This window comes from Raphanus sativus, chromosome 9, assembly GCF_000801105.2.
Source record: "Raphanus sativus cultivar WK10039 chromosome 9, ASM80110v3, whole genome shotgun sequence".
In the NCBI taxonomy this organism is placed as follows: Eukaryota; Viridiplantae; Streptophyta; class Magnoliopsida; order Brassicales; family Brassicaceae; genus Raphanus; species Raphanus sativus.
Window position 1 is genome coordinate 23,910,405 of NC_079519.1, and position 133,599 is coordinate 24,044,003.

Here is a 133,599-nt window from a genome sequence, read left to right on the forward strand (position 1 = left end):
TAAAATTGTGAATAATAATTACATATCATTTCAAACACGATATTAAATAAGTAGACCAACAAAATTTAAAATCTAAAACATCATTTTTATCATTTTCAGTTAAATTTATTCACCAAACTTAATAATCAATATTTTAACATAAATAAAAATTATACAACTATTAACTATACTAAGGTTTGGAGCCATTATATAACATGGTTATGGTGACACCTATGATAATATGATGAAGAAAATTTGATAAAACTCTTTTGGACATATTTTTTTCAACAATACTATATAATCACTTTTCAAATTTACTATTTCTATAAGTTGATTTATCAAAATATAAGCTGTTGATAAGACCTGTAAATAACTGCATCCGCAGTGGCATATCAAAAAATTCTAACTTTATACATTTTCAAATTAACTTATAATTTTATGAATTATATGTTTTTATACATTTTGAATTATATAAGTTCATAACATATCATTCAAGTTTTATAAAATAAGTTTAAATACTTATGAACAAAATTTAAAAATTTATTTTATAATATCAATAAGGAATTTTATTAAATCTTATAAAGTGATACTTTAAAAATATCAGAAAATAACATTTCTGAAAATCTCCTTAGAGATTTCATTGACCACTCAACTACGGTCGTTTTAGCTAAGGAGAACAGACATATCACATGTATAAAAGAACGTGAAGCCAGTGCCCGTCTTTTATGGTTCAAATTTTGTACTCATATATTGCCGTTTCTGATGGTTCTGCTTTTCCAATATGTTTTTTTTTTCTAATATTTATTATTAGTTCCAATCATAAGAACCTTCAGTAATTTGATCAAAAAAAAAAGAACCTTCAGTAATTAATTCTAAAATTAGTTTCATATAGTACAATACATATTGAATCAATGACAAATATACCACCAGTCTTGGTAGTTTAGTCTAGTTAGTGAACGAATGGTTTATATGCTTAACTGTTGCATTTTTGTGTCTTAAATCTCTATTGTACCAGTAAAATGCCCAGCACTCGTGGGAATGCCTTTTCGGTTATCAAGGTTGACACTCGTTATCAAGGTTGACATCTGGGGGTGCGGGGGCCGCAGGCCCCCGCGGTACGGTATGCCTTTTCGGTTTAGGAAAGTTACTATTTCTATTGGGAAAAGGAAATCGGGTTTTTTGAGGCTGTATAAATATGGGTCTAAGGGTTTGTAAGTTATTATCACATCATTAATAAGAAACCCTAAACGGGTATTTGCCTCAATACGTTTTCTTCTCTATTCTTCTTCTAACCTAAACGACGGCTGTTCACAACAAGTGGTATCAGAGCCTGGTTGCGAACCCTAAAGGATGACCGGAGGAAGTTCTCTTAAGTTCGATGTTCCAAGATTCGATGGGAAGGGAAATTTCGGTCTGTGGCAACGGCGTGTTAAAGACTTACTTACGCAGCAAGGGATGAAGAAGTCTCTGTTGGAGACGAAACCGGAAGCGATGGATCAGGATGATTGGGAAGAGATGCAGGATAAGGCCGTCTCAACGATTCGACTCTGTTTGTCGGATGACATAACACATCAGGTGATGGACCTCACAACTTGTAAGGAGATGTGGGATAAGTTGGAAAAGATGTATATGTCAAAATCGTTATCTAGCAAACTATACCTCAAGCAGAGGTTGTTCGGTTTGAAGATGTCTGAGAGCGGGGATCTGGTTGCACACGTCAACAACTTCAATCAAATCATCGGGGATCTGGTTCGTGTGGATGTGAAGATTGAGGACGAAGATCAAGCCATGATCTTGCTGTGTTCTCTGCCTCCTCAATATGAGACGTTGTTAACAGCTCTAACAGTCGATAAAACGACCATAAAGCTGGAGACAGTTTCTGCAGCACTACTCTCTCACCATGAGAGAAGGCAGAATACAGGCGTGGGTGACAACTCTCAAGGTGACGGGCTGTATGTCAGTCAGGATAGAGGAAGGCAGCGGGGGAAGCAGCAGGATGATACTAGCAAGAAAAGGTCAAAGTCAAAGTTCGGGAAGAAAGTAGTCTGCTATAGGTGTGGCAAGCCTGGCCACTATAGGAGAGACTGTCCGGACAAAGGGCAGAATTCGAAGGAGACGTCGAACTCTGCAAACATGGTTCAGAAGGTGGAAGACTCGGAAGAATCATCTGATTCGGATATGCTTGCTGTTACGTCAGGTGATCACTCGGATACCTGGATAATGGATACAGGCGCTTCATTCCACATGACCCCTAACAGGGAGTGGTTTGAAACGTACAAGGCTGGAAACATGGGCTCTGTTCGACTTGCGGATGACAAGGCGTGTGGTGTTGTGGGCATTGGACAAGTCAAGTTTCGGATGTATGATGGGACTATCAGGACATTAACTGATGTCAGACACATACCAGTCATGAAAAAGAATCTGATATCTCTGGGGTTGCTACATAGAAACGGCTTCAAGTACAAATCAGATGATGATGAAGTATTGAAGGTTTTCAAAGGTTCTATGATGGTGATGAAGGGACAGATGACAGCTGGAAGCGTATATCGGTTGATAGGGAACGTGGTTGTAGGTAGTACTGCAGCTGCAGTTTCTGAGTCGGAGTGTACAACCTTGTGGCATATGCGTATGGGCCACATTGGGGAACACGGTTTGAAAGAGCTCTTGAGAAGGGGTCTTTTGGACGGGTTGAAGGATTGCAAGATGGAGTTTTGCAAGTTCTGTGTGATGGAAAAACAGTCCAAGGTATCTTTTAAGACGGGCCAACACACGACAAAAGGTCTTATTGACTATGTCCATTCTGATGTGTGGGGGCCAACTCGGGTGCAATCTATGGGAGGATCAAGATACTTCGTTTTATTCATCGATGACTTCTCTAAGAAGGTTTGGGTGTACTTCATGAAGCAGAAATCTGAGGTGTTCGAAAACTTCAAGGTTTGGAAAGCTGAAGTAGAAAATCAGACGGAGAGAAAGCTGAAGTACTTGAGATCGGATAATGGCACAGAGTATACTGACGGGAAGTTCCAGAAGTTTTGTGCGGAGCATGGCATTCAGAGGCACTTTACAGTGCGTAAAACACCTCAGCAAAACGGTGTCGTTGAAAGAATGAACCGTTCGATTGCAGAGAAAGCAAGGTGTTTGAGGTTGAATGCAGGGTTAGCAAAGCAGTTCTGGGCGGAAGCAGTAAACATGGCAGTCTATCTCATCAATAGATCGCCAAGAAGTTCCTTAGAAGGAAAGGTCGCAGAAGAGGTGTGGACTGGGGTAGATATTGATCTATCAAACTTGAGGATATTTGGATGTCCAGCTTACATGCTAGTTGCAGGAGATGAAAGATCAAAGCTGGATTCGAAATCCAAGAAGTGCATTTTTCTAGGCTTTGAGAAAGGTGTTAAAGGATTCAAGTTATGGGATCCTGAGGCAAGGAAAAGGGTGTTTAGTCGAGATGTGGTCTTTGACGAGCAGTATATGGTGCAGCAGGCGATATCAGACCGAGTGCCTTTGACCATTGAGACTATCACGGATTCTGAAGTTACTCAGGAGGAGTCTGGTGCAGCTAAACCAGATGAAGTTAGTGATGAGCGGTCTGTGGAAGTGACACAGAAAGAGGTTCAACGTGAAACAGAGGAGAGTTTGGTTTCTAGAAGACCAAAACGTACAATAAAGGCTCCAGTCATGTTCGGGTTTGAAGACATGGTCAACTATGCTCTTATGGTCGAGATGGATGATCCTACCACATATCATGAAGCTATTAATAGCAATGAGAGGGATGAATGGATTGGTTCTATGACGGAAGAGGCAGTAAGTCTGGATAAGAACGAGACTTGGGATCTTGGGGAGTTACCTGAAGGGAAGAGAGCAATTGGCTGCAAGTGGATCTACAAGAAGAAGGAAGGGATGTCTGTGAAAGAACCTAAGAAGTTCAAGTCCAGAGTAGTGGCAAAAGGGTACTCGCAGAAGAAAGGAATAGACTACGACGAGATATTCTCGCTGGTAGTACGACACACTTCCATACGAGCTGTGTTGGGTTTGGTAGCTGTTTGGGATCTGCATCTTGAGCAGATGGACGTGAAAACGGCCTTCCTTCATGGAGAGTTGGAGGAGGAAATATATATGGAGCAACCTGAAGGTTTGGTTAAGCCTGGAGAAGAGCATCTGGTGTGTAGATTGAAGAAGTCTTTATACGGTTTGAAGCAGGCTCCAAGGCAGTGGTACAAACGGTTTGATTCATATATGATAAAAATAGGCTATCAAAGGTGCGAGTACGATTGCTGTGTGTATGTCAAGACCCTTGACCATTCTCCCATATTCTTGCTGGTATATGTTGATGATATGCTCATTGCTGCAAACGATATGGATGACATAAATCGTTTGAAAGGGTTACTGGGACGAGAGTTTGAGATGAAGGATCTTGGTGCTGCAAAGAAGATTCTTGGAATGGAGATTCGCAGGGATAGAAGCTCTAAGAGGTTATGGCTTTCTCAGAAGAGGTACATTGAGAAGGTGTTAGAACGTTTTGATATGTCGAATTCAAAACCAGTCTCTACACCATTGGCGAAGCACTTCATACTTACAGCAGAGCAAAGTCCAAAGTCTGCTGAAGAACTCAAAGATATGGCAGAGGTTCCTTATGCTAGCGCAGTTGGTTGTTTGATGTATGCAATGGTGTGTACAAGACCGGATCTAGCACAAGCAGTTAGTCAAGTCAGTAAGTACATGTCGAATCCTGGGAGGAGACATTGGGATGCTGTGAAGTGGATCCTAAGATACTTGCGAGGTACAAGTGACTATGGGCTTATGTTTGGTGGAGAAGTGCAGGATTCAGTTATTGGGTTCGTGGATTCAGATTATGGTGGAGACCTTGATAATAGCAGGTCAACTACGGGGTATGTATTTACTCTTGCAGGAGCACCTATTTGCTGGAGATCGGTACAACAAGGTATTGTAGCGATGTCAACCACTGAAGCTGAATACATGGCACTTGGAGAAGCAGCTAAGGAAGCAGTATGGGTACAAGGACTTGTATCCGAGTTGGGTGTTGATCAAGAAGGTGTTCAGCTACACTGTGATAGTCAAAGCGCGTTATGCTTGGCTAAGAATCAAGTGTATCATGGAAGGACGAAGCACATACGTATAAGGTTTCACAAGATAAGGGAGTTAGCAGCTTCTGGAGAAGTCTTATTGGAGAAGGTGCATACGTCGGAGAATCCAGCTGACATGTTGACCAAGCCTGTTACAACGGAGAAGTTCAAGCATTGCTTGAATCTGCTCCGTGTTTGCCAATGCTAAGAAGCAATGGAGGTTCCCCCAGAAGATAGACGGGATAAGGAGTTTTGTAGAGATTTTTCGTCAAGGTGGTGTTTGTTGCATCTTTGTGTCTTAAATCTCTATTGTACCAGTAAAATGCCCAGCACTCGTGGGAATGCCTTTTCGGTTATCAAGGTTGACACTCGTTATCAAGGTTGACATCTGGGGGTGCGGGGGCCGCAGGCCCCCGCGGTACGGTATGCCTTTTCGGTTTAGGAAAGTTACTATTTCTATTGGGAAAAGGAAATCGGGTTTTTTGAGGCTGTATAAATATGGGTCTAAGGGTTTGTAAGTTATTATCACATCATTAATAAGAAACCCTAAACGGGTATTTGCCTCAATACGTTTTCTTCTCTATTCTTCTTCTAACCTAAACGACGGCTGTTCACAACATTAACAACTTTTAAAATCAACATCTTCTTCCTTGAGGTTTCAAGTTATATCATCCTAGATTACAACCGCAGTTCAGCTATCTAATATCATTATTATAGCGATGTAGCAGGGACCCCTATGTTGACGTAAGTCACGGGCATCAATAAGCTGTTTTTGATTTTATAAGATTTTTTCTTTAGACTTTTCATTTTTTGGTCTATGAACTTAGCGTTTTACTTGGTTCGTATTTGGAGTATATAAACTAGAAAACCACTGAAGAAACTAAAACATTCAAAATCTGAGAACATTCACTATGGTCATGACATGTTCTTCTTGTTCTTCTTCTCGACCACAGCACTTGTTGTTGTTGTTCTTCTTCTTGTTCGTTCCATTTCTCAGCTTAGCACAACCAATCACCACAAACATTAACAGTTATATTTGGAACCTTACTTCAAAAGCAACATGTTTATCCCCCCAACAAAGCAACTTCTCCGGATCTTTATTCTCCAACAACCTTAACCGTCTTGTCTCTTCAATCCCTTCTCGCCAGCCCAACACCTACAACTTCTACAACTTCTTGGTCGGAGATCAAGAACGTATAGAAGCCATGGGACTCTGCAACAGAGTAGTCACGCGAGGAGATTGTCTCAACTGTATTTTCCAAGCTGCAGTAAACCTAACCACAACGTACTGTCCAGCTCATAGAGAAGCTTACGTACGTGCCACGAAATGTATGTTTCGTTATTCAGACAAACCTATTAGAGGGAAACTCGAAAGAGTCCCTGTCTTGGAGGCTCCAAACCCTAAAAACGCAACGGGGGATAGAAAGGAGTTTATCCGGTTGCAGGGCGAGTTACTTAACCGACTCAGACAAGAAGCTGCATCAGGTGGAATTAAGAGGAAGTATGCTCAAGGAAATGGTACTGGTCCGAAATCTAACACGACATTCTTCGCCTCCGTGCAGTGCACGCCAGATTTGTCTGAGAAAGACTGCAACAATTGTCTCAACTATGGTTTTGGAAATGCGACGAAAGGGAGATTAGGGCTTAGGTGGTTTTGCCCTAGCTGTAGCTTTCAGATAGAGAGCAACTTAAGATTCTTCCGTCTGGAGAGGGAGTATGAGTCTGATCTACCAAGAAAGCCAAGACCAGGACAGAGTAAAAGAAGAAGAGTACTTGCATTAGCTACTCTTGTGTTTATCAAACTTTGTTATAAGAAACAGAGTACTCTCTATATAATGAGTTTATCAACCTTTGTATTAACAAAAAACTTTTGTAACCTTAGGAATAAAATCTGAAAGCAAGTTTTACTTTATCTAAACGATTACAACTCTGTGTTACAAAAAATGACGCTTTTAGGTTCTGTTTGGATTGGCAAGAACGAGAAACAACTACTTATCCATGACGAGACAGAAGGTGTTGTCTGTTGAATAATGTTATGTTTTTGGTAATGATTCGAATGATATTATAGATAGATTATATAATCACTACATATATACATAGAGAAACCAATGCCAGAGTCAGAGTTATACAAAAAGAAATCTTAATATTTACATATATTAAGTGATACAATCATTTTTTTGTTCACACAATTAAAAAGGAATAAGCAATCTAAACTATTAATCTAAACTATTAAAAGGGAAGTACATTTTGTATTTAATTCTTAGTTTCCTACAAAAATTACAATGGAATGACATTGGTGTTAAAATACGTTTTGTTTTTAAATTGAACTGACCACAAAATTACTAAAAACTGTTGCCTTAAAATTGATTCAATAAATACATAACCATTACATGTCGTGTTCCCTAAGAAAGCTTGCAAATCTAATTTAAAACAATTCGATAATACAAAAAGAAGTTCAAAAACCAAAATTAATCATTTATTAATTACCTAAAATAAATTACCTTTCAAAATAACTCCCTATATTTTAGAAATTCTTCATAATAATTAATATATCATGATTTCTATTCCCACTTTCTTGCAAATCTTCATATCAATCAACTCAATCAAACCGCATATTAATGATTAGTTACCATATCAATCAACTACTAGAATATTTTTATTTTAAATTATAATAATTAAAATATTATAAGCTTTTATTATAGGAAAATAAATATATAATATTAAAATATTATTTAATAGTAGAATAATTTCATGTGAAGATAAATTATATTTAAATGATTTAATATGTAAAGAATGATCCTCTTAACATTAATGAAAGTTTTAAGAATATTTAAAAATATTTAAAAGAGAAGTACATGACTTTTTGACTCTCTTTTTAAAAGTTAAAAATTACTTTTAATAAAATTTAAATTTTAAAATCTTTAATCATTGATGATATATAATTGTAGATGTAAAATTCTAATTATGTATGATTTTTTTTATAAATGTATTATATAGTTGATAATTTTAATCTGTTCTAGTGGTGGATAATAGTTGGACTTTTTATAAATACATAGAAAATAAAATATTAAGAACAATTGTTTATTTGATTAATTGTTAAAATATTAATAATTTAAACGATTATAAGCTTTTGTTATAGCAAAATATGAAATATCAAATAATAAAACTACTAATTGTAGAAAAAATCTCATGTGTTATTATGAATTATATTTACATAATTTAATGTGTAAATAATTACCAACGTGAATGAAAGTTTTGATAATAGTTAAAATAGTTAAAACAATAGTACATAATTTTTTTGACTCCCTCTCTTAAAAGTTTTAAAAAATTCACTCCAAGATAATATAAAGTTGTAGATTTTAATATATATAAAAACCATTTTAATCTAATCCGTTGTGAATTGTGACGTTTGATGATAGTTGAATTTTTTTTTTGTAATTCCATAGAAATATTATAAACCTTTTGTAGAAAATATCATATTTTGTTTATTTTCATTATTTAACTAAAAATTAATTAGTATTCATTTATGATATTTTAATAATAATTAAATTAAATTAATTTTTAAAATAATAACACTTAAAAAGATTATAAACTTTTGTTATATCAAAATATGAAATATCTAATATTAAAATATTATTTAAATGGTAGAATAGTTTCATATGTGATGATGATATATTTCCATGATTTAATGTGTAAATATAATGACAAATTTAACGTCAATAAGAATCTTATAATAGTAAAATTTCCATGGAATAGAAATATTAGTTTTAACAATATTCCTTTTTAATATAGTTCTAGAGTTGATAGACTGTTGCCAACAAAAATAGAGTATCAAGTTTTAATTTAATAAAAATATTTTAAATAATTAGTATCAAATTTTAATTTTTTAAAAGTTATTGAATTTAAAGAAAATATATATAAAGAATTATGTTTAATTTGATGAGATTAAGGTACTTTACATAACTTTTAAAATAAAATATATGCAAACATATAGATTAAGAAATCATTTATTTCATATTTTTAAGATACTCTCTATTTAGTTATTTCATACTGATTTTTTTGGGTGCTAAATAGTATTAGAATACATTGATACTATTAATATGTATTGATTAGATAAATTATAGAAAAAGTATGGGTAAACCATTATATATGAACTACGTACGTCGAATAAAAACTTTATCTCATAAACCTAAATTCTATACCCTAAAACTTAAGAACAAAAATTCATTAAGTTTAGGTTTATGTTATTTTTTAAATTTAATTTAATATAATATTATCTTTCATGTGTTATTTTGAATAAAATGTCTTTTAATGTTAATAACATGTAAATGTGGGCACGAATCGGATATCCGAGATTGTGGAGATATTTGTGATCTAATTTTTTTGTCTGAATATTCAATAATCCGATTCCATTTGATTCATAGCCATCCGGATAAACGGTGTCCCGGATATCCGGAAAATAGTTTTTTAACCGATTTTGATCCGTAAAATAAATAAATTAATTTTAAAATAAATAAAATCTAAATAATAAGAAATAATAAAAAATTTCTATAAAATATAAAACTTATTTACCTTTTTGAAAAGTAATACTTAGATTTAATAAATTTAGTAAATAAAAATATTGTAAAATTTATATAATATATTATTTATAACTTATATATATATATATATATATAATTCATTAAATATATGTATATATAAGCATATAACAGATTGGATCGAATATCCGTTTTAAAAAATATTAGTATTTGTAATTTCTTCATTTTTTACGATATTACATATTAGTATTTGCTTTTCTTCGTAAAGTTACAGATATCCATATTTTTTGTTTGAATTGAAAAGGATAAAAAACCAAATCAAAATTTACGGATATTTTTCTTAACGCTACATACATGTGCACATTGAGGTGAACACCTATATAGCTAAATATTCACTACAATTGATGATTTTAATTCTCTTGGAAGCTAAAATATTATTTTTAATGTTTCTATTCACCATATACCAAATTGTAATGAAACAATTTGTCTTAATAATTTTCTTTTCTTTTTCTTAAATTATTATCTAAATTTTATTTGATTTTCCTTACATTTAAAATTATAATATGAAATTATGGTTTGACATTAAGACTGCCTAAAATCCATATAACATGAAACCAAACAAATAATAATATTTTTTGGTTATTTTGAAAAAAAATCTAAAGATCTCAAGCATTTTAATAAAATAAATAGAATAAATATTGATTTAGAATGATTGTTGTATTTAATAGATTAAAAGCAAGAAAAACTAACCTAAAATCGAAACGATATTCATATTAAATAGACCTAATATTTTTTATCTTAAGATATAATGAAATTAATCATCTCATTCTGTGCCATACGCGAATTATTACCTACTACAATATAAAACATTAAATTATACACATATTGTATTTGTCCTTTTGTTATATAAACTCTGAATATACATAATTTAAATAATAATAATAATTAGAAAAATGAAAACAATGCTTACCTCATACTCGCTAGACAAGTTCTAGTTCCATTATTAAACCCCAAATTTGTTTTTAAAATATCACATGAATATAGATCTTACATCACAACACTTTTTGGGACAATAAAAAATCCCAAACATGTACTTAAAATACTAAGTAGAACCCTTAAAACCTTTGAAAGGCGTCTACCCTACTTCTTTTTTCCTTCCCATGAAATAAAATAATGTTAATAGTGTATTACTTTTTCCAATTTAAATACAAGCTTCCACGACCAAAGAGTCTGAAGCAAACATCTCAAATAATCAAATTACTCTCACTCTCTTTCCACCATGGATATCCCAGCCACCACTTGTTCCGCCAAGGACCTCGCCGTCCTCCTATCTTCTTCTTCTAACTCTACTTCTTCCCTCGCTGCGGCAACCTTTCTCTGCTCTCAATTCTCCAACATCTCCAACAAACTCTCCGACACAACTTACGCCGTGGACAACACGTATCTTCTCTTCTCCGCCTACCTAGTCTTCGCCATGCAGCTTGGTTTCGCCATGCTCTGCGCCGGCTCGGTCCGAGCCAAGAACACTATGAACATCATGCTCACCAACGTCCTCGACGCGGCAGCTGGAGCCATCTCTTACTATCTCTTTGGATTCGCGTTCGCCTTTGGAACACCATCCAACGGCTTCATCGGTCGCCACCACAGCTACTTCGCCTTGAGCTCTTATCCCGAACGCCCTGGCACCGACTTTAGTTTTTTCCTCTACCAATGGGCTTTCGCTATAGCCGCAGCGGGAATCACCAGCGGCTCCATCGCTGAACGAACTCAGTTCGTTGCTTACCTTATCTACTCTTCTTTCTTGACCGGTTTTGTCTACCCGACAGTTTCACACTGGTTTTGGTCCAGTGACGGCTGGGCCAGCGCGTCGAGATCCGACAACAATCTCTTGTTTGGTTCAGGCGCTATTGATTTCGCGGGATCAGGAGTTGTTCACATGGTAGGCGGGATTGCCGGTCTGTGGGGAGCATTGATCGAAGGACCAAGAATAGGTCGGTTCGACCGGATGGGCCGGTCCGTTGCGTTACGTGGCCACAGTGCGTCCCTTGTCGTACTCGGTACCTTCTTGTTGTGGTTTGGATGGTACGGATTCAACCCTGGTTCCTTTTTGACCATTCTAAAACCCTACGAAAAGTCTCGGCCATACTACGGACAGTGGAGCGCTGTAGGCCGTACAGCGGTCACCACAACACTCGCTGGCTGTACATCCGCTTTGACCACTCTATTCAGCAAAAGGCTCCTTGCGGGTCACTGGAACGTTATTGACGTTTGCAACGGATTGTTAGGCGGATTTGCAGCTATCACCTCAGGATGTGCCGTGGTAGAGCCGTGGGCTGCTATAGTATGCGGATTCGTGGCATCATGGGTATTGATCGGGTTTAACTTGCTCGCCAAGAAACTCAAGTACGACGATCCGCTTGAGGCCGCTCAACTCCACGGGGGATGCGGAGCATGGGGCCTGATCTTTACCGGACTCTTTGCGACCAAAAGATACGTCAACGAGGTTTACTCTGGTGATAGTAGGCCTTATGGATTGCTGATGGGTGGGGGAGGAAAGCTGCTCGCCGCACAGTTAGTTCAGATCGTTGTGATCATTGGGTGGGTATCCGTGACGATGGGGCCATTGTTCTACGGTTTGCATAGGATGAATCTCTTGAGGATATCGACAGAGGACGAGATGGCCGGAATGGACATGACTCGTCACGGTGGCTTTGCTTACGCGTACAACGATGAGGATGACGTGTCAGTTAAACCGTGGGGAAAAGTGGGGCCCACAAGCCAGAGTTCGACTCCTACACCGCCCTTGACTGCTTGATCCAAGATTTGAGTGGTCCTAAGCAAATGTGTAATATGAAGACAAAAGAAAGTTGGACATCAAACATGTTGGTCGCATATGTGTGTTGTTTTTGGTCTTTTGTTTATTATTATACATTGTTGTGGACATGAATTATTGAGCTCTTAACTCATATTATTATCAGTAGTTTCGTTTCCTTTTATTCTAATTGAAAGTTATCGTTTGTATCATAGACTTAAATTTGAATAAAATCCTTATTTGAAAAACCGTTCATGCTACTTGTACCAGCTCATGTTCATATGAGATTGTTAGAATGTTCACAACTATTTCTGAAGCCTAATGATTAAACAACGTTTAACAACTATCTGTTCTTTGCAGATGAAGTGAAATGGCTCTCATTATTTACTTTTTAAAAGAGACGACTATGTTTACAGTGAAAAGTTCATCACTTTTTACAAAAAAAAAAGAAGCTCATCACTTTAATCTGTGGTGCTATTTTATGTAAAATTAATTTCCCACATGTTGATTTAGCATTACCATCCAATAAAATAATATTGAACCGATTATTCATTAAAGAAAAATAATGTGAACTGCAATTTTTTTTTAATTGTTTTGTGCATATATGAACTACAAATTTCAAAACCAAAAATAAAATAAGAGGTGAATATGTTGTAAATGAATGGGTGATGGTCAAAAATGGGGGCTACGGAGCAAAAGATAAATTGAATGGCATTTTGACAAACGGGGAAAACAAGATAAAGTAGTCATCCGAGACTCCCTGCCATCCGTTCTTTGAAAGTTGTAGGAATATTTTATCATTTCTTTTAAACAACAGGAATATTTTATAATATACTTAGATTTTAAATAATTAATTCAAAAAATCGAGGGCCAATCAACACAAAAACGACATCAACCAGTGGATAGCGTGGCACAAGGCTACTAGCTAGGAACCTAGATCCATAGGTTTTGATGAGAAATCCATAGCGACCGTTACGTGTTATCTGCCGGAGATTAACCACGATACCCCTGTAAATAAAAGCATCTCCAATATAAAGTTATGCTTTTATCTTCGAAATAGATAAAAAAGAAAATGAAATAAAATTTTTGTTCCATGACCATAAGAAAAATATAGTAATAAAAAAACAAAAAATAGATTCTTCCATAAACTTTGTTATGGAGTGAAATACGAAACTGGTTAAAGCTCCGTGGAAAAAAATTTGGATGTCATAAAACCTAAACCAAACGAAAATATATTAAATTAAACTGTTCTATGATAAAAATATATAAATAACAAAAATTGAAATAGAATTTTGGTAGAGATTATACTTTTTCTATTATCATGTTTTTATGTTTAATTGATAAATATAAAATTGCAAAAAAGTCTTATAATATACATAACTTTTATTTAGGGTTAAATAGTGTAATATACATAAACATAATAGACAAAGATTAAAATAAATAACCATATGCTTTAGATGTGACTTGAGAGAATAATATTCTCCTTCAATGAAAATAAGAGGTGTAGTAAACAAGATAGTAAAAGGTACCGTCAATGTAGTATATAATACTATTCTATTTTTGTGTGTAAAACTAGAACGATTTATGTAAGTACAAAATATAACAAATATTACGAGAGAAAGTGAGAGAATTACATTTCTATTCTATATTTACTAAATAGAATAAAACACAACAAAATGATATCTAATTTGAAAAAGAAACTAAACTGTAATATAAAAATATTTGATAGTTTAGTTTCAGCTAAAACATTCTCTTTAGTTAAAACATTCTTCTTTATTAGTTAGTCAGCCGTTTAATTTCAAAACAACTAGTTAATTTCCTTTGTTATGTTCTTAGTTACAGTTCGCAATCATTTGAAATGTGTCTTGATGATCATTAGGGTGTTCTTGATTCTGGAGAAGAGATAGCTGTGAAAAGACTGTCCATGAAATCAGGACAAGGAGACACTTTCTTCATAAACGAAGTCTCATTAGTTGCAAAACTCCAACATCGAAATCTTGTTAGGCTTTTAGGTTTCTGCTTGGATGGACAAGAGCGACTACTCGTCTATGAGTTCTTCAAGAACACAAGCCTTGACCATTTCATATTTGGTATCTTTTGATCCACTCTATATATATATATATCATCTCTATTTCTACATGATCCTAATCGTTTTTTTCCCCACAGATTCAGACAGGAGAAGGGTCTTCTTTATCTCCATGAAGATTCTCGTTTCAAAATTGTTCACAGAGATCTTAAAGCCAGCAATGTTCTATTGGACGATGAAATGAACCCGAAAATCACAGATTTTGGAATGGCTAAGTTGTTTGATACAGACCAAGCAAGTCAGACCAGGTTTACAAGCAAAGTTGCTGGAACCTAGTAAGGCTACCAAAAAAAAAAACTAATACTCTTTCAGTTCTGATCAATTCTTTTAAAGAACTGACAACTATTTGGTTGTTGCAGCGGGTACATGGCTCCAGAGTATGCAATGAACGGGCAATTCTCAGTGAAAACCGATGTATTTAGCTTCGGTGTACTAGTCCTTGAGATCATTACAGGCAAGAGAAACAACTGGTCTCCAGAAGAACAAAGATCAATCTTTCTACTTAGCTATGTAAGTGAATATAGTTGTTGCTTTGGAGCGGATTCTAGACTTTTAAGTCTAACTTTTACTCTGGGTTATATTTGTAGGTGCGGAAATGCTGGAGAGAAGGGAAAGTGTTAAAACATTGTGGATCCAAGTCTGATTGAAACAGAAGGTTCAAGTGATGAAATCATGAAGTGCATTCACATTGCCCTGTTGTGTGTGCAGGAGAATGCAGAGAGTAGACCAACAATGGCTTCTGTTGTTGTAATGCTCAATGAAAGTTCTTTCACTTTACCTAGACCTTCAGAACCAGGCTTTTACTCAGGGGATGGAGAATCATCATCATCAAGAGACAATCACACAAGTAGCATTCCGTCACTGAACAGTGTTACAATCACTGAGTTAGATCCTCGTTGATTAGTGTTGTAATATGATATTGCTTTATAGTTTAGTTCAGCTTCATTCTATGACTAAAACTGTTTGGTAGTGTTGTAAAACAAATTGTTAAGGATCTTTACACTAATATTACATTTGAAATGATAAGATATATAATTGTAGAAGTATGACAAATGAATAAGCAAAGATTCACCTTTGTTTAGCTGATGTTTTTTGGAATGGATCTTGATTCTCTATCTTTCCACTGTGTAGGCTACAGTTTTGTAATCCAAACAGATATAAACAGTTCGTTACTCCACGTCATTCTTGGATGCTGCTTGAGTCTCTGAACCCACATGTGTAGTGGGCGAAAAAGTAACCCGGTTTGGTTTTCTGGAAGCTCTCTCATCAACCTTCTTCCCCCAACAGTTCTTTGCAAGATGTCCCCTCCTGCCACAGTTGTCACAAGCTATGGTGACCCTCCCATCTCTCTCAGGTTCTTTCCTCTTCCAACCTATGCTCTGAGAACCCCTTCCTAGACTCGGTGGCATCCTTTCCATCTGACAAGACCCTGTTGCTGGTCTATACGTAACCCTTTGTGGTCCGTTTCTGAGAAGATCCTCCTCAGCTTTGACTCGTTCCATCAACATCCAGACCGGCAAAAACTCCTCTTCCATCAACCTGGTGCTAAACCCTCTCCAGGACAGTGGAAACTTGGAAATGATGGTACTCACATGAAACGTCTCGTCTAGAAACATACCAGCACTCACTATGGAATCAGCAATCTTGTTGAAGTCTTGGACTTGATCAAGAACCGGTCTCTCTTCCACCATTTTGAACTCAATGTACTTTCTGACCTGTGACCTCTTTGAGTTAGATTCCTCACACTGGTAGACCCATTTTAACTCATCCCACAACTCTTTCGCATGCTTGAATCTCTTCGAGTATTGACGGTATAGATGGTCTGACAAGGAGTTTAACAAATGAGTGTAGCATATGTAATCATCTTTCAACCAGTTTTTTCCGGCGGCATCATCAGCTTGAGAGGTGTTGGTAACAGGACAGGGTTTAAGGAGAACATAACTAAGATTCAACTGCTTTAAGAAAAGCTCCATCTGTAACGCCCAGCGAAGATAACTCCTCCCATCAAAACGTGAAGTCTCGATGATGGAAAAACCGCAACTGGTATCGTCTTCCACAGGCTTACAAGTACCTCCGTTTTGTTTTGATTCTGATCTGCATAATGTGGTAATAACGACAGATAAGCGGAATGCACTGACGAGATCATGAACCTGTGTATATATGAAAACCGTTACAGTCTTACTTTAATTTTGATTGGGACTGCTTAATGCCTTCCTCTATGGCTTCAAAGTTCTTCTTGATCACAGACCATTGGTTAGCTGACAAATGTACTCCTGATAGAGAAGAAAAATGAAACGTTTTCAGCACAAACCCATTGGAGAGAGAGAGAACTAGTCTGTAAAGCAAAAGAAGAGTCTGTTAAGCCCACGAAATACTCAGAATCTAAGACAAGAAGACACAAAGTCATGTTCGAAAATATTCATAAGCTCAGCATGAAGAAAGCAGGGGAAAGAAGAGTCCATGAAGCAAAATCAAGCAATAGCATTAACCAATCAAAAGTACTCTCATAAGCTTCAGAATCTAAGACAAGAAGATATCTTTCTGAAACCAATATCAAAAATAATACTTATAAAGCTTCGCAAATCAAGACAAGAAGACACAGAGTTGAGTTCTAAAAATTACCTCTGAAAGGCTTTCCATCTTCCTTAGAAGTCTCCCCGATAGATAGAAAAGGTTGGCCTCTGTATTTTTGAACCGTAGCATTTCGCTTCTCCGAAAGCTATACAAGAAGTTAAAAAACATCAAACACTTTCCACATCAAACAAACAAAGCTAACTAACTAACTAACTCCAAGTCGAGATCACAAACCTTACAAATAAAGCGTTCATCTTCTTCACCACCAGCTGAAGCGGTTGGATTAGGATCCACGGGAGCCACCGTCTCTTGAACGTTTGCTTCAACGTGGGCAGCCTCGTCGAGATTGGATAGAAGAAAGGCTTCGAGAACGTCTCTGACAAGCTTCTTGTGATTGGTCGCCGATAAGTCGAAACCGAGTAGAGAAGAAGCGGAGATGCGGAGCTTGAACTCAGTCATCTGGTCCATGTCAGCTTCTCTGAGTATTCCCTTCACTGTTTCCTCTATTTCCTGTGTAGTTGGAGGAACCATCATCACTTCCATTCTTTCTCCACAATCAATCAACCAAAGAAAAAGGAAAAAGAGAGAGAGAGAGAGATTACTTGAATGGATATTCTGTTGTTTGCCGGCGTTGTTATTTAGGGTTAACGCACAAAAAAAAAGGTTAACGCACATAAATCGCCGGAGAGAAAGGATTGGCCGGAGAGTTAAAAAAGAAGGTTCTACCGAGAATTGAACTCGGGTTACTGGATTCAGAGTCCAATGTCCTAACCGCTAGACCATAGAACCTCTTTGTTGTTGCCTGGACAATAAAGGTTGAAGTAGATTTAACTTAACAATGTGAATGCTATTCGTGGAGGCAATTAAGTCCAGTTTCCATGGCCCATATTGAAGCCCATGAAAGTGTTAGTTAAAACAGTAGTAATTTCTGGTCCACTTTTTTGACTGTGGTAAAAGTCGTATCTGACAAGAAACTCCGGTAGTGGCAGGTGAGGAGGAACCCAAGGAAGTATAGAAAGAGAATGGAGAAAAGGAAGGAGAAGCGAATTAGGTCAGAGGTTCCCTACGAAGATTTCCCCGCGAGATCTGACAAGCGACGTAAGACTAGAAGGAATAAGAAAGAGGAGAATGTCGTCTTGACCAGAAGAGGAACAAGAAAGTATACTGGTTTGACTTGTCATCAGTGTAAGGTCTTAATGAGTAGTAAGACTGATCTTGTCTTCTGTTCAATCTGCATCAAGACCCGCTATTGCTATGACTGCATCTCTAGATGGTAAAAGTATTTTGCTTTACTACGTTTGTGCTACGATTGCAAGTATCATAAGAAGTTTGAAATTTTAATTTCTCTAAAAGGTATCCAAAGAGAACGCCTGCGCAAGTTCAAGCCGCCTGTCCTTTCTGTCTGGGGAATTGCAACTGCAAAGCTTGTTTGCGAGAGCCTTTGGCTGTCAAGGTAAAGGAGGAGGACTTGAGAGCTCATTCGATTTCAAATGTGATACTATACTAGTAAGATGAAATGGTTTCCTTCATGTTGTTTCTTTTCTGAATCTCAGATACCAAGTGAATAGGACGGGAGTGTCAAGCTCAAGCAGTTGCAGTACCTATTAGTTAAAGTCCTTCCTGTTCTTAGGGATATCTATACAGAACAGAAACGTGAACTAGAGATTGAAACATCGATTAAAGGTATGTATGGCTCACTTGTCCTCTCCTCGCATTTCTTACTTTGTTTCTATTTTCTTGACTCACGGAAAAAAAAACTGTTTTGTTTCTAGGAGTCCCTGTGACCGAATCTGATGTTATTAGGTGCGAGCTTCATCCAAGCGAATGCATATTTTGGTAAATCTTTCAAACGTCACGGAGCTCCTTTTTTTTCTTTCTTTTTTCTACTGCTGCTTGGTTGATCTTTCTTGTTGGGAAAACGAACGTTATTGAGTTTTCATACTGTTTCTTTCTTGCATCCTTTTCAAATAGGCAGTAAGGAGAGAGAATCTTATTTAGCGATTATCACCATGATAATGACGAGATGTGATGGCTATCTGATTGACACATCAATAGAACATTTCCATTAAATATGATAGTAATTAGTGTGGTTCTATTGGTAGGTGATTATTGAAATTATGATCTTATTACTACTTCCATATGAGTTTTATTTTATTTTCGTTTGAGTTTAAGCTTCACTTATGTGATACTTTCAGTATTTTTGGGATTTGGGATGATGGGGGTTACTTCTCAGTAGTTCTCTTTTCTTTAAAGGACCTTGGTTATCCAGAACAAGTGAAGACCCTGCATAATGAATATAGCATGACATAGTTTTGGTTAGTCTTTTTCTTGGAATATTGCTTAGTTTTGGTAACTCTATTGTACTTTACATGTTTACAACCTTTTCATCCCTGTTCGACAGTGATCTCTGCCGCACTTTCATCACCAATTTTCACAGAAGCTGTCAGGACCCAGATTGTTCATCAGACGTATGTCTTTCATGCTGCAAGGAACTGAGAGAGGGCTTCCACGATCCAGGGAGTGATGGGAAGAAAAATGGAGAAGGGACAGGAAATGAATGCAGACCCCAAACACGTCAAGGAAGTTACTCCATTCCATGCCCTCCAACAGAACTTGGTGGTTGTGGTACTTGTACACTGGAGTTGAGACGTTTGTATGAATGTGATTGGGTCAAAAAACTGATAACCGATGCGGAGGAACTTACTCTACAGTTTAGGCCACCAGATGTGGATATTGCTCATAAATGTTCCTCATGCACTGCCAGCTCTGATTCCATTACAAGGCAGGCTGCTTCCAGGAAGAACGGTCATGATAACTTCTTATACTCCCCGAGTGCTGTTGATCTGTCTGAAGACGATATTGCTCATTTTCAGTCGCATTGGATGAGGGCGCAACCTGTTATTGTCAGAAATGTTCTCGAGAAAACGTCTGGGCTTAGTTGGGAACCAATGGTTATGTGGAGGGCATGTAGAGAAATGGATCCAAAGGTTAAATGCAAAGGAGAGGCAAAAGCCGTGAAAGCTGTGGATTGCTTGGACTGGTGTGAGGTTAGTCAAACCAGATTCTATATGCATTTGCTTCCTAAAGACAGTAAACTCATTACCCTCACTTTCTCTTGTAGGTTGAAATAAACATTCATAAGTTTTTTGATGGCTACTTAAAAGGGCGACTGCATCTCAATGGTTGGCCAGAGATGTTGAAACTGAAGAATTGGCCTCCATCAACTTTATTTAAAGAGCGCCTTCCAAGGCATAATGACGAGTTTATCTCTGCATTGCCTTTCTTTGATTACACTGATCCGAAGTCTGGTATCTTGAACCTTGCAACAAGACTTCCAGAAGGATCCTTGAAGCCAGATCTTGGACCCAAAATAGACATTTCATACGGTTTCCCTGAAGAACTTAATCGAGGAGATTCAGTGACAAAATTGCATTGTGATATTGCTGATTCAGTACGTGCACCCAGTTCTTCTTCCCTTGCTTTCTCAATTCTTCGTAGATATAAACCGTGGATTTGTTCTTTCTGATTAAGGAGTTATCATACCGAAACTGAGCTTCTAATGTGGTGAGTTAGGTCAATGTGCTGACGCACACGGCTAAAGTGGATATATCTCCCACGCAGTACCAAAGGATTGAAAGAGAGAAGAGACACTATGCAGAAGCACAGTTGCGCAAACAATACGGTGGTCAGCGGACAGAAGCTAGTAAACGTGAGAATGGAGAAGCTTTAGAAGAACAGAGTTTAAAGGACAAGAAAGCTAACGAAGAACTATCAGATATCAAGTCAAGACCGTCCGGCTCACAAGAAGGTGATGGATGATATATTTGTTTCAAAAGATATTGCAAGAAGCTCCGTCTCATGTTATGCATAAGACACATATTACTGAAGAAAGATTGCTGAAAATTTCAGGTGACTGTACTAGCATTGTAAGAGCCTATCCTGTGGAAGGGTCTTGCCCTACTGTTGTGGAGTCGGATCATAATCCAAAGTCAGATCATACAGTTGGTGGTGAGAATTATAATGACATAGGTTTGAAGACAGAGAGATTATCTCCAATGTACTCAAGTGAAGATGGTCCCACGGTAGAGAATGGACTAATGATGCCAACACTTCCTTCAACTCCCCCGTGGGATGAAGAGGATAGTCCCCCACAACTTGTTGCTAATACGAATGTGGAACCAATACAGGAGCAGAAACTGGATGCTCCAAAAGATACTAATTGCAATGCGGATGAGAGTTCAGAGACTCTGCACGGTGGTGCTGTCTGGGACATCTTTCGAAGAGAGGATGTTCCAAGACTTACTGAGTATTTGAAAAGGCACAAGCATGAGTTTCGTCACCGCTACAACGAACCTGTGAAATCTGTAAGTATCATCACATGTAAATGATTAGTGCTGCGAGAGAGATCTGGAATTTATACTTGTGTTTATATTTTCAGGTGTCACATCCAATTCATGACCAGAGTATGTTCTTGAATGAAAACCAGAAGAGACAGCTGAAAGAGGAGTTCGGTAAGATTCTGATTTGGACTAAAAAACACGTGCGTCTACCTTCTTTGCTATGGTGAATGGTTGTTGATATATGATAATCTATCATATGCAGATATAGAACCATGGACCTTTGAGCAACACCTCGGTGAAGCTGTCTTTATCCCTGCAGGTTGTCCTCACCAAGTAAGGAACATACAGGTACGCAACTCCCTTTCTGACACTTCATGTTTTATGGTCGAGTAACTTTAGTTTCAACATGTAGGCATTTGAAATGTTACTGATCCTCCTCCTCAACTGTTTACACAGTCTTGCATAAAGGTGGCACTAGATTTTGTTGCTCCTGAAAGTGTAGAGGAATGCCTTAGGCTAACAGAGGAGTTCCGGAGACTACCAAAAGACCACAGATCCAACAGAGATAAGCTAGAGGTACTTTTGACTATTTTCATTTGTATACGTTATTGAATCTAAAAAGAGTAGTAGTTTCATGTTTATTATGTTAACCTCTCTGTGTACTTATTTATCTTCTCACTGCATTGGATATAGCTTAAGAAGATAGTGCTGCTTGCTGCCAGCTCAGCCATAAGAGAGGCAAACAAGCTAATGCAAAAGTCCATGACACAGTGTGATACGTATGAGGCTTGTCACCCTACGATTACTCATCAGTATGCACGAAGAAAGGCCCACATGTCTAAGGAAGTCCAGCAGAAGAAGAGTACGTGAGGAGCAAGTTTGAGAAGAAGAAAATACCTTGAGAAGTAGTAGAGAATAAAGGTTTTAATGGGGTGCTTGGAGTCGCATGCTTTGTAGCGAGGTGTGCGTGTGTGCATTACCTAGTAGTAAGTAGTAGTAATAGACAACAGCAGATGCGTGTGTGTGTGCAAGCCTTAGTAGTACAAGCACGGTCCCATAACACAATGATGGCAAACAAAAGTCTCAAGCTCTACATTGTACGACTTTGGTTCGTCCCCAAAGATTAACATCTGAGGAAACCCATCTGTTTACTTTTGTTAGAGAACAAACTCCCTTGTAGCTTTACTGCCAACTATTCCTTTGAATTCGCTTATGTGACGACATTATTGTAGCTGCAAGACTTTTCCTTCGCATATTTTACTTTTATGTAAAACACCAAAAGTAAGTCTCTTCCCGTCTGATCTTATAACAGTGGAGCCGTAGATACCTAATTTCATAACTTGATGATAAACCTAATTTAACTATCAGACATTTGCTCTTTTGTCTTTTATGGAACGAAACAGAATCAAATACACATACATGATTTTAATTACATGTTATTGAACTAATTAGCCTTATAATCCATACTTTGATAAACTTCTATTAAAAGCATAACCTCTCTTCTTGTTGAAAAAGAAATAGAAGCATAACCTCTTTAGATAATCGGCTTTAGTCTCGTTTTATACAGTAGCACTTATATAACATCTCCATGTTTCCTGATGGCCTAGCTCTTATTTTGTCCAATAACCATCATAAATCAAATTTTATAAACTAAGTCACATTAGTCTATTAGTAAAAAGATTCTAATAAAGTTTTCGTTCTGGATTTAAATAGCATTGACCACCTAATCATTCACATGTACACAAAGTAGTATTTGGATCTAAAATATTTTGGAATTCTCACAGTTATCTAAAAAATAAATAAATAAAACACTAAAAAATTCATGGTTAACTGAAAACGTGTCAAAAACACTAAAAGTTAAGGTTTAATAATGTCTTAAATCCATATATGCAGCCAAGTTCCCTTGGTCTTCTCGAGAATAAACCAATCAAAGGAACACATGTAAATAATAAGTAGTCAATCACTTTTTATCAAAGAAAGATAAAAAGAGTAATCTACATCAAAATGCTTTATATTAAGAAAATAAAAGAAGCAAATTAGTTGTTTGAAGTTATAAAGAAGATGAAACTGTTTGAAAGTGTAGATGACATGATTCAACTTTGAATGTAGTGATAATGATTTCAGAAAATCTAAAAATTTAAGATTTTGCAGTTTCATAAATTAAGCTAGGATTGCAAAAGCTTTTAGGTTACACAAGTAATATTTTTTTTTACAACAATAGAAAAACTAAACCTTCTATGCTCGTCCGATTCAAAGAATCAAACCGGATACATAGAATCGACACAGAACATAGCAGAAGGGAATACATAGCATCTTATGCCAGTTTATCCGCCACTATATTATGCGCTTTCGAAATATGTCGGATTTTGAAAGAAGAGAAAATTTTTTTACTGCCCTGGAACTCCTCCAAATATGTAGCAAAGCCTGGTTATTCTTTAGGTGAGGACACCATTTTCACCAATTAAAAACAGTCTATCGCAAAAACTACGTCTAAAATTTGAGAGTCTTCATACACAATTAATATTTATAGGATTATATAGATAACTGTATTTTGTTTTTACCAAAAGGATTTATAACCAATTATTTTCAAAACAAATAATAAAAACTAAAACTATTTAAAATTAGTGGATGACACATGTTCTTCATAGAATTTTCAACTTCTGTTTATAGTATAAAAGATATAAAAAACCATATTTGTCTTTGCATAAAAGTTTTTTAACCAATTCTTATTTAAAATAATAAAAATTAAAATAATTTAAAATTAATGGATGACATGTGTCACTCATAAAATTGCTAACATACTTCTGTTTTATAATATACAGATATAATTATTAACTAGTATTTCTTAAAAAAAAAAGATTGTATGCACAACAAACACCAACTATGAAACATCCACCAATTTATGTATGATGTGTGCACAATGATAGTTGTGTAGCATAGTCAATAACCAGTTAAAAACTATTAGTTGTGAAAGTTTAAAGATTTTTGTTAAAATATAACAAAAAACTAGTTTAATAACAAAAGCATAGTCAATAACCAGTTAAAAGATTTTTGTTAAAATAACTAGTTTAAAGATTTTTGTTAAAATATAACAAAAACTAGTTTAAAATATAACAAAAGCATAGTCAATAACCAGTTAAAAACTATTAGTTGTGAAAGTTTAATTTTCATAAAATAAACATTAAATAGTTAATTTAGTATAGCATTTTCTTATAGTTCAGTCAAGCTCTCCTAATTAAAACCATGCTACTTGGTATCTAAATAAAAAAATATTATATTCCTTTTATATTATATCATTTCATGTCCACACCAATTTAGCATATATTTTTTATTGGTTTCATCTTCGATAGATCTCATTTTCAGATCTACCGATTATTAACTCGTCGTTCGCAGAGTTTTGTCTTCTTTCTCATATTTTGCATATTTTTTACTATCCTATCGTCTCATCCGAAGTCTCATAAACTTCTTCTTCATCATTCTCTAGTTGGTAAAAATCTGAAACCCTTGTCTCACCGATTAAAACATCGATCTCTTCAGTTTTTTTTTTTAATTTTATCTTTAATCATATTCTAGAATTTTGTCGAAATTTTGTTTTAAAAATTTTGGTTGTTTATTTTTTTGTCTTTCTCTTTTTAATATTTATATAATTGGAATCCAGTAAAAATGATGTGATTTATAGATTTTGATAAATATTTGGTAACTGTTTTGTAAAAATTTATAATAAATTTGCCAATAAATTAGGCATAATATATATTTTATCCACCGTAGACAAGAGATGAAATGTAGATTATAGACTACATGCTTTATGTTGATAAAAAAAGGATTATATGATATGCCGGATTTCAGAACGTAGAATAACCATATATTTTCTATACTCTATGTTTGTAATTTATTTTCTTATTCTAGGTTTTGTAAACAACTATGTAATTAGGTGAGATTATATTCTACATGCACGCACGCATACATGTAATATTTATAAAACAATAATATAATTTTTATTTTCAAAAGAATTTTGACCATGAATATATTTTCATATATAGATGTTTTTATCATTATGTATATCCACATTTTGGGTTCTTAAATTGTCTTTTGGGAACATTTCAAAAGATTTAAAAGTATATCAAAAGTTTTTTATTGGGGTTAAGTTCAAAAAATAAAAAGTTTTTTATTGGGGGGAATTCTAAGAAACGAAAAGTAATTAATTAAAGGGAATCGTAACGATGATGATCCCCTATAATATAAAACCTGGGGATTGTTGCGTTTGTCGCTTCGCTGATTTTATATTTACCAGGAACGAACGAACGAACGCCGTCTCCCAAGCTTAAGGCGGCGTGAGAGAGAGAGAGAGAGAGAGAGAGAGAGAGAGAGAGAGAGAGAGAGAGAGAGAGAGAGAGAGTAATGGAAAAAAGGAAGGAGAAGCGAATTAGGTCAGAGGTTCCGTACGAAGAACCCCCCGCGAGATCTCAAAAGCGACGTAAGACTAGAAGGAAGAAGAAAGAGGAGGATGTCGTCGTGACCAGAAGAGGACCTTCGAGTTCGGAGGGAAGAAGAGGTACTACAAGAACAAGAGGAAGAGACATGTCTTCTTCTTCACCCGACAAGGTTAATTTTTTTTTTTGTTCCTGTAATTAATTTTGTTTGTCCAAATTTTTAAGCTTTTGAACTGGAATCGTCTGTCTGAATGCCCTTTTTTTAACTTCTAATTTAGGAAAAAGTTTTTTGTTTTCTTTCTTGCAGGAGGATGACTGTGAAGGAACAAGAAAGTATACTGGTTTGACTTGTCATCAATGTAAGGTCTTGATGAGTAGTAAGCGTGATCTTGTCTTCTGTTCAATATGCATCAAGACCCGCTATTGCTATGACTGCATCGAGAGATGGTAAAAGTATTTTACTTTTGCACGTTTGTGTTACGGTTGCAAGTGTCTTAACAAGTTGAATCTGTAATTGTAATTTCTAAAGGTATCCAGAGAGAACGCCTGATGGAGTTCAATCTGCTTGTCCTTTCTGTTTGGGGAATTGCAACTGCAGAGCTTGTCTGCGAGAGCCTTTGGCCGTCAAGGTAAAAGGAAGCTTGATAGTGAGTTCATTTCTTTTCAATTGTGAATGTTTCCTTCATTGCTATTTGTTCTGAATCTCAGATACCAATTGAGAAAGACGAGAGTGTCAAGCTCAAGCAGTTGCAGTACCTATTAGTTAAAGTCCTTCCAGTTCTTAGGGATATCTATACAGAACAGAAACATGAACTAGAGATTGAAACAGCGATTAAAGGTATGTATGAGTCACTTGTCCTGTCCTCTCATTTCTTACTTTGTTTCTATTTTCTTGACTCATGGGAAAAACCTGTTTTGTTTCTAGGAGTCCCTGTGACAGAATCTGATGTTATTAGGTGCGAGCTTCATCCAAGCGAACGCATTTACTGGTCAGTTTTTCAAAGCTTGCGGACCATCTTTGCTTCTTCTTCTTCTTTGTTTTCTTCTTATTTTGCTTGTTTGATAATGATATTTCTTCCGTTTTGGGAAAACAACCAAAACGTTTCCATTCTGTTTCTTGTATGTTTTGCAAATAGACCATAGGAAGGGAGAGAGATTCTTATGCTGCAATTCTCACTAATAGATGTGATAGCATTCTAAAATTGTTAAATCAATGGAAACAATAGAAGGAATGTAGTGTAAACATAACTTAGATGGTTTGATGAGATTATGATCTTATCTTGGACTTGCATAGTTTAAATAAAGCTACACATGTGAAGCAGTGGGCAGGGAGTTGTTTTCATAACCATTGACAAGGAACTTGCACCTTGTTGGATATCTTTGAGGGTTAGTTTCATCTCTTGTAGGTGATTACTAAGATTATGATCCTTTGTATAGCTAGGAGAGAGGGAGCTGTTTGCATAATTATCAATTAGGTTCATACATGCGTTGTGCGTGAGAGTTCATGCTTATTTGTGATATTTAATCTTAGTAAAACAATTAGTTGTGTTACTCCAATATCAATACCATAGAAATTAGGCATAGTTTAAACTTGAAAAGAAAAAAACCGGTGTTAGACCTAATAAACTTTCAAATTTGGACGCCATTTAAATCAAGATTTCTACTCTTGAAAGTTTCTGGCCGTTTTGGTTCTTTTAATTTGGACCCCAATTCTTGGATCTAAGCCATATGGTTCTGCTTCTACAACATCCACCTGTGGAAATACTGTACATGTAGTATTTCAACGAACAACAATTCCACGAAAACAACATATGTTCACAGATGCACCCACGACCCATGTGTGTTGGTTTAGTGGGTTTGGCTTTCCGAATCAAGATGGATCAATTGTGTTATGCTTGTTCCGACAATCTCATCAGGACTTCTTTGGCCTGCACTTGCCCATGTTTTATGTGTGGTTGTTGCCGGTGTTCATATCTTGACAAAGGAGAGCTTAGAAAAGCTGTACAAAGTTTTTTATAACTAATTATCTAAAAAACAATTCCACAATAGAAATTGTGATAGAAGTTTCCATATTACTACACCCACTATGGATAGTTAGGCTTTGTGCATAGAGCTCTGAAATCTTCTATACATCCAATAAGTTTTAGAGCAAATATCTTATAGATGAAAAAATAATAGTATGTTTTAAGTGGATATCTCATAGATGAAAAATGATAATTTGTTGAACCAAATATTTCAAGTAATAAAGAACTTCACTCATTTGAAATTATATTACAACACCCACTATGGATAGTTAGACTTTGTGCATAGAGCTCTGAAATCTTCTATAACTCCTATAAGTTTTAGAGCAAATATCTTATAGATGAAAATAATAGTATGTTTAAAGTGGATATCTCATAGATGAAAAATAATAATTTATTGAACCAAATATTTCAAGTAATAATGAACTTCACTCATTTGAAATTCTTTTAGGTGAATTATGTTGAGATACCAACTCAATGAAATGTTATTAGTTGTATTGTTTTGATGTGTGAGTCATCCAAATGAAAATCTCTTTGAAGCTCTTTTAGATCAACCAATTTATGAAAAGTACAATTTCTGGGCATTGAGGCCCAAAATTAATAGAGAATATTTTTTTTTCTGTCAACCAAGAAGACATATATATATGGTGTAAAAGCCTTTATAAACAAGTCACTTCTTTATTCAATCTAATTGACTATAATTTTTTTGGAAATTAATGTTGAAACAAAAAAAGGTTTCATTACATTTGTCCAATCTATTCTTAGTGAATTTTTGAATTTTCATTGTTTGTAAGACAAGTTTCAATTTCTTGTTTGGACGCTTAAAAACAAATAGCAAATGTGAAAATGTGAAAAGTAAGAAAGAGAAATAATCAACTTGTGAGAAACTCTTTTACATTTTTGTCAATACATGGTTTATATTATTTTAGTATTATGTGTTTTAAGTGGGAACAAAGAGGATATCAACATGTTGATGGCCATATAATATATTGTCATCTTGTACCATATACAATTTAAATTTTGAAAAAATTAACTGTGATAAAATATTAAAATAATATTTGTTTTATTGAATCTAGAAAATATCTAACCAATAACAATTTTTATAAGTGTGATGTTTCTCCAAGAATTAAATAAAGAATTAGCCATGGAAAACCCCCATTTTGTATATGTTTCTTTGAATTGCATTTTTCTTTAGTTATTTTACATGTTACTCTCTGTGTTACCTCTGTTTGCTTACAATCTTTCACTCTGTGTACTACAGTGACCTCTGCAGAACATCCATTGCCAATTTTGTCAGAAGCTGTCAGAACCCAGATTGTTCATCAGACATATGTCTTTCTTGCTGCAAGGAACTGAGAGATGGGGAGAGTTTCTCTAGATGGAAGCTTAATTCTGACGGTACCATTCCCTGTCCTCCGAAGGAACGTGGTGGTTGTGGCTCTTCAAAACTGGAGTTGAGACGTTTGTTCAAACGTAATGTCAAAAAACTGATAACCGATGCAGAGGAACTTACTCTACAGTCTAGGCCACCGGATGTGGATATTGCTCATGAGTGTTCGTCATGCTCTGATCCCATTAGGAGGCAGGCGGCATATAGGAAGAATGGTCATGATAACTTCTTATACTCCCCGAGTGCTCTTGATCTGTCTGAAGACGATATTGCTCACTTTCAGTCGCATTGGATAAGGGCAGAACCTGTTATAGTCAGAAATGTTCTCGAGAAGACATCTGGACTAAGTTGGGAGCCAATGGTTATGTGGAGGGCTTGTAGAGAAATGGATCCAAAGGTTAAATGCAAAGAAGAGGCAAAAGCGGTGAAAGCTGTGGATTGCTTGGACTGGTGTGAGGTTAGTCAATAAATAGTCAACCAGATTCTATCCTTTCTTAAGACAGTGAACTCATTGTTATTCCCTTTTCTCTTGTAGGTTGAAATAAACATTCATAAGTTTTTTGATGGCTACTTAAAAGGCCGCATGCATCACAATGGTTGGCCAGAAATGTTGAAATTGAAAGATTGGCCTCCATCAACTTTATTTGAAGAGCGTCTTCCAAGGCATAATGACGAGTTTATTTCTGCGTTGCCTTTCTTTGATTACACTGATCCAAAGTCTGGTATCTTGAACCTTGCAACAAAACTTCCAAAAGACTCCTTGAAGCCAGATCTTGGACCCAAGACATACATTGCCTACGGTTTCCATGAAGAACTTAATAGAGGAGACTCTGTGACAAAGCTACATTGTGATGTTTCTGACGCGGTACGTGCACCATTTCTTTCTCAACTCTTCACAGGCATAAAACCAACGATTTGTACTTTTCTGAGATGATCTTAAGAGCTATCTAACTGAAACTGAACTGACCATTCTTTCCCTTCTGCTTTGTGAGTTAGGTCAATGTGCTGACACACACAACTAAAGTGAAACTGTTACCCGTGCAATACCAAAGGATAAAAAGAGAACAGAAACACTATGCAGAAGCCCAGTTGCGTAAACGACAGGGTGGTCAGCGTATAGAATCCAGTGATCAAATAATCTTGATTGAGAATGAGGAAGCTGTAAAGAATTGCAATGGTCTTTTGGGAGAAAGTAGCTTAAAGGATAAAGCAGCTAAGGAAGAATCATCAAATAGCATTGCGGGGGCTTCCAGCTCACAAAAATGTATTGCAATGAGTTCCTTCCATTCATATGCTATTACTTTAGATGCATTTCTGAAAGGCTTATGTTTCAGGTGAATGCACTAAAGTTGAAAGAGCTGATCATATGGAAGGATCTTCTAGTTCGTATTCTTGCACTACTGCTATGGAGTCAGGTCATGATCCAAAGGTGGATGTGAGTTTAATTCCTCAGAAGAATGTAACGGTAAATGACGAATCAATTGCTGACGAGAATCATGATGACGTCTGTTTGAAGACGGAGAAAAAGGATAGTCCCCTACAACCTGTTGTGAGTACAATTGTGGAACCAATACAGGAGCAGAAACTGGATGCTCGAGTAGAAACTAATTGCAATGCGGATGAGAGTTCAGAGACTCTGCACGGTGGTGCTGTCTGGGACATTTTTCGAAGGGAGGATGTTCCAAAACTTATTGAGTATTTGAAAAGGCACAAGCATGCGTTTCGTCACCTCTACAACGAACCTGTGAAATCTGTAAGTATCATTACCACATCACATGTAAATGATTAGTGCTGTGAGAGAGATCTGGAACTTTATACTTGTGTCTATATTTTCAGGTGTCACATCCAATTCATGACCAGAGTATGTTCTTGAATGAAAAACAGAAGAAACAGCTGAAAGAGGAGTTCGGTAAGATTCTGGTTTGGACTAGAAACATGTGCATCTACCTACCTTCTTTGCTATGGTGAATGGTTGATATATGATTTTATTTTTCATATGCAGATATAGAACCATGGACCTTTGAGCAACACCTCGGTGAAGCTGTCTTTATCCCTGCAGGTTGTCCTCACCAAGTAAGGAACATACAGGTAAGCAACTCCTTTTTTGACACTCCATGTTTATCAGTCAAGTAACTTTAGTTTGGCATCTGAAATGTTACTGATCCTCCTCCTCAACTGTTAAAAGTCTTGCATAAAGGTGGCACTAGATTTTGTTGCTCCTGAAAGTGTAGAGGAATGCCTTAGGCTAACAGAGGAGTTCCGGAGACTACCAAAAGACCACAGATCTAACGAGGATAAACTAGAGGTACTTTTGACTATTCTCATTTGTATATGTTATTGAATCTAAAAAGAGTCCAGTAGTTTCATGTTTATGTTAAATGTTTATGTTAAGCTCTCTGTGTACTTATTTATCTTCTCACTGTATTGGATGTAGCTTAAGAAGATAGTGCTGCATGCTGCCAGCTCAGCCATAAGAGATGCAAACGAGCTGATGCAAAAGTCGATGACACAATGTGATACGTATGAGGCTTGCCGCCCTCCGATTATTTATCAGTATGCACGAAGAAAGGCCCACATGTCTAAGGAAGCCCAGCAGAAGAAGAGTACGTAAGGAGCAAGTTTGACAAGAATAAAATATCGTGAAAAGTAGTAGAGCACATGCGTGTGTGCAAGCAAGCCTTAGTAATATATATGTAGGGAGTAGGAGGGACATTATTCTCTTATAGGACATAACCCATATTTCCTATTCTCTCACAACCTAACAAATTCTACACTAACCCAATAAAAGAAAATTACCATAAAAACCTTAATGAATAGATGATCTACACCATTGGATCAAAATAAAAAAAGCCAAACGATTTATTCTTTCTTTCTCTCCTCTTTGTTGGGACCCACCTTTCTTCTTCCTCTACTCCTCTCTTCAATTAAACGTAACAACCTTCTTCACATCAATTCTCTCTTCAATTCTTACACCAACCAATATCTTTCATCAAACTTTTTTACTGTTGCGAGATTGGACGAAAAACAGAAAAGAGAAGCATAAACATCCACAACAAATTGTGTATCTTCCTCCATAGATGAACTTGGGTAATGCTCTCTCTCTCTCTCTCTCTCTCTCTCTCTCTCTCTCTCTCTCTCTCTCTCTCTCTCTCTCTCTCTCTCTCTCTCTCTCGTAAATTAGATTTGGTTGAATCATGTTTGAACAAAATACATTACAGTAGTAAGAGTGATCTGAAGTTGAATATAATGTAAATCTAATTAGAATCATGAAATTGTGGAAGGAAAATTGTTTATATAAGATGCTATAACTGGTATAACAAGTGTTACAGTGGTTGTTCATCCGAACCGTACGACTACTTAAACATGTACAACTATTAGTAACTTGTACAATATATATACTGGTACAACTAGTGATACTGTGATGGTTCACACGAAACATAGAATTAGTTAAACTGGTATAAATATTAATAACGTATACAATATGATACTGGTACAACTAGTACAACTGTCATCATTACTCTGTGTATAACTAAAATAACCGGTACAACTATTAAGTGGTAATGTTGTTCATTATAATTTTTCAGGTAACTATGGATAACAACAGACGTGTGGTGATATATTTTGATCACGGAGGTAGTTATTCAGATGTGGGAGATGAAGTTCGATGGAAACGGAAAGACCGACATATTTCTACTTTAGTGTTTACGATGAGAAGTGACGAGGAGGTGACTTACTCTCAGTTGGTTGATAGAATATGCAGGAAAATGAAAATTGATGTAGCTTCGTCCAGGATTCAGCTGAGTTACTTTCCCTTTGGAATGGATGATAAGAGGCCATGTTACATCTTCGATGATGAAGATGTTTTAGGATATTTATTGGAAGTCGAAAAAAATCAGAGGCGTAGTGTCTTGCACGTGGAGCTCATAGAATTTGTCTTACAAAACCAAAGTAACGAGATGTTTTCTAGAGATGAGGGAATTCTTAGTGATGCAAGAGCTATTGATGATATGGCCGGTCTTAAGGAGTTGGCGACTATTCCTCATATTCAAGAGGATGAGAATGAGAAAGTCGATGAAGTGGGTACTGGAAGAGATGATATGGAGAATTTGGCGGTTGTTACACCAATTGGAACACCAGTTGTACATTTCGAGTGGGATGACGGTATTGACATGGCTTTGCACCAAGAATTTGAAACTAAGGATGAAGTGAGAGATTTAGTGGACAAAGCTGTGCATAAGAATTGTTTTGAGGTTCATATAGTGAAGTCGGCGCCTCGCCTTTACGTATTAAAGTGTCGTGGGGTTGGTTGCAAATGGTATGTACGAGCTGCAAAGCTGGCAAAGTCGGATTTTTTCACTATAAGGACATATCGGAAGATGCATACTTGCGTCAGGATAGAGGAAAGTGCAACTAAGAAGGGGAAAAGTGGCACACCAAGCTTGGTCGCATCTGTGCTGCAAGCTGATTATCCAGGAAAATACAAGACTCCAGCACCAAAGGATCTCATAGATTTGGTTAAGAACAAACTGGGTGTTACGGTTTCGTATGCTACGGCTTGGAGGGGAAAATACAAAGCTATCAATGATATGCGTGGTAATCCAACAGAGAGTTTTGCTAGACTGCCGTCTTACTTGCACATGTTGAAAATGTTGAATCCTGGTACTGTTACGCACTTACTAGTGGATGAGAAGAACGAGTTTAAGTATGTGTTCTTTGCACTCGGAGCTTGCATTGAAGGGTTTAATTCCATGAGGAAAGTGATAATTATGGATGGAACTCATTTGAAGGGTGTGTATAAAGGAGTGCTTCTTATTGCCACTGCTCAGGATCCAGATCATCATCATTATCCTCTCGCTTTTGCTGTAGTAGATGGTGAGAAAAATGCAAGTTGGAGATGGTTTTTGTCTACATTGAAAACCTTGATACCAGATGATCCTCAGCTTGTATTCTGTACTGATAGAAACCAAAGCATCATCAAGACAGTACACGAGGTCTACCCACTGGCGATCCATGGATATTGCATATATCACTTGGCTAATAATGTGAAAGGAGCATGCAGCAATGTTAGGAAAGATGTGGTTGCTCATAAGTTCAAAAAAATTGCTGGTATTTACACAGAAAAAGAGTTTAGAAGAAAATATACTGATTTCAGAAGAATGTATCCTCAAGCTGCCAAGTATCTGGATGAGAGTGTTGATGAGACCAAATGGGCAAGATGTCAATTTCCAGGAGCAAGGTACAATATAGATACAACCAACACTGTTGAATCTATGAATGGTGTTTTCAAGGAAGAAAGGAAATATGCATTGCTGCCAATGATTGATCAGATCGTGGGGAAGATCATAGAATGGTTTAACAAATACCGACAAATTTCTGTAGGGGTTCCACAGAGGCAGCTACTTGTCCCACATGTGCATGCGGAATTGCATGCGAACTGTCCGATTGCAAGAACACTTCGTGTGGAGGTGCTAAACACATTTGAACGCACGTACAATGTTACTGGTACGGACGGGAAAGGTTATTTGGTTGATTTGATCAACAAAAGATGTCACTGTCGGCATTTTGAAATTGATCGATATCCTTGTGTGCATGCACTTGCTGCTATCATGAAGTATTGTAAAACTACAACAGATGATACACTGGAGCAGTTGGTTGAAAATTATTGTTCTAAGTATTATTGGATGGAGCAGTGGACATTAGCATATTGTAGAACAATATATCCAGTGCCTCATCATTCATCCTGGCAAGTTCCTCAAGAAATACAATCTCAGGTTGTTTTCCCGCCGTATGTGGACAAAAAGAAAGGAAGACTACAAACTACGAGATTTCCATCTGCGGGAGAATACCGGAGGAAGAGAAAGAAAACATATCCACCATTCTCAGAGTGGCTTGGTGACAGCAGCGACAAAGATGACAGCGATAACGATGACATCGACTACGAAGAAAGCAACAGTGAGGGAAGTGACAGTGAGGGAAGTGGCAGCGAGGAAAGTGGCAGCGAGGAAAGTGGCAGCGAAGGAAATGGCGACGAGAGAGGTGGCAACGAAGGAATTGATGAATGAGTCTTACTTATGTGTTATGAAAATTTTTTATGTGTTTTGAGTCTTATGTATGTGTAATCAAACTTATTTATGTGTTGTAGGACTTATTTATGTGTTGTGAAACTTATTTAGATGATGTAGAACTTATTTATGTAATGTGTTGTTTCTGATAGGTACGACAGGTACAACTGGTAAAACTTCATATAATATAAAAGTCATGTTTCTGTGTTCTCATACCGGTACAACTAGTATAACTATATGATGTAATACTAGGACAACTAGTACAACTACATTATATATACGAGGAAGGAAATACTGGTACAACTGGTAAAACTTCTTCAAATATAACATTTTAAAACTCCATTTGGCTTTTTATAATTAGACAACAACATACTATACAAGTTGGAATGTCCTTAGAGTGGTCCACCCTAATTATTTGAAGTTTTACCATTTTTTTTTCAAATTATTACACAATCAAATAACTTTCCATGATCTACCTTGTACATTAAAGGTTTGTTTACTAGTTTGTTCATTATATTTTTGGAAAACTTACACATAATATATTTTAACAAAACTAAGTATTCCTTTGTATGTGGTTCTATGCGTATAAGAATTGAAAGGTTGTACAACTGAGTTATATATATTTTTAATGTCGTACAACTACACATTACAAATTTTCTACCAAAATACGACTATGAACAAACCTGTACAACTCAAAATCTGGTACAACTATGTATTAGATTGTACAACTAAAATACTAGTACAACTACTTGTTAATAATTTTGTTATGTTTTAGTTGTTTTTCACGTTTTAAATGTGTGACATGTTTTAAAAACATTAGTTGTACCTTCTTTGATTTAGTTGTACCAGTTGTATACGTCAGAGTAATTTTGCCATAGTTTAGTTGGTAGTATTAGTTATACCAAAACCTGTCAAGTTCAACAACAATATGACAAACACAAGTTCACTACTAAATCAGAACACACAAGCTCTATGTTTCACAAAAGCAACACTAATTCTTAAGTTTTACAACAACACAAGTTTTATGTTTGGCAAAAGCAACACCAACATCCAAAAGCAACATAAAGTTTTAAGTTCAAAATACAAGAAACACCTAAATTACTACTTCTCAACATATGGAGACTGCTTCATACGAGAAGGCTTTGGCACCCTTTTCGTCTTCTTCGGTGAATCTTCTTCAGCATCTCCACCCATTTCATCCGTAGATTCTTTCTCCGAAGCTTTCTCCACAGCTTCTTTCTCTGCAACTTCCTTCTCCGAAATTTCTTTCTCAAACTTCTCGGCAGCTGCTGCCATCACTTCAAGATCCTCTACAAAATAAAATAAAATCAAATCACAGCTAAGTTACAATAAAAATTACGACAAAATACTTACCTTGCAGTGCGTGCTCGGGCTCATTCCCAACATCCTTGGTGGCTTCCTTATCAGCATCATCTTCTGCCATCTGCTCGGGTTCATTCTCACCTTCCTTTGCGGCATTCTTATCAGCATCAACCTGGCTTTCTTTCTCAGGCTCATCCTCTCCATCCTTTGTTGCCTCCTTATCAGCATCATCTTCTGCCATTTGTGATATCTTTATCAGTATCAACTAAAATAACAATATATAAGGTAAATCATATGTCTTAAAAACTGACCCTAATAAATAACATCATAATTTATACCATTTTCTTGGCCTCCACCAGTGTCAAAACGATCATGATCAAACAAGTCCTCCATGTTTCCAAATCCGTCCCTCAGATTGCGGTCATCTTCCATACTCTTTATTCTTGCTTCCAACTTAAAAATTATGTCATCTCTCACCTTCATGTCTGCTTCCAACTGAGCAACTCTTGTTTCCAAACTCTCACATCCTGCCTCAGTTTCCTCACATACCCTCGGACCCTCAAGATCTTCACAAATCCTCTCAGGCTCCTGTTCTCTCTTTCGAGTATTGACATCCATCTTGTACAGATCCTCCCAAAGAATCTTTACTTGGTCACGAATAATAATCTTGTTCCAACCATCGACAATTAGGTCATCCTTATCCCCATCATCTTCCAGCTCAACATCATCCCATAACCCATCATCAAATATCTCAACTGATAGATCTGACTCATTTCCAATTGGTTTCAAAATACTAGAAATTTCCTGAAAAAATAATGAAAATATTACACATTAAGGTAAAAATATGAAGACTTGAAAAAATGACACAGAAATACACTTCAAGTATATCACCTTTGTTTCTCCTAGCTTATCATATATCTCGCTCAACGCATATCCTGACGACCCATTCCCTAGGAATCTCGACTTGCACATTCTTGGACAGCTATCATCAAATTCTTCAACATCTTCTCTAAAATTTTCCTTCAGCACTTGGATACTTTCAAATGCCAATATCTGCACACCATATTAAACTAACATATTAGTAACAAATTATACATGTTATATGCCATTCAGTTAACAATTATTACCTCTAGTGGGTTGATAAACCCAGGAAATGTCCAAGTAGGCTTTACAGTTGGAATCTTTCCTCGAAAATGCTTCACCATATGCTTTATCTCATTCAAGGAGTCGTCAAAGGTGAAACGCCCCCATGGAAACGTGTGGCACACCCGAAGATCATTAACCATTCGGAGAAGAAAATGGTCTATAGGGGTTTCATACCTTGATCTTTGAAAAATGACTGTGGCCAAGAAATAAAGCACAGCCATCCTCAACCGTTCATGACTACCATCATATTTCATCGCCTTTAGCTTCTTTAGGACATCAGCCGGTGTCACTTTTAGTACAGGAGGATCGTCACCCTTCTTCTTTGGTGGTTTTTGAAAGTACTTCTTAGCAAACATCAAACTCCCTAAGCTCTCATAGTTTTCTGGATATGTGTGGCAGTATAGTCCTGATATAAGGCCATGTTCTCTGATGGAGTAACGAATGGGAACCCCATTTACCACAAACCAAGCCTGTCTCTTCTTGTCGACTTTTATGGTGCGAATTAATAACATCCACAATCCCATCACCTTTCTCCTTGAAGAGCACTCCATATGGAAAATATGCTTGAACTGTGGGTGCTGGTAAAACCACTTCTTCTCGGTTGCATGAAAATTGTCAATCAACTTGATGAAATGCGTTTGATGACACCTTGAAGAGAGCTTACAGTGTTTCCCATATTCGGCTGGTTGGAAGTAAAACCTGTGTGGTTTGATTGCTCCTCCAGCCATCTCCTCACCCTACAAAAATATAACATTAATACAACTGAAATCTAAAGAGTTGTACTGGTAATACAAGTTACACTAGTTACACAAGTGCTAGTTGTACGAGTAACATAAGTTATACATATACGAGTTATACTAGTAATACACAAGTTCTGCTACAGTCGTAGTTTTACGAGTATTACAAGTTGCATACTTAAGTTTGTTTAAGTTGAATGAGTTATACAAGTAATACAAAAAGCAGTAATACAAGTTATACTACTTAGATTTGTTTTACTTGGAGCTACATATGTTCTAGTTGTACGAGTTATAAAAATAATATGTAGGATAGTTGTACGAGTTATATGAGTTACATATGTTCTACAGGTTATGCATATAATAGTTGTACAAGTATTATTTATTAGATAGGTTATAGTTGTACGAGTAATACTAGTTATACAAATAACAGTTCTACGAGTAATACTAGTTATACAAATAACACTTGTACAAGTTTCACTAGTTAGATAATTACAAGATGTACAAGTGATACTTGTTTTACATATTACAGTTGTATAAGTGAAACGAGTAATACAAAATTGTCATCTTCTAATTAGATTTCTAAGAAGTTGTACCAGTTATACAACTTTTTCATTCATAGTTGTATTAGTAAAACAATTTAAACTTCTTCATTTGTACAAGTCACACTTATCTTAAGTACTACTAGGTTTACAATAGTTGTAACATATTACAAAAACTTATTTCAAAATGACTTCTTACCATAATTTGCTCTTCTGTAGCGTTAGGTTCTCGTGATGTGGGAGGCTCACCATGCGATCCCATTTCCTCATTGTCTCCTTGTTCTGAAGAAGGTGTCCCACCCTTAGTGGAGGGCCCAGAGAGAGATGCATCCGGAGGATCTTCTTGGTGGGTCGGATTTTGTGTCTTCGTTGGTGGAGGATCTTCTGATGTGACTGGTGGTCCTAAGGGTGCCTCCTCATTGTCGGGTTGAGTAGGAGAAGCGGCTAGAGTAGGAGAAGCGGAGGCAGCAACCGGATTTGGTTGAAGTTTTTTAGGGTTACAGTTTGAAGTGAGACGCAGCCGCTTCGTGGGTTGAGACGATGACCCACCGTCGTCTGCTTCATGTTCCTCTGCCGGAGACGATTTGCTCCGCTTCTTCTTTCCCGTCGGCATTTTCGTCGTCTTCTTAGTCGGTTCAACCTTTTTCTTCTTTGCTGGAGAAGATTCTTTCTTCTTCTTTGGTGGGGATTCTTTCTTTTTCTTGGTGAATCTTAGTTTAGATGTCATTTTCGCTAGTAGAATTGATGAGTGAAGATCGAAATGTTCAGAGATCGTGAAATGAAGAAAGTGGGGAAGTTGTGTTACAATTTAGGGATTTAGGGAAATAGGACGGGTCCTGATTTTAGATGGGTCGGGTTTATGGGTGGGGATAGTAAGGACATGGACAGTAAATAAATCAAAATCGTTTGGGCTTTTAGCTATTTCCCCTTGTTTTGTATTATAATTTTAATGCAAAATAAAAATAAATTAAAACAGGGTCACGAGAGAATACTTCGACATCCATTTGGGTCACCAGAGAATTTGATTCGAGTAGGAGAGTGAAGGGAGGTTATCATGTTGGATGATCATTGTTAGTGGGAGAGAGAGAGTCTCTCTAGAGTGGGATTTGTAACTGTGTTCATCTATCTATCTTATTAAAACAGAAACATTCTGTTGGACCTAATATTTATTTTGTAAGTTTTTAAATTAAATATACCTTTATACTTTATAGTTAAACATACATTAAGTCACTAATGTTTCTTTCTTTATACTACTATCCATGTTTCTAAACAATATACTTATTTCTTTATACTACTATCAATGTTTCCAAACAATACTACTATCAATGTTTCCAAATAATACAATAATTAATCTTAGTTATTTTATATTTATCATTTTCTCTTTAAAATTTTGTAAAAACGTCACAATTTCATAAATTGCAAAATAGTGAACTTTAAAATTTCGATTATAAGATTACAAATTATGAAACTATTGCAATTTAAATCCAATTAGATTACATATCGGTCATCCATCAGTTCAATCGGTTAGTCTCGGGTTTTAGTGATTTTTTAATATGAATATTTTTAAAACATAAATTGAATTGTCAGATCTCCGGATTAACCGGTATAATCACAATCGGGTTGAATTTAAAAATATTGATTTAAATGCAAAAATATTTTAAATACACACTCTTTAAAAATAACCAAAATATTTGTTAAATTATTAGTGAAATTTTTCATCGTAAAATATCCCGCGCTTCAAAAGCGCGGATCAAAATCTAGTTCAACTTAAAGCAGCATCCTTTACATTTCTCTTTTGTGTCAAGAAGTTGTAATACTTAAACCATAACATAATGATGGCAAACAAAAGACTCAAGCTCTACATTGTTCTACTTTGGTCTGTCCCCAAAGATTAACATCTGAGAAAACCCATCTATTACTTTTGTCAGAGTACAAACTCCCTTGAAGCTTTACTGCCAACTATTACTTTGAATTTGCTTATGTGACATTATTGTAGCTGCATGACTTTTCTTTCGCATAGGTAATATTCTTCCCGTCTGATCTTACAACAGTCGAGTCGTAGAAACATGAAATTAAGTCTATAGACATGTTTTTATTTGAAAAATGAGAGTGATTGTGGAATAGATAAAACATTGTTGGATTACTGAAAAAGCTTGAAGCTTAAATCTTTATATATTACACATGTAGATTGTGTCAAATACTACAAACAAACAGAGAGCTTGAAAACGATAGTAGGAAGTTTTTGAGACGCATTTAGTTTACTAAATCATTTCTTGGCCAGCAATTTCTTCGGGAGCTTATCGATTGGTGTAGATTTAAGCAGGAACAGCCTCGCAGCCCTCTCTGACAATGTCCCTCCGCATTTCAGTCCACGAGACTGAAGTTCCGTCTTTAATCTCTCCATCCCCATAACCTGAAACCATAGAAAATAACAGAGATAGATAAGGATAAAGGTCTGCAACCTGAACATAATATGATGCTCATTGAAATTTGCGTATGAGATGAATGATTCCATTACGTACCTCCATATCTTTTGCCGAGTTGAAGTCATCAAAGTTAAGCGGTTCCACAGGTTTGCAACACACTGCTGCTGCATCAGCAGACTCTGTTTCTCCCGCATCTCCTACTGTCTTTACTTGAGAATCATTATTACCTTGATTCTTAGCAGGCACAGAACTAACTGCCGTTTCAGAAGCTGCTTCGAGCATATTCTTCTCTACGTCTCCACTTGAATTCTCCTCCTTTTCAGTTTGAACAACAGGAGAATCATCCATCTTTTCTTCATTAATCATCACTTGAACACCGGTGATCTCTCCCTTAGGTACATCTGAGCTTAGGTTCACCACAATGTCTTTCTCTTCCTCTGAACCGCTACTGCTGGAAGCTTTACCTCCATCCATAACCGAGCCCGAGCTTTCACCAGTACCCTTATCCGGAACAACTTGGTTACCATTGTTTAAAACAATAGATTCCTCATCCTCCTCGTCGCTGCTATCATCACTGTCACTATCTCCAACAGCTCTCTTTCCCTTCCTGAAAACACAACAAATACATCATCAACAGCAAGCAACAAAGATATGAAGAGGACCAAAGTAACAGTATTGCATCCTCAGAATGTATACAAGACTACTACTGACTCACAAAAACTCACAAGCAGCATCACAGGTTCAGAAAAAGAAGAGCTTTTCTAATCACTAAACTTAGAAAGATTGATACTTTTCTATCTATTCATGCAATAAGCACCCAAGTAACAATGCTAACATCCTAATAATGTATGCAAGATCACAAAAACTCACTAGCAACATCTCAGGTTCAGGAAAAAAAAAAAGAGCTTTTGCAATCACTAAACCTAAAAAAGCTCGATACTTTACAATAATTTCATTCAAGCTTAGATAGATTGATATGAGGTTTCTCACCATATCTTGAGTCTCTTAGACTTTTCAGATTCAGCATAAACCTTCCTCTTCCCGTTCTTAAAAGACTCTTGCAACGCCAAATCAACCGCCTCAATACACTTATCAGACTCCTCCTTATACTTCTTAACGTACTTCTGAGTCGCTCCGTTGCCAACTCCTTCCTTCACTTTAGTCGCCTGCTTCTTCAGAAACTCATGAGCCAACTTCTCAAGCTTCCTCTCCTCTTCGCCTTCCATCCACTCCTCCAGCCTCTTCTCCGCGTTCACGTGCCTCAGCCTCCGCCCACTCATGTCCCTACACGCGTCGAAGTTGTTCGTCTTCTTCTGCCCTGCTTTCGTCGCCGCGCCACGGAGCAGCGATCCGAACCCTCCCTTGCCTCCGCGGAGGGAGAGGACGAGGTTCACGGTGGAATCGGGCTGAGAAACTGCGGATTCGTCGGAGATCTGATGTCCTCCGTGTATCAGACGATGTAGATGCGTCGGGATCTTCGTATGCTCGAAGATCCGCTGCTTGATCTGAACTCCATAGGCTAACGGAGAGGGGAAAGATAGGGTTAGGGATTTTCCGTTGAGTAGCCTCACGAAAAACTGCAGCTGCTTAGGGCTCTGATCCGCCATCGATAGCAATTATCTGGAGCTCGGAAGAAGATGAAGAAGAAAATCGATTTAGGATATAAATTTAGAAAAAAAACAAAGCCCTAAGTCTCTTCTCTATATATAGTTCTTGGGCTACGTGTTTAAAATGGGCTTTATATATTTACAGCTTCTTAAATGGGCTTATAGTAGTTGTTGGGCTATATTGGGGTTTATAAGTAATTTGTTGGCTAGTTGATATGCGGTTTAATCGATTTGACTCGGTCAAATTTCGGTTTGATTTCCGGTTTAAAAGCTTTTGTATGTTGTGATTTCATGCTTACATTTGAGTTCTTATCCGTTCCACCTCTGTGTGAATGTAATTAATGTGATCCTAATCTTATTATGACATCATGCTAAAATGCCTTGTAAGATTCTATCTATTTTTAAATAATTTGCCAAAAAAGCTTACTTGGACGGATAAAAGTGAATTACACGTGCTAGAAGTCAAAAGCTAAACCAAACAAAAGTGAGACTGTTAACCAGTAGTACCATGACACGTAAGATAATTAAGGATTTGTCGGTGGCTTCGTTGTTGAGTTTTGAGTCTAACCAACTTAGAAAAATTAATAGTCAAAAGCTTTTATTTAAGTCTTTTTGAATCTCTCCCTTTCTTCTGTTTTATCCACTCTCCTGACATCAGATACCTCAAAAGCACACTGAAGAAGAAGAAGAAGCAAAGACAAGAGATGGAGGGGATCATCGTAGACGATACAGAGATTAACGGAGCTCTTGTCACGCCGCAGTACACACGGTTGCATCATCGTCACCATTGCAGAGAAAACCAGTGTACCTCTGTTCTCATCAAATACATTCAAGCCCCTGTTCATCTCGTAAGCGCTTCAGCCTACCTTCTCAAAGATTCGTGATTTAGTAGTGTTTTCGTGTTAACAAATGGCTTATAATAATATTACATGAATTTACTCAGGTTTGGTCACTTGTTCGGAGATTTGATCAGCCTCAGAAATACAAACCATTTGTAAGCAGATGTACAGTTAATGGTCATCCTGAGATCGGTAGTCTCAGACACGTAAACGTCAAATCTGGTCTCCCGGCCACAACCAGCACCGAGAGATTGGAACAGCTTGATGATGATGAACGCATCCTCGGCATCAACATCATTGGTGGTGATCACAGACTCAAGGTACATATAACCGCCCCAGAATATCATATCATAGATGCTTGCATTTCTTATAATGAATGATTCTCTTTCTCCTGCAGAACTACTCTTCTATCTTAACTGTACATCCGGAGATGATCGATGGGAGATCAGGAACTATGGTGATTGAATCTTTTGTTGTGGATGTTCCTCAAGGCAACACCAAAGATGACACATGTTACTTCGTGGAATCACTCATCAAGTGTAACTTGAAATCCTTGGCTTCTGTCTCTGAAAGATTGTTTGCTCAGAACATAACCAATCCCATCGCTGCCACCTTCTGAAAAAACTTCCAACGGATACAGAGAGAAGCATGTGTCTCACCCACCCTAGAAGCTCACTGAAGGAAAGAAAGATCCTGTGTATTTAGTAGGCTCTTCCATCAAGACATTCTGTAGTCTGGTCATTTGTATAGGGAAGCACAATGCTATGTTTAGATCAGTTCCATATGGCAATCATGAGCCTGTGGTAAATGTAATGTTTTCTGGTGCTTGTTGGACAGTGTCTGTGTATCTATCCGCATCATTGTAAGAAAGAACCAGAGCTACTTAGTCTTTAATGTGTATACACTGTCACCAGGAGTCATTACAGGAACATTTTCCGTCTTTGAAATGGTGAATCTGTGACCCTTCTTGTAAGACAATCTCACGGTTTCTCAAAACCGTTATGTATTTCGCTACGTTGTGGCAATCAGAACATATGCTCGTGTTCTTGACCACTCTTATAGGATCCAACCCTTTCTTTTTGATGAGACCGTAGGTTATTGGTAGCTTCTCTGTATGTCCCAATAGCAACTTCTCTTTCTCTGCTTCGCTTACGTTTTGGTATATGCATCTCGTATCTGGCACATAACCTAATCTCTTCTTCATCTCAGAGACTAATCTGTAAAGCTCAAAGTATATCTCTCCTTCATCAGGATGTGCTTTTCCTTCTGCATTGAAGACGTGAACCCTTTGATCGATCTGGATCCAGCTCCAGAGATCCTGAACTCTCACTCTTTGACTCCTCATCGAGTCCCTTATGTGTTCAACATCTTCCCATCTCTTCAAACTACTGTACAAGTTTATCATCATCATGTAGTTAGCTGAATTGTGCGGTTCCAGTACTTGCAGCCTCTTCCAAGCGAGTTCCGCAAGCTCCAAGTCTCTGTGGATCTTACAAGACGAAAGGAACGCACCCCAAGTAGTTGCGTCAGGTTTCAATGGCATTGTCTGAATAAAGTCCCATGCTTCATCAAGATAACCAGACCTCCCCAGCATATCAACCATGCAAGAACAGTGTTCGATACTCGGGGTAACACCATAACGAGACCTCATTAGATCAAAGTACTCCCACCCTTCACAGACAAGACCTGAGTTCTTGCAGACGGACAAGATAGAGGTAAACGTGATAGCATCTGGCTCCATGCCTGCTTCAAGCATCTTATTGAAAACCGCAATCCCTTCTTGGCCTTGCCCAAACATGGCATGGCCCATGATTATACAGTTCCAAGAAGCTAGCGGTTTGTTCTCAATGCTCCGGAAAACCTCAGACGCGCTTCTCAGGTCCCCTGATCTTGTGTACATGTCCACAAGTGCAGTTGCAACATATGCATCGCGGATCAAATTGTTCTTCAAGCAGAAACAGTGAACCTCTTTGCCACTCTGTAATAGACTCAAGCAAGTTAATACCCTAAGCAATGTGGATATTGTAGCTGAGTTTGGACAAACACCTTCTTCCTGCATTGTAATGAAAACTTTGAGAGCATTCCTGAAGTTTCCATTCTTGGAACACCCTGATAAAATGGCAGTCCAAGAAACCACATTTGGCTTCACCCTGTTCTTTTTCATCTTCTCTATTACAGCCAAAGCTTTCTCAGTTTCTCCACGACTCGCATACCCATAAACCAGACTGTTCCATGTAACAGCATCGAATTGATCCCTTCCTTCTCCATTTTACTCATCAAACCTTCAGCATCTTGTACCTGACCAGCGTAGGAAAGTCCAGAGATAAGTGAGTTCCAAGCAACAATGTTCTTCTTCTCATCCATTGTATCAAAAACCATCCGGGCGTAAGGCAAGCAGGCGGTTTTAACATACATGTCGATCAATGTGGTTTCTACGTATATATCGTACCAAAGCTGGTTTCTTATTACATATCCGTGAATTGCTTTCCCAAGTTTAAGAAGCCCCGGTTCAGCAACGGCTTGAAGAAGACTAGTTATGGAGCTGGTGTTTGGCTTCAGACCAGCAACTTGCATTCTTTGCAATATCGAAATGGCACCTTTGTACAACCCTTTGAAGGCGTGGCCTGACAAAAGGGAGTTCCATGTAATTATATCCGGTTTAAAACCACATCTCTCCATCCCCTCCAGGAGAGCCAGAGCATCATCTACATACCCAAATGCAGTATAACTCGATAAAATCAAGTTCCAGAAAGACAGATTCCGGTCTTTCATCGAATTGAAAACTTTCCTGGATGATTCAACCACGCCACTCCTTGAGTACATGACAATCAGGGAGTTACACACCGAGACGTTTGCTTCAAACCCAAGTCTCAGAACATACTCATGAATCTGTCTCCCTTCTCTTAACCCTCCTTCATTGCTACAAACTTGCAAAAGCTTAACCATTGTTCGATCATAAACCTTTGCAGAAGAAGAAAACTGCATCTCTCTGAACAGCTTCACAGCCTTCTCCCACTTCCCACTCCTCAAGTTGACCATCATAATCTCGTTCCACGCTAGATCATCTCTTTCGGGCATTTCATCGAACAACTTGTTGGCGACATCCGAACTCACACATCTTCCATAGAAACCCATCAACGCAGAAACCACGCGTGTGTCTGATCTAACAACCCCTCTCTTGATCAAACCGCCATGAATAACAAAACCGAGAAGCTCGTTCATCAGAACAGTACAGAGTCTCAATGCCATAACGAGAACCACTTCGTCAAAGTTTACTCCTTTGCTCTGTAGCTGAACGAACTCCTCTAAGACCATATGCTTCTCTAATCTGAAACTCTCGACCTCTCTCAAGAAACCCATCCATGAAACTTGATTCCGAGGGAAACCCATGAAGAAAATAGCACTCGCATACTCTAATTCTCCGAGTTCGAGGTAACGAGAGACCAAGCACTCCATGTCGAATCGATCGTACATCCTCATCATACGAGCATGAACAGCTTTCACAGAAACCAAATCATCGCATCTACTTATCGTATGGGGTAAAAGTTCCGAGCTTGAAGACGATGGTGCCAGAGAAACAGAGGTTGGTGTAGATTCCGACGACAACGCATGTTTGATGTCCAGAGAGAAACGAGTCGGAGAATGATTGAAGTTAGATGGATTTATAAGATATCTACGATTTGACTGATGAAGAGAGAAGGAAGTGTAACAATGGCGGAAAGTCACAGAGAGATTCTCCATTGGAACGGAACACTGTTTTCTTGGCGGGTTAAGACAAGACCTATCCGGTTTGTTCAAAAAACGCAGCGTTTTAAGATTCACTGCGAAGAATGCAATTACCCAAAACGCAGCGTTTTATGTGTTTTAAGATTCACTGCAGAAGAAAGCAATTACTCATCCTCAAAAATGTTCTTACAACATACAAAAGCTTATGATTAGTGTTTCATATTCGAGAATGATACAAGACAAAGCAAACATTTTACTCCAATGGAACTAGTTCAGTAATGATATGATCTACCACTTTTCTCTTGGAGTACCATCAGGGAACACAGGAGTGAGATCCTTCTTCTTTCTAGGACTACTTGAAGGACTCAATCCAATCTTCATACTATCTTCATCATCATCATCGAAGTTAGGAGGCACATCATCTTCTCCTTCTTCATCAGTCCAGTCACCTTCATCATCATTCCCACCTTCCAAGTAACCATCCACATCAGACCATTCTTCATCATCATCATCATCACTTTCTTCTTCTTCTTCTTCCTCCTCCTCACCCTCTGTTACATCGCTCCCATCAACCTCTTCGTTGACTCTCATGCGTCCTCCTCTTCTTGGGAACCTCGGTACAGACACGAGCGCACGCATCTTCTCTTTCACGAGAGTCAAAGGATCTTTATCTATCAACTCAGAGTTCCTGTAAGCCTCTCTCAAGAAAACAGAATCTCTCTCCCCTTTCAAAGACACGTAGAACAGATCAGGGTGTCTTATAATCATCCCTCTCAGCTGCTGCGAGAATCTGAACTCCTCACGGAAATGAGTCAAGTGATCGACCAACGTCCTCTTCTCGGTCGTTAAACTCAAAAGCTCATGAATCACCCCGCAAGCATGCTTCTCTTTCTCAAGCGTTCCCGACCTCAAGTGCGAGAAGTCCTTGTAAGGAGATATATAAGCCATGTCACGGAACTGCAATATCTTCCTGGTCTCACTCTTGGAAAGACTCAGACCCCTCGGAAGCTGAACCCTGTTGAACCTAGCCGGTCTATCTATAATCAAGTTCCTCTCTTCCGACTCTCTAAACCTGTTATCCTCCTCAGACAACTCAGCAGCCGACACAGCAAGCTCAGGATCCCAGTTAGTCAGCTCCAAAGCAGGACCTCTAGGAGTCGGAACCACACGGAAGTACTGAGGATAACGCTGACAAATCGTGTCCCTAAACTCCAGAGGAAGCCCCAAATCAGTCCTGAGATGAGAGATCTTCTCCAGGAGTATCCTCTTATCAACAGACATCATCACAAGCTTCCTCAGCTTAACAACCAAAACATCTTCGAGCTCGTTCTTAATCTTCATCTCCTCGAGGTAGAGCCTCTCAGCCTCCGACGTCATCTTGAACCTCAGCGAATAAGCTCCTTCCTCAACAATCTCAAAAACGCCAGGGTACTTCCTAAGGAGAGCTATGAAACGGCGGCGTTTTTTCAAACCTAGATCTCTCCTGTACTTACCTAACCCTCTAAGAGACATGGTCCTGTCGGGCTGGCTCACGAGGATCTTCCTGATGTTCAAGACGAGTTTCAGCTTCTTATCTCTCTGGACGACGTTGTCGAATGTGAGCTCTTTTCTTCTCTTCACGGCAGCTCTCACAGGTTCGAGGGCTTTTTTCCGGGGAGCGCTCCAGGAGACATGTTTGTTCCCTAGAATCAAAGCTTCCCCCATGAACTGAGACTTTGAAGCAGCTCGGATTGTGGAGATGGGGAGACGGGATTTGATAGAAAGGTGAGGTCTTTCGTTGAAGGGGGAGTTGCAAGAGACGAACAAGGGTTTATGAGAAGGAAGCAGAAGCTTTGGATCCATTTGTGAGACTCAAAGCCTGAGAAAGGTTGAAGCTTTTACAAGGAATGATATTAGAAAAATTGAGACTTTAGAATTAAAGAGAAAAAGTTGTTCACCTTGTCCCTCGGGCGGTTGAATCTAGTGAGAGGTAGTGCAGAAGGATATGTTCTTCTTCCTTTGGATTGGGGGTTTAACGATGGAGTGAGAGAGAGTCATAAACCCTCCTCTTCTTCTTTCATCTTTGAAGAAAGCATCTCTGATATTATCTTATAAGGTCTTGAGCGTAATACTAGACCAGATACGAGGGTATAAAAGGAATTGCGGAAAACCCGGTCCTTAAGTAGCGAACGATGTCGTTTCAGTCGCCGTTTGTTTCTTTCTTCTAAGAAGCAAACGATGTCGTTTCAGTCATCGCGAGAAATGTTCATCGGCGCGACGGAGGATTCGGAAAGGCGGAAGAAATCGAGAGACGATTCAAAAATCTCGCGACTCAGATCGGAGAGGCTAACATCAAATATCTTCGTTGGTCTTGGTCATCATCGTCATTCCACAGTAGTTTTCAAATACGTCAAAAAGGGGAATCATTAAAACTGACACTGAGTTGCATACTTCAGTGCTGGGAATCCGTTGAAGGAAGTTGAATTACTTTAGGATGAGATTTTGCGTTGTTTCTGTTTTTGAGCATTCAAAGACGTTAATAGAGAATAATATGTAATCAACTAGGGAGGGCACTAATCGAGTATATCTAAGTTTCTGTGTCTGTGATGAATAATATTGAAAGTTTGCAAAATTTGAGTATACGCTACAAATTGCTGTGCAGGAACTCTAAAGGCTATATGCAGTTTATGTATGTTATTGGTGGTGGTCCACCTAGTTCAGAGAAGGCTTCAAATGTAACGATTATGTCTCTGGAGGTATATGAACCATCTTAGCTATATAATAAAGTCGTTTTGAGTCTCTTCCCGCCTTTTTCAATGTATAAATTGTTTTCTTTTGAGCAAGATCCCCAGGAGGCTGCGGAGGAGCGATCACGTGAATTACCTCGCGTTACTCCTGCCTGAAACACAAGCCAACGTTGCATTGGGACAAAGAGAGCCGGGGGAGCGTCTTTCATGTACAGAGATAATAAGAACATCAAGCATGCTGTTTTCTCTGTCCTAACACCCATGTCAATCTTTCAACGGCTTGAGAATGCTCAGCATTTTCCATCTGGAAAGGAGATTAGACAAGGTTTGGATAATTTTCTTTTGATATTTTGAAAGTTTCTTACATTGCACCTGTTATGTTTTACTTCACCTTCTTTTGTTAACTTAAAACAACGGCTGAGAAACACCTCTTGTAGCGAGTTTGGTCAGATTCTTTGTGTGTTTTGGATAAAGGGCATTTTGGTCAATATGAAGTGGCTTCTATTGAATCTTCTGTGCCCTGGCCACACATTTGACATGCAAATGCTCTATTCTCACAGAAAGACATTATCAAGAGACATCTCATCCCAAAAATGTGACGTGTCAATCAAGCAGTGGCTAATATTGATTACACAGTCCACGTCAGCTTACTAGAAACAGCTCCATGCTTGTCCTCACGCTTCTTTTCCACTTCTTTCTTCAAAGTTTGATGATACGGAGAGGACAATTCTTGGTGTAGACGGCGAGAGAGAGATAAGAGCCATGGAAGCTTTGAAAACCGCTAGCTTCAGCCCTATGTCAGTTTTATCCGAGAAAAGATCAGAACCACGACGCCCCTTCTCGCTGCCTAGCCTCTTTCCGCCGAAAACACCTAAACCAATCTCCCAAGAAAGCTTCTTAAGGAGCTTCAACGGAGGATTGGCTCTTCTAACCTCTGTCCTAAGCAGTGCCGCAGCTCCTGCAAAGTCCCTGACCTACGAGGAAGCTCTGCAACAATCTGTGACCTCTCCTTCATCTTTTGATTCAGACGGTTTGATCGAAGGGATATCAAGTTTCGTCACTGACAATCCTCTGGTGATCGCCGGTGGAGTTGCTGCATTTGCCGTCCCTTTTGTTCTCTCTCAGGTTCTGAGCAAGAAGCCCAAATCTTTTGGAGTTGAGTCTGCTAAGAATGCTTATACCAAGTTGGGCACTGATGAAAATGCTCAGTTGCTTGACATAAGAACCTCTGCTGATTCCAGACAAGTGGGCACTCCTAATGTCAAAGGTCTAGGTAAAAAGACGGTCTCGGTTGTCTATAACGGAGAAGACAAGGATGGTTTCTTGAAGAAGCTTTCCTTGAAGTTTAAAGATCCTGAGAACACCACATTGTTCATTCTTGACAAGTAAGGCTCTCGGCTTATAGCTAACATTCATTCAAACTTGAGTAGTGAGTAGTTTATTTAATACAGTTGTTATTGTTTGAATGGGGAAGCCAGGTTTGATGGAAACTCCGAGCTTGTTGCTGAACTGGTGACCCTTAATGGATTCAAAACTGCTTACGCTATCAAAGATGGTGCAGAGGGACCTAGAGGCTGGTTGGTCTGTGCTTCTCTCCCTCTCTCTCATTCCATAATGTATGCTTCTCCAAGTGCATTTTTTTTTGCTCAAATTATTCAGGATTTGCAGAATAGCGGTTTGCCTTGGATAGAGCCAAAGAAGACTCTCAGTCTTGATTTGAGCAGTTTGACTGATAGTATCAGCGGTGTATTTGGGGTAAGTATACAATTTCATAACCATTGATTTTATTTTTTGTGATAAACATTGAGAAATGATTTAAAAGGGGAGAAAACATAAACGTGGCAGGAGAGTGCTGATGGTGTCTCTGTTGCAATTGGAGTAGCTGCTGCTGCTGGATTAAGTGCTTTAGCATTTACAGAGGTTTGTTTCTCAATTTTAAATCTTCTTCTATTCTTCTTGTCTCCAGAAGATACTAAGATCTTATCTCTGTCAACAGATTGAAACCATACTGCAACTACTAGGCTCAGCTGCACTTGTTCAGCTTGCAGGCAAGAAACTTCTATTTGCTGAGGTAAATTCTTACACATCTTTTACCTGTGTATATCTCTCGGAAGTGGTCTTGATGGTTCTTTATCGTCTACAGGACCGAAAGCAAACTCTAAAACAAGTGGATGAGTTCTTGAACACAAAGATTGCACCTAAAGAACTTGTTGATGAATTAAAGGTACAACTAGTTTTTAGATATCTCCATTAGTAATAACGATAAACCATTTCTAAATACAATGCAACATTGAATTAACACAGGACATAGGAAAGGCTCTTCTTCCTCCATCAACAAGCAACAAAGCTCTTCCCGCACCTGCAGCAGTAGCAGAAGCGCCTACAACCACGGTCGAGAAACCAGAACCTGAGCCAGTAATCAAAGCCGCCACTTCACAGGTAAACTCAGAGCCAGCCGTCACTGCACAAGCAATCTCGGAGCCAACGGCTGAAGCGGCCACTGCACAAGTTATCACAGAACCAACCAAGACAGAAGACAAACCAAAATCTTATTCAAGACCACTCTCACCATATGCAGCGGTAAATGTTTCTACATTCTCTTGAAACCTCTCTTACATTGATCATAGAGAGAAGTATCTTTCTTGGTTTCACTATGTTCTTTTACATGTGTTTATGTAAATCTGACGTCTCTCATCTTTAATGTTGCGCAGTACCCTGACTTGAAGCCTCCAACATCTCCTACACCATCGCAGCCCTGAAGAGCCCGTAATAAAGCAGCCTTTCCTCCTTCAAACATATGAGCAAATATCTATCGTCGAATCTTTGTGAACTTCTTTTTATCTTTGAGGACTTAGATGCTACCTTCTTTCGAATCTGGGTTAACTGTAATGTACTCGGTTGTCCCTTTTATACCGCCATTAAGAGTTGCTATGTTTAAATAATCGTTGACCAAGACAGTCAAACAATATGTTTTTGCGCTAACTATTACTAGAGTAAGGAACAGCCCATATTAGGCCCATTTTAGAGTGGGCTGGCACAGAGTACTAAAGGAACAGAACATTTTCTCCTCCTATGGATTCCCTTAAGCAAAAGGTTAGATAATATACTTAGCATAAACCTATTCGGAATCAATGTTTTCTTTTATTAAATGCATAGACCTCTAACCTCTTATTATTCGGCATCTAATAGGTGTCGAGTTTTCACATATTAAGAAATTGATGTCAACCTAGTTTAATAATTACACACTTTTAATTGAGATTCTGATTAGTAATCATGTCGCGATTCCGCGAATTGATTTAGGTTCTCTTCTGAGTCTCTCTTCATGATATACTGAAGTATATCCAACCTCAAGCCGAATATTTGAAAATCTTAGTGAAAAATTTGATATATACTTAGCATAAACCTATTTTGAATCAGTGTTTCTTTATAAAATGTGTGTATCTAATCTATTAATTTGTAAGTCTCATTTTACCTATTGTACAAAATTGTTGGATCCGTTCATTAATATATTATGTACTTGAGAATATTAGTAGCAAATAAAATCTTTCCGAAGATCTTGTTTAATATTTAGGTAATATTGGTTTTGGAGTATATTGTGATTTGAAACGAGATACATAAAATTTGATATTAACCTGTTCTAACCAAATGGTCCAATAAAACCATACGGTCTGTAATGGCCATTCTTGATTATCACATTATTTCAGCAACATCTAATTACTCTAACCAATGCAATTCTCATATTATACCACATTATTTCATTACTAATTGATATATTTTTTCATACCAAAACGTTCTTTGATATTTAGAAATTATATTCCTCATACGAAGAATATAATTTTTTTGTAGAATAATGCTGCATATACATATAAATTTAAACGTAACCAGGTATACAAACATTTGACGTATACAAACAATATAAACATTTTGTTTCTTTGTAATCTTAGATTTACAAATGTAAATGACTATATAAATATCTAAACAATACATATGAAATCATTTAGTTCCAAAATGTTCTCTACAAATTCCACTTAATTATACAGAATATAATAACAGATAATAAATTTTATTGGTGTTTTTTAAAATAATATATTTAATTTATAAGTTAAAATACTATATTTATATAATTAATGAAGATTTTCCCTGATCAATTTTTTGGAATATAAATCCAGAAATTTTAATCTTAATACATTATTCGATTTTTAAATCATCTAAATACTACTTTTAAAAAAAAAAATCTCTGTGTGAAACAAATATTTCTTTAGTTTCTATATTAGATCTACAATATCTAATTTCAACAATAAAACTATATTAATTCTATATACTATGACTATAATAATTAACAAATCAAGTATTTCTTATTTTAAGATATTTTATTCATTAATATATAACCTAATAAAGTATTTTATATTCGAAATATCTTAGATGATTTATTGCAATATATTTAATTTCTTACATGCCAAATAGTTATATGCTAACTTTGAAATTGGAATGATAAGTAATAAAATGAAAATGATATTAAAAACTAATATGTTTTAGTTAAAATTATAAATGGAAACATATATTTGGAAATTTAACTTTGATAATCTGTAAAATAAGAAATTCATGATCTTTAGATGTTTTATTAGATATGTTTTTTCCTAACAAATCAATTCAAATAAAATAATAATAAACTAAAGGAACCAAATAACACAATTTATATGGTAACATTAATCCTTACAACTAGTACCAAAATAAAATATATTTTAAAATATTATATAATATCGAATAATATACATGAGTTTAACACAATATATAGCATCAAAATACATATTTAATCAATTTATCATATAAACAATTATCAAAATGATAAAAGTGAAATTAATGCGCTTCGCGCAGAACCGGCCATAAATCAAGCCAAATAAAATATTCATCTTGAACCCTTAACATTTTTGAAAAAAATCAGGTAGAAATAAACCCTTAAATTTATATAAAAAGATTTCAGCCCCCAAATTTATAAAATCCTTTTTAAACTGTTTTTTTTTTGATCAAATTTTAAACTGTTTATGATTCCAAGATTTCAGAGTCGACCATATTCGCGCGGATTCGGATCCTAGTATTTCCTTAATTATTTGGCATCTAATAACAAAAAAAATGATGTCTACTAGTTGAATTTGACGTACGTTTAACTAACGAGAACTAGGTTCGTCGTAATCATCAGGGAATCGCCAAACATATACAGATATACTCCATCTTACAACTGAGATAAGTCCATCACCACCAAGTAAATGAATGTCGGTACAAAACATGATGTCGAGTTTGCAAGTTGGTCCTAACAACAAGCAACGTGTCGTGTGTTCGCTTCAACTGCTTTATTGGTTCGGTTTTTATTCAGCATTATTTATCCCACAGCAGAATCTAACAACTTTGTATTTTATTTGTATTATATTGTTACATGAATGACCTATAGGCTGTAGTCTAGACTCTGGACTAGCATACAGAAATATTTTACGAGTCCACGAAGGGGAATAAAAGAGAATATCCTCAAGGAAAATCTATATTTTAATTTCCTCTAGCAAACTTTCAACTTAACTTTTTCAGTGCTAACAATATATTCTCAATAAATTCGGAATTTAATTATATGAGGAGGAAGAGAAACGTATTCTCTCTCTTTTCAAATGCTGAATTTTCTAATTTTATTGTTTTAAAGACAATTTTGTTAGATTTCTGATACGTATTTTATCAGTTAATAATAAAGTTAAATATTAAAATATTTATCAGTTGTGAATTACTATTGGTTTATAACCATGGATTTTTAAAATTTTATAATATGCAGTATTTAATATTTTAATATATACTATATATAAAATTCTAAAAATATCTTTCTGAAACTGAAGATATATTTATTTTTGTGTAATAGAAGCAATTTACTAAATGTGGTTCTATTCACTATTCATGGATGACACTAACTATAACGTTGCATTGTTTTCAATGTAACGTCTTTATTTGTTTTGATTTCAAAGAAGGGATGGGTTAGATTCTTGTTTTTTTTTGCTTTCAGCTGTCTGAGTTAGGTCGTGAGATTTAGAGGTTGATATCCATGAATTTATCAAGGTCGATTCCGACAAATTAAAATGGGAAAGTTGACATTATAACATGAAATCAATTTTAACCAGATTTCTACAGAAATTTATAAATAACAATGAGTAAACTTGTACTATCATTTGACAAGACTATGCGTTACTGTATTGTCGTGTTACATAATTACATTATAAGGTTCCGTACAGGTTTAAATGTGTTTTTTGCGGTTGGATATTTGATTCTTTAATTTCTTTTTGAATTTTGCTTCTTTTATACAGTTTCTTTTTGCTGAGGGGTAATTTTCTTTTAGCATTTTATACGAGATCGTTTTGATTATTTTCACATGAACAAATAAGAAGCTGTATTAGTTTTTTCTTTGATTTTTCCATCTATTTTCTCCGTTTCATAATAGATGATGTTTTATTTTAATATGATGCATAAAGATTAAGAAAAAAGAAATTCTTGAAAAAATAATTATAAAGATATAATTTAAAAATAATTTAACCATTCATAAAAATGACTGCAAAATTTAATTGGTTATACAGTTTTTAATAAAACTGAAAATAATATAAAAATATCAAATTACATCATTTTTGAAACAATAAACATTTTCTAGAACATAATGAAGAGAGTGTTAAACAAAACTGATCACATACACACTGATGTTCTTAAAATTCTACTTTAGAAATACAAAACGACATGTTGTGAATTTGAAAGCATTTACTGTAACATCCCGAGTTGTGATATATGAAAAAGCTTAAGAGAATTGATTTGGCTACCTATGTCACTAAAGTTGACTTACCTTTTCCGGAGCACATCCTGAAAGAACTCCAGAGTTAAGCGTGCTTGAGCTGGAGTAGTGGAAGAATGGGCGACCTATCGGGAAGTGATTTGCGATAGCGTGTGAGTGAGGCCAAAGCACGGGAAAAGGTCGGGTGGTGATTGCAGGGTCAGTAAACAATGATTTCGAGCCTTGGAAAATTAACGACCGACCGTCGGATGGATGGGGCCCACGGGTCGAGAGAGCGGGCGTGGGTGGCTCATTAGCCGTGGACAGTCGGGGCGTTACAAGTGGTATCAGAGCTGGTTAGCCGTCTCAGTTCTGACCTGAGAGGCGTCTTGAGACCTGTCGTGGGGCGCAACGAGGACGTTGCGTCCTTTGAGAGGGGATGAATTGTAACATCCCGAGTTGTGATATGTGAAAAAGCTTAAGAGAATTGATTTGGCTACCTATGTCACCAAAGTTGACTTACCTTTTCCGGAGCACATCCTGAAAGAACTCCAGAGTTAAGCGTGCTTGAGCTGGAGTAGTGGAAGGATGGGTGACCTATCGGGAAGTGATTTGCGATAGCGTGTGAGTGAGGCCAAAGCACGGGAAAAGGTCGGGTGGTGATTGCAGGGTCAGTAAACAATGATTTCGAGCCTTGGAAAATTAACGACCGACCGTCGGATGGAATGGGGCCCACGGGTCGAGAGAGCGGGCGTGGGTGGCTCATTAGCCGTGGACGGTCGGGGCGTTACATTTACAATAAATGGAGGACTATAGAAAGGGAAAATTTGGAAATATACTTTTAAAAGAAGAATTTATTTTGAAAACTACACTTTCATTTACTTTTTTTTGAAAATTACACTTTCCACTAAGTAAAATGTCTAAACTATCCATACTGAATGTTTATAATCATTCTAATATTTGAATATAAAATAGAAACGATTGAAAAACTTATACTATATACTAGTCCTATTTCAATATTCTATTATATATGATGTAAATGTTGCTAAAAAAACGAAAACACTACCAGACCTAAAATCTAGAATATGGAACGCAAGTTGTGTGATTTTTTTTCGTTCATATCGCAAATATGATTTAAGTTTAATCTAGAAAGATGACGATGATGGTGAGTTTTGGTAATCATCAAGAATTAAATTGAAAACCTGTTCGTTTTCATCGTCATTAGAAACTTACTAGACCAAAGTTTTATTTGATCATAACTGAAGATACCCAGAGGAACACGCAGTCTTGCTAATGACCAGAAATATAATAGGTAATCGATCCAGCGATTGTATTCAAAGTTCAGTAACCAATTACAAAACCTTAAAAGAAACTAACAATGCAGAATCTAAAAGAGAATATACTTTCTCTGAGTTGCTGAGACTTGAGATACAAAAACAAACACTCTCTTTTCCTTCAGCATGTAAATAAAGAAACAAAGCAAATACCTAGTTTCAAAAGATCTAATACATAACGTACATTCAGACTTTCCATGTTACCCTTATGTATTATTCTGGTACTTCTTCTCAGTTCCAGATGTTGAATATGAGTTTAGGAAAATATTTTTTTTTGGAAGATCAAATAAGAAAAGTAGGAAACTCGGGTATGTCCCTTGTACCGTGCAAATCAAACTCGTTGGAGAAATAAGTTAAGGGTCCTGAAGGACAAAGAGAGGAAAAGCTTGACCCCCATGAAATAGTAACACAAATAATAAATCAAAAATTATCAAAGAAATCACGTAGAGTAGATAGCTTTTATTTATTAAGATTAATTCCAATTAAAATAAGGATAAAAATGTCTTATCACATAGACAAAGGAATAGTTTTCAAAAACAAGAAAAGAGAGATGTATTTTTCAAATTTAAAATCATAAACAAGGTATTTTTCAAATTATCCCCTATAGAAATAGTAGTTGATTATTAAAAATCTTAATTAATTAACGGCAGGAATTAATTTATTTATTAAATTTATGTTCCAAAGAATCACAACCGAGTAATGAAGTCAACTAAATTACTAAGGGCCTGACTGGTTCAAACGCAGCGGTTGCGGTTGCGGGTGCGGGAGTTTGCGGGTGCGGGTGGTTGCGGTTTCAAGTGTTGCATGGCGTTTTGTATGACTGGCATAACGTTTAAAAATTGTTGCGTTTGCGGGATGTTTGTGACTGGTTGATTATGAGATATTGCAGCGGTTTAATAATAAATTATCAATAAACATATTATAATATTATAAAATATAAAAACATACTATTGTGATAAAATATAATAATTGTTAATACAATATGATTAATAATAATATTAAATTTATTTTTTAATTTTTTAAGTAGTTGAAAGTTATAATTTTAATATATTTGATGAAGATTTATATTAAAAAATTTAAAGAATATTTTGTTTCTTTTTTATATATGTGTATATCTTTATATATGTATGTATATTAACTTTTAAAAATTATGATGAATAGCTACTTTAAAATTTTTATAAAAAAATACTATATTGTTTGTGAATTTAAATTAATATATAAAATGTGTATATATTTTTGTTTATAATATTTTCATTTTAAATTTTAAATTTTGAAATATTTAGAAAAAAATTTAATATTTTTTTATCCAACCGCAATCGCCTGCAACCGCAAACGCTAGCTGGAACCAGCTTTTGATTTTCAGAGGTTCGGAGCGGTTTGAAGCGATTTGTAGCGATTTGTATGATTATTTTGAAACGCTGTCAACCGCTACAAATCACAAAAGCTGCGTTTGCGGGTGGTAGCGGGAAAACCAGTCAACCACTAAGTCAAGATTCCATAACAATTGAAACCGACCAAACCGTTGGGTTGCTTTATTTCGGTTGCTATAAATAGAAAGGATGGTTGCTTGCTTCCTCTGCAAAAACCTACCACTACTCTCTCTCTTATCTCTTTTGTATTCCTTCTTATTTCTCACATCCATAGCTAATACGGTATCAGTTCAAATGGATAAGCATCTTAGGACCAAGCAAGCCAAGACCAACCCTATTGTGGCTTCCTCATCATCTGAAGGTAAGCTGATGAAAACTTCGTCTTAACTTCTCTATGTTTACAAAAGAAAAGACATCTTTAAATTTCGAGAAATGATGTGGAACAGAAGTGAGTAGTCTTGAGTGGGAAGCTGTGAACATGAATCAAGAAGAAGAAGATTTGGTCTGTAGAATGCATAAGCTTGTCGGCAACAGGTTTGATCATTTAAATTAATAAATTAGTTATTACTTATTAACTGCATGCTACAAATTCAACATAATCTTTTGTAGAAAATTAATAAAAGTTTTATCGAACATTTAAAAAGATTAATTTGTTTTCATTTCCTATATTTGTTTGAAAGGTGGGAGTTGATAGCTGGGAGGATCCCAGGAAGGACTGCAGAAGAAGTTGAGAGGTTTTGGGTCATGAAGAAAAAATGAACGATCTCTGAAGTTCCACTGATTAGGTTTTAATCTACCAATTTCGTAATAGGATATTTTACTGCGATAATTTAACGATCTTTTAGATGTGCTTAGGAAGTTATGTAATGTCGCTTCTACTGGTTGTTTCGTTTTTTCTCAGTAGTTTTGGGAGTTTCTTTAATTTTCATGTGTTTGGATGGTTTGTTTCGGTTTCATATCTTTGTTTGGTTTGTTTTAGTTTCGTTATGAAAGAGTAGATCATGTCGGTTTGAATTATATAACTTGGTTTTCTGTTAACTTTCAAAAGTCTTATATATTCCTTTTACATCAAACGGATATTTTGCTTATTTTATTATTCAAACTAGAATTGATATGAGAAGTTAAACTAAAATCGAACAACCAACGAAATACAATTTTTATGAAAACCTCTTGTAATCTTAACTAATAAACATGTGGTATTGTTTTCTGTTGGAGGATGGTAATCAATCGCGAAGTCTTTGAATTTTCCTTTAGATCTGTTAACCCATTATAATTCCTTTCAAAGTGTTAACAAGTTGAATATAGTGTAATACACCTTACATCGCCCATAAAAGTAATTCTAACTCCAGCTTTGTATTATGTTTTGTATCATTTAAAAATCGTTTAATACATACAGTGCCTTCTGATAATGTATAATAGGATCTTGGGTTTGTACGAACCGCTGTCTATGTTCTGTTCTTAATAAACATCCTTCCAAGGGGAAAAAAAAAGAAAAATTATAATTCAGGCTTACAAGAAAATAATTATCAGTCATTCTTTAAAAAACATTTTTAAGTCAAAAAGATAAAAATAATAATAATGATAATAATTCAACAATCTCTAGAAACCATTTCATATGGACTAAGGATATCTGGGCCTTCCTAAAGAAAAAGAAAAGGCTTCTCCTAGTAGATCAGGCGCGAGAATTGTCAATTGTGTACGCCCAAATCGAACATTAGCTATTGTCTCTACTTTTTAAGAGAAAGTCTGATGCAACAAATATGAATCGTTCAAAGAGGTGTACTGATAAGAAGTAACCATTCTAGAAGGAAAGTGATGTGTATTTCTAACACAGCTTAAACACATTGGAAAATCGCAGATAACCTACTTCGAAACAAAAGTGGACGTCGTTTTACAAGTATTAAACGACATCTGTCTTGAGGTCCCACTAATGTTTTTTGTTGTGACGATTAAACGCTATTTCACCTACTCCACCACACACATTTATTTTCTTCTTCGTCCATTTCTGAGTTTTTTTGCCCTCTCTTATTGATTTTCGTCAGGTTACCACTAAACAGAAAACGTTACAAAATATACGCAAACAAAACGGCCTGAAATCGATAACTGAGTGACGGATGTATGATGAGCGACGAGATTAAAACAAGTGTCTACAAATGAAACAAACGGATTTTACCCAAAAAAAAAAACTGAAACAATTGTTACTTAAAAACTGTCAATACTTTACATATTATTGATTTATTACTATATTTTATAGTATTTGAAGAATCACTTCAAAGTTCAAACCATTTGTCACAAATCATGATTATTACCATAGGCTAGCTAGCGAATGGCAAAAGTTCAATCACCTTTAAACCATCCGCTTCAAATTTCAACCAAAAAGCCTACTACAGATTCAACCAAAACGCCTGCTACATATTCAGCCAAAGGGACTCTGACAAAGTTTTAATCTTGAATAATAGATATATTTCTTAAATATCATTATCTCCATTTTGAAATAGTATATGTTTATGGGTTTTGCACAGGTTAAAAACAATAACTTTGTTTTCTAAACAAAATATCACTATGTATTTAGTTAAACGCAATTAGTAAACAGTTAAACATAATGCATACTACAAATGGTCAACAAACATAAACAGTGACAAATTTATATTGCAAATATTATCTAATTTAAAACCAAAAAATTATAATATCAATTTTTAATGACAAGCGTAAATATTCATTTTGACGGAAAGCCAATATGGCAACAATGTATCTAATTTTTTTGTGCTAAATCACTAATCCAGCGCAACAATTATTTAAAAAGAATGAGAAAGTAGCAGGTCTTAACTGCACCATGCATCTAAAGCTTACTTACCAATAAATCAAAAGCTACATCTTTAAGGAAAAAGTAGTTGATGACACAAAAACAGCAATAAAAATTATAAACATGCATAGACAAACACAACTGCACAAAACACATACGAGACACATACATAAATGATTTCATATTCAGTGCTTGCCATTTTGCACTAGCCCTTTTTGGTGGTCTTTCCACTTTAATGCAGCAAGACTAAGTGCCTTTGTTGAGGACCCATCATCACTCAGCACCCTACTAGCTCCTTCCTTCATTTCCTTCATCTTATTCCTCACACATTTACCTTCTTCACCTTCCATTAATCCCTTAACAACTCTAACTACCTCTTCTCTTTTCACTACCCCATCCTCGCCGGCATGAGCCCTAAGAGCAACACGAATATCTTCGGACAATGAAACCGCATTCATCTTCTGCTCAGCGTACAATGGCCATGCAATGAGTGGAACACCGCTAACTATACTTTCTAGAGTCGAGTTCCATCCACAATGAGTCAAAAACCCTCCCGTAGACGGATGAGCTAGAATTTGGGCTTGTGGAGCCCATGAAGGGATCATAAAGCCTCTGCCTTTGGTCCGTTCTAAAAAACCGGGTGGTAAATAGGTTAACGGGTCGGATTCACTATGTGAATTGAAAAACGAAGCATCAGCAACTTGACTCGGACTACGTATGACCCAAAGGAACCGTTGCTCACTGTCCGCAAGGCCAAGAGCAAGCTCATTAAGCTGCTCAAGCGTGAGTGCACCACCACTTCCAAACGAAACATACAAAACCGAACCGAGCGGTTGTTTATCCAACCACTTCAAACACTCGGCCTCTTCCACCCCGTTACTACCCTCTTGCTTACCAATGTTAACCAACGGTCCGATTGGATAAACCGGTGGTTTATCTAAACCCGGTTCTTGCAGTTGCAAGGCCTTGATAGCATTTGGCTCTAGCTCAACAAACGTATTCACAAGAATCCCTTCCGCTTTTTTGTACCTCTTGGTGTTGTGGAGAAGCCATTTGTACGCGTCATTTGTCCGATCTTGAGCCGGGTCAAGAACATCTTTTCCGGATAACGGTACACATCCGGGGAGCTTAACCGGTTCGGTTAACTCACCAAACTCACACGACATCGTTTCGGCGAGTTTCGGAAAATGGAGAAAAAACGACAAGACGTTGGCCGTTGATGGGAAGAAAATATAAGGCGACACGTGGAACTCCGCGGCTACGTCGAAAGCGTCCGTGCCGAAAAGATCGACCACGAGCACCGTGGGCAAACGGCTCTCCGCCGCGAACGTCTCGAAAGTTCGCCGGAGCTCCGGGTTGGAACGGCTCACGGTGAGAGAGATGCGAGTCTCGATGCGAGCGGTCGGAGGGAGGTCGGTGAGGTCAGCGGGAGGGAGAAAGACGGAGGAGAAAGAAGAAGGGAGAGAGTCAAGAACGGTTCTTTGAGCTTTTGACGGTGGACCTTCGCCGACGACGATGAAAGTCACGGAGAAGCCGTGGCGTTGGACGAGTCGTTTAGCGAACTGGACGAGTGGGATGAGGTGACCCATTCCTGGACTCGGGATGATCGCAACGTGAAGTACTTTTGATTCCTCCATTGATATGCAAAACTTTTTTCTTTTCTTTTGAAAGTTTAATGATTGCTTAGCTTTTTTTTTCTTTTCTTTTCTGTAATTGATGAGGTATTCAGTAATGGCTTTATATAGAGAGTTCGTGTGTGTGTATCATATTAACAGGGGAAAATAGATTTTGTGGTATTTATTATTTTAGTTTTAGCGTTTGTAGGATGTTTGTTGGCTGTGGCCATGATCTACTATGCTAAATGATTTGATTATTTTTAAGGAAAAAGAGATCTCACAAAATGTAAATTTTCATGTCTATGTAGTTTTTATTTTCTGATATAAAAATTCATTATTTTAATAAATAAAGGATCTTATAGAAATTATATATGGATTATTGTCTATATAAATAAAGGATCTTATAGAGATTATGGATTCTTGTCTATATAAATTTTTGGCATGTGTTTTTTTTATAAGAAGGCATGTCTAGCGTTTATACAACTGTTTGTTGTTGTAGCCATGATCTATATTACCAAATTATTTTGATTGTTTTAGGAAAAAAAAAGAGATTTCACAGATTGCATTTTCATGTATTTTATGTAGTTGTATATATATATTGAATACTGTTTAGTTGAGAGATTTTTCATAATTTTATGTAAATATGGCTGATTTTATACGTGTCTCAAACTCTTGATGGTATAATATTATCTGTTCAATTATTGAGAGGGGTTTGTGAAAAATGTTGAAAAATCAGCGAGGACCAGCCTTTTGTGACTTGTGGGTCAAAAGATATGTGAGTGTGTGGAATGTCTTGAGCGCACGTGTGAGATGTGATGACATGCAAACGTAATGCTTCTGCAATGATTTTTCCACCTTCCTTTATTCCCACGAGGATATTATTTAACTAGTTTCGTTATTATTCTAGTTTTATCTATAGCAATTTCTCCTCTTTATTAAACAATTTTTCAATGCAAATTAAAAAATTCACTTCTTCAAATATTTTGGTACATCATGGCTCATGGCGACAATGAAAAGGTATATAATCAATCATTCATCGATAGATTAGACTTTTAGCATATGTTTGAGTGAAAAAGGTGAAAGTGGGAATTATCTCAAAGCCCATCATTATTGTGATGATTTACTAAATTGAATTTGTCCCGCCATATCATAATCAACCAAAAAGGCTATTATATCATTTTATTCTGGACGATGACATTTTGTTTGTTTATTTATCTATTTTTCAATTCGACGTGTGCATCAACAAGTTATAATGAATATAATTGCTATTTGCCAGGCAAAAATTATAATAATCACAAAAAAGAATAGTGACAAATAGTTGAAAATTTGGAATTTGACAATTTCCCCTTCAATGTTCTCAAAATGTTGATACAACTTTGACTTTAGGGTGAATAAATACATCGTTTTTTTTCTTCTAGTAGGGATTTGGGTTAAGAGTTACAATCCCCTCATAACAGAGGATTATATTTTACTGATGTTTTTTTTTAATGACGATTAAACATCTCCGATTAACTCTTGCGTCTACCCATTTGCCTACTCCATTTGATAGTATGTCTAAACATATTTCATAATACGAAATAATTTTGGAATTAGAAACAAACGTCACGGAACAAAATTCCTAATAAGAGATCAAAAACGCATTTTGCAAACTAACAATTATATGCTTCTTTTAATTTAAAAAAAAAACAATTATATGCTTCCAACACATTCATTCATTTATTCGATAAACGTTCTGGCATTTCGATTGCTAAATTAAAGCTCATTTAGAGCATCATTATCCCACAAACTCCATTGGGTCTCTTAATAAATATTTTACTAATTAAATGTAATTAAAAACCTTGTTTAAGAAACACCTTGATTCATACCCTCCAATGCTAGTTTCTTATTTAGGGTTTCTTCAAAAAATGTTGTTTTTTGTTGCTAAAAAAAAACAAGACCAAACAATACAAGAACACACTTTACCAAGAACACACTTTACCATTTCAAGCAGGACTTGTTTCATACTGAAGAAGAAAAAACGCAAGAACACACTTTACACAGAGAGCCTCTCATCTCAACTTTAATCAGAAAACCATAACAAAAAAAGAGCACTTCATGACTAGGCAAAAGAGACCCAATGGAGTTTCTGGTGTTGCTACCAAGTATACGAACAAAACCACCATGGAGATCACTGAAACAAGCGATCCATATTTTAGGAGCACCCTCTGCAACCATTAAAACCAAGTAAGATTATTAACGGTTACATTCCATGATTTCACTAGGAGGAAATAATTTAACATCAAGTTGCCTTTGCCTGAGATTATAATAGCAGGACCAAGAGAGAAGCATCCAATATACAAAAACATAGAAACATCACTCCGTTGGTTCAGCTTCTTGATACACAAAAAACAAACTCTGGGAAAGATATAGAAGATTCACACTTGGTCTGTAAACAACAATAGTGGATTCAAACAATCAAATGCTGGTAAGCGACAGACACATCTATCTAGTGAGTATGTTAGAGGAAGAGATGCCTAGATCGCACCCAGAACTTGATCAAGAAACAGAGAGGATTAACAAAGGCTCGAAACTTTGTAAACAGAAACAGAGAAACTCAAGTCTACCTAACAAAGAAAAAAGAAGCTTAAAAACCTTTTGGAGAGTGCAGCGAAGATTGGAGAAGCAACAAGAAGACCAACCATAAAGGCAGAAGACAAAAGACCATCTTGAAAGTTGCTTAACCTAAACTCTCCTCTGTATCAACAACAACAACACAAAGTTTCAGTCTTTTATAATCAATCAAAAATTAGAAAAAAAGAGAGTATATTACTGAATGCCAGTGCCAGCAGAGCAAAGGCCTACGGAATCACAAGGTGTCGAGCTTCCGTTAACACCATTACTCGCAATCACTCCTCGATCCATATAATTGATCAGGTTTACAATACACAAGATCATCACAAATCTACAAAAATACAAATCACGAGTTAGAATAATTTATAAAAAAAAATTAACAGAGATTCAAAATCACGAAGTTATTGCCTTCAAAAGAAAAGAAAACTTTATGGAATCATAAAATCAAAACAAAACAGAGTCCCAAAACCACCACGTTTGTCCAGCGAATCCAACGTTCCCACCACTCCATCGCACTTCTTCAAGCTTTATCCCCTCCGTCCTACGAGAAAGCTGTCGAGGCTTTCTCTGCGTGTCTGATGAGGATCAAAGCTGCTTCCGTTGGTGACGACGGTAGGAGAATGCGCCGCAGCACATGAGATGGAAAAGTCTATTTCTTTCCTCTCAAAGCGTTTTCTTCTGTTATCAACACGTGTCCAACAATATACGTCTCTTATTTACCGAAATTAAGAGACGTCTTATCCATTTATTTGTATTTTTGATTTTGTTTTAAATCAAAATTAACATAAGAACTCCACTAAATACCAGGGATAAATATGCTCTTAAAGACCTTGTATCAACTGTTTTAGGTTGATTAGTAAATGAAAGTTTCTGACAATAAAGAAAACAATAGCTTATTTTTACCAAAAAATTATAAAATAGCTTATTCTAAATGATTGGTTCTGAATAATCCGTTTACGACTTCATGTAACTTGGGTTTGAATGCACTATCTTGGAAAAACCGAGTCTACCAAGCTGTCGTATCAATACAAATAATCTCGTACATAGAAGACCAGAACATAATATATTTTATTTAAGGATAATTTGTAAAGTACCCTATTTAAGATTGTAATTTTGAAAAATATACTGTTTTAATATTATTTTGAAAACTACACTTATTTATGTTTTATAAGACTATTCTGCCCTTTATTTAAATTTTAAATTAAAATATTTTAATAATGAAAAACTCGAAACTATTAGTATTGTAATCATCTACGACATAATTTTTTGAATTATAATATTTTAGAATTTTAGTAAGTTATAATATATAAAAGTTTTATATGGAGAACTATTGAAATATTTAAAATATTATCTCTAAAACATAATCTCTAAAATTGGGGGATCTAGAGCATAAACATATGCTCAGGAAACCGTTGCAGCCACAACTGAACATAATCATATATTTGAATACTCCTGTAAGATTATGTTTATGCTCCATATTGCACGATTGTATTATTTTCCTACAAAGAAGACAAACTCTGAATTTTGGAAGCCTTGAAACTAATTCAGCTATTGGTACAATATGGAGCACATCCATTACGTGAATATGTCAAAAGATTGTGAATGTTTTGGTTGAATTTACAAGAAACATTATGTATTAACAAACCTTTACTTTTTGATGAAATAAGAGTCTATAGTCTATAACAAAAAGAATCATCAAATTCCAAAATTACATGTTTGACGATTGTGACTTTCTCCTTAGATACAAAAGAAAAAGAAGAACTACAATGATTTAAAAGATACGAAAACCAGAAGTTTTAAACAAATAATATCAAGTTCCAGATTTTTTATTGTATAAATTAAAATGATTTATAAATAATTTATTTTTATTTGTTCGATTTCTGTTATTTTTTTACTTAAATATTGAAATTATTTACTCTATTGGTAAGGTTAATTTAGTCACTTCAATTATAAATAAGTTTAGTTTTCAAAAATTATAGATACAGTGTAGTTTTCAAAATATAATCTCATTTGATAGCATTTTTCCAAATTTTTATTTATTATTTGAGCGAATAAAACAATATTATTAAAAGTATGCGTTATTTGTTAAGATATGTCCAAAGATGCTGAAACAACCAAATATTCGTCTTCGTCGTATGGCATATGTCAATAGTGACGACTGCGTCTGCGACCAAGGATTCCAACACAGCTACCTAAGAACGGGCTAGACGGCGTCAGCATATGTCATAAACGGCATGATGTTTCTGTATAGCCTTATAACACAAACAGACATAGCCTTCATTTTTTAGGCATTTGGAAGGCAAAATAACTCGGCTTAAACCCTTGTTCAAAAAAAAAACTCGCTTAAAACCCCCATTTTCACAGGTGTTAACAGAGGCAGACAAATAACCAAATTCGAAAAACTGAACTAAATTAATCCAGTCTCATAAAAATAAATCTGAACCGGGTTGAATCCAACACTAATATCGAATGATTAATGTTTTGTTTTATCTGAACCAAAACAGATTCTGAGAAAATATCCAAAAATGTTTAAAAATCAAGATTTTAGAAAATATTCATACCAAACCCGAACTCAAATTTAAATAAGTACCCATAATATTTTAAGATTTCATTAAGTATCTGAGATAAGTATCTATTATGTGAATAATTAACTTATATATTTAATTTAATATATTTTGGTATTTAGTGCTCTTTCTTTTTCTATATAATTGAATTTACCGGATTTGATGTATTTTCTATTCGGGTTATCAAATATAAGTGTTTGCACATAGTTTTGAGTTTTGTTCTATAATTTTATTGTTTTTATTCTCTATTGTCACTTGTCAAAGATTACACTAGAACCAAAAAGAATCTGCAACATATTTTTCATTTCTTATTTAACTTCTTTTATTTCATTGGACTTAATTTGGTGTTTGGATTTAATTAAGTACAAACACTATTTTGAACTAAAAACTCGATTAAGATCCGATTATATTGAGTTTAATTATATTTTGTAAATGTTGCTAAACTCAATTCGAACCTAACTAAATTCAAACCGTATATGAATTGAACTTTTATGATATCTAAAAGAGATGTCTAAATGAGTTTAAAATTGATAAACCTAAAAACCCGATTGAACATGAACATTGATCCCTTTAGTAACCCTTAGGTGTTAAAGCTCTTTATAGACTGAAATACCTAGTATTAGGCCTTAGAAAAGGCCCAATAGATGTAACTGTTGGTTGTTGGCCTTTCTACAGAAAAACATTGCTACATTATTCGTTTAAGACCATTACAAAACTAAAAATACACAAATAGCAGCATATACACGAACAAGTGGGGATGGCTATAAACCGGAACTAACTACAAACAATACCGTTGTACATTTACCAGTTCCAGTCCAATGAACATTTGATCCCTTCATCTAAACCGTTACCGGTTAAGTATGGTCTCCACCATAACATCATTCCATGAATCAATCGGACCGGGTAAGCACCAATGCAGACAATCATTCTGAACACTGCTCTTATCCTTCACTCCAGCAAAAGGATGCGGATGCCTGTACGGTCCCGGATGCCCGTCTGGTCGGAGAAGAGACATTCCCGTCGTGTCCAACAGTCTAAAGTTGGTGGAACCTTCTCCAAAATTCCGAAACACATCAAGCTCAACGTCACGCATGACATCATCAACGGTTTTCAACTTCGCCTCGTCTTCTTTAAAGGGCATCGTCCTGTTGCAATACCCACCAGTGTTCCACTCTCCGTTCTCGAAATGGTCAGGTGTTGTGGTTCGGAAGAGAACCAGGGGTTTGTGCGTCGAGTCACGGACGAAGCTCCGGAGTAGCTTCAGGGTTTTGCGGTAGGAGTAATCGTATCCGAAGTCTGTTAGGTTGTTTCTGCCTTGGCAGTAATGGCAGCCTGTGACTGTGTTGTTCTCGTGGAATATCGTTGCTTTGAGGAACCATTTGCCACCGGAGATGACGACGTAATCGAAGTTGGAGTACTGGTGAGTCCATTTGTGGTCGAGCTGGTCGAGGTAAAGCTGTATATCAGAGCTGCTGCTGCTGACGAGTGTTTCGGATTTGACAAGGAAAGGAGACCAGACGACAGAGAGTGTGAAGTTGTGAGAAGGGAATCTCCAAATCTTGGATCTGAACTCCTTATCGTGATAAACCTCCACCACTTCTTCTACCTAAACCAGATAAAACTCTGAACCGATCAGTTTCTTGCAGTCTAAGGAAACATTTAACAACTAGCCTAACCGTTCTAAATAGATTAAAATTGGTTAAAAAATAAATCTAAATTTGTTAAATTAAGCAATAAAATTGGTACAAATCCACAAATTTATCTCTCTTTTTTTTTGGTATATCTATAATTTTTGTAATTCATCAAAATAATTCTATAAATAAATTCAAAAACTAAAACATCATATATATGTAAAATATATATAAAAAAAATTCTGAATAATCTGCCTAGTAGCTAATCAGAGCCTAACTATAGTCTACTGATCAGAGTCTTGCACCCTACGGAAGGGCTTGTTTAACTACTAGCTAACCGTGTACCTGAGAGAGGATGCAGATGAGGGACTGGACATGGTTACGAGCGATGGAGTCTCCGACGAAAGCCCACCATTTGTTCCTGACTCTGTCGAGAAACTGCGAGGGGCTGAACCTAGGGAGGTCGCAGTCGCGAGGCTTCCATCTCCAGAAGAGATAGTTGACATCAGGGCGCCCATTCAACAAACAGTTCTGAAAATCCTGAATGTGGTGACACGAGAGATTGGTGTAGAGAGGACCCGACGGATCAGGTATCCAATCCCCACTGAAAAGATCACACTTTGGCGATGAAACTGCACAGCACAGAACACTAAAAAGTTGAAGACTTTTTGCGATAAATTTAGAAACTTTCAACCCTAATTCTTGAAAAAACCCTAATTGGAGGGAAAGGAGAGATTTACCGTTACCGGAAGGAGATACCGGCGGCGAATCAAGGGAGATGAAGACTGGGGAGACGGTGAAGGTGGAGATGATGAAATAGTAAGCGAGAGCGACGAGGGAGAAGTAGAGGAAGAATTTGAGGAAGGTTCGAGGGGTTTGAGTGCAGGAGGAGGAGGAGGAGGAGGAGGCGTCGTCTAGGGTTTGTTCGTCGAAGTTGGCGCTGGCGCCTTTGGGGCTGTTAGGCAACAGCACTAATGTTAATTGTTGTTCCATTGATAGTGAGTGTGTTGGATGATGGTTGGTGAAGGAAGGAACTATTGAATGGTTTTTATAGTCACTGTTGAGAGCGCTCCTCGAGGTGAGTGATTTGGTTGGAGATGGAAGACGATGGTTGGTTTTGTAAATGGATAATCAGAGCAAATATTCGACACTCTTATTTACTGTTTTGCCCATACAGTCTTTGTTTAACTTATTTTTACAAAACCAATTTGACACTTATTTTTTGTTACATGAGTTTAATGCAATTTATATTTAATTTAAATTTAATATAATTAAAAATTATATTTATTTGTAAGTAATTTTATTTATTTCAAAATAATTTTTATTAAATATGTATAGTTAATAATACATTTTAATTATTTTTAATCTATGTTAAAAGTGTCAAATTGACGCGAGAATATTTATGCTAGCTGTCTCAATGAACTCATTTTTAGTCCCTTTAAGTACACCATTGTTGTGCGTATTAAACTGTCATTTATATTGTCCTGTCAGGTTTTACGTGGTAAACAAAATTTAAAAGGATGTTAAAGTAAGGTTATTAGAAGAGATTCGATTATTCCAAAGTTGTTATATAATTAATGATTTTTTTAGATTCTACATGTTTTCTTGTCCTTTTTGTTTATTTATTCAGATTTTTTTTTAAGTGAAGATTCTTTTTCATTAAAATGTGAAGGGAATGCATTGCTTTTGGTCCTCAAGCTTCTTATCTCATATTTGGTTTTATCTCCACTGCACTTCGTTCCAACAATATCAACCTTTTCATTGAACTTGGAACTTTGCAATCAACACTCATTTTGATATATTGGCGTTTAATGAGTTTTTGAGTGTAAATTGTGAGATTGATTCATTGTTTTAGATTTTACATTTAAACAATGAAATGTAATTTAATCATGGTTGTTTATTGGAATATGGAAGAACTACTCGTTACAATTGGAAAATTGTTGCGATTATTTCTGAATAGCATGGATTCTTCTGTTGAGTCATTTTGAAAGTCATAACTAAACTTTTACTACTCAAGTTTTTAGTAAAAATTTCTCGAGAAAATTATTGTTTAAGATAAATTTATAATTGTGTATATAAAGAGTTTTCTAAACAAAATCTAAAGCTTTGTATAATTAAATGGTCCCTAAATAAATTTGAAGGGTAATTGATCAAAAATGAGAAAAATCCTTTTCTAATTTCAATGTTTAATTCTACTCCATTTTAGTTGTAAACCTTAGTTTGAAAAGAAAATTCTAGTAACTTATTTAAATATTTGTAGAGATTTAAAAACCGATAGATTCGATTTTTTGCGATATTTGATACTATGTGGACAGCAGCTTAGTTTTATTTCTCCCCTGTTTTTCTCATGCTCTTCAGTAGTTTGTTATTATTTTGTTCTTTCTCTGCTTTCTGTAAGAAATAACATGGAAAATAAATGAACGGACCACGAGGCCCGTCAAATCAGTTTCTCTAACTTGTTTGATCTCGATATTAGGCCCATGGACCCTACAATCTGTTGTCATGTACTTGGGACCTATTTCAGAAACGTGCCATATGCCTAAGAACCAGTGTAACCGTTCAGGGGAAACCATTTAACTAAACACTATAAAATGTTCTCCTTCATGATTCTTATGTTATCAAAGAAAATGTTATATATGGATAGGAGTTAGATTATCCTGCGTAATTACTATGTTTTTGTTGACCATTAGTTTTGGGCAAGTTCTTTGTAGTTTTCCCTTTGCTTCTGGTCTCTTCCATCTCTGGTTATAAGTCTACTTGGCCGTGACATGTGAGCCAAAACTGCACATAATATAGTTAATGTTCTCCCGCACCAACCACGCTCAATGCTGTTGAGTCGATGAATATGATGGTGTAATCCTTGTGATGAGTTTTGCTGGGATGAGCCTTTATCAGAGCAACTCCAATGTAAAACCTTTCTTTTTTTCTTTTGAACAACTACTCCAATATAAAACTATGTTTTATAATTTAAAACATATAAAAGTTCAAAAGCAAACAAACTATTTCATTACACACAATCTATAACAAACATCGACCAAGAATCACAAAACGGGTTGGTCTGCTTGGAACATAAAAAAAAAAAGAAAGAAGAAATATTACAACAAACATTATACCGACATAACCCGGTTCGTGTAAGTAAAAAATTACCTAACCAATGTCGCTGAGTAAAAATAAAACACGCTTTACATTTATAGAAACAGAACCATTTTGGTTGTGTTGTTACTTGCGGCGTGAGAGCTATCACGAAGCTAATGATCTTGGAACTCTCATACCAAATCCATGCTTCACCTTATCAACCCTGTTTCACAAGTTATAATAAAAAACATTTCAACACAATCTCACAAATCTTTGAACTCCAAAGCTTCAAACTTAAAAAAAGACTATATGCATCTTGTGTAATTTTTGCTTACGTTGGGGCTAATTTGCCAAGGCTTTTAAGTTCTTCCCCTGAATCTCCATCAAGGATTCTTCCTGATATATCAAGAATGTAAGAACGGTTCTTGTCTCGAGGAAGACCACGACGCACTAGTAACTCCAAGTCTCTCTTGTGAAGCTCTCTTCCATTCACATACACTTCTGTGTTCCCTGCTGCGCAGTTATCCGGCATTGGATGATGGCTAAACTCATCAATAAATGGCTGCACCCACCCAACCAACAAACAACAACATGTAACTCATCAGTTTGATGATTACTGTTTCAATAACCACCAACTCAAGAGATGAATGTAAAGGGACTTACAGGTATTATACCGAGACACGGTTTCCCCATTACACCCCAGAACCCTGCTCTGTAGTCATACCTGAACCATAGGGAACAAATCAGAAAACAACCAACACAAGAGAGAGAGATGGTGAAGGTTTGAAGTTCAAGGTTTATTACCAATACTTTCCAGCTTGGACTGGTCCAGCTAACTTCTCAGCACTGCTAACTAGCTCTTCAGGTATAAGATGTCCATTAACCCAAACTTCTAATAACTTCCCTTGATCTTCGTTTCCATCACTAGACGACCTCGTTGTCACCTCCGTGGAACCAGACTCGCTACCTTTTCTACTTCTTGGTCTGTTGTTCTTGTTGTCTTCTCTACCGTTTGAGTCTTCAGATATCTCCGTGTTAGAGTATCCGTTGTAAGAAACCTCCGTCTCCGTAGCTAATGATTCAGGCTTTACCGAGTCTTGTTTCATGAAAATCTCTTGCTTATCAGGCTTGTGATAACCTAACTCTGCCATCCCGTAAGCGAGCGCAGCTCGGTTTACATTAGAGTATTCGAAAAGTTCAAGGAGACTGGCACTCTCTTGAGCAGCTGGTTCTGTAGCTTTCGAGCCTCTAGCTCGTCTACGAACCGATTTGACCTCCTTCTGTTGTAGACTTTCACTGGAAATGCTCAATCTTTCAACATCATCTGAGAGTTGAGATTGAGATTCAGACCGGATGCTTTTTGTTGTGTTCTTCTGGTGATTCCTTACTGGTTCTTCTTCTTCATCATCATCATCCTTACGTGGAAAATCACTGCCTGAGTTGTTGAAATCAACAGAAGACCGTTCTTCCACTGCCACCACCACTGTGTTTTTATCTTCAACCTCTAGAGAAACAGACTCTGCAGTTCCCTCATTACCAGAAGAGAAGACGAGTTTCTTATCGACGATTGTGAAACTAATGACTTGAGAGCAAGCACCACACTGAAGCTTATGGTGCTGCCTCTCCTGAGCCAAAAGCTTCTTCTTAGGCAAACACAACAGCTCAAAGCAACTATGACAAGCAATAAAAGGAGCACCACCAGCAAGAGGATGGCAACGACGCGCGTCACCGCCATCAGAAACAGCCTTCTTAACATACCCACGAGGGAAAGCACCAGCACCAGCACCACTCATCTCAGAATCAAGATCACTGGGCCACCTAGCGTAACCACCACCACCACCAGCACGAGGATCTGAAGAGGTCATGGAAGAAGGAAAGCTGGGACTGTTGTTGTAAAGAGGTGGATTGTAAGGTGAAGCGAGTCTCTGGTGAGAGGAAACAGGGCTATAAGGAGGGATATCACTGTATCTGCTGGGAGTAGCTGGAAAGTATGAATGTGTGTCAACCATATCAGCAGCACCAATGTCAACATATTGACCTCCAGGATAAGGAGGAGGATACCAGTTAGGGTTTGGAACAGGAGGTGGTCTTCTGTAAGGATCTTGATGAGGAGGATAATGAAGTGGTACAGGGTAAGGAGGAGGATGGTGGTGGTGGTAATAAGAAGGAGGATGGAGATGGACTGGTGTGAGGGAGCCTTGGTGATTCTCATTAACTGCACTGCCACCACGAAGGAGATGGTGTTTGATTGAGTCTAACCTTCTAAGAAGCTCAGCACGTTCATGTTCAGTATACTCAATGATAGGGTTGGTGCTTGTGTTCTTAGAAGAGGAAGTATCTGAAGCGTAGTTTGGCTCAGAAAGGTCTTCTTGGCTTTTTCCAGATCTTTGAGAACCAAGTCGCGAGTGTTTTTCATCGGTTCTTGAAGAGCCAGCATCGGATCTACCATCTGCTTCGTATGCCTCATCTCCTGACCTCCTCATCAGCTTCTCCAATTTAACAAAGACTGCTTCTTTTTTTTTAGGGTTTTTGCTTCGTAATTCAAACTGCAATCAAATATAATTCATCCAGTTTTAAGATAAAAAAAATTCGAATCTCAGATTGAATCAGACAATAACAAACATCTCGTGTGGAGAAGCAGAACAAACAAAGCTACCAAAACGATTTGAAAAAATAATTGAGTTCATGGGCAGCAGCACTATCGAGCAGTAACAAAATGAAGAATCAACAGCTTGAAGGGAGTGAGAATCAAACGAACCTTGAAAGCGGAATCTGATGATCTTAATCAATAAACCAAAGCCTTTAAATAATCTCTTTGACGCCACCAAAGAGTTCTATTTTTTTTCTTTTGTTGTTGGGTTGGGAGCAAAGAGGAGAAGATTGGTCTTCTTCTCGAATCGTTTTAAGAAATAAATGTCTGCTTACTTCTTACTAGTACCACCAAATTTGAGCTGTAAATAAACTTTAAAAAAATTGATTACTTTTCTCTCACATTTTACTCCTCTTTCCCAGGGAAAGAATGGGTGATGTAAGATTTTAAGAAAAAAAATAAGGGAGGGAGGATGATGAAGCACAAAAAAAAAAAATCAAGCTTTGATTTGATAGCCCCCTCAGCTCTTTAAGTTTTGTGGAAAAAATATACTTTACTTTTTGAGAGGCGCGTCCGTACGTAAGCGCGTGGAAGCTGAGGATGAAAGAACCTTGAGCTGAGAGGATTGACTAGGTCTCGTTGACCCACCCAATAGATCAGCACACCACGACCATAATAATTTAAAGTTATTTTAAGAGTTTTTATTTAATACAATGCGAATATGATTGTTTACCGACAACTAGTTAAATACATTTCTCTCACATTTCCAGAATAGTGAACTACAAAGAAATTCATTTTATTAGTAGGAGCAAATACATTGAAATTTCATTTATTTTTACCGGTGGTTTCGTGTTCAAAACATTAGCATGAATCGCAGAATTTTCAGTTTAATTATAACTAGATCATGATCCGCGCTTCGGAAGCGCATAATATTTTATGATTCAAAATTTTGTTAACAATGTTACAAATATTTAATATGTAAGAATTTTGTCTATTTAAAAAACTGCGTTTGAATCAACATTTTTAAATCTAATTTAGATCGTCGAGCCAGTAAACCCGGTAATCCGATATATAATCATGTTTGAATTGGTTAAAAAGTAATGGGTTAATAAGTTTGATTTGAATCCACTTTGAATATATCATATAATACGACTATTATATAAAATTAATTGGTTAAGGAGTAATGTATTGCATGGTGATCATCGCATGGACTTATTGGATGATGATTATGAAATCTCAAATTTAACATTACTGCATGTTGGTTATGAAATCAATTGGTAAAGAAAATAATTTTTTTGAATAGAAAGAAAATAGGCCAACTGATCAAATGAATGTATATAAGGTATTAAGTTAGCATAGAATAAGAAAATAATTTACTAACATTAATTGTTAGTTAATAGGATCAGAAAATATATCATATCTAATAGTAGGTCCAATTTAAAAATCCACCTAGAAAAAGTCATAATGTTTCTGTTTTAATAAGATATATATTGTCTGTGTGTCATTCAGTAGAACCAAAATCAGCACATATTGTATAATGAATTTATAATATCGAGCAACTAAAAAAATTCATGGCAATCATACTATTATATATGTAGCACCAAATATCATTCCATTTTTTTTTAAATATAATATTTATATATAATTTCTTCCCAAAAGGGACGTCGGAAGGTACATCGCCGGTGTTAAAAAAGGAGAAACGGCCAACGCTAGGTTACAATACAAAGCAGTAAAAAATCTAAGAACAACAACTCAATCTATCAAGACAGATCAGAGCAGAGAAAGAGAAAGGATGATGGGAAAGAAGACTCGGAAGCGTAGCTTCCTCCTCCGGTTGAACCCCAGCGACTTTCAAATCCGATGACCGGAGCACCTCGAGGCCGGGGAGTCCATGACCAGCACCGGAGTCACCGCCAGTCACCTTCAAAGTTGTCACCCACGGAGGTGTCCCGCGGCCACCACACGTCAGCATCTAGTCAAAGAACGGACTCCTAAACCCTAACCGCCACTTGCTGTAACAGATCCACCACCTGCAAGTCCGAGACAAGGCGTATTCCTCCACTCTCATGGCGAAGAAGAAGAAGATGACCCCAGACTAGTGAGAAGACAAACATCGGGAACCGCCATCCCAAACGAAGAACCCACCAACACCGAGAACAACCGACTCTTCAATCGGAGTAGAGCTCCAACCCCGATAACTGACTAAACGATTTCCAGCGACTCCTCATCGTCCTCTAACAAAGAGCGGTAGCCGTACTTTCGACGAGTTACCAGAGCGGCAGAGCTCACGAAAGAGCCGCACACCAAGATCCGTCCGATTTCACCGGAGAGAGAATAATACCTCCAAAAACACCAGATCGATACCTAATCCGTCATGATGATCATAATCCGAGAGGGAGAGACGTCACGAACCTCGACAGATATGCCGGAACTCGATTCGTCTCAACCCTCGATGAAGCGGCGCTTAGGATTTTGAGAGAGAAGTTGGAGGAGCGTGTGGGAAAGACGTGCTGTTCAAAGGCTTTTTACCTACCTCGTATTTATGGAAATAATGTATTTATTGTTATTCATAGAAGGCTTTTTACCTACATTCCATATAATATACTCTCCATGAAAATAATGTGTTTATTGTCAAAATTTTCTGTATTTTCTTAAAAAGTGTGAAAACTCTAAAACATACATATTTTTGAAATGTTTTTGAAATGAAGGGAGTATGTCAAGTTGATGCCTCCATGTTTACAAGACGTGATCTCAGAACTTATCCTTTAATTTTATTAAATACTCACAACTTTACTCATTAAAACTGCTATAAATAATTACAGAAGGAAAAATAAATTGGATGCTAGTTTTTCAGTTTTGAGTCTTTTGACCGTACAAAAAAATCAGTTTTGTTTTTTCTCAACAACCTGAGAATCACCTAATTTTTGATGATTACAAGCGTCTGATTTAAATATATTCAAAGACGCCCTATTGTTGAGCCTACAATTTGTAAAAAGACGCTTTATTGTAGCCTACAATTTATACAAAAGGAGAAGAATTGTATGCTACGATATGTAAGTCGCCTTCTGACTATGATATTTGTTTCTGACTATGATTTTTGTCGTGATAAAAGCTACAGCTGTATATTCTTCATTTTCTCTACGTTCATTTAAGAGCATACTCCACTTGGCATATAGTATATGTAATATGTACACACTACACACATCAATATGATTTGACAAAACCGTAGATAATGGAGTAAACATGTGAAAAATAAATGTGGAAATGAAATGAGAGATTGCAAAAAGGAAATGAGATGAGAGAAAAATAATTTCGCTGGCATAACATTTTTCACTTCATCCAATTTGAAGAAAATTTTACTCTATTTTATTTTAATACACAAATAATTTTCTAAATTTGTTATCCTGATTAGTAGAAATTTGAATAAATCAGCTGAAAGAGTTCTCATTTTAATCTAAACTAGATCTTGACCCGTGCGACCGCACGGGTATTAATTTTCAGTTTTAGTTTTTTTTATACTAAATAATATATTTGTAATATTTAATCGTTTTATATTGACTAAGTTAGGGGTGGGTATTTGGGTATCCACTCGAATTCGGTTAAATCTATTCGGATTTGAGTTTTTTGAGTTTAAAGATTGTAGCTCTATTTGGGTATTTATAAACTTTGGTTCCGGTTTGATTCAGATCTTTGCGGGTTTGATAACCCGTTTAAACTATTTTTGAATTTTCAAAATTTATATATCTTTAAATTTCCCTAAATCTAAATAAAAATAATATAACATGTAAATTTGAGTAATGTAAGCCAAAGTACCTAAATTAAAAATTAAAATAGATTTAACTTGAATATTTGGATGAAGAATAAATATATATTTTAAATATTTTTGGAGTTTTGATTGTTGTTTATCTACTTTAAAATATTTATTTTTGATTATTTTTATATTTCAAATATTTTAACCAACTTAAAATAGCTTATATCTTGGATATTAATTCGAAAAATAGCTAACATATCGAAGTATATAAATATGATTTAAATACATTTGAATATCCGAAATATTTCGTTCGGATGAAGTTTGGTTATGGTTCTCTAGATACCAAAATGGTAAATCTGTTTGGATATTATCTAGTTTCGGTTCAAATTTGCTAATATTTTTTCGTTCAAATTTTTTAAATGAAAAGTTGATATTATAATTTCCAGAATTGTTTGTCTAATAAAAATGCATTTTTTTGAATTTGACATTGATTTAATGGAGAAGTTAATGAAATGTATTTAATTCAAATTTAATTTTGGAAAACACATTAATATAAGTGGAAAAGACAAAGCATTAAAATATGAATGATTATTTAATTTTGTATTTAATTTAAATTTAATTTGGAAAACACATTAATTGAAGTGGAAAAGACAGCATTAAAATAGGAAATATTATTTAATGTCAGTGGCATACCATTGTAAATAAAAGTGAAAACTAAGGGGTATTTTATATGGGGACTTCTCTTTTAATAATATAGATGCAAATTGGTAGACTTAAACTTTGACTAATGACAAGCAAAACAAAAGAGTTCATGGGCAGAGATTCTCTCAGAATACGAGCTATTTCGGCCTAAAGACCGATCCGCAATTCATTATATGCTCGATAAATGGCCTGATTAACTTGGGTCCGTAATAGGCCCACTATACGGCCAGTATGGCGTTAAGAACAATTCGTTAATCTTAAATGATGTGTGATCTGAAGACTTATCAGATAGAATAATAACCTATAAGGCTTTCGGTATTTGATTCTACATCCACTTTGTTGTGGTCCTACATCCATTTTGTTATACGCACATCTATTCTAAACATCAACATTTATATTTTTTTCAAAATATAATAATAACACATAAAAGCTCGATGTGGAATTTTGGTGATAATAATAAGGTGATGTTGTCATTTTTGGGTATTCTATGTCCCCTCCAAGCTACGAAAAGCCAAAAGAAAAAAAATTAAGACAGAGACTCACACAGTTGTAATTTTATACTTTGATACAGGATATCACCATGGGAAAATATAGGGCCTATTTGATATATACTTAAATGAAGAAAATGTTTGTAAAATAATTAACAAGATTTTTTTTCTATGGTTCTGATGTTTAATATAATCATATTTAGTGGTGTTAGAAAAAAGATTTTTTTCATTCTTTCCATATTAAGCCCAACATTATGTTAATGAAAAAGGAAATTTCATTACAAAAGAACGAATCTTAAAGTATGTGGAGTAGGTATTGTGAGTAAATTTAAAATACAAAATTATATATTTTTGATTTTAATGAGTCCACAAAATTTTATGTGGTTTGAAACCTTACCTTTTAAATAGTGAACAAAAGGATCATTAGTGGAACTAGCTGCAGAACTAAACAGTAACACCATCTTCACGTGGCGCACATATATGAAGAGAGTATATCTTACGCGATAAGTGATAAGCGCAGCTGCGCAGGGTAACACCTGGTCCCACAACAACAATAAGAGAAATTTGCAAAGACATCCTTATACTAACCATATTACGCATATAAAACTTCCAAGTACGAAAATTACAAATTACTCATCATCAGAAGATTTGTTTTTATCACAATAACAACACATCGTCTAATTAAAAGTTTGTAGCAGAACCCTCGAGTGCGTAATTTTGAAATACATACCAATTGTGTTGTATTCTTTTCCCCCTTTTTTTGTCAAATGCAGAACTCTTACTCGTTCTTTGGTAGTAGAAGGGCTAATTTACAAATTATAATTAGTAAAGGGTTTAATTTGCAAATATTCTGAAGAAAATGGTGCCATTAAAACGACGTCGTAGTGGCTCATGCTGAATCAGTAGGTTGTTGTCTCTTGGCGTTTTATAATCGCCGCCGGTACGAGAGAAGTGCGTGCGTTCGATCTCTCTTCTTCTCGTTAAAATCCTAAACGGAGATTTCTGTATTAGGTTTTTGGTTGAGAGATCGAAGATCGTGTAAAAGCTTCCGAAGAAATAGTTTTGGGATCGTAAAATCGTAGTGGAGTGATTGCGATTATCTATAGATGGCGTCAGAGGATGTGAAGAGGAGCGAATCGGCAGCAGTTTCAACGATCGTGAACCTGGCGGAGGAAGCGAGGGAAGGAGTCAAAGCTCCGAGCTATGCTGTCCTCAGCATCTGCAAGTCTCTCTTCGCCGGTGGCGTCGCTGGTGGAGTGTGAGTTTTACTTTTTTCTCCCTCTCTTCATTTCTCAGTATGTTTGAGTAGGATTGTTATTCATAAAAGATCAGTAACTTTTATTGATGTTTGAATCTGGTTAATGACATGTACATGAGTAGATCAGTCATTACCTTTTATCTTCATTGAATTATTCGAACTCTGCAGTCAAATATAGATAGGGTTTATGTACGAATGATTAATTAAAGGTACATGAGTACAAAAGTGTCAGTCTTTACTTGAAATGATCCACTCCTGTGTTACTGATATTCACTTGGTTTAATATCTGAACGGAGATTGCGTGTTATTTTTTTTTAATTAGGTCACGAACTGCAGTTGCACCTCTGGAAAGGATGAAGATATTGCTTCAGGTTTTTTTGCTCTTTCCTTGATTTTTTTTCTTTTTTCTTTTTTGTCTTGGAGCATGTTAGTGATTGGAGACTTGATGACCTGTTCATTGTCTTATATGTAGGTGCAAAATCCACATAACATAAAGTATAGTGGGACAGTCCAAGGGTTGAAGTATATTTGGAGAACCGAGGGACTTCGTGGACTCTTCAAAGGAAACGGTACTAATTGTGCTCGTATTGTTCCTAACTCCGCTGTTAAGTTTTTCAGCTATGAGCAGGCTTCCAAGTAAGACTTTCTTTATATTCTATGATGGTCTCTTGCTTCATTTTCAACTTCTGTCTAATCTACGCTCTCTCTCTCTCGCTCTCTTTTAGGGGTATTCTGTATTTGTATCGTCAGCAGCCAGGAAATGGTAAGTTCATTTCAGCATAAGACTTTTTTTAGTCACTTTAGCCTTCATGTTGCTAATGAAGCCCTTGGAGCTATTTTGAACTTATTTAACAACTTTTCGCATCGATGGCCGCTGCGGTAAATCTGTTTATAATTCATGAGTTTTTGCTGTTTCCGCTTTTGCAGAAAATGCACAACTGACTCCTGTTTTACGGCTTGGAGCTGGTGCAACTGCTGGAATAATAGCCATGTCTGCAACATACCCCATGGATATGGTTCGTGGAAGGCTAACTGTCCAGGTAAGAACTTTGTAACAGTTAGAGCCTTGTTGATCATCTTTTTTAACTCTGGATAATGTGCACAGACCGCAAACTCCCCTTATCAATATAGAGGAATTGCCCATGCTTTGTCAACTGTCCTGAGAGAGGAAGGTCCACGAGCCTTATACCGTGGTTGGCTTCCATCGGTGATTGGAGTAGTAAGTCTCGTTTCTTTTCCATCAGTCTTAACATATTCACTACAAGTTTAGCCATATAATAAGACCCTTCTGATACAATGCAGGTTCCATATGTGGGCTTGAACTTTGCTGTCTATGAGTCTCTAAAGGACTGGCTAGTCAAAGACAATCCATTCGGACTAGTGGAGAACAACGAGCTGACCATTATAACGAGACTCTCTTGTGGTGCTATAGCTGGAACGGTTGGTCAAACAATTGCGTATCCACTGGATGTGATTCGTAGGAGAATGCAAATGGTGGGATGGAAAGATGCTTCCTCTGTCGTCACAGGCGAGGGGAGAAGCAAGGGTTCGCTTGAATACAGCGGTATGATTGATGCGTTTAGAAAGACAGTTCGTCATGAAGGCTTTGGAGCATTGTACAAGGGATTGGTCCCCAACTCAGTGAAGGTTTGTTTCTATATAACAAAACCTATTTTCTTATAGAGTGAACAATTTGTTCTCAAGAGTGTTATGGTGGTGTTGGTATAGGTTGTACCATCAATTGCGATTGCATTTGTGACATACGAGATGGTGAAAGACGTGTTAGGAGTGGAGTTTAGGATATCAGACTGAGTCTATTTGATGATATCTACAAGGCGAGAGAGAGCAGCACACTTCTATTTTTGTAGCCGAGGAGAGACGGAAGAGAAGTTCAGAAGTTTTAGGGGCTTTTATTTCAAACCTCCTTTCTTCATCCGTGGAAGGGATATAAAAAGGCTATAGGTCATTCATTAGCCAAACCTTTACTTTTTTCCTTTTTTTTTTTTCTTTTTCGTTCTCTCTATTTTATAGATTGAGGTTTCTTCTGAATCAGAATAAAGTCGAGAGGCCAACTATATCAAAAACATTCATCAAACCTGTTTGCTGCTGGAGCTTGTGTTTGCAGGGTTTTGGTTGGGGTCTTTTGGCGTTAAGTTATCATCATTGTTATGACTCTTATTGGTAACTTGTGGATTAGTTGAATAATTCTGCTTGTAGTTTTCTTATGAATTCGTTTCCTGTGAGATCATAAGATTTATGATGTGTGCTACTCTCTCTCTCTCTCTCTCTCTCTCTCTCTCTCTCTATTTTATGCAAGATCATAAACTTGAACAGTACATGGCAAATAAACAGGTTCACAGACAAAAGAGTAGTGTATGGTAAAGAAAAAATGATATTGTGCTCATTTTTGAGAATCGTTCTCTGTCATAGCGGTTGATAGAAGCACGTAGGTGAATGTATAGAATAGTTGATAAGTCTTGCATTGATAAGTCTTACAACACGTTAATCTAATACAAACACACACACACACACACACGAAAGAGTGTTTTCATAAAAGAAGAATACACAAACGATCATGAAGAAGAGAGACCATCAAAATAGGTCTCCCCTTTTCTTGAATCCATTCGCTTGTATAGTATGATATCACTAAAACTAATCAATCAAGACCACACTGAATCTCTTCTGCTTAAGGATATTATATCAGTTTCTGCTCACCATGCAGAGATGAGAGAGCTATAAATCTAAGAAAAAACTTTTTTTTTTTAAGTTACAATCAGAACCCATTAGAAGAAATGAAATGGTTTCTTTCACTTCTGCGCCACAGTCAACTTAGCTAGCCGCCACAGAATCGGTTCTTAGACTTACGTTTAAGAGTTGTTGTTCCACATTCTTACTACTACCTGATACAGAGTTGTTGTTGTTGTTATCAACTCGAGATATAAGGTTCTCTGTTTTCCCAGTTGCTTGCGTCTGCGTCGCTTTCAGTTGAGCCTAGAGAATAACGTCAACTTATGTTCAGTATGGCAAAAATACACTCATGATTTGTGTTCAACATGTGTGGTACTATGATGTGTTGTTACCAATAAAGCTTCGTTCTCCAGCCGTAGTTTCTCAGACTCATCGTTTAGTTGGCCTAGTTTTGACCTCAGAGTCATGTTCTCAGCAACTAGTGCGTCAACCTTGACAGAGAGTTCTTCAGTTTCAGCCTAATGCAAACAAATACAACACATTTTAGTCATTACAACTTTACATAAATCTATTAGCTAGCAGCGTTATTCTTAATCACCTGCTTCCTTAGTCTTGACCTTCTAGCAGATTCTCGGTTTGACTGTTTTCTCTTCTCTCTTTTAACCTCTTTTTCATTCTGCAGATAAACACACCAACCCAAATAAAACAATTGCCACACCTAAGTTACTACCACAGCTTAGAATTTGAATGACATGTATAAGTGAAAGAATGATATATAAGCAACTTTACCCAGACTTCATGAGGCGCACCATGGCATGGCTGTGGGAAATCCATAGCTGTGGGCATAACAGGAGTCCCCATAGTCACTGCAGCTTTCTCATTTTCATCTCTAAGAAGAGGAACAATTTGAGATGAAGGTTTCCCATCTACCAAGAACAAGAAAGACACAGTTATAAGCATATTAAAGCACACAAACTACATAGGATACAAAGCAGCAGTAAGGAGAGGTAGAAATACCATTGTTCGGTGATCCTTCCCGGCTTCTTTTCTTCCTGGACTGTTCTCCCTGTTGTAAGAACAGACGTGTATATAATTAAAGCGTCAAAAAACAGAGATTAGTAAATTAGAAACTAGTGCAAAGAAAAAAAAAAGGGAGGAGTCCATACCCCAGTTGTATTCCCATCACTACCATTGCTGGAATCATCATTCTCGGAGCTAAATGAAAATCCAAACATAGTGTAAGATTCTATCAAAGAATGAAAAATAACATCACCAAGTCTCATGACAAACCTCTGAGAATTCCTAGGTCCACTGCTGTGTTCAGCACTCCCAGCTTTGTTATTGCTTATAGACATTGCAAGTCCATCAAATTCTTTCAACTTTTTCATGAACCCCTGATCCGTGTTTCCAGGCGAGTTAGCTGGAGCTTCCAAGTTCAAAGGAGTTGTTGTAACCTGCAAACATTCTCATATCGTTTACCGACCATTCACACAGAAGAAAGAAAGAAAAAAATCAGAAGATCAAAAAGACTTACAACCGGTGTTGCTTGAGAAACGGGACCTTGTGGTTGTGAGCCCTGAAAGTAATGAGAGAACATTAACCAGAAGAAGAAGAAAAAAACAGGTCTATTCATACATTAGCTTGTTTGAGTGAGTGAGTCGAAATTGTGGAAAAAGAAGGGATGGTTACCATTTGAAGAGCAGGATGAGCATAGACTCCACCAGGAGGACAAAATGGTGGGTAGGGTGTTCCATAAGGAGCCATCATTGGCTGGAATATATATATATATAGTTTAAGTAAAGTCAAACTCAGTCCAAAATAGCACAAGTAGCATAACAAACCCTTGAAGATATTAAAGAGAATAGTACCGAAGGAGAACCCCAGATATAAGGAGGAGGGGGAGCAGGAGCATGACCATTTGAGTTGTAATATTGAGGAGGTATGGCTACTCTAGGGCCATAGTATGCCTACAAAAAAAAAATCATGAAATGAAACATCCCCATCTAAAAATCACCCAGAGATAACAAAAACAGAGAAAAAAAAAGAGAAGCAAAATGAAACCTGCATAGCAGCCCAATCATGATGATAAACATGAACATTGCTTTGCTCCTGTGTATGTACATAAAAAAGGAACAATCTCAGAAAGCAGATCTAAGTGACCAAATCAATCAGCTACCATTATTAGTTCAAGTTCAGGTACTTACAGGAGGAGGAGGAGGAGGAGGAGCTTGTACTTGTTCTGGCTTGTCAGATTGTGTGGACTTTCCTTCTTCGTTGCTCCCCATTGCTCGATGCAGACACTCTGACTACAAAGTATAACTTCAAACGAAACATAATAAGTTAAAAAGAGATTAAGATTATTTCAGTAATTCCAGTGACACTTAGATCTCTAACCTCAAAACGAAACAGATTCAAAACATGCGAGAGAGAGAGAGATCCCAGTAACTAAGAATTCAAATATTTTCTAGAATATAAACAACAAATCTACCTCAATTTTTTAATCAAAAGGAATAAAGGTTTCTAGAGGAAACTCAGCTTTCATGTATAATCACTTTCAAAACTGAAAATTCTGAAAAAAAATCATTGAAGCTATCGAACCCAAAAAAAAAATCAAATGGTAAATCCGAAAAATAACAACTCAATTTGCTTCAGAGATAACAAACAAACAAAAAAAGAGTCGAATTTGAAGTTACCTTCTCTCTCTCTCTCTAACACTCGCAGAATGGTTTCTCTCTCTAGAACCAGAGTTCGGTGCGGAGAGACAAACAGCAAAGGGAAGAAGAGAAGAAAAGAGAGAGAGAGAAAAAAGGGGAGCGCCAAGGCTGATGCACACGTCACCGTACACGTGTCTGAATCTGTAAGGGCTAGTAAAGTTGGCGCGTTTGCTGAGCTGGCTACTGTAGATCTAATCTGTATGAATTTATTATTTTATTTAAAAATATGACTGGTAACACGTCGCCTTAATCGTTACCGTTCATCGTGAGATGGCTACAAATGCTGATTTTGATTCCTTTTTTAAAGAGAAGAGAATTAAACTATAGTGTATAATTCATTTGAGATCCACGGTTGACGAAACGTGGACTACCTAACACTAGTCATCTTTTTTTTTCTTTTTTTTTTTTGAGCAACTAGTCATCTTTTATTTTTTTTTACCCCCTCAATGGCTTTCTTTAACTTTAGATCTTGATCGATGACTCATATTCATTTCATCTGACGGTTGAAAGTAAAAGATTTTTATTTTTACAAAAAAATAGTAGTGTGGCCCCTACTACGATCTACTGTCTTGTGTCGGCCGTTAGTGGTTTTGAGCTGACGTGTCCCATTAAATAAGGGAATACTTAGGTGGTCCCTACGGACAACGTGGGATTCGACGCCAGCTTGTCTACTTTTTTTTTCACCAAATCTTAAAAGAGATGACTTCGCCACGTTGGATTCATTTTAGATAATCACATAATAAACAGATCACTAATCAAGCTAATCTCAGAGGTAAATCCGGACAAAAGACGTTCATTTACGTCAATACCCTCCTTTTAGTTGGGTTATTAATAGACCGAATTTTGAATGATCAGGCCCAACTCTCAAGTGTCTTTCGTTTGGTACAAATCACAAAACCATTAAGCAAAGTAACCAAGTTTTTGATCCAAATTGTGATTGTCTCTTTGTATAAAGCTGACTAGGTGTTTTCCTGCAACATGTGCAGTAAAAGAATTTTAAAATATTTTTTAAAAGATAAATATAAATTATATTTATTTTTTATTAATATTATAAATTTTCTTTTTTTATCAATATTTTAATATAAATTTGATTTAACTGAATATTAAAATTAAGATAAAATCAATTTTGTTTATTTTGAATTATATTTAAGAATGTGCATGTATATATTTAAAATTATAATCTTAGGTAGATTTTTCTATCTATTTATTTTAATTAAATATATTAAATAAATATGTAAAATTTCAGAATTATCAAAAATTAAAATTAAATAATATTTATAAAATCTGTAAATATATATAAGAAACTAATGATTTTACGATTTAATTTGATTTTATAATTTAATTTTATAATTTTCTAAAAATATGTATATATTTTTGAAATATTTTTAATTTAAATGATATTTCAAAATTTGAAATGCCATAATTGAATATATTTATTTTAATGATGATTTATGCGTTATTGCCATATTTTTAAAAAGTCCAAAAATATAAATCGATAATAAATATAATATATGAGTTATTACCATATTTTAAAATTTTTATCAAAAATATAAATTAACATTAAATATAATTGTCCATGTCATATTAATCTATAAGACAAGTCATCAATTTTAGTAGCTATGTCACAATTATTAATCTAGGTGTTTTCATGCACCATGTGTAGTGATTAATATTATATATTTTATTATTTTGACTAATAATTAATATAAATATCATTAATTAAGCATAAAATTAAGAGAAAATATTTTTTTTTATTTTAAATTATATTTAAAAATATATGTATATATATAAAGTTAAAATCTTAAATAAAAAAATTATTTATTTCATTTGGTTAAATTATTAAATCAACTTGTACAAAATTACTAAAAATCATATAAAATTGTATAGTTATCAAAATTTAAAACTAAATAATATTTATATAATTTGTTGATATTTAAAAGAAACTAATGATATTACGATTTATTTTTTTTAATTCAGAAAATTTTAGATAATAAAATTTTATTATTATAAAAGTAAAATTATATAATATTTCGAAATTCAAAATATCATATTTGAATATATTTATTTTAGTGATGATTTATGAGTTATTACCATATTCTACAAAGTTTACCAAAAATATAAATCAATATTAAATGTAATATATGAGTTATTGCCATATTCTAAAAAGATTTTCAAAAATATATATTAGCATTAAATGTAATTGTCCATGTCATATTTAACCATATGACATGTCATCAATCTTAATAGCCACGTCATAATTTTTTTTGTGAAAACAATTGTAGAGAAGACATGTGACAAATCACTTCTCAAATATAGACTTGGGGATTCGAGATGTAATTTAAAGCAACTTTTCGGAGACTCAATATGACCTATGATATGAGGATTTTGGGCTGCTTTCCCAACTCAGTCCGGTCCATGTGGAATGACCTATTCGGAGAAACTGATCGGTCGTGGTTCAGATGGCCGTCTCATCATTGGTATTTTGGGTAACTCTTAAATATTCCATTTATGTATCTATAAATTCAAGAAGGCTTTAACTTTTGTGAATGTTTTAGTTGAAATCATATACTAAAAGTGAATGTGCTCATTGTGGCTAGATCTATATGTTCGAGTGCATGTATAATATGTGAATAGTGGCAGAGGCATAAATTCATTTTAAAGGGGTCAATTTGATAACAAATGTATTTTACAAGGGTCAATAAGCTAATCTTTTTAAAAAGCTAAATTTATCAGATTTTTGTGTGAAAATTGAAGTAATTTTTTCCGCAGTTGACATGGATCAGTTGACCTCCCTTATTGAATATTGGCTCCGCCACTCAGTGTATGAGAATAAAGTAAAGAACACATAAAGATTTGATAACAAAGTTCATTTCCTACATTTTCGAACCACGTCCGTGATTTATTTACTAGAAAAGTCGTAATCTACAAAACACACACTTGTTTCTACTATTCTTATCTAGATTTGATTAGAGTAACTACTAATCATTATTTTTTTGACGAGTATAGTTTTCTACAACTAAACTACCAACAGATCTCACTGTCTGCATGGGGAGACGACACCACACATTTATAGCAAGAATATCTTGCGCATGTGCCTTTTTCTTTGACGACTTTTTGATACAATAGAACCTCTATAAATTAATACTCGATAAATTAATAATCTCTATAAATTAATCAATTTTGCCGGTCCCAACTTGGGCGGGTATAAAATATGATACAAATCGATAAAATAATAAGATAATAATATTTTTAAAGCTTCCATGTAAATATATAGTCCCATTAAAATCATAAATTAATAATCTATCAATATATATCTTTTATATAAATACAAATTAAACATTAGATTGTTGTTTTATATTTACAATGAAAATACATCTATTTTCTTAATATTTTGATAATATTTAGTTAAATTATTTCGAAAATCACATAAAATTCTATAAAATATATATACATCAAATAAGATAATAAAACAATATGAAAGTCAATTTTCTAAAATTTAAATAATTTATATATGGTAAAATTAAATATTTTTTTATTTTATAAACAAAAATAGAAAAAATCTAAAAAAAAGAAACCTTTGTAAATTAATATCTCTTTAAATTAATAAAATTTTAAAGTATCAACATTATTAATTTATAGAGGTTCAACTGTATTTATTTTGATCACTAAATCCTAATCCTACGATCTGGAAGTAATCTTTCCTTTTTTCTTCTCCTAAGAATAAGGAATTACTTCTTATCTTAAATAGTACATGATTACCCAATACAACAACCATGTTTTGGCTTGTTTAAGTGGAACCCATGTTGTCTACTCGTGTATTTCAGTAGTCAATGTACAATTCAGCTTCATGTATGACTTCTGTACTACTTCGATATTAGCATACGAAATACTACAAGCATTTGCTACATCTTCTTCTGACATGTATCATGATTTCTTCCAACATTTTCTCAAACCAGTCATCATTATATCTTTAATCTCTTTTTTGATAACTGTGTTTTAGAATCCAAGCATACACACAATACTACGTATCAGATCATCTAAATACTCAAAATATCTAACATCTTCAAAAGTTCACTAATATACTTGAATGAAATTCGAGTCAATCTATATATCGCATTTTGATTTTAAGTGGAAAAGCTAGAAAATTTAACATGTTGCATAAGATACGAATACATGTGTGTATATTTGTTTGTTAATATAGAAAGAAAAATTCAATTTCATTTTTAAACATTTTGGGCTTATTATATATCTGAAACTACAACCATAGCTTCATTTGCATGGCACGTCTTCTGCAACGGGCCAAACCTTGCCATGGTCTGCAAAAGCAAAACTATGGGAGTTGAGACGAAATTCACGCTATGGAGGCTGCAAACCACTTTTTTTTTTTTGAAAAAAAGGCTGCAAACCACATTTCATTGGCTATTTTCGATGGTTCGATACCATATCCTCCGTGTACACTCAGTCACCTCTGTCCTCCCTCGGTTTTTATTTGTAGATAGTTTAACATAAAAGCACGCATATTAAGACTTATTAATTTTTTAAAAATCAGCAAGTAAAATACGCTACTTTATCTATTAACACATTCATTTTTTCTTGAATATTTAATTAGAGAATGGAGTTATTGTTATTCTTAAGAAGAATATTTAATGGGAAAGTAATACTTTCTAGTTAGATGAATTTTAATTATATTATTTTATTGCTTTTGAATCTGTAACACCTTATATTGTGAAACAAATCTATTTTGCTAAAACTACCTACAAATAAAAACAGAGGGAGGAGTATATTACATACTCCGAACGTCCGTTTTGTTTATAATAAATGAAGCTTATAAGTTGTGAAACTGTTTAAATGTGAATTTTTAAACAACCCACCAACTAAGCATATTGTGACAAACCAAAAGTATAGATAACATCATAACAATATATGTTTAAAATTGTGTAATATGCTTTACAGATCAATTATTCTCCTAATCATTTGATTCTCCTTAATTTATCAGATTAAGTAAATACTTGTGACATTTCTTCGTCACCTTTTGAGTGCGTATCAGATTTTAAAATCTTTTCGAGTGTGCGTGACGATTGATGCTATCTTATTGTCCTGTTTTTATATATCATATGGACGCTACTTGTAGTATTATATATGTTTGCTAACTAATGAATCAAAGTATTAATTTATCAAGGTGTTTAAGTACTGTACAACAGTTCATCTTTGTTTGACTAATTCATGCGTCAATTATTATTCAAATATGAGTTCCATCATTGCTAGATAACTTTATTTCACGTAGAAATACATTTTTATAAATATTCAATATATACTACGTACAGATTGGCAAACCAATAATTGGCTCGATCCAACACATCTCTTGATCAATTTCAAATTCAGAATCATCGATTTAGCTTAGGTACGTAATATGCAGATATGTAAACCTTGATACATAAGGTAAATACCAATTTATACTTATACGATGAACACTCCATACACTACAAGAAAACGCGTCTATAACGACGACTCGTTACGAGGAAATTATTTCCTCGTAAATTTACATGGTGTTTACGACGATGTTACGAGTAAATAAATATTCGTCGTAAATTCGTTGTAAAGTTACAACGAAAACGTTTCGTCGTAAACCCAATGTAATTTTACAAGGCTTTTACGTGGAAAGCCCAATTCGTCGTAAACTCATTGTAAATATACAAGTCATTTACGACGAATCATGTAACCGTTAGTTTTGGTGAAAACGTGCATATAGTGTGGTTTAAAGTAACTAACTTCGTTGTAAAATCATTGTAAATTTACGAGTGATTTACGTGGAAAGACCAATTCGTCGTAAACTCATTGTAAATATACAAGCCATTTACGAGGAATCATGTGACCGTTACTTTTGGTGAAAACGTGCATATAGTGGGGTTCAAAATAAACTAACTTCGTTGTAAATTCGTTGTAAATAAGATGTAAAAACGATGTAAAAGCAAAGTAAAACATTTCGTTGTAAAATCCATGTTATACCTTCACCTACCACTTACGAAAATCGTCTATATATATGATCATTTCTCAATTCAAATAACACACAAACGAAATCAAAGAAAAAAACCAGAAAAAAGAAAAACAAATGGCTGATGGCTTCAATATTTACGAGTTACGAAGTTGGATGTATTCGCATAAAGATGATTCCGGTAGAGTGACGGATGCATTTCTAAGCGGGCTAGAGACATTCATGCACCAGGCGGGCTGTACACCGATCACGCAGGAAAGCGGTAAGATGTTCTGCCCTTGTCGGAAATGCAAGAATTCAAAATTTGCTCGTAGTGAAACTGTATGGAAGCACTTACTAAACAGAGGATTTACACCACAATATTATATTTGGTATCAACATGGGGAGGGTTATGGTGGAAATGAAGCTAGTAGTAGTAATAATTTTGAAGCTGCTGGTAATAGTGAAGAACCGAATCATTTGCATAATGAATCTAGTTATCATCAGGAGGAGCAGATGGTAGATCATGATAGGGTTCAAGACATGATTACTGATGCATTTTTAGAAACAACTACTACAATAGCTCATGAAACTGGAAATGTAGAAGAACCTAATTTGGATGCAAAAAGGTTTTATGAAATGTTAGATGCTGCAAATCAACCAATCTACACTGGTTGTAGAGAAGGTCTCTCTAAATTGTCTCTAGCAGCTAGGATGATGAACATTAAAACGGATCATAATTTACCTGAGAATTGCATGGATGCTTGGGCGGAGTTGTTCAAAGAGTATTTGCCAGAAGACAACGTGTCAGCTGAATCTTATTATGAGATTCAGAAATTGGTTTATAGTCTTGGGTTGCCTTCGGAGATGATAGATGTTTGCATCGACAACTGCATGATCTACTGGAAGGATGATGAGAAGTTAGAAGAGTGTCGATTCTGCAAGAAACCACGATTCAAGCCGCAAGGACGTGGGAGGAATAGGGTACCGTACCAAAGGATGTGGTACCTACCCATTAAAGACAGGTTAAAAAGATTATACCAATCGGAGAGGACTGCTGCATGGATGAGGTGGCATGCTGAACATGTCCAGAAGGATGGCGAGGTCGCTCACCCATCAGATGCAAGGGCGTGGAAACATTTCAACAAGGTATACCCAGATTTCGCTGAAAATATTCGGAATGTCTATCTTGGGTTATGCACCGATGGATTTAGTCCATTTGGTATGTCTGGGAGACAGTATTCTTTGTGGCCAGTTATTCTTACGCCGTACAACCTGCCGCCGGATATGTGCATGGAACAAGAATTTCTATTCTTGACCATATTAATCCCTGGGCCGAAGCATCCAAAACGGTCGTTGGATGTATTTCTTCAACCACTGATACAGGAGCTAAAGGAGTTGTGGTCAGAAGGGGTAAGAACTTATGATTGTTCCACGAAAACCAATTTTACGATGCGAGCAGTTCTGCTGTGGACGATAAGTGACTTTCCTGCTTATGGAATGTTGTCTGGCTGGACAACTCATGGAAGGCTATCTTGTCCATATTGTCATGGATCTACGGATGCTTTTCAACTGAAGAATGGTAGAAAGAGTTGTTGGTTTGATTGTCATCGTCGATTTCTTCCTGTTGCCCATCCTTACAGAAGAAATAAGACATTGTTTAGGAAAAACAAAGTTGTCAGAGACAGTCCTCCTCCATATCTCACAGGCCAGCAGATCGAGGAGGACATTGATTATTACGGAGCTCAGAAAACTGTGAAGCAAGGAGGAAACTGGCATGTTCCTGGTAATATGCCTGATGGGTATGGGGTTTCTCACAATTGGCATAAGAAAAGTATATTTTGGGAGCTACCTTACTGGAAAGATCTTCTTTTACGCCACAACCTGGATGTGATGCATATAGAGAAGAACTTTTTTGACAACATCATGAATACAATACTGAACGTCCCAGGAAAGACAAAAGATAACAAAAAGTCAAGGATGGACTTACCCGATATTTGCTCAAGAAGTGAGTTACATATCAAGAGCAATGGAAATGTTCCTGTTCCCATCTTTCGATTGTCATCAGAAGCGAAGTCAACTTTGTTTGACTGGGTTGCATCAGAAGTGAAGTTTCCTGATGGTTACGTTTCAAATCTGTCAAGATGTGTTGAACGAGGTCAAAAGTTCTCAGGAATGAAGAGTCATGATTGTCATGTGTTTATGCAACGACTACTTCCATTCGCTTTTGCTGAGCTCCTTCCAACAAATGTACATGAAGCACTTGCAGGTAAATATTAATTAATAATATACATATATATATATATATACTATGAAATGTTACTAATTTGAGTTATATTTGCAATATGCAGCGATCGGAGCTTTCTTCAGAGACCTTAGCACACGTACGTTCAAGGAAGAAGTCATCGAACAACTTCATGAGAACATCCCGATCATAGTGTGCAACCTAGAGAAGATATTTCCTCCATCATTTTTTGACGTCATGGAACATCTAGTTGTCCACCTCCCGTACGAAGCATTACTTCGCGGACCTGTTCACAATGGATGGATGTATCCATATGAGCGCTCTATGAAACATTTGAAGGGGAAAGCAAGAAATCTTGCAAAGGTGGAAGGTTCGATTGTGGCTGGAAGTTTGACAGCAGAAACATCTAACTTCACATCATACTACTTTGCTTCAACGGTTCGTACGAGGAAAAGAGTTCCTAGAAGATATGATGATGGTGGAGTACCACAATCTTATGCAGTAGACGGTGTTCCTGACATTTTCTGCCAAATTGGACGGTTTGGTGGTAAACTGAGAGAAGTATGGTGGTCCAGTGATGAGGATAAGCATAGTGCCCACACTTATATTCTGCTCAACTGCGAGGATGCTGTGATGCGTTCTTTTGAAAGGTAAATAATATTCATGTGTATTATATGATATGATGTTAATTAATTATATGATATGATGCATTTGTTTAATTTGCAGCTTGTTTGTATCTCAAGTTGAAGAAGCAATACCAGGAATATCCGGAACCGAGGTGGATGCAAGGAAAGATAAGCACTTTGTCAAGTGGTTAAAAGGACAGGTAATATTAACATATTAAGTAATCTTTGGTACTATTATTATTAATGTAAAATTCTAACAGTGATGTATTAATTTGTAGGTTGATTATGACGATTCATATTATCCTGTATGGTTTCATGATTTGATCCAAGGTCCAGTAGCAAAGGTCACCACATCATCTATGTACTTCACACGAGGTTTCACTTTTCATACATATGAGTATGGGAGACGTCGGGCAACAAGCAACTACGGGATATGTGTGAAAGGTGAAACAGACTTTTACGGGATCTTGCAAGAGATTATTGAAGTGGAATTTCCAGGGTTGTTGAAGCTAAAATGTGTCCTCTTCAAATGCGAGTGGTTCGACCCGGTGGAGAACCGTGGTGTTCGGTTTAACAAATTTGGTGTTGTGGATATCCATTCTGGGAGAAGATATAACAAATTCGAGCCTTTCATCTTAGCTTCCCAAGCCGAACAAGTTAGCTTCCTTCCATACCCTCGCCTTCGAAGTTCTGGGATAAATTGGTTAACTGCTATCAAAATAACACCTCGTGGACGGATTGTTGCTGGAGAAGAACCACCTTTGCAAGAAGAAGATGCAATCAATGAAGTTGAGGTACCTGATCAACAAACTGATGAAATTCTTTTGATCGACCCGGATAACCGTCAATATGAAGATCTTCCCGAAGATGTGACGGATGAAGCACGTGAAGATGAGTTCGATAGAAGCGATGATGATCATTGTAGTGATGTTGATGAGAACTCAAACGATTCTTCATGATGTAAAATATGTAACAAATGTTGATTTTTATTAGAAGATCTTATTTTCATATGTGTATCAAATTCTATTTTATATAATATGCATTTTAAAAAAATTTGGAGTTTATGGTTTCAGTTGGAAAAAGAGGTTGAATGTGTAGAAGATATGAAAGTATAGATATGTAAGTTTGGGGTTTAGGGATTTTGATTTTCGGGGTTTCACATATTTCGTTGTAATTTCGTTGTAAAAAAAAACGCGGGCCTGGTAATTTCCTCGTAAAGTTTAGGTTCGTCGTAACTTCGTTGTAAACCATGAATCGGGGTTTAGGGATTTGATTTGTGGTTTCAAAGATTCGTTGTAAACACGTCGTAAACAAAAAAAGCGGGCCTGGTACATTCGTCGTAATTACTGAAAGCACGTGTTCTAGTAAATTCGTCGTAAACAGAAAGACGGGCCTGGTATATTCCTCGTAAACCCAAAAACGCGGGCCTGGTACTTTCGTCGTAAACCCAAAAACGCGGGCCTGGTACTTTCGTCGTAAACCCAAAAACGCGGGCCTGGTATATTCCTCGTAAATTTACGACGAATTTACGAGGAACGTGTTTTCTTTATATATGCAACGCCTCTGAACGAGGCTTCCTCGTTCATTCCTCACAAATCTCTCTCTCTCTCTAAGGTAACTCCTCTCTCTCTCTCTCTCTAGTTAGTTTTTTTTATAATTAGTTTAGGTGGTTAGTATAGGGAATTAGTTTAGAGAATTAGTTTAGGAAATTAGTTTAGGTGGTTAGTATAGAGAATTTTTTTTAAAAATAATTAATTAATAGTGTTGTGATTTTTAATTATTTTTTTTTTAAATAATGCAGATCATGGCTCCTAGGAAAAAACCACCACCGACTTATGATGAGATGTTTGGCGACGGTGCCGGGACGTCTTCTTCTTCCGGCGGCCGAGCATCTTCTGATGCCGTTCCGGACTCTCAGACATCTCAGAGAGTTTGGAGTCCTCCTCCCGCACCTCACATGGCTCCACCTCCGCCACCAGCAGCTCAGATGGCTCCACCTCCTCCACCAGCAGCTCCGCAGGAGCCCATTCCAGGGGTAGATGTTCATCCAGACTTGCGGGTGCCTCCTCATGCACCATACGCAAGATATACAGTGGAGGATTTGCTTTCCGCGCCTGGACGGGAGGGTATGGACGTTTTGGACCCCGATAGACCGCCGGGTACTTATTGGTAAGTAAATTTATAATTTGAAAATTTCAAATCATTTTTATATATTTTATTAACAAGTTGGTTCAATTTGCAGGTTTGGGGCCAACAACCGTGTTTCCCGGAGCGTTTCAAAGACGATGAAGGGATACCTCGACGGAGCTTATCCAAACTGGAGTTTGACTCCAGATCACGTCAAGACCACTTGGTTTAAACAGTTTGCGGTAATTTTTCAATTTTCTTTTTTATATTTAATTTTATTATTTTTATTAATTATTAATAATTAATTATTAATGGTTTCATAATTTTGTTTGTTTCAGCAAAAGTGGAATTGGTCCTTAGGAATCACCGAAATGGTGAAGAAGGAATTCGAGGCAAAGGCGAAGACTCGCCTTGCCAACACGGTCTCGGATTGGAAGGATAAGTGGGAGATCTACGGCTATGACGGGAAGCCCACTGGGGTCACCAAGGAGGTATGGGATGGCCTCATCGCCTTTTGGAAGCTACCCAGCTCAATCCGGAAGGCCAACTCCTGCTCCGCTTCCCGTAGGACCAAGGATAAAGACGGGAATTTGCCTATGCTCCATACCACCGGGCAAAAACCTCATGCCGGGATCCGTCTCGACGCTGTAAGTTTTAGTTGTAATATTTATTTTATTAATAACTTTGAATTTCAATTTTTAATATTTTATTATTGGTTTTTGTAGTTTGAGAAGACCGGAGTCATGCCATCTTTGTCCGACCTCTTCAAGATGACTCACGCCAAACCGGACGGGACTTTTGTTGATCCTGCATCCGAGAAGCTCTTCAACACTGTGGCTGCTCGGGTTGATGAGCGGGAGACGCAACTCACCCAGCAGTCTCCAGATGGATTACCCGTCAAATTGACGACGGAAGAGGTCGACAGGATCTTCGAGGAGGTAAAATTTAAAAGCTTTAGTTTAAATTAATTTTACTATTTCAACAATATTAACTATTTAATATTATTTTTTGTAGGTCGCTCCAAGAAAGAAGGGCCGGACGGTGGGAATCGGTTCTGTCAACGAAGTCGCAAGGGCGACTTCGTCTTACTCTTCTAGACGGGCCCAAGAGACTTCTCAGATGCAGGCTCGATTGGATACCCAGCAGGAGCGTTTAGACTCTCTCGAGAACCTGTTGGATATTATGGCGATGGGGAACCCGACCATGCAGAGAGCGTTGGCGGCCAGACGAGAAGCTCTCGGGATGCAACAACGGGATCCCGAATCTACCGATCCAGTGGGAGCGGGAACGAGCGGAGAGGGACCGAGCGGGACCGACTACTTTGATGATGTATCTCTCCCGTAGATTTTTTTATTTTTATAATTTTGTTTTGTAAAATATTAAAACTTAAATTTTATTTATGGAATATTTATTTTCTAAACAATTGTTTTTTTATTATTTGAAATTTTAATTTTTATAATTTCCAATTTTATTATAAATAAAAATAAAATAATAAATGAAATTAATATAATAATATAATAAATAAAATAACGATGTAAATTCGTTGTAAACTTTACGACGAATTTACATCGAAGTACTCGTAAATACGATGTAAACAATTACATCGAGTTTACAACGAAGGAGATGTAAGGTCGTCGTAAATTTTACAACGAATTTACATCGAACATTTACGTGTATTTTACATCGAAATCTTTACAACTGCTTTACGACGAATCTTTACGAGTTAGTTACAACGAGTGTTTACGTGGACATTACGACGAATGCTTTCATTCGCCTTTACGACGAATTCATTAACTCGTAACCGTTACGTGGCGTTTACGACGAATCTTCTTTTACGACGGACGAATAACAACGAATCGTTTTTCGAGGTAAATTCGTCGTAATCCCCCTTTTACAACGAATTTACAACGAATATCGCCCTGGTAAATAATATGTTTTCTTGTATATCAGTTTATTATTTTTTATTCTACTTAAAACCAAAAGTCATGCATAAGAATTGAGAACAGAGACTGAAAAACGAATCACTCATGCATATAAGCAAAACGTATCAAACTTGGAAAGTTACTAAAATGGAAACTTTGAATGTTGTTAACTCACTGTACAGAGCCAAGCCAAAGGTAATTAATTTTCCGACAAGAAACTACAAAAATTCAAGGTATATTTGAAGAAGGAAAATCTTCATGATATTCCAAACACGGCTGAGTTCTCACCATCGTTGCCGCCGGCATTCTACTTTGACCAATCCAAATGTTTCCGACCATCTCACTCTTCTCAGACTCTCTTTCCATCTCTCTGAACCTCTTCTTCCTCACTAACTTCACCACACCAACGATCACCACAAAAAGCAAAACCGAGATTCCTATGATGGTTAAAGCAATCCACCACCACTTTCTCCGAGCCAAATCTAGTTTTGATCTCGTGTTGTGTTTTTGGTTTAGAGCCACAACAAGCGCGTAATGGCCATGAGAATTAGTAGTGGCACAACTGTAATTCATTGACGTATTGCTGAAACTCAATGACTCGCTGTCTCCCAAGGCGACGCATTTGATTTCTCTTCTCTGATGACGTGGAACGTAAGGATCAAATTTGATCGTTATTGGATTGTCTCCTTCGATAGAAAGATTCAATCTTTTGAGATCGTTCGTGTTTGTCGCGTCGTATGCTGTGAATCCAATAACCGGTGAAATAAAAGAGTAATTATCAGGTAACCGGAAGTAAACCGACGAAGAGTGATCACCGAGAGTCTCGTAGACGAAAGCTATCCTCTTAGCGTACGGCATCGTTTTGACCATGGGCGGAACGTAGACTCCACTAAAATTTGCTCCTTTTCTCCAGAACATGCTGTTACGGACCGTGACAACATATGCTTTGACGTCGGTTAGATCCGCAGGAAGTGAAAGTTCGTACAAGGAGCCTGTGTGTCTTCCTTTATTGGCGCGAGCTGCATACGAACGGATCTGATCGTCCAATTCTTGAATGTTGTTAATGCAATGAACCATCGATTGTAAATTAGAGATGACGTAGAAGAAGAATACAATGGTAATGAGACCAAGATTTGTAGATCCCATTGCCAGAGACAAAAAATCAAGAACGACGATGGAGACTCAGATGACTTTTGCTGATCTTCATTTAAGTTTGAAGCTAATTATCTTTGATCAAAAGGGACATGAATATAGAATTGTGATATCCAGATAGATCAGAATCAAAGTGGAAACATGATTGAGATTGAGATGGAGATGAGGGAATATAATTAAGCACATACACACACACTCAAAAAGGGAGTAAGGATTTAATATAATGTAACAGCTGCATGAATATGGATTTGATGAATGTGTATGGTTGATTTTTTTTTAAAAACAAATTAGAAAAAGACTGTAGTAAGATATTCAAACTTGAAAGAAAAAAGTGGAGAGAAAGTTGGGGTTGAGCTGTATTAATGGTGGATGTTTTTTCCCTTGCATTTTATTTTAATTATTGTATTGTATTAAAAAGAAAACGCTATTGACCCAATAAAATTCAATTTTGGAGATTTTCCTTTAATAAAAAATGCAATTGAGACCATAAAGGAGGTGTCGGCTATATAATTTTCGTAACAAATATATTATATATGCGGATGATGTAATGATCATGCAATTTCTTTGGTTTGTAATTTAAATAGATACATCAACCAAAATTTTCAAACATAACTGCATACAGCGTAGAAAACCAGAGAAAGACAGAGAACACATTCTCATACTTGAAATTTGAAAACATTACAACGTAACAAACTCTTCCTAGATGAACACATGTCTTAAGAATATTAATCACATGTAAAACCTACCAAACTAGATTAAATTAAAGTTTAAACTTCAACTAAATATCAAGAGAAATGGGGGCATTGGTTAGTAGTTGAAAGCGCCAGCGAAGTATAGAGCTGTACCATCATTTGATTTTAGTGGGTTTGTTAAGTATATATAATCAATTTTTGTTGTAGAGAATGTTCTAAAAACATTATATATACTATACTCGTTTTAGAAAATATTTTTATTTTAAAATATTTTAGGTGCATACATCTACTTTTTTAAAACGTATTTTAGTTATTTACTTTGTAAACCGTAATAAAAATCATAGTATTATAGTGATAAAATGTTATAAGTTTATTATTTATAAATTATGGTAATTGATATATTACATTACTAAATTTTATGAATTTAACTATTTATTTCATATATTATATTTAGCATATTATATGATTTAATAAATACTTAGATGGGTAGACAACAATTACTGAATTTGATGATATGTTAATTTAGTACTCCTTCCGTTTCAATAAGATACATATTCTAAAGAAATTACACATATTAATTTTTTTTTCAAAATATACATTGTTTTTTTGTGTTTAACAAATTTCTATAAGTAATAACAATCAAAATTCAATAAACATAATCAATTTTTTGAAATTTGTTATTTATTATTATTATATGCATGGAAAATAGAAAATATTAATCTTTTTGAAACAAAATATTTGTCTAGAACATGGATCATTATGAAAGTGAGTATCTAATCTATTAAAACAGAGTACTAAAATATATCTACCATAGATGTTTTCATTTAAGTTTTGGCCTGTTTCATTTTTATTAGAGTGTTACATAATAAATAGACCATAACAACTTATCTCAATTATTAATGCCCACACATTTTAGTATAATTTCGCCAGGCCAACTAAATCATAGCGAACAAACCGGCCAATTAAATATTAATTTTGATTTCTTAAATCTAATCCTATGGTTACGATTGGCAAGGACCAAACATAAAAAAATATACCAACCTTAACAAATCCTATGGTTACGATTGGCAAGGACCAAATATTAATTTTACTTGCACTTATTCTTTACAATAATCAAAGTTATACAATTATTCTTACTTCTACTTTTTTCCTATGAAATTTATACTTAATTTGGTGTTGTATATACTAGATTAAATAACCAGTCCAAACCAACAATCTAAATCTATTGTATCTTACATCTTACACAATAATACAATCATATTTAGCTCTAACTTCCACTCTTATACTATAGATTACATCATATCATTTTTTAAACATTATACACTGTAACCTTAAAAATATATGAAACACACATTAATTATATAAATCGTCTACATTGATCATAAATCGTGTAATATTTTTAAAAAAATTAGAAAGAATTTATTAGCAAAAGATTTCAACAAATCTAAACTAACTTGGCTTGCACACAAAATAATATCTACATACAATATATTCTCTTAAATATCTTCTGTTCATATTTTTTTAACAAGATTTCCAGTTCCTTACTTTTCGACCTTCCTATAACAAAAATTAAACAGAATATGCTACTCTCGATATGCTATCTATCTTTAAAATAGGAGTAGTTCGGATATCCGTTCGGGTTCAGATTGGATATTTCAGATTTTCAGATATTTTGGCATAGGAGTATAGAATCCATTCGGGTATTTTTGTACTTCGGATCGGGTTCAGATATTCTTAGTTTGGGTTCAGTTATTTTGGATATTTAGATTTTGGAAAAAAAAAATCTTCATTTCTCAAGTTTTTGTATTTAAAAATATAACTTTTACTTTACTGATATTTTATTTTTAATAGATTGAATGATTTGAAGATAAAAATTTTAAAATAAAAGACACTAATTTGATTATTGTTTTTAAATTTTAATGTAACTTTTGCTAATGCATGAAGCAAAAATTTTGACATACATTTTAAGTAAGTAAAAATCCATTTTTCTTGGAATTATATGTATGTTATCTAATTTTGAACCATGTGAATAATCAATATATACACATTTTGAATAAAATTAGAGAAGTAAACTAGGAATATGAGGTTAAAGATACATAAGTTTGGTTATTTTTGGATATCCATTCGGATTCGGGTATTATATGTTCGGCTTTAGATATCCAATCTCTTTTAATTTAATACCCGTTCGTAAAAAAGTAGATAATTGAGCTACAAATATAGTAAAAACTTAAAGATCAATATTCTTTTTTACTAATAAAAATTTATAGAATAATTCCGCCTTTGAAAAAGGCGGGTCAAAATCTAGTTAGACTATTAGACTTGGGAGTATTATACTAGCGGATACTGGTTTTTTAACACTGGTTTTAAGACAAATTTCTAATTTTCATTTATAGAGTGAGTATTTAAAGTTCCTTGTTCGAATTCCTCTATTTGGATCATCTTAGTAATGGTATCATTAATCTCTTTCAAGTCGTACCTATCATAATACACAAAATTCAAAGGTTTGCATGATGGTCCATGTTTCCTCACTTCCTAGAAAAGGAAACGACAAAAAGGGGATCAATTATACAATGGGCTTTATAATGGGTCCATACTACAAATGGGCCTAAAACAAGCCATAAACCCCACAGAATGCGAGCATTCTATAAACACCACTGAGTTGAATTTCTAAAGATAAGAGCATCGACCAATAAGATCAGGAGAAACGTCCACGTGTCTTTATACGAAATCTTGTCTAGTAAAAAGCGCAGCAGAAAAAAATCGAGTAAAGAAGAAGAAGACGAGAGTAGTAGCAGAAGAAGAAGAAGAAGAAGAAGAACCAGTTCGATGGCGATGACAGTAGCAGCTTCGTCCTCTGTGGCAGTGATGATTCCACGTGTCCCAGCCGTCTCCGCCCGCTTCTCCGCCGTTCCTTACCTTCCTCCGCTGCCTCCTCGCTCTTTTGGCCGATCTTCTTTCGCTGTTCCCCTGAAGCTAGTTTCAGGTGACCGGTTCATTTTCCTAAGTCTCTATTTCTCGGTTTAATGGAATCTAGAAATGCCCCACAAAACTTGTGTCTTGTCTGTCTGAATTTAGAATATTCCGACCGGAGATTGAGATTCAGCGATGCGGCGGTTCGGTTTAGTTGTTAAAATCTAAAATTCAATTCGGTTTACCGGTTTATATAATCTGGTATGGATAGTGCAAAGCTACTCCAAAACCAGAAATTGAGATTCAGCTATGCGGTTCGGTTTAATTGTTAAAATTCTAAAATTCAATTCGATTAACCCGGTTTATAATCTGGTATAGAGAGCGTAACCTGATCTAAACCGGAAATTGAGTACTTATATAGTTTAATTTCCGTGAATCTAAACCGAAAATTGGAATTATCCCGGTTCAATGGCAGCGAACGGTTTACAGAAGGTTGAATTGATGAAGACGAGAGCTTCTTCATCAGACGAGACCTCAACGTCCATTGACACCAACGAACTCTTTACAGACTTGAAGGAAAAGGTAAGAAGCCATTTTTTTGAACATAGTTGTATTTGCCTTTGTGTTCTGTTTTTTTTTTTTGATTTTCGGTTTTGGTGAAGTGGGATGGTCTTGAGAACAAAACAACTGTGGTTATCTATGGAGGAGGAGCCATTATAGCTGTTTGGTTATCTTCCATTCTTGTTGGTGCCATCAACTCTGTTCCTCTGGTAAGTAAAAACCCTTTTGGATATCTGAGATAAAGTGTAATGGATTTGACTTGAATGATGTTTGTTCGTTATGAGTGTGCAGCTTCCTAAAGTTATGGAGCTTGTTGGTCTCGGGTACACAGGATGGTTTGTCTACAGATACCTTCTCTTCAAGGTAACAAAACTGCGACTAACCTATTCACATAATCTATACAAGCATCAATGATCTTGACATGAATGAAAATGTGTCTGTTTCTTGTTTCTTTCAGTCAAGCAGAAAGGAGTTGGCTGAGGATATTGATTCCTTGAAGAAGAAGATCGCAGGGACCGAATAGATTCTTTCATAAAAATAATAAACAAGCTTTCTTTCTTTCTTTCTTTCTGGAGCTTTTCTGTAATGTGATTATTATACAATGTCTCTGTTTTCAACAGTGTACCTTCTTCAGTGTGAAAATATTATCTTTGATCCATGGGCATCTTTGAAACCAATTTAGTTTCTGGAGAGGCTAAGATGGTAAAGAAACATACATGAAAAGAATGTATTTGCGACGGTTATTGGCGATGGCAAAGGCGATTGTCAACTTTCAATCGCCCAAACAGTAACACTGATCAAGGTGTGATGATTCTATATTTATTACTCTTCTCTTTATTACTCTTTTCTCTTGTGGAGAAGATATGTATTTGCGATGGATTGGAAATTGGTTTCTCTTCTTTTCAATTCAACGGTTCAATCTCCGACATGGATTATGGAGCCATGGTCGATGATAAAACAGTGATCATGTTTGCATTGTATCCAGATTTAAGTGGTAAGGAACTTATCCTAATCGCTTTACTTTGGAAACAATTACCATGGAAACCACCATGGATAGAGGTTTCAGTAATCAAGATTAGAAGAACGGTTCTTTTGTTGTATGGCGATGTTCTTAGAATCGTTGAAAATTGGCAAATCCAATTTCTATTTCTTTCGAGAAAATCAATATATTGGATTCTTAATCGATGGATATCTATAGATCTAAATTGGAGTTTGGCCAATGTTATACAACAAAAGAAGTTTCAAAGGAAAGTTTGGAATTTCATCGATTGTAAGATTTCTGAAGGTAATCGCATCGAAATTTCTAATCGAAGAAGATGGTTCAGAAGAAAGCTTCTTCTGTTTTATTTTATTTGTTGTACTCTATTCTCTGTATTTTAAATTTGCAGTTGTATTTTTTTTTCCTTTGTAATGTAACATTTTATATAAATAAAATAGTTGTTAAAAAAAAAAAGTGTAGGTACGATGATTGCTTCAGACGCACGCAACCTAAGTACTTGTGGTTTTTCATTCAATAGTAATTTGAATATTTTTTTTTTGGTTAAAGAAAATAGTTGTTGAAGATGTACTGAGTTTTTAGACAAGGCTCAATCATGTAAATGAACTCAACCCAATTAAAGAACGAATCAATCGAACAATGTCATATCAGAAAAAGAAGAAAACAAAATCGGTGAGTTCGACTATAAATAGAAGAAAATTTGTGAAGAGGTCACATAAAAACACAAGAGTTAGGTTTTTCATAGATTTATTCTGTTTTTACCAAAATTTTAAGCGATTTCGTTATATATTTGATCGTTAATCTCCCAATAAACATTGTTTCAAATAACCAAATTCGTGATTTTATCTCGAACAAGCCAAATTTAGATTCGAACATTAGTGTACATTACAAGTTTTTGGACCACCAGACACCTGACTTGGGTCCTAAGATGAGGGTTCTTAAACATTCTAATAATGATTCGACTTGGAAGTTAAACTGATCTTATCACTATACCAAACAACAGATATCAGCGAGAGAGGTCACCGTCGTCATGAGATAAGAAGATGTTGGAGACGAATTCTTGGAATCGAGAAGAGTAGATCTTAGGATGGACGGTCGAGATTGAGTTTGAGTTATGTTGGATGGTTTTGTAACAATGTTCAATGCGTTTCTTAATACCGTAGTCTTGAAATGTGTCCACGATCCCTAAATACAAAACCACATCGTACCATTCCTCCTCTTCTCCCGCCGCTCTCTTCACTCGCCGCGCTCTCGCCGGAATCTTCATCCCAAAGTTAGTACTCGAGCTGCTGCTTTTCAGAACAAAACAAAAAAAAAAGATTATTCACTGTGCATTAAATTTCTAAAACATTTATAATGTTTATGGTTTCTTTTACCTGTTGACAAAGATGTCACTTAGTGTTGCTAATTTGCTTTGTCTGTTTATCAGATTAGTTTCTGAGCTTGTGTTATTGCTTGTCATGGAGTTTTCACTTCCCACTGAATCTGTTAAAGATCAAAGACAATATTTGTTTTTGTTCCTAAGTAAATTGCTTAGACCAAAAACAAACTATACACAATGTATTTTCTTCTCCATAATGCATTGTTACCTCTATTGGGAGGGCATGAGTACAATGTTGTAGATGAGCTATCTGGAGAATTTAGAGCTGTCTTCGTTGACTTTACGCTATCACTTTTCAATGAGCCTGCAAATTTAATGGATAAAAATATGATTTCCAAATAACATAAAACAGAGATAGAAAACTGTATGGTGAAGTTTTTGTTTACATGGAGGTGTGAAGCTACCGTAAACCGGGTTTACTCCATTAACTGAACCTGTCAAGAATGATTTTGTTGTGATCAGATACATTATAACTTGCAATGATGAGAATAGGGAAAAAAATAGGAAACATTGTATATATATATCACACCTTGAGATGATAACTCTTTTACTTGTAAACCAACCAATAAGCTGTAATCCATTATACCCTGTTCTTCCAATAGCTCACAGTCTAGCTTAGTTTGCCTGTAATAATGACATGACCCTTTGTGTTTAAGCATTTGAATCCAATAACACTGGTTACTAGAATCAAGATGATAGAGAGAGAGAGATATATACATACTTGATGATGCGTTGTCTAGCCAATGGATCGACGTAGAAACAGAAATCAAGATCTATATCCTTCAACACAGTGTTGTTTCTCAGTTCAATTTTCTTATTGGTTCGACCTTTAGGAGAACCTTTTAGATCATAGAGCTTGTTCATAGAAACCTTAGAATGCAGCCTGTTTGACATGACAGCAAAATATGTCTGCATTAAAAAGAAACAAACGTATTTAGTAACGTTTTGTAAGTATCTGATGGCTCTAAAGTCTAATTAACAATCATAGATATAAAGGTCCATTCACCTTAACACCTCCAATAGGCTTGACAGCATGAGCACCATAGATCCTTGAGAATAGTGATGATCTGTGATTATGAATATGTCGGTAGTAGCCTGGAAGCATCTCTAATATCACCTAGAAATCACACTTTTGATCAAAAACTTTTCAAGAAGATATGATAAAAAAAAAATGGTTTGTTGAATACCTTAATCTCTGATTTTCTAAGAATCTTGATGAGGAAACGGTCATCATTGGACACATGAAACACATTGCCTATTTTCCCAGAAGAGAGTTTGTTTAGAGTCTCATCATTGCAAATGGAATGCATGTAATCATCATGATCAATATCTTCAAGTTCTTTTATAAGTCTACAAGAAGGACAAGAACTCAAAATCAAAATTTATATCATTAAAAAGAAAAAGAAATGACATGAAACATTAGCAAAAACGTTACCTGAATTCCGATGGACAATAATCTCTCAAATCAAACTCAGTAAATGTGCAAGATGGCAAGTGTTTAATGTGCTTTGAAGAGTATCGAACTCGTTTTTTCTGTGTGTCTCTAACCTCCATGGCTGATATTTGCCTCGTAAACCTTGCCATGAAACCCTAGAAATGTTGAAACTTTTCAACACATTACTTGATAATCGATCATGATAAACTTTTAAAACCCACCATGGAAACTATATTTACCTGTTTTGGAAGCTGTAACTTCTCATAAATAGAGAGAGGGCACAACACAAAAGGAGACAGAAAGAGAGAGAGAGAGAGAGAGTGAATTTATATCAAATGATGATTTTTCTGGTAAAGGATCATATTTTGTTTTTTCTGGTAGCGTAAATCGATGGTTTTTAACTCGTTTGGCCGTTAAGCAAACTAACTAACTCCTCAACTCCCAAAACCAACTCCCAAAAAAAAAACTCCCAAAACCAACTCCCGCGTTTTGTTTCACTTTTGTATTGTTTTAATACCATATCTTATATCATTTATTCACATTCTTTTCTATCTGCGGGATATTAATATGATACCAAAGAAAATGATTATATCTCTCTCTTCTTGTTCATTTTGAAATGAATTTGTAAGTGTTCAAAAAAAAAAACGCACCAAAAAAAATAAACAAGCTTTCTTTCTTTCTTTCTGGAGTTTTTCTGTAATGTGATTATTATTATACAATGTCTCTGTTTCACCAATGTGCCTTCTTCAGTGTGAAAATATTATCTTTGATCCATGGGTGGCATCGTTGAAACCAATTTAGTTTCAGGAGAGGCGAAGATGGTAAAGAAACATGCATGAAAAGACTACATATACCATCTGCAAGTGTAGGTATGATGATTGCTTCAGACGCACACAACCTAAGTACTTGTGGTTTTTTTATTCAATAGTAATTTGAATTTATTTATTTTTTGTTAAATAAAATAGTTGTTGAAGATGTACTGAGTTTTTAGACAAGGCTCAATCATGTAAATGAACTCAACCCAATTAAACAACGAAGTCGAACATGTCATATCAGAAGAAAAGAAGAAAAAAAAATGGTGAGTTCGACTATAAATAGAAGAAAATTTGTAAAGAGGTCACATAAAAACACAAGAGTTGTGTTTTTTCAAATAACTACCCACTAAATTCGTGATTTTATCTCGAACAAGCCAAATTTAGATTCGAACAATAGTAAACGTCACAAGTTTTTGGACAACAGACACCTGATTTGGGTCGTAAGATGAAGGCTCTTAAACACTCTAATAATGATTCGACTTGGAAGTTAGACTGATATTATTACTATACCAAACAATAGATATCAGAGAGAGAGGTCACCGCCGTCGTGAGGTAAGAAGATGTTGGAGACATATTCTTGGAATCGAGAAGAGTAGATCTTTGGATGGACGGTTGAGATTGAGTTTGAGTTATGTTGGATGGTTTTGTAACAATGTTCTAAGCGTTTCTTCATACCGTAGTCTTGAAATGTGTCTACGATCCCTAAATACAAAACCACATTGTACCATTCCTCCTCTTCTCCCGCCGCTCTCTTCACTCTCCGTGCTCTCGCCGGAATCTTCATCCCAAAGTTAGTACTCGAGCTGCTGCTATTCAGAACAAAACAAAAAAAAAAGATTATTCACTATGCATTAAATTTCAAAAACATTTATAATGTCTGTGGTTTCTTTTACCTGTTGACAAAGAGGTCACTTAGTGTTGCTTGTTTGCTCCGTCTGTTTATCAGATTACATTCTGAACTTGTGCTATTGCTTGTCATTGAATTTTCACGTTCCACTGAATCTGTTAAAGATCAAAGACAATATTGTTTTGTTCCTAAGTAACATTGCTTAGACCAGAAATATATATATACACAATGTGTATTTTTCTTCTCCATAATGCAGTGTTAATTACCACTATTGGGAGGGCATGAGTACAATGTTGCAAATGAGCTATCTGGAGAATTTAGAGCTGTCTTCATTGACTTTACGCTATCACTTTTCAATGAGCCTGCAAATTAATGGATAAAGATATGTTGTATTAGTTTCCAAATAACATAACATAGAGATAGAAAACTGTATGGTGAAGTTTTTGTTTACATGGAGGTGTGAAGCTACCGTAAACCGGGTTTACTCCATTAACTGAACCTGTCAAGAATGATTTGTTATGATCAGATACATCATAAATATGAAACAGTAATTGTACTAATGATAAATAAAGAAAAAGAGGAAACATTTTAGTATATATCACACCTTGAGATGATGACTCTTTTACTTGTAAACCAACCAATAAGCTGTAATTCATTATACCTTGTTCTTCCAAAAGCTCACAGTCTAGCTTTGTTTGCCTGTAATAATGACATGACCCCTTTGTGTTCAAGCATTTGAATCCTATATTAATAATGGTTACCAGAATCAAGATGATAGAGAGAAATACATACTTGATGATGCGTTGTCTAACCAATGGATCAACATAGAAACAGAAATCAAGATCTATATCCTTGAAGACAGTGTTGTTTCTCAGTTCAATTTTCTTGTTAGATCGACCTTTTGGAGAACCTTTTAGATCATAGAGCTTGTTCATAAAAACCTTAGAATGCAGCATGTTTGACATGACAGCAAAATATGTCTGCATTACAAAGAAACAAACATTATAATTATAAGTAACTAATGGCTGTAGAGTCATAGGTATTCTATATATAAAGGGTCCCTGCGCACCTTAGCACCACCAACAGGCTTGACAGCATGAGCACCGTAGATCCTTGAGAATAGTGATGATCTGTTATTATGAATATGTCTGTAGTAGTCCGGAAGCGTCTCTAGTATCACCTAGAAATGACATTTTTGATCAAAGACATGACCAAGAAGATATATTAAAACAAGAAAGGTTATGTTGAATACCTTAATCTCGGATTTTCTAATAATCTTGATGAGGAAACGGTCATCGGTGGATATAAGAAACACATTGCCTATTTTTCCAGTAGAAAGCTTGTTTAGAGTTTTATCATTGCAGATGGAATACATATAATCATCACGATCAATATCTTCAAGTTCTTTTATAAGCCTACAAAGAAAAAACTCAAAATCAAAATTTATATCACTAAAAAGGAGAAAAAAATGACATGAAACATTAGCAAAAACCGTTACCTGAAACCCAAGGGACAATAATCCTTCAAATCAAACTCAGTAACCGTGCAAGATGGCAAGTGTTTAACGTGCATTGAAGAGTATCGAACTCGGGTTTTCTGTGTGGCTCTAACCTCCATGGCTGATATTTGCCTCGTAAACCTTGCCATAACACCCTAGAAATGTCGAAAACTTTCAACACACTACTTGATATATAATTGATCATAACAATAGGTACGAGATCATGATCAAAATATATTTACCTGTTTTGGGAGCTGTAACTTCCGATAAATAGAGAGAGAAAGGAGAAGGCACAACACAGAAGAAGACAGAAAGAGAGAGAGAGAGTGTGTGTGAATTTGTATCAAATGATGAATAATGTGTCGAAGATTTTGTAATAAAAAGATGATACTTTGTTTTTTCTGGTAGAATGAATGTATGGCTTTAGCTCGTTTGGCCGTTGAGCCAACCAACTAACTCCTCAACTCCAAGAAGGCAAGAACCAATCCCCGCGTACGTTTTGTTTCACTTTCTTATTGTTTTAAAACCATATCTTATAGTATTTGTGCACATTCTCTTGAATCTTCTATATGCGGAAAATTAATATGACACCACAAAACATTGATCTTCATGTTCATATTGAAAGGAATTTGTAACAGTTCACAAAAGAATGAATATGATGACTCAAAAACAAAATGTACAAAAGAAAACTGCTACAAAAACTTTTGGAGTTCGTTAAAGAGACTCATAACCGTTGGAACTACCTAAACGACAGCGTATGAGTGATGAATGATCACGTAGAGAGGATATGTGGTTTAAGAAACCAAAATGACATCTGAACCGTGGGAATCATCAGATAACAGATCTCAGCCGTCCATCCTATCTTGTTTTGGCGGCAACATACCAGACGACTTCATCAAGAAACAGCACATCAATCCTCCGCCGTCCGATGACCACCTCACGTGATTCTTTCCCGCCATATTTCGAACCGCGTTCCAATCTCTGAGCGGAGACGGCATCGGAGAAGACGCCGCCGAGTCCGTACCGTCGTCGGAGAAATTCACCGATCCGTTCAACGAGTTCTCCTTCGAACTTCCGCCGTCGTCAGCAAAACCGTTCTCCGACGACAAAACGACCGCGGATCTCGACTTCTTCATCATCCTTCGGCTCCGACGGCTCTCCGCCGCTTTCTCTCGGACGGACTTGAAGAAACCAGCAGGTAGCTCGGAAGCGTCGATCACCATGGCGGCGATGTTGAGAACACCGTGGAACTTTCCGGAAGGACGGCGGATCTGAAGCGCGACGAGAGACGGAACTCTCTCCGCGGCGGTTGGGAGGAAGTTGCTCACGAGGAAACGTACGGTTCCGATGAGATGATCGCGCAAGTAACCGACGGCGTAGATCTCGATCGAGACGCCGGAAGTTTCGCTGGAGAGGAACTCCGATGAAACCTGGAAAACGAACTTGTCGTTCCAGATCGGATTCTCGGCGCCGATCCGATCAATCCGAGTGCGGAGCTTGTCGGAGGAGTCAACCCATACAGATGCGTACGTCTGCAATCTCCGGAGCTTCCCCGTCGGTTCTTTGAGTCCTTGCGCAGAGATGAGATTGATCTCAAGAACGTGCGATTCCTCCGCCATATCCTCTCTCACCACCGGAGAGTTAACGCCGTCAGTTAAATCGAACAGTTATGCGAGTGAGAAAGAGAGAGAGTGAATGATTGAGACTTTGAGACCTTTTTATAATGAATGAAACAAATCTTTTAAGCGTCTGCGTTTAACAAAGAAGTAACGTTTGCGTTTTCAGGAGGCGGTTTAATATATTTGCCGATTGCTTTCTGGCGGTGACTTTTTCTTCTCATTCTATTAAGCTTATCTTTACTTCTCTTCTTCTGCTCCTCTTTCTCTACGTTCTTTCTTTGCCTCTCTTTCTCTAAGGAGCCTTGCCACACCACCTCACCAGTCAACGGCCATAGCCAGTGACCCACACGACGGTCTGAATCTGCTTCCTCTGCAAGATCCTCGTCCATCGTTTTCAGAGTTTTGTAACCGAACCAGTCCACCCACATTTTCCCTCTCCGATCTTTCTGTTTGTGTTGCTCTTCCATCAAACCAGTTACGGGATCTATGTAGACGATGCGCCTCGCGCTGTGGTATGCCCATACGTTCACCAGAAGCTCTAGTACCCGTGAATAGCAATGCTTGTCCTGTTGACAAAATTCAACGCATTACTCAAAAATCCATATGAACTTGGGCGGAAGATGGGAATGAATGAGTTTCTTACTTTGGTTAAACTCAGATAGCAACGGTTTGTTCGATGATGCTCTTCATACATCTGTGTATCCAAAGAATCCACAAACATCCTACAACACAAGAAGAAGAAGAAGAAGAAAGACTCTCTAAGTACTATTTTTTTCTCAGTGAAGGTCGGGTTGAGACAATCAATGGGTAATGACAAGCAAGCAAGCACCTTGAAAACATGACAAACTCTACGAAGGATCTTGTTGGCAACACCCAGCTCTGCATCACAGACCATGTATCCCCATTCTCAGGCATTGGAGGCAATGACTCCACATTCTTGACACTGTACATTTTCTTCAGAGTTTCATTGTAAGCAAACCTTCACCAAAGTCCACAAATTGTAGAGTCAGGTATATGATGGTCTCAAACATTGATATAAAGCTATATTTTAAGAAATCAATATGGGTTTTACCTGCAGTTCCCAGCATTTATGGAATCACAGAACGACCAAAAGGGTTTCTGCAGAGGATTCCTCGGATCTTTGTCCATGCGAACCCAAAAATACAAGGCATCTCCGTGTTTCCGTGTTTTTATAGCATTAAGCAATGCGTTCTCAGCAATTTCGGATAAGGATTCCTGTTATAGGTTTCCCAAAAATACATTACTGTACATAGCATTCCTATAGCAAGGCAAGATGTGTGTACCTTCCTGGCGGTCGCTCTCCAGGACTGAAACCCAATCCATGCATTCCTGTGTAAACGATCAATCTTGTTTGAAATTGCAAAAAACGCTCCAAAGTCACCAAGAGTATCACGATAGTACGGATTGTTGAAAAGCGGAAGCCGTGATGATGCATCGATATCATCCATCTTAGGTCTCCTCCCTTTAACTGACTGCAACATCATGCACTCACATCAGTTTTTATAAAAAAAAACATTTCCCTCTTTTGGAAAACTGCAAAAACAATATGCAGCACATGGGAAGTACTCACCATGCCTACTCCACGATAGAGGGGATGCTCATGTAGAAACAACCAGGTACCTTCACCAAAATAGGGTTCATATATGGATAAAGGTTGACCGGTTCGTATTAGCTCCCCTTCATCCCTCTCATGTAGATCATTCTTACTCCGGTCTGCCCTTTTAGCGCTTTTATATACTTCTTCCCATGTCACATGATCCTGCAAGGCTCTGCCTTTCAGCTGCACAACAACACAAAACTAAATCAAACTTGCACGTAGGAAAATGGAGATGAGAATGTAACTCTCATCTGAAACGCTCACCTCCTCATCTTCTTGTCTTTTTTTACTGGTAACCGTTTGAAGATATCTCTCACCTTCCCATATTTCATATACAAATGAATCGTCATTTACAACCCTATGTTTCGTAGAATCTCCTGGTGTTTGATTCCAATGTCCCTCAATATTCGCTATGAACTCATAGCTTCTTGCTGTTCTATTATCAGGCGATCCATCCAGGAAAGCTTCAAACAGATGCCAGCTCCACCCTTCTCTAAGTTTTTGAGGAACTGTCTGTACATTCTTAGGAGAAGCAACCTCTGAAGAGAGCTTGAGAATGTTCTCTAGTAGAGTCGCATACCCTTCTATGGTTTCCAGCGCCATCATATTTTTAACAGCTGTTTTCCCCATCAAGCCAATATTCCGAGCCAACGGAGATATTTTCCCTTCTGTCATCACTTCAAGCGCAATCTGCAGTAGAATCTCAAGATTCTCCTTAGGGAAAAGATACCCAGTAACCCTGTCATCGACCTATTTAATATTTTGCCAAGACAGTCAGTATGCTGCCAAAACACAACTCCATGGAGAAACGAGCAAAAGAAAAAGAAAAATACATGTTTTTTAATATTCAACAGGTCAGGTGCGACTATTGGTTTTCCTAACGCCATGGCCTTCATCAAAATTTCTGGAAAAGATTGCTCCTCAAGAAATGATCCGTATATGACAAGATCAGAACTTTCCAGTATCTTATCAACATTCCCGGCGACGCTTACATGCCTCACAGCATCTTTTGGATATGTCAAGTTCTGGGAAATTGTCTAACAAGTTCAAAACAAACCAAGGAACAAGGTTAGTGATTTTGCAATCTCTATCTTCTTCAAAAGCTACAGACCATTTCATCAAAATAGCAAAGAAGACCTTTGTTATACCTCAATAGCTAGGCTGTAGTTGGAAACTGACTCTCCACCTAAAACTATGATCTTGAGATGGGGACTATAACTTTCACTGTTATGGCCTGGAAATAACGGCCGTAGAGCTTCCAGAAGTAGAGCATGTTCCAGCCATTGACCTTTGTACAAGAACTGACTTCCCACAATGGAAATAACAAAGTCATCTTTCGGCGGAATGTCCAGATTATTTGCTTTCCATGCTTCTTTAGGAGATCCAGGAATCACATAAAAGTTGCCAGCATCAAACTCAGAGTAGAGAATCTGCATGAAGCAAAAAAAAGGTGAAACAATATGTAATTATCAAAAGCTAGTCCAGTAAATAAATGAGGTGGTTTACACTCTAATCATAATATATTTACCGGAAGGAGATAATTATGGAAGACTACAACCGATGCCCGGCTGAAAATCCTTTTCCAATCGGTCAGGAGTTCGGTATGCCCTGTGGAGTTATACTGTCTAGACCGAACAGCGAGAGATTCATCATTGATGGCCCATACAAGAGGTATAGATTTGAAAGGTTCTTGCATGAAGCTGTCAGAGAATAGCAAAAGACTAAACAATCAAGAACTTGGGCAAAAATCCACACAGGTAACAATTATACCTGTGTGTGTCATAATATACTCACTGTATAAACTCTCATTTCAAAAAAAACCATGATTAAAAAAAACAAAACCAGAACAATGTGATATACATCCGTAACAAAAGGAGCGAGAAAATCTTACCAAGTAAACATACTCCTAGCTTCGAGAGAGTTTACAATGACGCCATCATAGCTTCAGGAAAAGAAGAAAGAAAAATGAGGAGTGATCAGAAATGTGTCATTGACCAAGTCAAGTCAACTCCAATAATAGGATATATAATGCATTGGAGTAACCTATCAGATCCACATTATCTATAATTAAGCCGAATCAGACGACTACAGTAAAGTTAAGTATAGCCTAAACTAAAAAAACTATTCAAAAGACATGCTTAACTAGTTCTCCAGAAAGTTGTCAAGACAATGCAATATACTTACGAGAGCCAGTCGATAAGACAACTTGATGCATGGTTAGAGTCGAGTACTGTCACTGAAACTCCCATTTGCTGCCAGATTCCATGAACTGGACCGTCTGCCAGTGAGTACACCTGGCAAGAGGATTCGTGTTATCATCATATTACTAAGTGGTAGACGCAAGAGGAAAACAAATGTATACCTGAATTGCATATCCAATCTCTAGCAGCGCCTTGGAGACAGTAACCATTTTCATCTGTTGAGGATCAGCTAACAAATCCGCAAAAACCTTTACAAAAAAAAAAAGAGGAAACCACAATGCAGCAGACATTACAAGGAAGCATACTTGAATGAATATTCATAATGTAAAGGAAAGCTGTAAGAAACTGACCAGAGCTAGCTTCGGCTTTCGGAATCCAAACCTCTGCAAAGTCGTATTGAAACCATCACTACTAGTAGTAGTGTGAGCATCTCTTTGGAAGCTCATCAAGAGCTTGGTGGGCTCAAAGTTAACATCCTGGCCGAAACTGAGAACACCTCTCTCCTTGAAAACGAGCATATCAGGTGGAAGCAGCAGCTCCTCCTTGTCGCCGCTACTCCTCCTCCTCAGTGGTGGTGGTTGATCAGATTTGTCGACGAGGACGAGAGCTGGTAAGGAGAATTGGAAAAGGAGGACGAAGAAGAAGAAGACGGCAATGGAGCAAATCAATTGGAGGTAGGTGAACCTCTTGAGAAGAAAGGATCTGGATCTGTTTCTCTGCAGTAACGGGTGTTGTTTTGACCATCTCTCGCTTCCCGTCTCTCTCTTCCCCGGAATCCCACATTCTAGAGAACCCATTTTTTTTTTTATGAAATTACATGCAACTCCGCGAGATTAAAAGGATACTGCAGCCTAATAACAGAAGCTACGAAGCACTCAAGCACCTAAATCTCAGTAGATGCGTCGAAATCTCAAAAGAAAAAAAAAAAATCCAACAGGAAAATTCCAGAAATCAAAATCACACAGTCAATAGAGAGAGAGAGAGAGAAGGCGACTCCAAGTGTGTGTGTGTATGGATTATTCAGTTGACGATGTGAAGCGTCAGCAGCGCACAGATGCGTAGATTCTTGTGAGCTTAGTTAAAGCTATCAAGGAGAGAGAGAGAGAGAGAGAGTCTTTGTTTGGCGTCAATGGTGGAACCGAAGGAGACTGTTTATTAGAAGAAATCTCTGAGAATTTTACAAATCAAGCTGCGCGGATTCGAAGGGGAGCCTAAAGAATCTTTTCTTGCTTCCCTGTTTTTCTATTTTCCCCCTTTTTATTTTATTTTTTTCTTTCATTTTGGTGCGACTAAATTTTATGTTATCCCCCATATCATCATCATTCGTTTTTATTATTATTATGAAAATTATGGTATTTGACATCTATTATCTTCTTATGTTACACGCGTTATTAAATAATCCGATTGCCCATAACCAAGAAAGAAAAAAAAATCAATAGATAGACTCACGAATGAGTGAACTTTGGACGTCAAGAAAAACTATTCGTAGCTTGCCGATTCTGGTTATTTTAATTCATGATTTTCATTAAGACGGTATATCTTAGATTAGCAGCATTCTCCAAAAAGTCTGTAATTTCCAAAATTAGTCACATGTTGTACGTTAACCAAAAGAAAAAGTCACATGTTCTACAGTGTGGAATCTGTGGATATATACATCATCTTTTTTTTTTTTTTTTTTGCCATCTTGGATAATATTAACATGAAAAACATAATACAAAGGCCCATAAAGCCGGCTCAACCAAAACAACAAAACCAACAACAAGCCCAAACATTAAAAAAGCGAACCGCAGGTCCAACACACCGAGACCCATCGATCCATCCCCCACTTCAGCCCCACGTGTTGATCCAACACCCCCACATGGACACGTGTCAGCGGAAGATGCATCATCATCTCCTAAACATGACGGTCGCTGCCGCTAGGATCGCTCCCGATACCACGCCGGAGTCGCGAACCACCAGCTTCCTCCTCGATCTGAAGTCGACGCTGTTGAACGAATCAAATCCCTATCACCGGAACACACCGGGATGAACACCACGACCACCGCTTCCACCTCCAATGACAAATATGGGGTGTAAAGGAAACGAGGTCTCTCAAACTAGGCCCGACCTTCGGAGAGCTTCAATCGGACTCTCCGACATCTCCTCCGAATTCGGCCACTTCCCACCACACAAATCAACCAGACACAGCTCGAACCCTTCCCCGAGAGACGAAAGCCGGCGACCACTACCGACGAAGAACCGGTACGGCCCCAGAAACATACACCGGCGACACACGGTGAAGACTCCACCGGATCCCGGAAAACCGAGGGCGGACCACCACCTAAGGAAACGTGCATGGCCGCAAACAAAGGAGAAGAAGAAAAAAGAAAAAAACACAAGAAGGAAAGCTTTACAAGACGGAGCCGGACCGACGGCGGCGCGAGCCGAACCCGCCGGCCGGAAGCTGAAACCACGGTGGTGTGTTCTTATAGAGAGAAGGCAGAGGTTTTCTCTCTCTCACCCAAAATTTTTACACCCCTTTTTTTCCTGTGGATATATACATCATCTACAGACTACAGTGTCAAAATATTTAATAAAGCAAGTGGACCTTCATAGGTCTGGGCATAAAATCCGGAACCCGAAATCTGAACCGAATCCGAACCAAAAAACCCGATCTGTTATCCGATCCGAAATGTAAAAATACCCGAACGGGTTTTGTAGGGTGGTATAAAAAATATCCGAACCCAAAATGTTATTAACCGAACCCGAACGGGTAACCCAAAAAACCCGAAACTAATAGTTAATATAAATATTTTGAAACATATATATATATATATATATATATATATAAGTATTCTAGTTATTAAATTTAATATTCATGGTAATATGATATATAATAATAAATATTAACAATATTAAAAAAGTTTTAAGTACACAATTAGTTATAAATAAGTAATTTATAATTTGTTGGTTGGAATAACAAGTCTACTCTCTATCATATAATGTATATTGTTACAAATAATGTTTGTTTTTATGCTTGATTTAACATTTTATTGTTATTTTAGCAATTTTATATGTGATAGATTAATTTTAATTAATTTAGTTGTTTTTCTTTAAGTTTTTGTTTTTTTACTTTGGTTATATCCGAGCTAAACCGATAAAACCCAAACCCGAATGATATATGGTTACTTTATGGGTTTTAGGCCCTGTTCTAAAACGCGCTCTAGGCGGACGTTTAATCGCCGGAAATCCGTTACACGGCCATCTACCGTGGCGAGTTGACCATGTGCGGTCTATTACTCGGGATGTGTAAAAAGTTCAGGATTTTGAAGATTTCAGTTTCAAAATAGCATGCTAGGTTAGAGATCTGGTGTATTTCCAGTAAATCTTAGAAGATTAAGGAGAGAAAATCTCGAAATCATCAAAAAAATAAAACATAAAACGGCTGCAGCTTTAGGAAACAAAGGTTGAAGACGAGGGCTGCTTAGTCATTTTACTCATTAACCCTAACAATGAAAAAAAAAATCAAAAACGTAGCCTCCGGGGTTTGAACCACTCAAACCACAATCATTAATGACAAGGTAAACCACTAGACCAGACTTCAACGTGTTGGTTAGTTCCCAAATTTAATATATAGACGTTGAAATCGTATAAATGCCCTATAATTAATCCCCGGTTAATTTCCGCGTAATCCCCGATTAACAGATTCGGCGCTAGACGGTGCTTCACCGCACGCATTACGCCTAGCGCAATTTTGAACAGGGGTTTTAGGATACAATATAATTTTTAACCAAACCCAAAGTGTTATTATCCGAACCCGACCCGTACTAATGAAATTTTACTATGGGACTTAGGAGCGTAAACCCGAAAACCCGAAAATCCGAAAAACCCGATCCGAATGCCAACGGATACCCGAACGCCCAAGCCTAGACCTTCATATCATACGCTAGTTGTCAGTCTAGCTTTGGATTGTTTATGAGTTTTGCATCACTCATCATCATTTTAACTCCGTGTTCGTGTCAGATTAATTTGTAACATTTTAGTTTTTCTATTTACTAAAAATGTCATTTTGATGTATCTTCGCAGATTTTAAATATAATAAAATATATTATACACTTATTTAATGTATAATTATTAAACTAAATAAATAAATATTTATTTGGTTAGTTAAAAAAGTAAGAAAAGATTCTGTATGAAAAAAATTGCATTGAAAATTTAGAATGCTAATTTTGAAACAAGAAAAAATGATAGAATACCATTTTTAGGAACAGAAGATTAATGATGATTAGATTTTTGGTTTACTAAGAGCATCTCCAACTCCACTCCATAATTTACTGCAAATTAAGAAATAGAGTTGAAAATAGAGTGGAAAATAGAGTAATGATCAAAAAATAAAAGCATTACTCCATAAATAGAGTAATGCTTTTATTTTTTGGTCATCACTCTATTTTTCACTCTATTTTCAACTTTATTTCTCAATTTGCAGTAAATTATGGAGTGGAGTTGGAGATGCCCTAACCTAGGCATCAAAACGTTTAATTATTGATCAAATTTTGGTTCTTGGGTTTGATTCTTATTACTGCTACAATCTCATTTCGTGAATTTAATATGACTTGAATGGAGTAGTCATAGAACTGCCAGACTCAATGTCAATTGTAGCATTATCCAAATGGATTACTAACTCTCAAGTCATCACTGAGTTAGCTAAGTATAACCCTTTCAAAGACTCCTTATAAGTTACTCTAGTGGATCTTTCTTTCTTTGGGCAGCCTGAAAATTCCATTATCAATAAAAGAGGGGAGAGAACGCGAGCAAAATAATATTTTTGAATTCACTCTAATGTTCCTAATGGGGACTCAAGAGCATGATCATCCACTAACCATAGACCATAGTCACGGAAACGTTTGATCTTCTGGTCAAAAACCAAGAATGTAGTTATTGTATTATCACATGCTTCCCCTTTGTCTCCTTTACCCATGTCTTGTTTTTGAAGTACAATCCTCCTGATGGGAATGCTGCCTGAGGAAGCAAGTAGAGATCCACCTGGACAATACCCAAAGATCCCAATAAAGAGTTCAGAGGAGCTAAGCTGATTCTCAGAGTACCAAAAGGGTCAGTCTTTTGAGACTTTTTTTAAGCTCCCATTTCATCAAAACCAGCACAACAATATATCTGATGAGCTGTTTTGTTGAGTGCCTAGTTAAAAGCAGGCTGATCGTTTGCTTTGGACCAAGGCTGGGCTTTAAATCAGGCTCATAAAGTCTGCCATATGTTCTTCCATTCACTTTAGTTGCGACTGTTTTGTTACTATACCTAACTTCTTTCTATCTCATCCAAATATCTTTTGTTGCAAGGTAACCCAAGAGTCATCTTCTCTAAACAAAACAAACGAAACAGAGCACAAGATTCTGCAAAGCAGAGAATTTTTTTAAAAAAATAGAAAACAGAGCAGCTATGCCTATAGAAGAATTAACGACATAGGACCAGAGCCGGTCCTAGGAAAACCAGGACCAGAAGCAAAGTAAAAAAAATTGGTTGCTCTAGGGGAAATTCGATACCGGGTTGGGCATAGGAGAATCAAGAGTTTTTAGATTTTACCACTAGACTAAGAGAAATTTTTGAAAAAATATGGCCGAAATAATCTTTATAATATAAAGACCGGAAGCAACTGCTTCCTTGGCTTGGCCCAAGGGCCGGGCCTGCATAGGACTTCAGTAAATATAATCTATATTATTAAAGTTGTAGTACAAAATAGAGATGTTTGGATACAAGGATAGGAGTATTAAAAAGAATTAAAGTGTTTGGAAACATGGATTGTAGTCTTTTAAAAAAAAATTAATTTTGTTTGGAAACAGAGATAGTAGTATTAAGAAAAAAAAGTAATGGACTTAAGTTATTAAGTTCATTATAAAAAAATGTTGTCAATATATATAACAAAAATATAATACAAACCCCAATTTGAAATACCAACTCAAATTATAGTTTTTATATTTCATATTAAGTTTTAAAAATATAATATATGTATTTATCTATATAATGGTACGTATAAAATATTATTAATTATATGATTACTTATATGATGGTACGTATAAAATACGATTAATTATATGATAAAAATATACAATATATAATAATGACTAAGGATGGGTTTTCGGGTACCTATACGGGTTTGGTTCTGATCGGTTTTCAAGGTCAAAGATTTCAACCCTATTAGGATGTTTCTAAATTTTTGTTTGAGTTTGATTCGGATCTTTGCAGGTTTAGTTCGGGTTTGGATAACCCATTTAAATTATTTATTTAAATTATTTTGAAGTTTTAAATCACTATATATTTTAAATTTCTCAAAATATTTAAATAAAATAATATAATACCTATAAATTTAAATAACATATGTCAGAATACCTAATCTTAACATAACAATTGGGTTGATTTAAAATTATGAATACAAAATCAATAATTATTTTAAGTATTTTTGGTGATTTGAATATACTTTAACTATTTCAGATATTTATTTTTGACTATCTATATATATTTTTAAGTATTTTAAACCAATTTAAAAGTATCATTTTTGATGTTTTATATACCTTAAATCTAAAAATAATTAATATATATATAAGTATATAAATCTATTTAGATAAATTCAGGTATCTGAATCCTTCGGTTCAGATTAGATTCAGTTCTTTAGATAATAAAATTTTGAATAATTTGAATATTTAATCAATTTATGTTCGGGTTTGGTACTATATTTTCGGTCGGTATCGGTTATGTTCCTTGCCAAATCCTAATAATTACATAAAAAACAAACATCATCATATTTTCGGTCGATATCGGTTATGCATCCGCGCACCTAGATCAAAGTCTATAATCATTTATTTTAACAAAAAGCTAAATAAATATGTTGATTGGAAAGAGAATAAAACAAAGCCAGAGAAATACATAGTTTACGAGAGACATTCTATGTGTCAAATTTATTATAAAAAAATGTTTTACTAAGATAAATATATTCAATAGTTACAAAAAAAAAATATTTCATAAAAGTGAAAAATAATATCCGCGCTTTCGAAGCGCGGATCAAAATCTAGTTTGAAGTTAAAGATTTAAATGTATTCAACATTGACTTATCCATGGAGAACTGTAATGTCTTGAATATTCCCATTAAATGTCTATAGCTATGTAAGGGCCAGCGTTTGCAGAACTTTATCTTGAGTAGGAAGTAACCAAAAGCACATGAACAGAGGAAGGAATAAATAAATAAATGAACTAAACTAAGGTAACCGAAACTAACTCAATTTCGATTATTTTGAGTAGAATTGCTAATGATTTATCTTACTTAAAACCTTGGCTTCGAATACTTGGAAATGCTTCTTCATCTCAATCACAGCCTTCTCAGCAATTGGATCAATCTCATCTTCATACTTCTCATACAGCTTCGGCACCGTGTGAATCAATAAGAAACCTGTTGGTTTCAAAAGTAAACAGTTAAAGACATAATCTCCAGATAGACAAAACAAGAGTAAGAGAACCAGTTTTGTGTACGCTTACAGATGTAGAGCAATGACAAGAAGCTGAACCAGCTTCCGATGATAGATACGAGCCAAAGTCCTATGACTACCTTTTGTTTCAGAAACAAATGTAAATCATTTCAGAGAGTGATGTGCGTAACCAGAAAAAAAACTAAAATAACTTGTACCAGTGCAAAGTTCTTGATGTCTCTCTCTAAGGCAATGCTCCTCAAGGTTGCAAAAGCACAGTTAATCTCAAAGGTCAATGCAGAAGCAGCTTGGAGTAATGGCTTCTCAGGTATGTAAATCTCCATTATCTTCTCAGGAGATCTTTAAACATATCATTTTAACATTTTCATATTTTACCAAACAGGTGTTACACTTACATATTCCAAGGGAAAAAGAAAAAAAAAAGCTTTACCTGTTGAGGGCATTGGACCAGACGAACGAAAGAAGCAGAAAGAGGATGGATCCACGACAAACAAATGTAAGAAGACGACAATGACCGAACCCAAACAAGAGCCAGATCACAGTCACTGCACCCACTAATCCCGCGGTTACCTTCTTGTCCCTCCATAGCAACACATCAGCAGCTTCAACAAAAAATCACGTCACGTCACATTTATCAATCGACTACAAAACAATCTAATGGGAAGACAAATCTAATTATCACATCAAAATTCTCGTGATCAAATCGAAAGAGTGTGTAGGAGAGAGAGAGAGAGTATCGTACGTTTACCTCCGCCGAGAACCATGTGGATCGGACGTTCTCTTCCAAAGATACGGTAGATCGGAGCGTTGATGGGAACGGGAGAATCTGGTATCTCGCTATCAGTATCTGACAATGATAGCGACTCCTCCTCTGGTACGATGTTTTTCATCAACGGCTCCTCCAATGGTCCGACTCTCTCTAGCTTCTCCTTCTCCGTCTCCATTCTCCTCTCTACCAATCCACAACTTTTTTTGCGTTCCGAAACCGAGAAATAGAGAGAGGTAAAGCTGTTTGTTTATATACGGCTAGCTCGAGCCTTGTGTTCTAAGCTCTCTCTCTCAACAACCTTTGTTGTAACTTATGAATGTGGGCCTGAGTATCGGCCCAAGACTCAACCCATACTATAAACAACTCGTGTTGAAGGTAAAAGCGCATCAACCATGTTCCATGGCAATTGGCCCCCATACCATACGAAAAATATGTCATGTGCCATGTTTAGCATTTAATGAAACTAAAACTTTTCTTCGGAACTTGTTAATCATATAATTAATCACTCTTAAATAGTGTGATAGTGTCAGGCAAGCAGGCTCTATTAATGGTAATGTCAATTGTACTTACTGAAAAAAGTAATTATTTTCTAAAGTTATCAGTTTCGAATCTTTGTTTACATTTTATATTTTTCAAATATTTGACTTTTAGGATTTCGTTTGTTTTTAACATTTTTTAAGTTTGAGAAAGAGCAAGTAATCTTTAATCAAAATTTTAAAATATATTCTTTTCAGTTTTCACGCATAAAAAAGCATATAATAATTAATTTTATATATACTTCATTATAACTCATTGATTGATATTTAATCGATTCCATATTTATAGTTTATGTTTTTTTTAAATATAAAACAAATATATAGAAATTATCTTTGTGAAATAACACAATTTTTTAAAAAAGTTGAAAACGGAAGGAGTAATTATTGTGAAAATAACATATACTGCATAACTATAGTCTATAGAGTATATACTACTCATAATAGAATTTAGGGATGGCAATTGAGGACTTGGACCGCGGACCTGGCCCGTAAAGGCTTGCTGCGGAGCGGGATTGGGCCTCCATTTGATAAACCCGCAAAATTGCGGGCCTCGCGGGACGGGTTCAAAGCGGGACGGGTTCAAAGCGGGATGGGCTCAAAGCGGGACGGGTCGAAAGCGGGATGGGTTAAACCGCGGGATTTTGAAGCTTTCACCTGAGAGAGAGAGAGAGAGAGAGAGAGAGAGAGAGAGAGAGAGAGAGAGAGGAATTAGACATTATGGAGCTCTGTTGATGGTGGTTTCAGGGTCGATGATGCTTCCGGTCTCCCAAGCGTCTCTGGTCTGCACCGATGGAGCTTCTTCAAGCCATTATAAATGATAATAAAAAATATTTGTTTTGTATAAACTTAATGTATTGATCTTTTAAGAGTATGCTCGATCATGTGTAAGCTCAAACTCAATTATTGTCTATGTTTGTTTGTGTATGTAGAAATAAGCAATGTAATATTCGATGTCCCGCGGGACGGCCCGCGAAGGCCTACATATTTCGCGGTACGGGATTGGGTAACTAGTTTGAAGACCGCATCCCGCGCGGGACAGGCCCGCCGTGTACCGCCAGAAGCCGAACCCGCAGCGGTTCGGGACGGGACGGGACGGGAGAGCCCAATTGCCATCCCTAATAGAATTAAAATATAACTAAACCGGCTACGAATATTAGGCTTAAGGAATATACAATTAACATTTCCTGAATTATTTAGAAACGAGAAGAAAAAAAAAACAAAAAAGCAACAAAGAACATTTTTTTCTATTTTCACATATAATCCGAGAATAATTCCTTAAAAATCCTAAAAGAAGTATTCTTTCTTTCTACACCTCACTCTAATCTCCGGCGAATCATATTCCGCCGCTAGCTGTGGCGGCACTGTTCACAACCCACGAGAGATCAAAACTCGCCGGAGCAGAGTTCCCTGAAAAGCTATCTCCGACGGCAAATTCCTCAAGCCCCTCGAAGAAGTCCTCGCTCACCACCGTATCCGACAAAGACAACAGATCCTCGTCTCCTCCTCCTCCGACCTCAATATCCTCCAGAGGCAAGACGAAATCATCTGCGGACGATGTGACCGGAGACGTCGAGTAAGCAGCAATCGTGGTCGTCGGAGACTTAGCCGTCGGCTGATCAGAGGATTTCTGACGGGTGCTTCCGGCGAGAGAGTTGCGGTGAGTAGGAGCTGGGTGATTGTGCTCCGCCGTGTAAGTGACGATGAACATCGTCGGGTCGGATCTGTTTCGCTCCACTTGTTTACGTGCTAAACATCCTTTCGATGTACTGCATCTGTAATATCCTCTGTTTTAAAAAAAAAAACGAAAACAAAAAGAAATTTTAGAAACAGAATCACAGATACAGACAAGTGTTTTGTCTCGAAATAATAACACATTAAAGAACATTAAATGATTTTTAGGTTAAAGGTTTAATCTTTTTTCATGTAACAGTACCTTGGATATGGTGAACCTTTGATGGGTTTCTGTCCGTACTTTCGCCATGCCCAGACATCGTTGTTTAAAGCTTCTGCTGCTACATGGCACACTTTCTTATGCTGTATCTTTCTGTAAACAAATAGACTTTTTTTTTAGTTGGGTTCCACAAAAGGTTTGAACTTTCTGGTGGTTACTGTTGAATTTTGTGGGATAAAAAGAAAAAAATCGAACCTTCTTTTGGATCTAGAGGTATTGGAGCCGGTGGGTTTGCTTGTGACGCTGCCTGAAGAAGCAGAGAGAGAAAGGGGACGTTTCTGGTTTTGTCTCTGTCTGGGCTCTTCTGGGTAATTCAGACAAGAAAACGAGGAGGCGTTTGATTCTTGTGCGAACGGCGTGTATAGATCTCGACTCTCGCCGAAGACGACGGTGTTGCTCTGTCGTTCGAAAGTGAATACAGGGCTCGTGTGAGATGAAACGCCGCTGGAGAAGACGGTGGTTGTTGTGGTGGTTGCTGATGAGCTCACGGCTGAGCAGCCTCTGACTACGGCGTGGAGATCCCAGTCGTCGGCCATTGACTTGGTTATCTTTCTCAGGGGGGAGACAAAAGCTTTTCTTCTGAGAATCTCTGAGGAGAGAAGATAAAAAAGCAGAGGAGACAAAAGAGAGCGCTGACTTTTTTAAGGGCAGAGGCGAGGTAGGTGTTTATAAAGAAAACGAGAGAGGCGACTTAAAAAGGGGTTGAAAATGGAGGTAGATTTTATTAAACTATTATAGAATACAATTTTGTTTTGTTCTCTTTTTTTTTTTTGACAAAGCCTTATTCCGCATGTTATAAAATAACTGATCACATAATTTTAAAAAATTATTAATATTAAGTATTCTTAAGTACTAAAAATATTCTTAAGTACTAAAAATGTATAAAACAATACATATTTTCAACAAATGAAGTACATAAATAGTTTCAGTTATTTTATAAATAATCATAATTAGTCGAGTTGTTTTAATTTCTATAAAATGATAATATATATTTTCAAATATATATCTAAGTTATTGTGTTTAAACCAAAATATCATACATCTGAGACATAGATATAATATCTAAGTTTAGTTATATTAATTGATAAAGATTTATACTCAATAAAAAAAGATCTGGACTCGATATTACTTGGGAAATTTTAGCTTTCTAGTTGAGCTGAAATGATACTATTGTGATTATAAAAAATAGTTTATCCAAATAGTTTTAATCATGTAGTACGGACGGTGGTACTTCCCTACTCGGTAAACATACATTAAATCAATTACTAAACCTGAAATTAGTAACATATACTGTAAATAAACAAGATAATATGGTGTGAACACGATACAAGTTTGCAAACTAATGTGAGTTGTTATTAGATAGGTAGCAAACGTATTTGGATCCCTAACAATGTCGGAGTCCACTAAAACAAATTCCATTTTTGTGTGATCATCTCCTTTAAGAAAGAAAAAATCAGTTTATGGTTATTTTCTTATACTTCCTCCGTTTCAATATAGAAGTTTTGTTGTTTCTTAATAGATGATGTTTGTACAAATCTATGTAACTTTAATTTTATCAAAAACTGTGTAACCAATTGAATTTTTATTATTTCTATTTATAATTAAATAAATTAGTTTTAAATTGTAATTTAGTAATATTTTAAATAAAAAATAGTTTTCCTTAATATTTGTGCATTGAGGTAAAACATCAAGTAATATGAAACAGAGAGAGTATATGATAAGAAAATATGTTTGCTTTATGATTAAAGTAAAACATATTAGTATCTTGTTAATAAAGCAAAGAAGTATGAACACACTCTTAAAAGACGAGTACTGTCGAAATCACAATCAGTATATAATACGTATATTATACTGTATGTACCTCTATATAAAGTTATGTATAGAGAGAGAAGAATCGTTTCTTTGGCTTTTATTTTTTATTTTTACAAATCTAGAAAGAGTGAAAGTATGTGCTTGGAGATATGCCTGGGCGCGGATCGGATATCCGGGTTTTTAAAGGTATTTGTGATTTGCTTCGAATGTTACGGATATCTAATTTTCCGATTTGCTTTGCTTCGGAAAAATACGGATATTCGGAAAAACGGATATCCGGAAAATAAATAGATATTTGCGGATATTTGCGGATATTTACGGATATCTCATTTGTTTTGATTAATACAAATAATATTAAAAATTCAATACAAATTTGTTTTGTAAAATATTTTTTTGCTTAAAAGATATAGTGAATCTACATATTTTGTAAATTTTTAAACTTAGTTAACAATTATAATAATACAAAACTTAAGAAAAATATTATAATTGTCATAAATGTTTTCTCTTCTTTTATATAATACTTTATATAAGTAATAATATGAATAGAATCTGTCAAATCATATGTTAAGAATAATAATTATATAATTTTATATATCTAAAACTTTAAATATAATCAAAATATACATGTATTTATATATTGACGGATCGGATCGGATATTCGCTTTCCAAAATTTTAGTATTTGTGATTTGCTTTGATTTTAACGGATATTGAGTTTTAATATTTGCTTTGCTTCGAAAGCTTACGGATATTCGGAATTTTCGGATCGAATAGCAACGGATAACAAATCAAATCAAATTTAACGGATAAAATGCCCAGCCCTACTTGGGGAGGGTATCTCGATGCTCTTATCCTCTCTTTGTCGACTAGTGTCGGAGACTAAAACCAGAAGTGGTTTCTGGTTTCCTGTTTTAGTTGACATTTGTAGTTTGTCAAAGGCTTTGAATAATCTTCAAATCCTTCTTTTGTCAACCTCACACTACTCGTTGGACATTTCCACGCGTCTCTCTCACACGCGCTTTTGGCTTTGATTATGAAAATAGTGGGAAACCATACTTTCGTCGTAAGTGCCTACTTTTTATCGATGCGCACAATAGGTAAATATAATAGTTATATATTTTTTTTTAATTTCTAGCGCCTAAGATTATGGAAATGGTTGACAAAAAAAAAGATTATGGAAATGGGTTGATCAAGAATGTTTAGGTATATACAATTTAAAATGTAAGAGATAATAAAGAAAAATTAACTTTTCGACATTACAATAATCAAATCCAACAACTGATGTTATTATAAAACTATTCATGGATAACACAGATATTCCATTTCATTTACTTTTTGAAAACACGCATCAATGTATATATAAAGAAAAAGTATATAGATAGAAAGATAGTGATTGTCACTTAGCACCGTAGTTGATCCCTCTGCCACAAACTCGATACATGCGAGACTGTTGTAACATTCATTACCTTTTAACAATAACAACAAAAGCACATGTAATTTTTGATTTCAGACCACCAATTATATATAAGTGGTGTGTTTGAAATTGTTTGAAATTCGATAAGATATTATAATTCCCGCACTCAAAGCTCGTGTACGTGAACTCCACAATTTTATACATTATAAAGAAAATTACTCGCAATATATAATAGAGAAATATATTCAAGTAGCAGTACTAAACAAAGTTTATTCAAAAATTATCACATAGCATAAATAAATAAATTTATATATTTGTTTTTGCAATCTAGTGAATAGAGTTTATAGATTAGTGACTAGGAAGTTAATTAGGTCTTTGAGTTTGAGATGTAAAATAGTTTAATGTTTTTATTGATTAGTAGATGCTTTTTCGGAAATTTATCTCAATTTTTTTGACAAACATCTAAAATATGTTGTTATAAAATTTGACTTATATATTATTTATTATTGTTTAATTTTATTCAAATACTTTACATATATATGAATTCAAACAAGAATATTACGAATATACGGATTATATAATTAGCTAGAGCAGATTTTCGTATTCAATATGAAATACGTTTTTAAAAAACAAAATTTGGTGTAAATATTAATAATTTACACCAAATT

General features: G+C 36.1%; 28 protein-coding genes, 1 non-coding gene and 1 pseudogene across 38 annotated transcripts; 12 read left to right on the top strand and 18 right to left on the bottom strand.

Moving 5' to 3' along the window:
- Positions 1–5,977: 5,977 nt before the first annotated feature.
- LOC108825060 (cysteine-rich receptor-like protein kinase 41) lies at positions 5,978–7,091 on the top strand. The gene is made up of 2 exons (XM_056994914.1): positions 5,978–6,829; positions 7,017–7,091. The coding sequence occupies exons 1-2, from the start codon at positions 5,978–5,980 to the stop codon at positions 7,089–7,091; spliced, it is 927 nt and encodes a 308-aa protein (XP_056850894.1).
- A 3,710-nt stretch (positions 7,092–10,801) lies between these two features.
- LOC108827620 (ammonium transporter 1 member 2) lies at positions 10,802–12,663 on the top strand. The gene has a single exon (XM_018601061.2). The coding sequence runs from the start codon at positions 10,878–10,880 to the stop codon at positions 12,411–12,413; it is 1,536 nt and encodes a 511-aa protein (XP_018456563.1). The 5' UTR covers positions 10,802–10,877; the 3' UTR covers positions 12,414–12,663.
- A 1,445-nt stretch (positions 12,664–14,108) lies between these two features.
- Positions 14,109–15,502, top strand: LOC108836499 (cysteine-rich receptor-like protein kinase 41). The gene is given in 4 exon segments (XM_056994310.1): positions 14,109–14,771; positions 14,856–15,006; positions 15,084–15,116; positions 15,118–15,502. Coding segments are annotated over 4 exon segments (900 nt in total). The 5' UTR covers positions 14,109–14,334; the 3' UTR covers positions 15,397–15,502.
- On the bottom strand, positions 14,893–17,728 carry LOC108827621 (uncharacterized). 3 transcript variants are annotated; one of them, XR_008938719.1, is made up of 5 exons: positions 17,305–17,666; positions 17,119–17,215; positions 16,679–16,769; positions 15,569–16,590; positions 14,893–15,357 (listed from the first exon to the last, which is right to left on the bottom strand). XR_008938719.1 is itself a non-coding variant. In XM_056994309.1 (5 exons), the coding sequence occupies exons 2-5, from the start codon at positions 17,536–17,538 to the stop codon at positions 15,666–15,668; spliced, it is 1,347 nt and encodes a 448-aa protein (XP_056850289.1). In that variant the 5' UTR covers positions 17,539–17,580; positions 17,673–17,728; the 3' UTR covers positions 14,893–15,665. The 3 variants fall into 3 exon arrangements, 2 of the variants coding, with proteins under 2 accessions (XP_056850289.1, XP_056850288.1); XM_056994309.1 differs by adding an exon at positions 17,673–17,728 and having other exon boundaries at positions 14,893–16,590; positions 17,305–17,580; XM_056994308.1 differs by having other exon boundaries at positions 14,893–16,590.
- A 59-nt stretch (positions 17,729–17,787) lies between these two features.
- On the bottom strand, positions 17,788–17,859 carry TRNAQ-CUG (transfer RNA glutamine (anticodon CUG)). Its single transcript has one exon. It is a non-coding gene; the product is annotated as a tRNA-Gln (tRNA).
- A 169-nt stretch (positions 17,860–18,028) lies between these two features.
- On the top strand, positions 18,029–22,719 carry LOC108827619 (lysine-specific demethylase JMJ27-like; annotated as a pseudogene).
- A 2,883-nt stretch (positions 22,720–25,602) lies between these two features.
- LOC108827618 (lysine-specific demethylase JMJ27) lies at positions 25,603–32,056 on the top strand. The gene is made up of 13 exons (XM_056993632.1): positions 25,603–26,012; positions 26,148–26,287; positions 26,370–26,469; positions 26,549–26,678; positions 26,766–26,829; positions 29,123–29,708; positions 29,787–30,116; positions 30,248–30,515; positions 30,586–31,004; positions 31,088–31,160; positions 31,254–31,339; positions 31,437–31,556; positions 31,686–32,056. Exons 1-13 carry the CDS (start codon positions 25,809–25,811, stop codon positions 31,860–31,862), a joined length of 2,697 nt encoding a protein of 898 aa, XP_056849612.1. The 5' UTR covers positions 25,603–25,808; the 3' UTR covers positions 31,863–32,056.
- A 153-nt stretch (positions 32,057–32,209) lies between these two features.
- LOC130499506 (uncharacterized) lies at positions 32,210–35,464 on the top strand. The gene is made up of 2 exons (XM_056993633.1): positions 32,210–32,338; positions 32,836–35,464. Exon 2 carries the CDS (start codon positions 32,842–32,844, stop codon positions 35,311–35,313), a length of 2,472 nt encoding a protein of 823 aa, XP_056849613.1. The 5' UTR covers positions 32,210–32,338; positions 32,836–32,841; the 3' UTR covers positions 35,314–35,464.
- Positions 35,465–36,279: 815 nt separating this feature from the next.
- Positions 36,280–38,712, bottom strand: LOC130499600 (uncharacterized protein At3g43530-like). The gene is made up of 5 exons (XM_056993838.1): positions 37,764–38,712; positions 37,528–37,689; positions 36,975–37,440; positions 36,688–36,870; positions 36,280–36,623 (listed from the first exon to the last, which is right to left on the bottom strand). Exons 1-5 carry the CDS (start codon positions 38,508–38,510, stop codon positions 36,415–36,417), a joined length of 1,767 nt encoding a protein of 588 aa, XP_056849818.1. The 5' UTR covers positions 38,511–38,712; the 3' UTR covers positions 36,280–36,414.
- Positions 38,713–41,179: 2,467 nt separating this feature from the next.
- On the bottom strand, positions 41,180–43,157 carry LOC108828540 (uncharacterized). The gene is made up of 3 exons (XM_018602268.2): positions 42,475–43,157; positions 41,581–42,091; positions 41,180–41,471 (listed from the first exon to the last, which is right to left on the bottom strand). The coding sequence occupies exons 1-3, from the start codon at positions 43,089–43,091 to the stop codon at positions 41,325–41,327; spliced, it is 1,275 nt and encodes a 424-aa protein (XP_018457770.2). The 5' UTR covers positions 43,092–43,157; the 3' UTR covers positions 41,180–41,324.
- A 563-nt stretch (positions 43,158–43,720) lies between these two features.
- LOC108825061 (abscisic acid receptor PYL7) lies at positions 43,721–44,549 on the top strand. The gene is made up of 3 exons (XM_018598402.2): positions 43,721–43,939; positions 44,035–44,250; positions 44,328–44,549. Exons 1-3 carry the CDS (start codon positions 43,796–43,798, stop codon positions 44,547–44,549), a joined length of 582 nt encoding a protein of 193 aa, XP_018453904.2. The 5' UTR covers positions 43,721–43,795.
- Positions 43,931–47,672, bottom strand: LOC108826749 (pentatricopeptide repeat-containing protein At4g01030, mitochondrial). Its single transcript, XM_018600112.2, is given in 2 exon segments — positions 43,931–46,177; positions 46,180–47,672. Coding segments are annotated over 2 exon segments (2,832 nt in total). The 5' UTR covers position 47,672; the 3' UTR covers positions 43,931–44,837.
- A 128-nt stretch (positions 47,673–47,800) lies between these two features.
- Positions 47,801–49,750, bottom strand: LOC108823389 (protein WHAT'S THIS FACTOR 1 homolog, chloroplastic). Of its 2 annotated transcripts, none has more exons than XM_018596578.2 (2): positions 49,594–49,750; positions 47,801–49,514 (listed from the first exon to the last, which is right to left on the bottom strand). In XM_018596578.2, the coding sequence occupies exon 2, from the start codon at positions 49,496–49,498 to the stop codon at positions 47,945–47,947; it is 1,554 nt and encodes a 517-aa protein (XP_018452080.2). In that variant the 5' UTR covers positions 49,499–49,514; positions 49,594–49,750; the 3' UTR covers positions 47,801–47,944. The 2 variants fall into 2 exon arrangements, with proteins under 2 accessions (XP_018452080.2, XP_056850628.1); XM_056994648.1 differs by having other exon boundaries at positions 47,801–49,530; positions 49,594–49,725.
- Positions 49,751–50,954: 1,204 nt separating this feature from the next.
- On the top strand, positions 50,955–53,324 carry LOC108823709 (rhodanese-like domain-containing protein 4, chloroplastic). Its single transcript, XM_018596978.2, has 8 exons — positions 50,955–51,767; positions 51,861–51,963; positions 52,051–52,137; positions 52,228–52,302; positions 52,379–52,453; positions 52,526–52,606; positions 52,687–52,962; positions 53,094–53,324. The coding sequence occupies exons 1-8, from the start codon at positions 51,145–51,147 to the stop codon at positions 53,139–53,141; spliced, it is 1,368 nt and encodes a 455-aa protein (XP_018452480.2). The 5' UTR covers positions 50,955–51,144; the 3' UTR covers positions 53,142–53,324.
- A 6,769-nt stretch (positions 53,325–60,093) lies between these two features.
- On the top strand, positions 60,094–60,921 carry LOC108826385 (MYB-like transcription factor ETC3). The gene is made up of 3 exons (XM_018599771.2): positions 60,094–60,234; positions 60,320–60,407; positions 60,554–60,921. The coding sequence occupies exons 1-3, from the start codon at positions 60,168–60,170 to the stop codon at positions 60,630–60,632; spliced, it is 234 nt and encodes a 77-aa protein (XP_018455273.1). The 5' UTR covers positions 60,094–60,167; the 3' UTR covers positions 60,633–60,921.
- A 1,765-nt stretch (positions 60,922–62,686) lies between these two features.
- LOC108823583 (UDP-glycosyltransferase 72B1) lies at positions 62,687–64,439 on the bottom strand. The gene has a single exon (XM_018596821.2). It carries the CDS (start codon positions 64,311–64,313, stop codon positions 62,862–62,864), a length of 1,452 nt encoding a protein of 483 aa, XP_018452323.1. The 5' UTR covers positions 64,314–64,439; the 3' UTR covers positions 62,687–62,861.
- Positions 64,440–66,154: 1,715 nt separating this feature from the next.
- LOC108827251 (probable sphingolipid transporter spinster homolog 1) lies at positions 66,155–67,613 on the bottom strand. Of its 5 annotated transcripts, none has more exons than XM_018600618.2 (5): positions 67,378–67,613; positions 67,102–67,233; positions 66,924–67,025; positions 66,586–66,686; positions 66,155–66,496 (listed from the first exon to the last, which is right to left on the bottom strand). In XM_018600618.2, the coding sequence occupies exons 2-5, from the start codon at positions 67,224–67,226 to the stop codon at positions 66,291–66,293; spliced, it is 534 nt and encodes a 177-aa protein (XP_018456120.1). In that variant the 5' UTR covers positions 67,227–67,233; positions 67,378–67,613; the 3' UTR covers positions 66,155–66,290. The 5 variants fall into 5 exon arrangements, 4 of the variants coding, with proteins under 4 accessions (XP_018456120.1, XP_018456119.1, XP_018456117.1 ...); XM_018600617.2 differs by having other exon boundaries at positions 67,375–67,613; XM_018600615.2 differs by having other exon boundaries at positions 67,311–67,612.
- Positions 67,614–70,113: 2,500 nt separating this feature from the next.
- LOC108823669 (protein trichome birefringence-like 26) lies at positions 70,114–72,211 on the bottom strand. The gene is made up of 3 exons (XM_018596926.2): positions 71,838–72,211; positions 71,443–71,729; positions 70,114–71,072 (listed from the first exon to the last, which is right to left on the bottom strand). The coding sequence occupies exons 1-3, from the start codon at positions 72,088–72,090 to the stop codon at positions 70,314–70,316; spliced, it is 1,299 nt and encodes a 432-aa protein (XP_018452428.2). The 5' UTR covers positions 72,091–72,211; the 3' UTR covers positions 70,114–70,313.
- A 1,832-nt stretch (positions 72,212–74,043) lies between these two features.
- On the bottom strand, positions 74,044–77,280 carry LOC108828203 (uncharacterized). Its single transcript, XM_018601806.2, has 5 exons — positions 76,931–77,280; positions 74,977–76,718; positions 74,836–74,896; positions 74,508–74,734; positions 74,044–74,395 (listed from the first exon to the last, which is right to left on the bottom strand). Exons 2-5 carry the CDS (start codon positions 76,653–76,655, stop codon positions 74,338–74,340), a joined length of 2,025 nt encoding a protein of 674 aa, XP_018457308.1. The 5' UTR covers positions 76,656–76,718; positions 76,931–77,280; the 3' UTR covers positions 74,044–74,337.
- A 5,330-nt stretch (positions 77,281–82,610) lies between these two features.
- On the top strand, positions 82,611–85,230 carry LOC108827879 (mitochondrial adenine nucleotide transporter ADNT1). The gene is made up of 8 exons (XM_018601390.2): positions 82,611–82,961; positions 83,284–83,332; positions 83,434–83,597; positions 83,687–83,724; positions 83,889–84,001; positions 84,067–84,180; positions 84,264–84,608; positions 84,690–85,230. Exons 1-8 carry the CDS (start codon positions 82,810–82,812, stop codon positions 84,771–84,773), a joined length of 1,059 nt encoding a protein of 352 aa, XP_018456892.1. The 5' UTR covers positions 82,611–82,809; the 3' UTR covers positions 84,774–85,230.
- A 182-nt stretch (positions 85,231–85,412) lies between these two features.
- LOC108827878 (G-box-binding factor 2) lies at positions 85,413–87,970 on the bottom strand. The gene is made up of 12 exons (XM_018601387.2): positions 87,854–87,970; positions 87,711–87,758; positions 87,518–87,616; positions 87,339–87,419; positions 87,184–87,225; positions 86,940–87,103; positions 86,816–86,864; positions 86,667–86,715; positions 86,439–86,575; positions 86,248–86,325; positions 86,042–86,167; positions 85,413–85,952 (listed from the first exon to the last, which is right to left on the bottom strand). The coding sequence occupies exons 1-12, from the start codon at positions 87,932–87,934 to the stop codon at positions 85,791–85,793; spliced, it is 1,116 nt and encodes a 371-aa protein (XP_018456889.1). The 5' UTR covers positions 87,935–87,970; the 3' UTR covers positions 85,413–85,790.
- Positions 87,971–93,842: 5,872 nt separating this feature from the next.
- On the top strand, positions 93,843–98,229 carry LOC130499703 (uncharacterized). The gene is made up of 4 exons (XM_056994043.1): positions 93,843–96,603; positions 96,686–97,229; positions 97,306–97,405; positions 97,484–98,229. The coding sequence occupies exons 1-4, from the start codon at positions 94,473–94,475 to the stop codon at positions 98,162–98,164; spliced, it is 3,456 nt and encodes a 1,151-aa protein (XP_056850023.1). The 5' UTR covers positions 93,843–94,472; the 3' UTR covers positions 98,165–98,229.
- Positions 98,230–101,278: 3,049 nt separating this feature from the next.
- On the bottom strand, positions 101,279–102,754 carry LOC108838499 (uncharacterized). Its single transcript, XM_018611430.2, has one exon. The coding sequence runs from the start codon at positions 102,398–102,400 to the stop codon at positions 101,483–101,485; it is 918 nt and encodes a 305-aa protein (XP_018466932.2). The 5' UTR covers positions 102,401–102,754; the 3' UTR covers positions 101,279–101,482.
- A 3,024-nt stretch (positions 102,755–105,778) lies between these two features.
- Positions 105,779–111,154, top strand: LOC108837538 (protein CURVATURE THYLAKOID 1A, chloroplastic). Of its 2 annotated transcripts, XM_056993690.1 has the most exons (6): positions 105,779–106,081; positions 106,484–106,590; positions 106,671–106,778; positions 106,861–106,932; positions 107,027–107,114; positions 111,054–111,154. In XM_056993690.1, exons 1-5 carry the CDS (start codon positions 105,925–105,927, stop codon positions 107,090–107,092), a joined length of 510 nt encoding a protein of 169 aa, XP_056849670.1. In that variant the 5' UTR covers positions 105,779–105,924; the 3' UTR covers positions 107,093–107,114; positions 111,054–111,154. The 2 variants fall into 2 exon arrangements, with proteins under 2 accessions (XP_056849670.1, XP_018466073.2); XM_018610571.2 differs by lacking the exon at positions 111,054–111,154 and having other exon boundaries at positions 107,027–107,225.
- LOC108825062 (putative phosphatidylinositol 4-phosphate 5-kinase 11) lies at positions 108,461–110,531 on the bottom strand. Its single transcript, XM_018598403.2, has 9 exons — positions 110,383–110,531; positions 110,135–110,297; positions 109,954–110,064; positions 109,669–109,856; positions 109,477–109,571; positions 109,334–109,381; positions 109,156–109,251; positions 108,943–109,051; positions 108,461–108,852 (listed from the first exon to the last, which is right to left on the bottom strand). Exons 1-9 carry the CDS (start codon positions 110,529–110,531, stop codon positions 108,573–108,575), a joined length of 1,239 nt encoding a protein of 412 aa, XP_018453905.1. The 3' UTR covers positions 108,461–108,572.
- A 566-nt stretch (positions 111,155–111,720) lies between the features above and the next one.
- LOC108825063 (putative phosphatidylinositol 4-phosphate 5-kinase 11) lies at positions 111,721–113,691 on the bottom strand. The gene is made up of 9 exons (XM_018598405.2): positions 113,543–113,691; positions 113,297–113,459; positions 113,114–113,224; positions 112,837–113,024; positions 112,649–112,743; positions 112,496–112,543; positions 112,311–112,406; positions 112,091–112,199; positions 111,721–112,000 (listed from the first exon to the last, which is right to left on the bottom strand). Exons 1-9 carry the CDS (start codon positions 113,689–113,691, stop codon positions 111,721–111,723), a joined length of 1,239 nt encoding a protein of 412 aa, XP_018453907.2.
- A 449-nt stretch (positions 113,692–114,140) lies between these two features.
- Positions 114,141–115,161, bottom strand: LOC108828375 (uncharacterized). Its single transcript, XM_018602041.2, has one exon. It carries the CDS (start codon positions 115,159–115,161, stop codon positions 114,388–114,390), a length of 774 nt encoding a protein of 257 aa, XP_018457543.2. The 3' UTR covers positions 114,141–114,387.
- Positions 115,162–115,238: 77 nt separating this feature from the next.
- On the bottom strand, positions 115,239–120,249 carry LOC108828374 (uncharacterized). Its single transcript, XM_018602040.2, has 14 exons — positions 119,331–120,249; positions 119,142–119,228; positions 118,964–119,073; positions 118,671–118,721; positions 118,308–118,479; positions 117,928–118,209; positions 117,613–117,816; positions 117,044–117,529; positions 116,753–116,962; positions 116,466–116,654; positions 116,234–116,397; positions 115,991–116,140; positions 115,805–115,883; positions 115,239–115,727 (listed from the first exon to the last, which is right to left on the bottom strand). Exons 1-14 carry the CDS (start codon positions 119,775–119,777, stop codon positions 115,284–115,286), a joined length of 3,075 nt encoding a protein of 1,024 aa, XP_018457542.2. The 5' UTR covers positions 119,778–120,249; the 3' UTR covers positions 115,239–115,283.
- Positions 120,250–126,097: 5,848 nt separating this feature from the next.
- Positions 126,098–127,431, bottom strand: LOC108826508 (reticulon-like protein B7). 2 transcript variants are annotated; one of them, XM_056993488.1, is made up of 5 exons: positions 127,201–127,431; positions 126,883–127,054; positions 126,650–126,791; positions 126,502–126,571; positions 126,098–126,415 (listed from the first exon to the last, which is right to left on the bottom strand). In XM_056993488.1, exons 1-5 carry the CDS (start codon positions 127,394–127,396, stop codon positions 126,273–126,275), a joined length of 723 nt encoding a protein of 240 aa, XP_056849468.1. In that variant the 5' UTR covers positions 127,397–127,431; the 3' UTR covers positions 126,098–126,272. The 2 variants fall into 2 exon arrangements, with proteins under 2 accessions (XP_056849468.1, XP_018455385.1); XM_018599883.2 differs by having other exon boundaries at positions 126,100–126,415; positions 127,195–127,431.
- Positions 127,432–128,889: 1,458 nt separating this feature from the next.
- On the bottom strand, positions 128,890–130,372 carry LOC108824154 (WRKY transcription factor 22). Its single transcript, XM_018597525.2, has 3 exons — positions 129,904–130,372; positions 129,691–129,801; positions 128,890–129,541 (listed from the first exon to the last, which is right to left on the bottom strand). The coding sequence occupies exons 1-3, from the start codon at positions 130,242–130,244 to the stop codon at positions 129,091–129,093; spliced, it is 903 nt and encodes a 300-aa protein (XP_018453027.1). The 5' UTR covers positions 130,245–130,372; the 3' UTR covers positions 128,890–129,090.
- Between the last annotated feature and the right edge of the window lie 3,227 nt (positions 130,373–133,599).

Excerpts from the sequence above, each read along its gene's own strand:
- LOC130499600 (XM_056993838.1), bottom strand. The coding sequence starts at position 38,510 with ATGGCTGGAGGAGCAATCAAACCACACAGGTTTTACTTCCAACCAGCC. Across the intron at positions 37,690-37,763 it reads GGTTTATCAACCCACTAGAG|ATATTGGCATTTGAAAGTAT; the intron begins GTAATAATTGTT and ends TATGGTGTGCAG. Across the intron at positions 37,441-37,527 it reads ATAAGCTAGGAGAAACAAAG|GAAATTTCTAGTATTTTGAA; the intron begins GTGATATACTTG and ends TTATTTTTTCAG.
- LOC108825060 (XM_056994914.1), top strand. The coding sequence starts at position 5,978 with ATGACATGTTCTTCTTGTTCTTCTTCTCGACCACAGCACTTGTTGTTG. Across the intron at positions 6,830-7,016 it reads GACAGAGTAAAAGAAGAAGA|GTTCTGTTTGGATTGGCAAG; the intron begins GTACTTGCATTA and ends TGACGCTTTTAG.
- LOC108827620 (XM_018601061.2), top strand. The coding sequence starts at position 10,878 with ATGGATATCCCAGCCACCACTTGTTCCGCCAAGGACCTCGCCGTCCTC.
- LOC108825061 (XM_018598402.2), top strand. The coding sequence starts at position 43,796 with ATGGAGGGGATCATCGTAGACGATACAGAGATTAACGGAGCTCTTGTC. Across the intron at positions 43,940-44,034 it reads TTCAAGCCCCTGTTCATCTC|GTTTGGTCACTTGTTCGGAG; the intron begins GTAAGCGCTTCA and ends GAATTTACTCAG. Across the intron at positions 44,251-44,327 it reads GTGGTGATCACAGACTCAAG|AACTACTCTTCTATCTTAAC; the intron begins GTACATATAACC and ends TTTCTCCTGCAG.
- LOC108827878 (XM_018601387.2), bottom strand. The coding sequence starts at position 87,934 with ATGGGGAGCAACGAAGAAGGAAAGTCCACACAATCTGACAAGCCAGAA. Across the intron at positions 86,326-86,438 it reads GTGCGCCTCATGAAGTCTGG|AATGAAAAAGAGGTTAAAAG; the intron begins GTAAAGTTGCTT and ends GTTTATCTGCAG. Across the intron at positions 86,168-86,247 it reads GGTCAAGACTAAGGAAGCAG|GCTGAAACTGAAGAACTCTC; the intron begins GTGATTAAGAAT and ends TGTTTGCATTAG.
- LOC108826508 (XM_018599883.2), bottom strand. The coding sequence starts at position 127,396 with ATGGAGACGGAGAAGGAGAAGCTAGAGAGAGTCGGACCATTGGAGGAG. Across the intron at positions 127,055-127,194 it reads GGTTCTCGGCGGAGGTAAAC|CTGCTGATGTGTTGCTATGG; the intron begins GTACGATACTCT and ends TTTTTGTTGAAG. Across the intron at positions 126,572-126,649 it reads ACATCAAGAACTTTGCACTG|GTAGTCATAGGACTTTGGCT; the intron begins GTACAAGTTATT and ends CTGAAACAAAAG.
- LOC108823583 (XM_018596821.2), bottom strand. The coding sequence starts at position 64,313 with ATGGAGGAATCAAAAGTACTTCACGTTGCGATCATCCCGAGTCCAGGA.
- LOC108827879 (XM_018601390.2), top strand. The coding sequence starts at position 82,810 with ATGGCGTCAGAGGATGTGAAGAGGAGCGAATCGGCAGCAGTTTCAACG. Across the intron at positions 83,598-83,686 it reads AGCTATGAGCAGGCTTCCAA|GGGTATTCTGTATTTGTATC; the intron begins GTAAGACTTTCT and ends GCTCTCTTTTAG. Across the intron at positions 83,725-83,888 it reads TCGTCAGCAGCCAGGAAATG|AAAATGCACAACTGACTCCT; the intron begins GTAAGTTCATTT and ends CCGCTTTTGCAG.
- LOC108826385 (XM_018599771.2), top strand. The coding sequence starts at position 60,168 with ATGGATAAGCATCTTAGGACCAAGCAAGCCAAGACCAACCCTATTGTG. Across the intron at positions 60,235-60,319 it reads GGCTTCCTCATCATCTGAAG|AAGTGAGTAGTCTTGAGTGG; the intron begins GTAAGCTGATGA and ends GATGTGGAACAG. Across the intron at positions 60,408-60,553 it reads CATAAGCTTGTCGGCAACAG|GTGGGAGTTGATAGCTGGGA; the intron begins GTTTGATCATTT and ends TTTGTTTGAAAG.
- LOC108827621 (XM_056994308.1), bottom strand. The coding sequence starts at position 17,613 with ATGGAAGTGATGATGGTTCCTCCAACTACACAGGAAATAGAGGAAACA. Across the intron at positions 17,216-17,304 it reads ATGAACGCTTTATTTGTAAG|CTTTCGGAGAAGCGAAATGC; the intron begins GTTTGTGATCTC and ends CTTCTTGTATAG. Across the intron at positions 16,591-16,678 it reads CAGTCCCAATCAAAATTAAA|ATCAGAATCAAAACAAAACG; the intron begins GTAAGACTGTAA and ends CACATTATGCAG.
- LOC108825063 (XM_018598405.2), bottom strand. The coding sequence starts at position 113,691 with ATGGCAAGGTTTACGAGGCAAATATCAGCCATGGAGGTTAGAGCCACA. Across the intron at positions 113,025-113,113 it reads AGCCTGTTGGTGGTGCTAAG|ACATATTTTGCTGTCATGTC; the intron begins GTGCGCAGGGAC and ends TTTGTAATGCAG. Across the intron at positions 112,744-112,836 it reads GTTAGACAACGCATCATCAA|GCAAACAAAGCTAGACTGTG; the intron begins GTATGTATTTCT and ends TCATTATTACAG.
- LOC108824154 (XM_018597525.2), bottom strand. The coding sequence starts at position 130,244 with ATGGCCGACGACTGGGATCTCCACGCCGTAGTCAGAGGCTGCTCAGCC. Across the intron at positions 129,802-129,903 it reads ACCTCTAGATCCAAAAGAAG|AAAGATACAGCATAAGAAAG; the intron begins GTTCGATTTTTT and ends ATTTGTTTACAG. Across the intron at positions 129,542-129,690 it reads AAAGGTTCACCATATCCAAG|AGGATATTACAGATGCAGTA; the intron begins GTACTGTTACAT and ends TTTTTAAAACAG.
- LOC108837538 (XM_056993690.1), top strand. The coding sequence starts at position 105,925 with ATGGCGATGACAGTAGCAGCTTCGTCCTCTGTGGCAGTGATGATTCCA. Across the intron at positions 106,082-106,483 it reads TCCCCTGAAGCTAGTTTCAG|CGAACGGTTTACAGAAGGTT; the intron begins GTGACCGGTTCA and ends GTTCAATGGCAG. Across the intron at positions 106,779-106,860 it reads CCATCAACTCTGTTCCTCTG|CTTCCTAAAGTTATGGAGCT; the intron begins GTAAGTAAAAAC and ends ATGAGTGTGCAG.
- LOC130499703 (XM_056994043.1), top strand. The coding sequence starts at position 94,473 with ATGGCTGATGGCTTCAATATTTACGAGTTACGAAGTTGGATGTATTCG. Across the intron at positions 96,604-96,685 it reads TGTACATGAAGCACTTGCAG|CGATCGGAGCTTTCTTCAGA; the intron begins GTAAATATTAAT and ends TGCAATATGCAG. Across the intron at positions 97,230-97,305 it reads GTGATGCGTTCTTTTGAAAG|CTTGTTTGTATCTCAAGTTG; the intron begins GTAAATAATATT and ends TTTAATTTGCAG.
- LOC108828540 (XM_018602268.2), bottom strand. The coding sequence starts at position 43,091 with ATGGCGGATCAGAGCCCTAAGCAGCTGCAGTTTTTCGTGAGGCTACTC. Across the intron at positions 42,092-42,474 it reads TCTAAGAGACTCAAGATATG|GAAGGGAAAGAGAGCTGTTG; the intron begins GTGAGAAACCTC and ends TTGTGTTTTCAG. Across the intron at positions 41,472-41,580 it reads ACTCGGCAAAAGATATGGAG|GTTATGGGGATGGAGAGATT; the intron begins GTACGTAATGGA and ends CTATGGTTTCAG.
- LOC130499506 (XM_056993633.1), top strand. The coding sequence starts at position 32,842 with ATGGATAACAACAGACGTGTGGTGATATATTTTGATCACGGAGGTAGT.
- LOC108825062 (XM_018598403.2), bottom strand. The coding sequence starts at position 110,531 with ATGGCAAGGTTTACGAGGCAAATATCAGCCATGGAGGTTAGAGACACA. Across the intron at positions 109,382-109,476 it reads AAAAGAGTTATCATCTCAAG|GTTCAGTTAATGGAGTAAAC; the intron begins GTGTGATATATA and ends CATTCTTGACAG. Across the intron at positions 109,052-109,155 it reads CTCATGCCCTCCCAATAGAG|ATTCAGTGGGAAGTGAAAAC; the intron begins GTAACAATGCAT and ends GATCTTTAACAG.
- LOC108823669 (XM_018596926.2), bottom strand. The coding sequence starts at position 72,090 with ATGGAACAACAATTAACATTAGTGCTGTTGCCTAACAGCCCCAAAGGC. Across the intron at positions 71,730-71,837 it reads GGTATCTCCTTCCGGTAACG|TTTCATCGCCAAAGTGTGAT; the intron begins GTAAATCTCTCC and ends TGTGCTGTGCAG. Across the intron at positions 71,073-71,442 it reads TCATCTGCATCCTCTCTCAG|GTAGAAGAAGTGGTGGAGGT; the intron begins GTACACGGTTAG and ends TATCTGGTTTAG.
- LOC108823709 (XM_018596978.2), top strand. The coding sequence starts at position 51,145 with ATGGAAGCTTTGAAAACCGCTAGCTTCAGCCCTATGTCAGTTTTATCC. Across the intron at positions 52,138-52,227 it reads GTATCAGCGGTGTATTTGGG|GAGAGTGCTGATGGTGTCTC; the intron begins GTAAGTATACAA and ends TAAACGTGGCAG. Across the intron at positions 52,303-52,378 it reads GTGCTTTAGCATTTACAGAG|ATTGAAACCATACTGCAACT; the intron begins GTTTGTTTCTCA and ends CTCTGTCAACAG.
- LOC108828203 (XM_018601806.2), bottom strand. The coding sequence starts at position 76,655 with ATGAGGAGGTCAGGAGATGAGGCATACGAAGCAGATGGTAGATCCGAT. Across the intron at positions 74,897-74,976 it reads GTCCAAGCTGGAAAGTATTG|GTATGACTACAGAGCAGGGT; the intron begins GTAATAAACCTT and ends CCTATGGTTCAG. Across the intron at positions 74,396-74,507 it reads CTTGGCAAATTAGCCCCAAC|GGTTGATAAGGTGAAGCATG; the intron begins GTAAGCAAAAAT and ends CTTGTGAAACAG.
- LOC108838499 (XM_018611430.2), bottom strand. The coding sequence starts at position 102,400 with ATGGGATCTACAAATCTTGGTCTCATTACCATTGTATTCTTCTTCTAC.
- LOC108827251 (XM_018600618.2), bottom strand. The coding sequence starts at position 67,226 with ATGATCTTGTGTATTGTAAACCTGATCAATTATATGGATCGAGGAGTG. Across the intron at positions 67,026-67,101 it reads TCTGCTGGCACTGGCATTCA|AGGAGAGTTTAGGTTAAGCA; the intron begins GTAATATACTCT and ends TTGTTGATACAG. Across the intron at positions 66,497-66,585 it reads TCCTGCTATTATAATCTCAG|AGGGTGCTCCTAAAATATGG; the intron begins GCAAAGGCAACT and ends TAATGGTTGCAG.
- LOC108823389 (XM_018596578.2), bottom strand. The coding sequence starts at position 49,498 with ATGGATCCAAAGCTTCTGCTTCCTTCTCATAAACCCTTGTTCGTCTCT.
- LOC108827618 (XM_056993632.1), top strand. The coding sequence starts at position 25,809 with ATGGAAAAAAGGAAGGAGAAGCGAATTAGGTCAGAGGTTCCGTACGAA. Across the intron at positions 26,830-29,122 it reads CCAAGCGAACGCATTTACTG|TGACCTCTGCAGAACATCCA; the intron begins GTCAGTTTTTCA and ends TGTGTACTACAG. Across the intron at positions 29,709-29,786 it reads ATTGCTTGGACTGGTGTGAG|GTTGAAATAAACATTCATAA; the intron begins GTTAGTCAATAA and ends TTTCTCTTGTAG.
- LOC108828375 (XM_018602041.2), bottom strand. The coding sequence starts at position 115,161 with ATGGCGGAGGAATCGCACGTTCTTGAGATCAATCTCATCTCTGCGCAA.
- LOC108828374 (XM_018602040.2), bottom strand. The coding sequence starts at position 119,777 with ATGGGTTCTCTAGAATGTGGGATTCCGGGGAAGAGAGAGACGGGAAGC. Across the intron at positions 118,210-118,307 it reads TCCATAATTATCTCCTTCCG|ATTCTCTACTCTGAGTTTGA; the intron begins GTAAATATATTA and ends TGCTTCATGCAG. Across the intron at positions 116,963-117,043 it reads AAAGACAAGAAGATGAGGAG|CTGAAAGGCAGAGCCTTGCA; the intron begins GTGAGCGTTTCA and ends GTTGTTGTGCAG.